This window comes from Gastrolobium bilobum, unplaced genomic scaffold (assembly GCF_033153095.1).
Source record: "Gastrolobium bilobum isolate Gb01-03AN ecotype WA unplaced genomic scaffold, APGP_CSIRO_Gbil_v1 utg19911, whole genome shotgun sequence".
Taxonomy (NCBI): Eukaryota; Viridiplantae; Streptophyta; class Magnoliopsida; order Fabales; family Fabaceae; genus Gastrolobium; species Gastrolobium bilobum.
Window position 1 is genome coordinate 497,341 of NW_026898798.1, and position 107,989 is coordinate 605,329.

Below are 107,989 nucleotides of genomic sequence, written 5' to 3' on the forward strand. Positions count from 1 at the left end.
ACAAGCACAATTGATGTATGCACTTGCAGTTAGCGTATCAATGCAATTAAATCAAGCTTTTATCCAATATATTTTATAAGAACTAGTTCTCACGAAAAAAAAAAAAAAACATTTTATAATGGAAAAACTCAGACCCCCAGAAAAAGGGGGAAATTATTTCCTTGACTTTATTAACTGAGCCCTACAACTTATCACACAATCTTTTTTCATAACTATATATCAGCAACAATGCCAAATTACAAAGAAACAGAAGAACCTATCCAGTAATGCTTTGGGAAGTTTTACTGGAAAACCGTACATGCATATTGTACATAATATATATTATGTTGTATAACCTTCACCCTTATCTTCAAACATAAACTTATTAATTCTCCAAGGTGAACAAATATCAAGTGTGCTTACCATTTCTCGAAAGAGATTCTATGATCCAATTATTGCTGCTGCTAGAGCTTCCATTTTGTCCACTCTTTGGACCAAAAGATGTCTCTTCAGTATGAGTAACGTGGCTTTCTTTATTGAATAGTGATGTTATGGCAGCTGCAACTGCAACCCTGAACTTAGGATCCGAGGCAATTGCAGAAACATTATCAGCTACCAGATAATTAGGTTCTTCTGCTTTCAAAACCTTCTCATGATCCACTGGTCTAATAAGGCTCTGAAAGTTGTTCATTGCAAGAGTACTATTTATACCACTCTGGTGTTTATTTTGCATCCAAGGAAAACGCTGTTGTGCTGTCACATTGGAGGAGCTACCACTATGAAAACGGAGTGGCTCATGGATATTATTACTAGTGAGATCAAGAACAATCCCTTTGGTGGGGTCATTAGGGTTCATGCTTCTAATATTGGAAGATGGATCTAAAGGGTGATGCTGCTGGAAGCTTTTGTAAGGAAAAGAAGGTTGGGTGAAACTTGATGTGTTATCTGAATCTAGCAACGTAAAAGAAGCACCTGCAGAAGCTGTAGAAGCCATAGCAGTTGCACCCACAGGAAGTGGATGATTATGTGTTCCTTCATAGGTAGTGATTAGTATCGACATGTCATCCATGCACCTTTGCACCTAAACATATGGTAAATATTTTTGTCATGTTGCAGTATTGCAGAAATAAAATTACAAATGAGACTCACATAAAAGGAGAGAAAAAAAAAGAGTGGTGGGACTTACCTCTTTTTTATATGTGTAAAAAAATTATTTCTCTCATATAAAATAAGATAAATATAACCCTAAATATATATATATATATATATATAGAGGTAGGATCTTTTGACACGGGTGTCAAATTTTAATTTTGACACCTCATTTGAGAGCCGTTAGATCAAAAAAGATCAATGGTGTCACATGCTTGCAAATCAGAGTCGTTGATCTTTTTTGATCTAACGACTCTCAGATGAGGTGTCAAAATTGAAATTTGACACTGGTATCAAAGGATCCTACCTCATATATATATATATATATATATATATATATATATATATATATAGAATTATTTTACACCAGTATAAGTTATACTTTAGATTAGGATCATTTTACACCAGTGTAAGTTATACTCTTAATCTTGTCCGTGGATTCCACTTATGTCTAAAGGCTCTAATTTTTTAGTAATGTGTGAGCCATTAGATACAAGTGGATCAATGATTAAGATTGAGCGTAAGACTTCTAACTTTTACACATCGGTATAAGAATATCCTGCCCGGTATAAATTTAGTTGTCACACGTAATAATTTAGTTGAAAAAAATAAATAAATCCAGGATTGATTTCAAACTATTAATACGACTGAAATAAAGAGTGCACAATTTTTTTTTTACCTGTTTCCTAACGGGGCATCCTGGGGCTACAGTGCAACGATAATATGCTCGTGGGCAAGGATTTCCTTTTGCAATTTTTTGGCCATATTTTCTCCATTGGCACCCATCATTCATCTATATATATATCACAAAAAACTTGATATATTAGCTCTTAATATATATAATTAATGTTAATGAAATCATAAACCAATCTTGATGGGTACAGAGATACATAGATTGAAGTTGAAGTTGAACTCACTTTGGCGTCCTCACATCTAGCTCTGACTGAAACCCTAGCTTTTCTATTATGAGGGGAAGAAGCAGCATGCGTATTAATACCAGACAAGTCATGAGTCCTTCGTAACTTGTTATTCTGCGCTGATGCAAAACTTGATAGTTCTTCTTCTTTATTTACCTCCTTTTCTTGTTGACTTGTGCTTGTCCTCAACCTTAGTGATAAACTCAATTCATTATCGTTAATACTATTATCATCAGTACTTTTTCTTGGGGATGGAGATGCTTGAATTTTGTTATCAAAGATCTCAGGAATCGTCGGTGGTGGTCCTTCACTGCTCGTGTTTGCGTTATCTTGAAGTGAGAGATCCTATATATGAGATCTACTATTAGATAATTTAAAATAAGGATCAAAATACGATGAAGATTAATTAGATTATAAAGGAAAAATAAAAAAAATTAAAACAAAATCGGATTTACCTTTCTTTTATTGTTCTCTTGATCAATGACAGCAAATTTCATTTGTAGATCACAGTAGTCTTTCATTGTTTGTTCCATCACTTTCCTCAGATCTTTATTTTCCTCTTTTACGCGATCCATCTCCATTTGTAAAACATTCAACTGCTTGAAAATCATACACTTTTAAATGACTTCTAAACAAGTAGCATATATATCACATACAAGCAATTAGAAGTTTATATATATCAAGATTTGTGCTTCAAGAGTTAACACATATCTTGTATATATAAAAGCAATAATAGCCAACATGAGAAGAAATTAAGAGGGAAAGGACATCATATATGACAATAATACAATTTTAATTAACTGTTGGTAATTTTCACAAACAACATTATCATCAACAAAGAGAGTAATGGGGATGATTTTGTGTTGTTCCATCAATGAAAATTTTACCTCACGTGCATTGTTGTTCTCTTGCAACGATATTTCAGGTACTGATGCATGATCTTCTATTTCATGATCAGTTGTGGCGTCTGTAGCTTCTTCCTTATCCTGTATCTGTGTCGTCATTTCTTCCACGTCCTCTTCTTCTTGCCCATCTGAATTTGCTTCTTCTTTTCGATTATTGGCATGATCTATATGCAAAGAGAGACCAATTTCTATCTTTGTGTGTTCTTCTCCTCTTCCCATTGAGGACAAGGTTGAGAACTGAAGAATCTCTCTCTTTGTCCTCTCTGTAGATATAAATGCTACTTTTGAGGCACCAAAGTCAATTCCCTCGTCTCAAAGAAGTACTCTTATGCACACAAAGGACGCATCTAAGATTTGACTTTTATTGGGTTCTTAATGAGAAGTCTCAATTCCCAATTAAATTAATAAGTTTACTAGTATTTTTATTTTATTTTAATAAATATATAGGGCAGTGGGAACTCTACAATTTCATAATGAGAGCCCTCACAATGACCAAAAGACAAGAATAACCATAGTTAGGATGTTATTAGTCTCATTCGAATAGTAATGGGTCATTGATCCCTTTACTTACCCTTTTGAGTAACTAGGAAACAAATCAAGGTTTTAAATCACCGGCCAATACACTAAATGATGATAAATCAGTTGACGCATTATGAGAGTGAGGTAAGCGCATGTGTTTGATCTTTCTCAATACTCTATTTAGGAAAGTTTAAAACCTTAATCCTAGATCTGTCAAAATCTCCACACACAAAAATTGCCTTTGCGGAGGATACCTTAGTTTATCCAAAAAAAAATCTCCAACCACTGTGCAAAAAAAAAATAAAGAGCGGGCCTAGCGGAATCATCACTTCAATCGTTTGACATTATTAGCATTAAACATAGGCATTTTCATACTATTAGACTACTTAATTAACCCGTCTAACAAATTGTTTAATAGATGCCATCGTGCTCTAGCCCCACACACTAGAAAATAATACTAACTTTTCTTCGTTAACTTTAGGGCGCATGCACGTGCCTAGTTAGAAGAGGTTGATGATCTTCAATAGTCCGTGCAATTGCACTTTCCTAGCACAAAATGCAGCATGCTTAACGTTACTTTGTTTGTCAAGGCATATATATAATTAACATACAAATATAGGGCATGAACAACATTTGTTATTTTGTAGTGGACAAAGAACCTGAGTATTGAAATTTGAAGGGGGCACTCGTGTATGTGTCTGCTAATGGAGAAACAGGGTTCACCTAAATAAATTTTTAAGCGGAACTAGATTAAAAAACTAGTACGACTTGGATGATTAAATAGAGTTAATTTTGACATCATTGATCTGCTATCATGGAGTATGAGCCCCGTACGAAATCTCATACGAATAAAAGAAAACCTTTGGGAGAGATCTTGAATTTGTCTAACTACAAGACCTCACAAAGCCCAAAAATATCTCAACTTGTGTGTCTATGATCTTGTTATACACTTGCATTTTTATTTTTTATTTTTTTAATTATCCTCTTGATCCATTACCTTCCACGATACATGTATTTTAATAATCACCAATTAAAAAAATAAAGCCTGATTTGTCTTAGTAAACGCTGGCAATTGCATAAATGAATATAATTGGTTATTGAATTTGGTCCAAGGTTCCCTCAAGCTCTTGCTCTAATTACTAAAGCTTCTGTTGTCATTTTTCCTTTTTTCTAGGTCTAGTTTTATGTTTTACATTTCGTAGCAGCCGAAGAATGTTGCTTGGTTGCAGATGTCATTTTTTTATATATACCATGTGGTACAGAAGCAATTTGCCGCAACTCGCGGTGCAAAAGTTACACAAACTATTTCTATTTCATATGGATAAAGATAATGATCTGACATATGGCACATTAGATTGGCAATAATAATAATAATAATAATAATAATAATAATTATTATTATTATTATTATTATTATTATTTCTGTCATAGACGTTTCAAGATTCACGTCAAGACTCGGTATTATATGCTGAAGTCAACATGAGAAAAATATTTTATTTTTCATGGATATAATATGTGAACAAGTAGGTGAACCTAATGCACATGAGAATTGGCTGCGGCGCCGCTTGCTGCCTAATGGTGTAAACCCATGTGGTACCAAAGGTTAATAAGCTATTATTCAGTATATTATTGGTATTACTTAATGAAACTTAATTTGGTTCATTAATTTAACAATTTCTCTTTGATGGTGTTTGCAATATATATCTCTCTATTTTACAATTTGATAGTCCCCACTCCCCTTCATGATTTAATGCACTTGCCACAACGCCCCTCTGCATGTATAGCGCGCCTAACTATTCAAATCTAGGCATAACTTTAATAATAATATATGTTCAAAATGTGACTCGTATTTATGTGCTTAATCTTTTACAGAGAATGTATTTTAATACAAGAACATTCAAATCTCTATAATCTTGTGAATCTAAGTGTGTAAATGAGGTGTAGTACATAGTTGAAGCAAAATATATGAAGATTTTTTTTTTGTTTTATTTATTATTTATGGATTTGATGATAATTATATTATTTAGAATATTGATATTTTTCCTTATTTTTTTAGGAATTTTATCTTAATAAGATTTTTTTTTTTGAAAATTTTATATTTTTTTAAAAGATAGTTACCTAATTAAGATTCATTTTCAATTTTTAATAATCTTTTAGGGCCTTATGTAATTTAGATTTTTGCATAATTGGTAATTGATATTTCATTTCCTTTAGAAAGTATTTAAAACCTAAGTCGGAGGAATACTCGTCTATAGAAGAGCCATTAGCTGGTTTAGGGAAGTACCTGCCAAGAACAGTAGTACAATTGATTTATCAATCAAAAGAGTGCCTTGCCAAGAGGATACTCTTTGATTATCATACATTTGATTCAAAGAACTAAGGGGCGTTTGTTTCGGGACTTCTCTCAAGTTTGATGGGTAAGTGATTCATGGATTCTGATAATACCACGTTTGTTTCGCTGATTCATGGAATATATCCCCCTAAGTGAGTTCCCCATCTTTCGCGGATTGCATGTGATTTATGTCAAAAAACACTGTTGAAGATAGCTTCTTGGCGGGTGGTATTGTGGGAAAAATTTGGAGAAGTAAAAAAGTTGAATAATTGGGTGACTAATTTGCCCCTCAATAAGTTTGTAAAAATAAAAGGGTTATTTAGTCGGAGGGTTATCTTGTAATTTTACTAAATTTACCCATTAATATTTTATCTTCAACCAAACACACATTCAAGAATTTCACATAATTTTCCTGGTAAATTTTTACTCAACCAAATAACTTTTTTTACATTTTCTTACCAAACTCACTTTCCAACCACTTCCCTATTAATTACATTTTCCTACTATTCAAAATATTTCTCATCAATCAAACGCCCCCTGAGTAAAATAATGTACGAGGAGTTAGAGATATTGCGGGGCCATTGACTATATTTTTCTTACTATCGCATGTTTATACATGGAATGATGGAATCAATCTCTACTGATGGATTTGTTAATTTTCATGAATGTTTTGAAGTAGAAAAGTAATCTTTTAAATCATTTTCTTCAAGTGCCTCGTCCTTTTTATCTGGTCATTTAGCTAACCAATTAAGTTTTACTTTTTTCGGTTGCCTTTTATAGGCTATTACGTGTAAATTCCAGAAAAGGTGACGCGGACAGTGGCTCAGCAGTAATGTGCATTTAAATGGAGTGAAGTGCTTATCTTGTAGTGGGAAGAGGCCCCATTGGGCCTGAATAAGGCCCACGGACCATTAACATTGATGTTGCTGGCCTGTTAAGTATAAGTTTTCTAAAAGTTGTTTTATTTTGTTAATTTGTTTTTATTACTCCTATATATAAACATGTCACGTGACGTCCACAGAGAGGGCAGGTTGGGACTTGGGAGTACATTAGCCTTTATTTGTATAAGTTTGGTAATTAAATTAGAATGAAGAATTCCTTATAGAGGAACTTCTGGTGAAGTGAAATAGCTAAATTTTGAATTTGAAAGAAATATTTAGAGGGCTTTAAAATTCCTTATAGATTGAAAGAAATCAATAAATATTATTCCCATCTTAAAATAACAGTTATATATGCGTTTAGAAGATGTCAATTGTGTGTAGCATGTGGAAATAACTTGACATGGTTTGAGGACTGTGCGCTTGAGTGAGTTAAGTACTTAGTTGCCTTTGGTTTATGTCGACTCTTTGTTTGAGTAGAAGGGTTGACTGACATGGGAGACTCTACACTGGAACTGCTGCTTTCGACTCCTTCCACCTTACTGCATTCATGCCTGTGCTTTTGCCACGTGTCAGCATTCTGTCATTCTAGCTGGGCGGCCCAGCGAGAATGGTTGACCATTCAGACGCTGACACGTGTCCAGTCCATTCCCGCTTGTCAGACAAGCGGGATTCAGGCGTGACATTTTGGTAATTTTTTTTTTCAGAAGTGACAATCAGGTAAAATTTTGCCTAAAAAGAGGCAATATGGTCATTGTCCCTTAATTTCACCAAAAAAATAAAAAATAAAAATCTCAACAGATATATAATAAAGGGTTTGTCAAATCTTCCGTCACTGGACTAATTTTCCATCATGCCACACAGATAATAAATGATAGGGTCCACTTGTTGTTTTGAAAAAACAAAAAATAAATAAAAAAGCAAGACAATTCTTCAATGTCCTTTCACATAACATTTATTTTTCCTTATAATAAAACCTGTTTAAATTAATTTATTTTATATTTAACATGACTTATGGTTAAGATTTAATTTAAAAAATTAGAATTTTTAAAATCAATGTAATCGGAATACGTATTCAGACTTATTTATTTAAATGTGCTATAAATGACACTAAATAAAAAATATCAATTTTAATTCCCATACATCATACTAGTTTTTATTTTTAATTAATTTTTTTCTCTCTTTATAAACAAGCATATCTTTTCCATTATTTATTACCGTAAAAGATTCACATAAAATTACTATAATAAATAAAGATTAAATTAAAAAAGATTGTCATATATAATAATAAAAAAAGATAATATTCTAAACTAACACATAATACTTTTTTTTTTGGTACATAACTAATACATAATACTAATTTCTTATATATACTTTTTTTAAAATATTTCTATTATCCGGTTCATTGTTTAGGCGAATTCCTCTTTCAAGAGATTCACTTCTCAAATCTCGAACTTGCATTCTTCATCTTATGTGACCTTTAGCTATGCCAACACAACACAACACATTGTTGGTATTTATTTTATGGGTTATATTTATTTAATTTTATACGAGAGAAATAATTTTCCTACACACATAAAAAGAGGTGAGTTTCATCACTCTTTTTCTCTCTCTTCTTACCCGTGAGTCCTACTTATAATTTTATTTCTATAACATGAAATAATTATTTTCTTACAACATAAAAAAGTATTTCTCTTATTCTATATACTTCGTTATATTACAACCTTAACGAAAAATATTCAATCAAAAACAAATAATAATAAAATCGAAATTTATTTAATCACGAAAAGTAGAAAATTAAGTAAAAATAAAAAACTTGGCATAAAAGAGAAGAATGAATGTACTCTAGCGGTGCAGTGGCGAGGGTTTTATAGAGCGGTGAAGTGTATAGGAGTAAGAACTAAGCTGACACCAATGGGGAGCACTGCGGTGGAGAAGACGGAGGAGGACCTCCGCAACGAGATCGATGAGCTTATTCGCCAACAGCGTGAGGTCATCTCTCTCTCTCTCACTCACTCTACACACACAATAGATATGTATATATATGTTCGATTCTTATGGTTATTAATTTTGTAGATAACGGAGAGGCTTCGAGATCCGCGAGGGCTTCGCAGAGGTGCCTTGTCAGCTCCTGCTCTCCGCGCCAATGGTCTTCGCCAACGACCCTTTCTTCGTCCTGTTAGTCTTTTTACCTTCCTCTCTCTCTCTCTTTCCCTTCTTTAGGGTTTTACTCGCTATGCTCCCATTTTCTTCTCTACCTTCACTTTACCATTTTACTCGCTATGCTGAAGTTGGAAAGATAAATAACCTGGATTTGACTTTAAACAAAAAAAAAAAAATTGAGTTTAGGATATTGATCAATATAATTTATTATTCAGGGAGACAGGAATGATTCTGAAGATCAACCCCCTGCCAAACGTCGACTTTCTTCTGCTGTGGTTAAGGTGCTTCCTTTTCCATATCATTTTTACTAATTAATGTCTGCTCATTTTTATTAGGTTTTTTAATCTGACTACTCATTGTTGATAATTGACGAGAATATAATTGGGGTGGGGTTCTAAATTCAAATGTAGTGTGCATAATCTTTTAATTCAAAAAAACTAGTGGTGTCATGCCTGCCCCTTTCCCTGTTGTTTCCTGAACCCTCCCCCGAAAAGGGGAAATTGGAGCTTGTTTTTAACTGAATCTCCGTTTGTGAATGAAGGTTGATGAGGGGGAGTTGACTGAAGATGCTGGTGCAGGACAGGATGTAAATATACAGGATTCAAACGGCGAAGGTGTTAATGGGACTGGAGCAGTGGACCAGAGTGATAGGAAGCCTTTAAATTCTCACCAAAGTGGATGGTCTAGGAGAGATAGCAATCAAAGAACTTCAATGGTGGTAAATGCAAATGTATTACCTTCTAGATGATTGTTGGCTTAAATTTGTATACCTAACACTATAGCTTGTTATTCATGTCAGGCTTCTGAGATTCCTACCACAGAACTTGTTCCAAGGGTATTGCCAAAGAATGAGGATCCGAGCTTGGTTAATAGGAACAAAAGAATGCTGGGTCAGCTTTTGGGAACTCTGGAGGTATTTTGGATTAGTTACTTGGTTTTAAACACATTAGTAGTGCCATCTTATAAGCTCAATTCAGTAATTGATTTACTCTGTCTCTCTCATTAGTTGTTTTCCATCTTCAAGTTTCTGCCTGACAATGTTTATAGTGTCATTTTTAATGTTCTTATTAGTGCTTCTCCTGTTTGTAAACAGGTTTATCTGATTTGATCATCATTGCTATTTGTTACTATTATTATTTCCATATTTTTTATATATTTCTTTTACTCTGAGCTCATCCAGAAATTCAGAAAGGAAGACTTGCAACTCTCAGGAACAGAGGCATATATGCGAAGATCTAATTCTTTGCAAAGAGTAAGTTCATGTCCATTATTATGTGAAGAGTCTTCATATTGAAGAAGTGGGTTGTTAAGTTTCAGTACCTAAATATAAGACACTTACTTCAAACAAATTTAGTCAATCCACCTTGTGTAAGGTTATGTAGAATCATAAACTATACCTTTGTTGATAAATTTATTCAGGGCCATTATCTTCAGTAATCTTGATATTATATGTGATCTTTTGTAAAGACTCACTGAAACATTTTGATATTGCATTATTTTGCATTTTTTTAAATACCCATTTGGCATAGATAGATTTTATTATGCAACAGTTGTAAATTAAAAATAAGGGCTTCTTGTTAATATTAATTAATCATATGGGGGCATAGAATACATTTCCACCTTTTCTTAAGCCAACCATTTTCATTGATACTTGATAGCCAGGGCATATCTAAGTGTTATCATATGTAAATCAGTTTTCTTAAACTATGCATTCTTTTCATGTTTCTCTTTATTTCTGTGCATATGCATGAGATTTAAATGTCTGGGAATATTTCCTTTTGTCCCTAGATTTTTGGGCCTACTTGCAGTTTCCCTCCTATTATTATAAATGACACGTTGTGCCCTAAATCCTAATCTAGTGACATTATGTCAATTTTCATCTAGCCTTTCCAAATTGGCTATCAAAGTTGCCGATCAAAGACAGCGTATGATATTCAGATGACTGGTGGTTGGGATTACACATGCCAATCAATTGGATGGACACGTTTGATAAGATCCAAAGTCCACACAATGCTGTTACAAGTTCTCTTAGTGGCAAACGTGTTCATTCATATTGCCTTGATATGTGTACCCACCAAAGGTATGTGGATTATCATGTACAGTCAGTTGTAGAATAAACCTTGTGCCAATTTGGATGGACAAGGTGAAAATTGACAAAATAGTGATTAGATTGGGTGCAATGAATCATTTTTAAATTGGACTTATGATTAATGTGGCAAAGTGAAATATCCCGTTTGCTATAATGCTTGCGAAGTTCTATGATCACCTCCTTGTCAAGCACTGAATTTGTCTTGCCACTTTGTCCTCTCTCTCTCTCTCTTCTTTTCTCTCTCTCCCTCATGGTAACATCCATAGCTCAATAATAATCTCAAATACCTTGGAACTCTTTCCTAGGCTGAGCAAAGAGCACGTGAAGAAAGTGAAAGGCTTAGGCAAGAAGAGCGTGAACAGATTGCGGAAAAACGGAGGAGAGACTTGGTTGGCTTTCAATCGATAACTATTATTTGCTATTCAGAACAGACAACAACGTTTCGTTTTGATCCTCATTAACAAATTTTTTTACATATATTTTTTGTTTTCCAATTACGACCAGACTCTTAGGGCACGTGTGGCCGCTAAGACAGAAGAAAAGAAATTGGAGTTGCTGTTTCTTCGGTGGAGTGAGCATCATAAAAGACTAAGCAATTTTATAAGGTTTGTCCCCTTCAACTGTAAACTTATGAGGCAAGAGTCTTCTCATGAGAAATCGTTTGCTATCACGTCAACAGCTGGAGATTTATTATATCTGACATCATATCATGCTCTGCTCTGCAGGTTATTTTTAATTTTGGTCGAAAAGTGTCCATATTCACATTTTATTGAGACGAAGATAAGTTTCTGTTCATGTGCATTGTAGTTTGAAGCAACTTGATGACTGGATGTTTCCTGCTAATTGCAGGAATTTAGGTAGACATATGATTGTTTTTCTTTAATCCTTTTGGGCTCTTCTTTGATTGAAAGTGGCATGTATTTTTGCAGGACTAAAGCAGAGCCTCCAATATATTATTTGCCGAACAAGCCCTTGGATGAAGATGCTATGTCACTTGAGAAGCGCAAAGAAGAGGTTTGATCTTTGGAACTTGAAGAAATGAAGAGACTGTCAAACTTAGACATTTAATCTCTTTTGGTCTTCGTCTTATATGTCATTTTGACCTTGATGGACATCCATCAAGCATTCGCCTAGCAAAATCTCAAATATTGATGTTGTTTTTTGTTTTTACATGGATGTTTATTAATTCATACTCTCTAAAGCACGGGATTCAACAGTATTGGCTTTTAAAATGCATCTTATTTTTTCATATAATATCCATCTCTTTAATTTGCAGGCTTTCCTAGAATGGAAGAATGCAAGAAGAGAGGAAGTGTCTGAGTATCAGAAACAGGTTGGGGAGCAGTATCTTGCCAATGTTGAGAAGGACTTGGAGAGATGGCAGAATGCAAGGAACGCAAGGAAAGTAAACAATGACCAGAATTTACAGGAAACTATGGACAAAGAATTGGACACTCATAGGCTTGAGCATGGTCCGAAGAAAAGAAAGATCCCCGGCGGAAGCAATAATGAAGATGATGATGATGTGGAAGATATAAATGTTGGAGAGGATGACATGATGGATGATGAATTAGAAGATGATTCTGGTAAAAGGGTTGATGAAACAACTAAGATGGAAGCAGATAACACCAGTGCAGATCCTGCTGCTGATGCTGTTGACGGGAAGTGATGGCTTCCCAGAACACAATTTTCGATTATTCTACCAGATATTTGTGTTTTGTAGTTTATCCCTTGGTACGCTAGGCTTCTATATTTGAACTTATTGCCTTGGTGATTTCTGTATTCAAATGAACTTTTTTACTTGTTCTCTTTGTTTTGCTGCCCTTTGGAGAATCAGTAATGCACAATATCTGTTTGGTTTGTGCCCATAACGAGCAAACTTTGCATAAATTCACCCCATTTCAATTTACGTGAATTTTTATCTTGCATTTATTTTTCCTTTGTTTATTAACTTCACAGAAGGGTTAGTCCTCATTGGCAATGAATCACTCCCGTCTCCCCACAAGGCGAACCTTAATCGGATGTCCCAATTCAAATGGACAGTGTAGGTTCTTGACTAAAAAGGTTGGCATCAAATATGTTTTGCTCTGATTTTAAAGACAGTTGTTTGTCTCCGTAATAAATTGCTTACATGAACTGGGTGCGTTTGTTGGCTGAAAAGCCAAATAAATAGACTAGTCCGGTATGTGTGGTTTGTGTTGAACTTAATAATTATAATACTAATTAAATATCCATTATACATAGAACACGCCTTCCCCTCTTCACGTATACCCCCTACACATTATGCAAACCATTGCCTTAAGAAAGAAGTCATTCATTATTTTGTTTAACATATATCGTCAATGACAAAAATAAAATAAAATCAATTAGAATACAGAAACATTATTTGCATATTTTTCGAGAAAGTGCCGAGCTGTGTTGCTTTTTAGAACACAGGAAGAAAAAGAGAACTTTCCAACGAGCAAACATGGAGAAAGAGAATCCAAAGGATGTTTCCAACCATCTGGTTTGAAACAAGCAAACTAAGCTTGTAACTTGTCGTTTCATTGATGTTGTTTTCGGGTATATTATCTCATATCATTTTGTTTAATAATGTCAATACCATTGCTCCTTCCTTTTGGATGTTAGAATGTCCAGCTAGCTTTCGGGAACTACTTCCACTTTTCAGTCTTCTTTTGCCTCTAGATTCTTCACGGTACACTACTGGAACCAATCTTTAACTCCCTTTTTCATCCATTTTTGGGTTGCACTTACAGACTTATTATTTTCACCCTTATGTAAGACACCAGCCTTTTAGCGCTGGTTAGGGCAAATGCGTGAACCAACGTGGTGGGATCGATATTGGTCCATCTTTTTTTCTTGTGACATGAAAAGGAAAAGCCAAAAAAGCTTTTGCTAAAAAGGCGCCACATTTTTTGTTTCACTTTTACGACTTAACTGTCATTTAATTGGTTGTTTGAGCTAAAACACTTGTTGCTTTATAAGGAATATTTGGGTAAAGTGATATAACTCAATATCTCAGTGCTTCGCTTCTAGCTATAAAAATGTTTTTTTTTCCCTTCTTTTGGTTATAATATTCTTAGTCAGGTTTTAATGGTATTATTTTCTTGTTCATCTGTCCATCCTCACTTTGTGGGTAGAGCCGGTAAAACGGGTTTGGATTGCCCGCAAAACAGGATAGGGCAAAGTGAATTTTACAATCCATTTTCAAAAGCGGAGAGGGATGGGATGGACGGACTCGTTTTTTAATGAGTTGATGATGAATTAGTATAAAATATGTTCGAGCTCAGCCGAATTTTTCTGCCCACTTTCAAAAATAGAATAGGATGAGCTAGCTCATTTTTTGACAAATTGATGGCAAGACAGGATAAGCCATCCACTTTGCCACCTTTGTTTGTGGGTCATCATCATATTAGAAACGTTCCTCTTCCAACCAGTAGTAACAGTACTAATTCGGATCCTGCCTAATTTTTTCTCTGAATAGTAAAAGAATGAATCTATTCAAGGGTTTTCTTAGTGAGAAAGAAAGGTGTGAAGTGGTTGGTGCCTTCTTCTTGAGTCTTTTGGTTAGTTTGCTTTAAATAATTGAATAACGTGACCCACTTGGGAGAACTTTGAGCTACGGTCAGATATTTGAGAAACGTAATAATCAAATTGATGTTGAAAATAACCAAAATAACCGAGTGTTTTAGTCACGTTGTCCCTAAATCAAAATGGTAGACCCCCCCCCCCCCCCCCCCCCCCCCGGTTTTACATAGAAAAATACGTAATTCAGGGTTTCTAGGTTAATTAAGTATTTTAATTTGCTTGAGTACGCATATACACGTGATCGTTACAATGCTTAGAAACCTAACTTCTCGTTTCTCTTCTTAAGCATATATGTGTCACGTGGGTTTAGGAAGAGTTCATCGCGGGAAATCACCATCAATAATAGGTTAAGTTACACCAATTGTAGAAAGTGGATCTAACATCACATCTCAATTTAAAATCTTAAGACATTGAGTTCATGGATCCATTCACTTTACTTAGCCCATTACCAACCAACATAAAACTCATCATACTTGAATACTATAACGATCACCTTCTCAGTTGTGAAACCCACCATTGATATGCTCATTTTTCAAGTGAGTACCAAGCCCAAAGTACTCAACCCGCCAATCACCATGTCAGCCCGAACCCAACTCGACTCTAATACCATTGTCAGCCGGTCCAAGAGGGGCCCATGGCAGAAGATCGCTATCAATGAGTTAAGCTACACCAATTGTAGGAAGTGGGTTCTCAACCCAAAATCTTTAAGCGTCGGGTTCATGAATTTATCCACTTCATTTAGTCTATTACTAACTAATGTGAGATTCATCACACTTAAATACTCTAATGTTTCTCCGTGAGAACACGCTTTGTGGGTGTGATGTACACTAAGAAGTGTAAATTTATTTTGTGAGGAATTTGAAATTTGTGTTCTTATGCAATCGAAGGTAGCAAAACAGCCCTTGTTAAACATGAAACGTGGTTTAGTTGGTGAATTAAGTTCTATAAGTGCAAATTTTATCTGTGATAGGAGCTCAAAACTTAGTAGAAGTACTTTTTTTGGTAACATAGTAGAATTACTTTTTTTTTTTGGTAATATAGTAGAAGTACTTTATCACCATGGTTAAGCCAACAAATGAATGGATATTAGTTTCACATTTTAAAAATATAAAGTATACCTAGTGATTTTTCTTTTTTCTTTTTCCTTTTTTAAAAATGGTGTCTATGATCACATATACAAGAATATGAATAAAAAATGTTTATGGGTAAAAAAATGATAATGACCAATTTAGCGTTCTTTTAAAATAGGGATTTTAGTGAATTTTATATAGAGATTTCTATATATATATATATATAAAAAACGTCTCTCAATTTTTAATTTTCAATTGTAATGGAATATTTAACTGAATTTAACATAATTAAGTGCTAACAATAACTACCAATATGTTGTAGAAATAAATCTTGAGCCTGTGTTAAAAATAATAATTTTTATGGTAAGAAAAGTGTAGTACAATCAATTAATGATAAAAATAAAATATTATTTTAATACCCGAAAGATACATTCTTTATTAATTTAGTCCCTTAGAAATAAATTTTATCAATTTAGTTTTTAAACCGTAAAACTTCCACTATTTCATCTCTCCATCTATGAGTTAAATGGTGTTAGTTTTGTTGTTAATTTGTAATGTTGAAAATAATGTCTCTGTGACTCTAATACATTCAGTTTTCAAATTCGTGCAGAAGTGAGGTTAAGATCGTTGATCCTTCTTGGAATTTAGCTAAAAATGGGACTCGCCATGATGTGTATGTTAACTAAACATGAGACTGTGTGTCTGTGTATCATTTCTTAGTCCTATAATCCCTACAAGTTAGTGAAGTAATCACACCATCAAATATTAGTCATCCTCTGAGTGAAAAGTAATTTAATCTCTTATAGCAGCATTAGTTGAGATAATATATTGCAAAAATTTAAAAATTTAAAAAACCTTATTCATTAATAATCACAATTGAAAAATTTGCTTGTAAAAGCTGCAGGGACGAAGATGGGGTTTTGCAAACCATGGTGTCGCGAGGAAATTTTAGAAACATACTTAAATTTCACAACTATAAGATTAATAGCGTTAAAAATAAAAATGGAATTATCAAAATACCAAAATTTCTCTTCTAATTAACTAGTTATTGTTACAAAAAGCATTGCAGCCCAAGTTTGCGATGCGCTCCATTTACAATATTTTTAGCTCAAATTATTGGAACCCCACAAATTCGAAGAAGTTATGTTGTCCAGCTGGCTCGAACATCTTCCATACCGAACACCCAACAATGAAAATATTACATGTCAGTTAATATACTTTTATTTCTGTCAAATTTTTTTTCTCTCATCTGATGTGTAAGGCTCTCATTCATGAGATGCAATGAATCTAAGTACAGCAGTAGTACTCAAAAATTATTCGGAGATTATAAATTCATCAGCATTCATTTCACAACGGCACGTCAGTTACTATTTCTACAGTTAAATTTAGGTTTAGATATTTTTTATTTTAAATGACATAAATTATATTATTTTAAAAGAGAAAAAGATATAAAAAATAAAAATTATGGGAAAAAAGTGAATGATTTTTTTTAATTTAAATTTAAAATAAAAAATATTATTTTATGTCTATCTTTCTCTGAAAATAACATAACTTTTTATCATTTAAAATGACAAATTCTTCTTTCAAAGATGATAACCTAAAATTTATATAAATGGCAATAAAATTAACGGTGAAAATATTCGTAGCACGTCACGTGCATTAATGGTTACGTTAAAAATATGTTATAATTTCTCTATTTATTATGTGGACATTAATTTCAAAAGTTGTTTGTAGGATTTTACTCATACATGGAAAATGGTATTACTTTAATTTTCGGATAAAACAGTTATTGAATAAGAAAAATAGAGGATTATTAGTCTTAAATACAAGAATGTTTTGTGCTAGAACACAAACTTCACATGACAGATATGACAATGTCCTCTGGCTGCGAATATCTCAACAGAAATAATACCAACAAAAATAAAGTCTGACAGCAAGAAGAAATAATATATGAAAGTGAAGATTGTGCATTGAATGGTAGTAAAAATTCACTCCTGTTCTTATGATCTTATCTAATTTGTTACTTTAAAAAAGAAAAAAAAAACACTCTGGTAATTTGAGTGTGTCGATGCTGTTGTTTGATCTTATATAATTTTTTATATTTTAGAAATTAAAAATTAAAACAAAAAATAAAAACAACTAATATATATTTAATAAATTTGATTCTAAAAATAAAAAGCAGTTATAATCTTTATTTTTATTTTTATAAAATAGAACTCATCAAATGATTTTTTTTTTCAAGTCAAATTTTGAACGAGTATTGTAATCTTAAATCAATTCTTTAAGTACAATTTTTTAATAGGAATTACTTGATTCATGTAATAAAAAGAAAAATTCTCTTATCTTAAGAGATAAAGTCCATCAATTTAATAATAAAAAAAGAAAAATATCTATCTTTTTTAAAGGACATAATCTTATATTATTTTAGATCCTAATCATTGATTTTCGTTCATCAACAGTTATAATCTATTGGATCAAATTTAATGGGCCAAATTTATTATTAATTAATTAATAATTTTGATCCAATAAATTATAATCGTTAATAGACAGAAATTAACAGGATCTAAAATAATAAAAATGATACCATTTAAAATAACAGATATTATTTAAAAGAAAAAAAGAAAGACATATTTTTTGATCCGAGAAAACAATCCCGCGGAACATGAAAGTATAATTTTTCTTTTTTAATACTATTTTATCCTTTTAAGCAAGAAAAATCGTTGTCAAATCAAAACCCATCTCCATTTTCTCTCCATCGGAGCTCTCGCTCTCTCTCTCTCTCAACACATTCTAATAGCTAGAAATACACACACAGAGACAAAGTAGAAGAAGAAGAAACCAAACCCAATCCAGAGAGTGAGAGAGAGAGAGAGAAATGACCACAAGAGATAACCCACAACAACCAAACGGCGAGCGTAGACAAAGGCCACCGGCACCACCACCACAACCACAACCACAAGCACCACCTTCTTCCAATGGTTACCATCAACAACGGCAACATCAACAGCAGCACCGCCCGTACTGTCCAACGACACCGTCTCGTTCGTCTTCGTCGGCGTCATTCAAAGGGTGCTGTTGCTGTCTCTTCCTGCTATTCGTATTCCTAGCACTTCTGGTGCTAGCGGTGGTGCTGATTATCATCCTCGCCGTGAAGCCCAAGAAGCCACAGTTCGATCTTCAGCAAGTTGGGGTTCAGTATGTGGGTATCATACCCTCCAACGACCCAACCGTCACCGTCACGGGAACCGCCGCATCACTCTCACTCACCATTCGGCTACTCTTCACGGCCGTTAACCCTAACAAGGTGGGGATCAAGTACGGCGAGTCCAGGTTCACCGTTATGTACCGTGGGATCCCGTTGGGGAAAGCTTCCGTTCCCGGGTTCTACCAAGAAGCTCACAGCGTAAGACAGGTGGTGGCCACCATTGCCGTCGATCGGGTCAATTTGCTTCAGGCGGATGCCGCCGATTTGATCAGAGACGCTTCCCTCAACGACCGAGTCGAGCTTCGAGTCTTGGGCGATGTTGGTGCTAAGATCCGGATCATGAACTTCGATTCTCCTGGTGTTCAGGTACTACTCTCACTTTTTTTTTTTATATGGGCATTCCGTTTTTCGATTCAATTTTTCATTTTTTCAAATTGGGTCTTCTTGGAATCTTGTATTTTTAGAGGTAGAACTTTCCCCATTTAGCTTAGTTCGCATTTTGACATTTGCTTACAAATTAAGCTTAAATTTTCGTTGTGGATTTCACTTTGATTTTCATATGGGATTATGGGTTGTTGTTCAGATAGAGAGAGAGAGAGAGAATGAGTGTGGCGGAGGGTGGCTCCACCTTCTGTCGCACTCTGCTTTTTCTTTACTTCTCTTCTTTGTCTTTTTTATTTTATTTTTTCTGGCTAACGTGCGCTGCGGAGGTCGTTGGTATACTTAGTACAATACAATCAGTACCACATTGCCTGTGATAACGTGTGCCGAAAGTTATTTTTGTTTTAGTTTGTAAAGGATAAATAATATATTAATATTTTAAGAACCTTTTTTTATTATTTTATATAAAATTTATCTTGAAGAATCCAAGACCTTCTTGACTCGCCCCATCCCTTCTGATTTGATGCTTTTTTTTTAGTACATTTTTGCAGTTTACCGTTTCATCACTTTCACATTCAAATATTTTTGGGTACGTCTTGCAGTGTGTTCCTTTCCTCTTTTGTGTTTTGCCCCTCTTCCTTTTGGTTTTTGGTTTATTTCTGTACCTCCTGTACCATGGTGCCTCTGTGTGAAAAGAATTTTTTAAGGGGGGATTTTTGGGTCTTATCAATTTTATTTTATTTTATTTTTAAGTTTTATAGGTTTTCACTGATTTGAGTCATATCATACAGAAATATTTCTTTTCTCTGTTAGTTATTAAAATTATTATTGCTAGTCCATAAAATCGAATTCGGTGCTTTTATTTTAAAAAATTAACTATCTGTTTCTGTTCAGTGCTTTTGTTTCGCGTTCTTTTATACATTTGTCTGGATACCATGTTGAGACATTCCAATAGCCTCACTGTTGCGGGCTAGTGGAATTGTTCTCACCTTCGTTTGTGGACTTTTCTTTGATTTTTTGGGGGCATGACTACAGTGAAATCCTTGATTTCAAGGGTTCACATATTGTTTTAAAAATGTTTTACTAAATAGGGGGTGGAATGGGAATTCGGGATCCAAAAAATTTTGGGAGTGGAAAAATTGATTGGTAGGGCCCAACTTCAGCCAATAACCAATGATTAGAAAGTGCAAAGAAAGTGATAAAATTGCTAGGTCTCTCCAGATTCCAGAGTACCAACTGTAATAATTAAAACCGGACCGATTCGACCGGTTCATATGAGAACAGGGTAAATCGGTCTAGTTGAAGCAATGGACCGGTCATACATCAGAACTGGTGTGACTCGGCCGATTTTCATAAAAATTGGTGACTCAGTCGGTTAACCGGTGACCCGGCCCGGTCAAAAAAAAAAATCCAAAATTTTGTTTTTTAAAAAAAAAAAATCATAATAGCCATATTTGAATAATTTTTTGCTTGTTGACTTACATAAGTTATTTACCTACAACACTAATATTATCTCAATTACGTACTATGCATAAAATTTTGAATTAATTTATAGTTAGAATTGTCCTTTTCTGAGCCTAAAGTCCCGTATCACGATCATTATATTTTTGTTTGATTTTTTATTTGATAATAATATGTGATTTATTATTTTTTGTATTAAACTATTTGAAATTTTTATCCTTTTTTTTTAGATATTTGAGTATGTTTATAATTTTTTAATATAATTGTAAAATTACATATAATTACCGAGTCATGCGGTTGAATCAGTTACTCACTGTTTGAATCAGTGACCCACTGAAGTTCGACCGGTTTTAATAACATTGTTACCAACCACTACAACATGGTATCAACATCCTTTGCTACCAGCTGAAGCTCAATAATGTTCATTGTGATGTCTGTCCTCGATGGCTTTTTTTTTTTCCCTCCCAAAATTTTTGCTGTTTAATTTTTTTTTTTTTTATTTACAAAAAAGTGAATGCGGAGATTGCAATTTTTTTGGGTTTCAACTAGGGTGATGGGTATTAGACCGTTAAACGTTAGATCAAACGAATACGTATATATATATATATATATATATATATATATATATATATATATATATATATATATATATATATATATATATATATATATATATATTTTGATAGTTAACTAATACATATTTTGATCTGCACACCCACCCCTCGTCAAAATTTAATATTCATGTTAGAATAGACCAAAAACGAAGATTGCAAATGTCAAACACTACTGTCATCTCTTTTTTTCTTTTTAGGCCAAGAAAAGTCTTCAGCATGTGACTACACTTTTTGTGGGGCACATGGGGTGGGTGTGGGATCATCCTTCTGTGTCCATATTCTGCTAGTGTGAGCATATGCCTCTCCCCCTTTAACTCCTTCCTTCCCCTTCTCCTTTTTTGGATTGTAAGCAATGAAACTGTGTTTTGGTGCACTGCCAGTGTATGGTTGGTATTTTTTTAATAATCTTTTTGAAAAAATGCTAAAATAAACTAGTAACACTAAATTACTCCAACTTGTTTTTTTTTTCTTCTCCTCTTTCTTCAGTCTTCTTTATAGTAACCAATGTTTCCATTAAGCTCGTTTTTAACAATAGATTAACGATTATGAACTCAATTGAACAGGTCTCCGTGGATTGTGCTATAGCGATCAGTCCAAAAAAGCAATCTCTGACTTACAAGCAGTGTGGATTCGACGGATTGAGTGTTTAATGAGGGATAGTCATATCATTCTTGTTGACTGTATCAATGTCCTTATTTTCCACTCAATTTCTCATTTGACTCTCATTTCTTCAATTAATTTAAGGAAGAAATGAGGAAGGATAAGAGTGAGAGAAAATTTGGGTGGGGTATAAGATCGAATTTAGAATGGTTATCAAGGGAGTCACAAGAAATTATTAAACTGCCAAGTCAAGGAAGAAGGTTTTGGAAAGGATGATATCAAATTGGAGTATTAAACGTTTTCTCCATGAATTTTTCAGAAATTTTTTAATTGGTTACTTCACTTGGAAGGCAAAAATCTGCGGAACAACGTGTAAACTGTAAAGTAAATCCAATGAGTGGGAGAGGCATCTAATGTGCTTTTGTTAATTTGCTCTCTCCCTTTTCCTTCCCTCCCCTTCTACTCTTTTTCACAACTTTTTTTTTCTTTAGGAACGTGCATGTTTGCCCATTTTATTAAGATCTATCTTAGGAACTATTTCTTTCATTTTAAAGTGAATATGAAGAGCCCTTCTGAGGAAAGAAAATAATTTTTGAATCTTGGATTGCACGAGTTTTTGAAATATAATTAAAATCTAAATTTAAAAATTCAATGAATATTAGTTTAATTGATTGGATATTATTTTACTAGTAATATGAAATTAAGTTAAAATATTAAAAAACACGTGTTTGAATTTTTTTTATTTTAAAGAAACTTTAAGATTGGTTTAGTTGATATAAGATTGTTGTAATAGTGATTTTTAAATATTTTACTATGCTTAATATTGTTTAAAGAAATTTAAGCATTAATTTAAGAAATTGAGGATTGTTTTTTTTATAATGTATTACTAGTTGAAGAGAAAAATATTAAATTAATCTGATATAAAAGCTCATAAGAAAGGTATCACAAAATGAGAAAGATTTTGTACAGAAATTGTCTCACTCTTAAAAAGATAAATTGTAGATTAACATGATGTCTTCCATTGGTTAATTTCAAGTTATTATACAAGGCAAGGTATATCAAACTAAACGCTACTTCTATTTTGGTTAATTTCCTCTATACGTATAATTGTACGCCATTAAAACGATTCTTATATCGAAGTTTTGGACGAGAAAGGTTTACCGTGAAAAAGGAAAAGAAAAGAAAATTATGGATGCATTACTCAAAGCAAAATAATGCGTTTCATAAAATTTCCAATAGACATTAAACATGGTTTGTTTCGTCAAATTTATAAGGGTTTTATACGTGTTATGTTGTAGGACATTTTTAGTTTCATGTTACTTTAATATATTTGATGTGAGTCCCACTCAAAAAGAAAAAAGAAAAAAGAAAACAAGGTGAGTCCGATTTGTCATGTGAGAGTAACATCACACTAAGAATGTCATCCAACATGATATGTATAAAACTCAATTTATAATTGCAGTTGAATGAATTTATGTTCCATTTATTTTAAAGTAATTATTATTTTAAAGATTTTAATTTTGTGAAAGTAATGTTCCACTTGATTATAGATAGGGAAAAACTATCCTAATGTTACATGTGATAACTTCCTCTCCTACACACTCTTCAATAACTGTGTCATCTTTTTATCTTTTTATTTTTCAGATGGTAGAATTCACAAATTTATCTCTATGATATGAGATAATTTATCTTCTTTAATATGATATTAATAAAACCTTGTAGATAGCGGCAAGGCAAATTAGTGGCAAGGGTCCAACTCCAACCATTATGCGATTGGGCCTCTCACACACCTAATGCTAATAATACTGCTTTCTTTTTCAACAAACTTATATTATGTGTGTAAAAAACAACGACGTCGTTATGATGAAGGATAGATATTAGGACCTCACTCGGAGAAGAAGCCGAGTTTGTTTCCTCCGTCATCACTTCGAATCGAGGTAACGGCTACGGCAATGGCGTGTTTGGATTTTAATTATTACTTTTCTTTTTATTTTTTTATTTCATTGTTTGTTTATTACAGGGATCTGAGAGGAAGGTTAGAGAGTGATGGATTTCACGACGGTGACAACAGCGTTGGCATCGAAATCGTACGACAAGGTTGCAGATGTGTGCGAAAACCTCATGCTTCAGGTAGTTATTTCATTGGATCCATTCCATTGTGGTTCGGTTCCTTAGGGTTTATGTCTCTTCTCTTATTTGATCCTCACTCAGGTTGCAGCCGACGGCATTTCTTATCAGGACGACTGGCCCTACGCCATTCATCTTCTCTCTCACATTTATGTTCACGACATGTATCTTCCTCACTCACTTAGGGTTTATGTCTTCCGTCATTGGTTTTGGGGGTTGCAATATTTTGTAGTTTACTCTTTCATTGACATATATATTGGTACTGAGATAATTCCTGTTTTTACGTTTGATAGTTTTTTTGTAGCAATTTTGGGGGTTGGTTTTGTTTTCCAATGTTTTTTTTTTTAGGTTGTGTTGTCATGTTTGCTGTTGTCGTCTCTCATATTGCAGCAACAGTGCTCGTTTTCTCTGGAAATCAATACCTAGTTCAATCAAAGAAAGCCAGCCTGAAGTGACTGCAGCATGGAAAATTGGTCAGCGGTTGTGGTTACGTGACTATGCTGGAGTGCATGAGGCAATCCGTGGGTTTGATTGGAGTCAGGAACTCCAAGGCCTAGTCACTGCTTTCTCAGGCAAGCTTTTAAGATTTTGTTCTGTTTTTCTTTTTTAAATAGAGTTTACATAACCCTAACCCCAAAGGGTAGCTTAGTTGGCAACTGAGTGCCCAAGGGTTTTCAAACCTTTGCCAAAGCAAATTCTTGGAATTCTTTGCCAATGCACCCTATGTTTCAATGAAAAGCTAGCCTTAGGGTCGTACTGCAAGGACAAGGTGGTTGGAGGAGGTTGAGTGAGGATACCTCCAGGTTATATATAAAAATAAAATAAAAACAGAGTTTACGTAAGTTCTGTACAAACTCTTGTATCTTCAGGCATGATGATTCTATTCACTTTGAATATCTTCGTGCATCTAAAGCCTACATGTTTATCAATTTTTTGGAATTGCTGAGACTATATATGTTGCTCTTAAATCAAAATGTTACCTTGTTGAATGTTGATAGTAGACTCTCTATGTTTCCCTGAAACTACTTCAGTCATTTCTGTGTGGATGAATCAGTAAAGAGTGGATGTACTAATCTTTTAATCTATATTAAGTATTATTGGTTTGATGCCATATATATAGTGATAGGCTAGCTACAACTTGCCAGCTTGCCTTAGTATGTTATGATAGAAAGCAATTGGCTAACCTTAAAATAAGTTTGATGGGAAAAAATGTATTATACTCTAAACTTGGAAGATCAGTGATTAAAAACCTGTTTTTGACAGGACTTCACTTTCCCTTTACATATAATAAGAAAATGTGTATATGAATAGTGTAATTTCTTGGGCCAACATGTACTGCAGATAAAGGTGCCATGGATATCAGGGCTTGCATAAAATATAGTAATGTGCCACTTCCACAGTAACTTCTGTAATTTTTTATTTACATATGTTTCTTGGTTTTGGACTGCTCTCCTTAATAGTTTGAGTTCAAAAATCTTTTGCATCTATATTTTTTTCAAGGATTTTTAGCACTGTAAAAATGTTAACATTTACGTAACTACCAATAAACTGTTTCCAGAACTTTACACAAAGAAGATGTTTCAGCTGCTTCTCTCTGCTTATTCTACAATAAGCATTCAAGATGCTGCTTTATTTCTGGGGATGAATGAGGATGATGCTACAAGTTGTGAGTATTTTTGTGATCATGTTTGAATTAAACATTGCATATCTATTTCTTATGTCTTAGTGCCTCTTGGTTCAGAACCAATGTGATCGGTTGATCTGATCTTAAACAAACATCCACAGGCAAATAGTGTTTTTATTTTATGTGGCCATGATTTGCATACATCATGGATACGTAAATGCAGTCTACAAATAAGCATTATTTCTGCTTGAAAAGATGAAGCATATAAATCTAATCCCTGCTCCTAATCCTTTCTTGAGGACCCATGGACTGAATAAACTCTTCAGAATCTTGCACTTAAATGTTGACTGCAAAAGGAGGACCCAGAGACACATTTTATGAGTGTTTAGTAAAAAAGGATTGCATCTCTCTCTCTCTCATCCTTTTCCTGTTACCCCTGGCAAAAATATCTGCATATAAGCCTTTTCTTGCATGCACTTTAGTGTAACTCTTCAAAATGGTATGCTTGTTAATGGGATGGCCAATAAAAGTATCCTCTAGGGTTTATCATATTATGTGTTATGTAATCAGTGGTTAAAGTTGTGCACATATAGGTTAAAGTCCTGTTTTTTAGTGTTGTCTGTGCTGCATCTACATTATTATAGTCTCTCAATAAAATTTTCTATCTTTAAATGGTTAAAATTGATAATTGTTTGAGTCTGCCTCTGGTGGCTATGCTAGGGTTTGGAATTAAAAAGATTTATATTTGGTCTAATGATGATTTATGATCAATGGAATGGAAATATTTTGTTTCTGATATAGAGCAATGGCTGAATTTGAGGCTAACTGTTTCTTGAAATTTTAAGACTTGAGAAATTTACACCGGGAATGATGGTAGTAAAGGGAAGAAATAGGGATGAAATTTAGGTTTGTCAATTAAGAAGGCAGTCAGGGGGAAGCAAGCAGTCTATTGAACAGCAGTTACAGCACTCAAAAATATTGGAGTGGAAAAGGAATGCAGGGAGCTAAAAGGAAAGAAAGAATGAATTAATGAAAGATTGGAACTTTGTGTCATTATCATATGTTGTCAATTTGAACTTTTCCCTCTCCTAGAAGCCTTAGAAATTGGATATTGATTACATTTTGTACTTGGTTTGGGAAATATAGAAACTACTCAATATTATATTTGAAGCCCAAGAAAAGACAACTAACCTTTGATGGTGAATTTGGACTAAGGGTGGTCATGACAATTTCCTTATCATAAACAATGAGTTATCTATAAAATTGCATCTTCCAATGGTGTGATCTTGTTTTGGCTGGCTTTCAAAAGATCCTTAAGGATTAAGTACGTGTTTGGAATTAGTTTATTTTGAGGTAAAAAAGTTTTTTTTTAACAGCTTTTTGAGAGAGCTTTAAAAAAAAAAAAAAAAGAGCGATTATTTTCACAAATTTTGAACTGTACTATAAACAAACATGCACAAAATTCTATAAACCATCTCCTCCTCCCTCTCTTATTACTTCTGACAATTTTTGGTTGTATAATTGTAGATGTGCTGCAGCAAGGTTGGACTGTGGATCCTGCATCTCAAATGCTTACTGTGAAGAAGCAACCTATCGTGATAGAGCAGAAACTAGATCCTAGTAAATTGCAGCGGTTGACAGAATATGTCTTCCATCTTGAACATTGAAGCTTTTAGTCTTGTGAAGAAATAGATGTTAACCCCTGCCCCCCCTAAAAAAGTGGGAAAATAGACGTTTTAATAAACTTTTCAAATTGATCAATCACATGTTGTGTGCTCTTGAAGGTGCGTGAATGTTATATCCTGTTGATAATTATGAAGAACAAGGCTGATCTTATGTTTGAACTTGAGCACTGGTTAGCTGAAATCTACATCTCGTTTATCCTTAGTTGTTATTCAACATGCCTTTCTCTTATATGATAGTGGAACAGTTATAAATTTGCATATCAGAATTGCTTGAGGAGAAACCAAGTGTGAGTAATATTCTTAGTGTACAGAATATTTTGTCATTAGTTTGACTACGTTATATGTGAGATAACATATAGTAAGTCAAAAAATGAAACCACGTGGGTCATGCTTGCATGTTATATTTCATGATGGCTCGTTATGTTATTCTTTAGTTTTGCTCATACGTGAGACATAATCAAGAAAGTACGCAAGGTTGGACAACTTTTTTAACCCTCCCTGTACCGGATGGATGGAGTCAGTTTTACATGCCTATAAGAGTTGGAGCTCGTACACATATTCTCACCTAGACAATTTTAAATGGTTTGTTGCTAACTTGAAAATATGTGATATAGATATCATGAAAAAAAAAGAATTTGAATTGTATACTAACCATTGGATCGATTAGGACAAATATTATTAATTGTGGTCGAGTAAGAGCAAGCAACATTTTTAATCGCTAACTGACTTACAAAGTCAATAAAAATGGGAAACTTAAACCAGTTAACCTACATTTTAAAAAGGACAAAAGGTTGCGTTCCCAAGTTGTCCAGCAATATAAATGTATATACTGCCACCGCTGAAAAAAAATGAAGTAAAATTAATAATTCAATATAGCTGTGCTTTGCATATATGGGTATTATATAAAGGTAAGAGTATCGTGGGTAAATGAAACAAAGAAAAAGGGAAGTAGAGAGAATAAGCAGAAGAAGAAAGGAAGAAACAAAATGAGTCGGAAGATAGAATTTGAGATCAAAAGCAGAAAATGCATCAAACCTTCAACATCAACTCCTCCACACCTTAAAACCTTCAAACTGTCTCTACTAGACCAGCTTTCCCCTAATATTCATGGCAACATGACCCTCTTCTACCCTTACAATCATGCTTCTGAATCATTCTCCACCAAATCCCAACTTCTTCAAAATTCCCTCTCCCAAACGTTAACCCTTTTCTACCCTTTTGCAGGACGCCTCAAAGATGCCTCCACCATTCATTGCAATGACGAAGGTGCCTTTTTCATCGAAGCTCAAACCGAAACCTCTCTCTCCGACATCCTCGTCAACCCAGATTTCGACACACTCGAATGCTTCCTCCCCACCACCGACAACGAAACCATGACAATGTCGAACGGTTCCATGCTCCTCGTCCGCTTCACCTTGTTCCGTTGCGGTGGCACCGCCCTAAGCATCTCCCTCACCCACAAGATCGCCGATATAGCAGCCTTGATCACACTCCTCAAAACCTGGACCGCCGCGTGTGACGGTGCCACCGAAACGGTGGTTCCTGAACTGGCCACCGGTGCAACTCTCTTTCCTCCTAGAGATATTCCCGGCATGTCAGCTTCTGTAAACACCGTTAGCTCCGAGAAGTTCACAACCAGAAGGTTCGTTTTCGTCGCGTCCAAGGTTGAAGAGCTCAAGGACAGAGTCAAAACCGCACTCGATGAAGGCACGATGTTTTATCCGTCGAGGGTGGAGGTGGTGCTCGCCCTCATTTGGAAATGTGCTTTGTCAGCTTCTAGTTCCAAAACGACGTCGTTTAAGCCTTCGGCTTTGTTCCAAGCCGTGAACCTCCGTCCCCGGATGGACCCGCCAGTTCCGGACACCGCTGTCGGGAACTTCGTGTGGCCATTCGCGGTGACGGTGGAGGAGGATAGCCACGTGGAGTTGCATGAGTTGGTGAAGAGGATGAGGAAGGGTATGAGGGAGTTTCTTGATAGAAAGGCAGAGAAGTTCAAAGAGGAAGGTGCATTTGGTGTGGTGATGGAGACTTTGAAAGAAAGGGGTGAAATTTTGAAGAAGAAGGACAATACAAATACAAGTGTGGTTTATAAGTGTTCAAGTTGGTGTAAGTTTCCATTGCTTGAAACTGATTTTGGGTGGGGGAAGCCTGTGTGGATGTCAAGTGTGAATAAGTTTGGGAGTAATACAATTGCCTTGATGGATACTAAGGATGGTGGAGTTGAAGCTTTTGTGACTCTTGATTTCAAAGAGATGCTTTTATTTGAACAAGATCACCAGCTCCTACGTTATGCTATGCTTAATCCTAGTGTTTTGTAAGATGAACTTCTCAATCAATCAATTATTAATTATATATGTTTTGTTTTTCTTTATTGTGTAAAATTTAGGGGAGTAAGTGTTTGTATTATTTTAAGATTATAAGTATACAATGGTTGAGTTTAAAATTTACTATGATTAACTTCCCATTAAATGACTAAAAGCAAAACTTAAATTCAAGGTTTTTTTTTTTGGTCAAAGTTATATTGTTTTCCATATATTTCCACTTGATGTGTTTGTAGTATTATACGATAAATTTCATTGTATACTTGTGTCAATGAAGTAAGTAAACAAAATATATATATATTCTGCATAACTTGTCAAACTCTCCCAAGAAACTTGGGATAATTAATTTTACCTCTGATATTGTTGGTTTAGTATTCCAAGCTTACACTCAACTTTGATTGATTGATTAATGCACACAAGAAACCGATACACTACACCGCTAGCTAGTTCTAAAGTAAATCAAAAATTTGAATTAATGTGTAACAATGAGAAATAATCTTTCTTTTAAACAGAAAATAAAATAAAGAAAAGGGTCACTACAATTTGTTTGATTTTTCCGTGATTGGTTATACAGAAAATAAAAATAGTCTTTCAATATGTTCACTTTTGTATTTCTTTTTCTTTTTTATATATAAAGGTATTTTAAAAATTTATATAAAATAATAATTTATCCTAAAGCTTCTTTGCACGAAAGAAGGATAACTATAACTTTTATTAAAATAAGAGAAAAAATTAATTTATTTTACCTTTTCTTATTTTTTTAATAATTAATTAAAAAAGCAATATAGCCATATTTTTTAGAAAGTTGTGAATATAAAATTTTAACCAAATGAAAATATAAAATAATATAAAAAAGTTGTGAACTATAAATTTTAAATTAAAAATAATTTTTCAAATCTAAAAATAAAGTGAGTATATATATATATATATATATATATATATATATATATATATATATTGTAAAGATTTATATTTTTCATGTTATAAGAGATAAAATTATCTCCTACACACATTAAAATGTGTATCTTCTATTCACATGATCCCACATACTTTTATGTATGTGTACGAGATAAAATTATAAGACACATTAATCTTATATAAAGTAAACATTGAATTGTTCTTTTAATGATAATAAAATCATCATTTTATCTTTTAAAAGCTAAATTAATATTATTTTAAAATTTAATGTTAGAAATATTTTATTTAAGTTTCAAACAGGTGTCATCTATATTTTTAAAAGATTAATTGAATATATTTATAATAAAATTTATTATAAATTAAAGTGTAAAAATAATTGGAATTTTTTTTAAAAATAATGAACAATAAAATTCAAACCTGTATTAATGAGATTTTAGTTTATTTGATATACCATTGTTCCATAATGATCTTTTGGTTTAAACTTCAACTTATTAAATTCAATTACATAATATGACAAGAAATCATTAGGTAATAATTTTTTTATAGTAACAGGGGTTGCCAAAATTAAACCTTTAATTTAATTCATTGCTTCTTAACACAGAATATGCATAAGTTGGCATATATATATATATATATATATATATATATATATATATATATATATATATATATATATATATATATATAGAGAGAGAGGTATGATCCTTTGACACTGGTGTCAAATTTTAAATTTGACACCTCATCTTATAGCCGTTAGATCAAAAAAATCAATGACTCTGATTTGTAAGCATGTGACACCGTTGATCTTTTTTAATCTAACGGCTATCAAATTAGGTGTCAAACTTTAAATTTGACACCGGTGTCAAAAGATCCTACTTCATATATATATATATATATATATATATATATATATATATATATATATATATATATATATATAAAATATTCATTCTGTGTTGAATGTATGCATTAAGCTTCGATTTGCCTTCACGGCTAAAATACGGTGTTTGTATTGTATGTGCCAAATTGTGAACTCCATGGCATGTACTATGTAGCAAAGCAAAATGTCGTTTAGTGATGATGCTCTATGCGGTTACTTTTTTAATTTCTTTTGCTGGGGATATAACCAAGCGGTGTCTACATAATCGGCCACGAAACCCGAAACTCAAATTCAAGTGTTGAATTTCCATTTTCGTTGTGACGTCAATTATGTATAAATTGGTAATACCACTACTCGGAGTTTTACTTTTCTTTTGGAAGGTTTTGATGAAACCATGAGATAGTTGAGCGATTTGGGAGAAAGGGGAAGCCAGATGGTTGTGAGTAGGTGTGTAAATGGATTAAGTTGACAGATGACTTAGACTATATTACATCAGATTTGACCTATTAAATATGGGGAATGATCCGTTTACAAATTTTTTTTGAAATTTTTTACAAATTACATTATGTTCTTCCGGAAGAACATAGTGTAATGAGTATTCTCCCGAGAGAAGATAGTGTAGTTTGTAAACAAAAAAATTTGTAAATATAACATGCCCCATTAAATATAATCGAAGAGTAAGTCTAGACTTTTTAAAAAGCCTATTTAAAAAATAAATCATAGATTTTTTTTTACATATCGAGCCTAAATTTACAGGTAAGCCTATATCATATTATTTATTTTAAATAAAATAAATAAAATTATTATTTTAATAATTTTGATTAATAAAATAATATTATTTTAATTATTTTAATTATTAAATGTTTAATATGTTTAAATATAGGTCAGGCGGGCATATATAAGGCTAACTAGTTAAATTAGGCCTAAAATATTTTATGCAAGTCTCAGCTATTTAAGTCAACGCTTAACCTAATCTATTTACACTCATAATCGAAACCCAATTATAATTGGGCTGATGGAAATATTAAGAGTAAAACAAAGAAGACAAAAACAATGCCTTAGCGCTTAGCAGGTTAATGTGCGTAATTTTTTAGTAAACAAGAAATTATTTCCCTCTCACGGTGTGAGAAACTCAATTTTGTTATATGTAGGAGTGGATAATTGAGATAAGGCTATATATCAATATACCTAGCTGATTGGAATTTTATTTTAGACTAAATGGTAGCATCATTTTAACGTTTATGATCATAACCTTCTTGTCACAAAATGTGAACCGTTGTAGTTGATTAGCCATGAAATGATATTAAAAATTAAAGCAGAAGAAGAACCGCATTATCGGCGGAAACACCTTTATCTTTTTCTTGCACAATCCATATTTTGGGTGGCAACCGCGGCAAGTAGCTATGCTACCATTATAAACACGCGTTAGCAACGACAAAAATGTTTGCTTTATTTCAGGGCGTTGATGAAGTCTGAATTGTGTTCATGAATCTTTTTCCAACGATACATGTCATTTACTTCTTGTGTTATCATGTGTGTGTGACAGTGTCTGTATGTTATGTTTCACATATATATAAAGGTTCTTTTTTTTTTTTTTTTTTGTAATAATATAAAGGTTCTTTTCGTGTAATTAAAAAATAGTTATTGGTGGTCTTTTTATTTTATAGAAAATAATATAATTGCGAAAAAGAAGTTTAACAGAGTATTACATATTAATTAATTAATTAAGCTCCTAAACATATTGATTAAGTTCCTCAACAACAACGTTGGCATTCACTGGGATTGGGAATATTTCACTAGTTCCCAACGGCTTCACAACAACAATGTTAATGTTTTTCATTGGTTGATCAATTACTTGCTCCTTCTCCTCTGTAACAACCTCCTTTTTAACTCCACCATTCCTGTAAAAGGCATATAGCAGCATCTGAAGTAGCCCCAGAGCAAAACCCAGCACATTTGGGATCTGCAGAAAATGGAAAATGCATTAACAGTTGATTATTATTATTATTATTAAGGGAAATAATTATCTCATGTTGCATGAGATAATTATCTCATGCAAGAGAGATAAAATAGTAGGATCCATTATTTTATTTTTTTGAAAAAGTAATAGACCCCACAATTTTATCTCTGTTGCATGAGATAATTATCTCATGCAACATGAGATTAATAGATCTCTATTATTAATTGACGAAGTTTACTTTCATATTCAACCAACTCAATATAATAATAATAGATACTAACAGCAATGCATATGTCCTTGAGCAAGAGACCATAGGTAAACCACATTATGGCACTCAATGTGAGGAAAAATGACAAATTGAAGGGCATAAACTGTACACTCTTTGTTCGAATAACCTGTGCCTGTAGTAAATCAACAAATAATTAATCATGAAGTGAAGAGTACGTGAGTGACACATGGATTAATTCCATAGATATCATAGGAATGCCAACACTTAATTAAAAAGCATTTAATTTATTAATTGAATTGAAATTTTGACTTACCACAATGCTTAGAGGTGCTGCAAAGACACTCACTGAAATGCTGACACAAATCCATCCAAGGACTTTGACACGGAGGGAACCATATAGAGCAAATTGTGTGACGAAGAGGATCAGGGCAAAGGAAGCCACGTTCATCGCCATAAATAGTTTAATGGTTAAGATCTGCAATTAAATAGTTTGGTATATATATATATATATATATATATATATATATATATATATATATATAAACGTTACATATATGGATATATCTATATTTTCAATTTTAATCAATTGTTATCAATGCATAGATTTGATGATTTAATGAGAAGTTAGAATTTATATAGTACCCTGGCATTCTTGGGAGCATAGATTAGGTACACGATGATGTAAATGATCTCAATGACACATCCAGATGAATTAATTGTAATAAGGAGTAAGGCATCTTTTTTGACCAACGCGTAGTATAACCAAAGCACACAACTGAATAATGCCACCAGGTAAGGCAATGATTGAAATCCTTCTGTGGACTTCTTTTTGTATATACTGTAAAACGTTGGCCTGCAATTCAAAGTAAAGGGAAAAAAAATCGTGTATTATATATAGGTAATAATCAAATTAAATTGACATTAATATTGGTCACACATTCATTAATTAGATGGAAGTAACAATTAGTTAGTATAGATAATATACTTACAGTGGAGCCAAGAACACCAAGAAGGAAATGATGTTACCTATTCAAAGGAGAATATGTTAATTCGTTGGCTTTAGAAAAGCAAATGTAGAGAGCAGTTACAATATTCAGTATGCTTCATGACTAAAAAAATGAGTTTCTGAACAACTTTTAAGTCGGGATTTGTGATCGACCTATAACTTAATATGATTTATAACAGTGGGGTTAGCCCATTCACCACTTCCAAAAGAAGGAAAAAATTTGTTATAGATATAAAATATAAAATCATTTAAAGACATCATTGAAAAAGACTAGTGACTTGCAAACTTAAGCTTTTATGTGAGATAATTATTTATCATGGTATAAGAATAAGGTGACCACGGGATCATAAGTTTGATATTCACCACTCTCAATTTTTAATAGAACTAAGTTAATACAAGATAGAACAAAAAAATGAGCATGTGCAATATTCACGCTTCAAGCCCCAAGAGTCTTGCGCGTAAGGTGGTGATTGAAAGAGAAAACTTTAAGTACATTTGCTTAAAGAACTTTAAGTAAACTGATATAATATTTGAGTAACTGAACAAGAACCAAGAAACAAGAAGAAGAAAAAAATGAAAAAGGAAGAAAGAAGGAAAAATTTTCATGAACTGAAAGATAGCGATGATGATGACCAAAATGTGTTACCTAGAATTCCAAATGCAAAAGCCAAAGGACTATGGCTGCCCATGATAGCCATGCTCTATCTTCGTCTTCCTCTTCAGATTTTGAGCAAAAGCACAAGGATTAGGGGTTGTGAGGAAACCTTAGCTGGGTTTCTTCCAAATCAACCCCCTCAATCTCGTGCAGTCACTGAATGAGGATGTGTAATCATCTAGCAACTTATGCTATATATATATACAAACGTAGATGAAGAAAAAAATAACAAAAATGGGAAAGAAAACAAAAATAAAGCAACCCAAAACAGAAAAATAGCAAAAAAAGTTAAGTATATTTATTATTAATGAGAGGGAGATGTGCCAATAATGCATAAAAAGTCATCCATGATTCATTGAGGGATTAATCTTTTTTAGTAGGTAACGTACCACAGCACCATTTGCCTTGCCAAGTCAGGAATGTCTTGCATTTCAATTATGTACGTACGTGACAAAAATTGAGACCTATGTAAAAATTTTAAATGCATCGAGTTTATAAGATAAGAATGCGTGGCATGTGAATGGTTGTGTATGATATACTCAATGCATATAAGAATTCAGAGGATTTCTAGAATGACATATTGGTCCTTGATCTCTAGTGGCATTCTAATGTTACTTGAAACCATGTGCATGATTGGTGTGATATATGATTACAAAGAATGCACTAGCTAGCTAGGCTACAGAAAGAAGGCAACTCTAACTCTCGTCATTCTATAACTTGGAATGATTTTTTTAGGTTACTGAAATATGGGGAAGGCGTTAAAGGTATCGACTAGAGATAGCGGTAGGGATAAATTCACGTGAAACCTTTCCCAACAAGCCCCTTAGGCCGTTTTTCAGTGATCAACACCGAACCAAACATGCCTCGCTGCGTCAGCTCTGTTGTCATAATTTCACCTCTCTCATCTCTTCGTATGTGACACACTTTCTCTTTCGTTTTGTTATTCCATTGTCTCGTAGTGTGAGCCTATCATATCATGCATCCAACCTTCAAAAAATTTGACGTGTTGTGTCCGATATTTCTTGACACTCCAACATGCACAGCAAATAGGGTGTTTATTGTTTGGATTAGATCGGTTTTGGAAGCAAAAATCATCTGATTCAATCCTTTCGGTTTAATTATGTAATCATCCATTCGGTTTGAATTATTTTTCAAATCTGATCCCATTCAATCTAATTTTATTTGGTTTGGATTGGATCGGTTTTCGATTTTTTGAAAAGCCTAGTATTTGTGTGATGATTATTGTGCAAATAATATATCTTTTTATATATCGACTTTGTAAAGTTTGTATGATGATTATTGTGCAATCTAGTAAAAGCATTGTACAACAAAAAATTGAATTACCATCTTTTACTTCTAACAAAAAATTTATAATATGGTTGATGAAATACTAAGTAATCCAAATTTTCATCCTATAGATGAGATGTTGTACAACAATAACTCATATAATAAAAGTATATTATGTATCTTATCAAAAACAAAAAAGTATAACATAGATCAAATACAACCCACTTTCTCCAACATGATGAGTTAATGGGTCTTGGATTTAGAATTTTGCTATATGATTTTTGGGCTATGATTGGGAAAGGCCCAAGTAGGTAGATAGTAAGGTTGAGGAATCATTGGATCGGTTTGGATTGAATCAGTTTTCACCCACCAATCTAAAAATGGATCCAATCCAATTAAATTTTGCGGGTTTTTTTTTCGATTTTCGATTTTTCAATTTTTGGTAAATTTGGTTTTCAATTTTTCAGTTCGGTCACCGCGGTTTGAATCGGTTGATGAACACCCCTAATAGCAGAGACTCAAAAAGGGTTCAAAGGCTATATTGCGTTGCGTTTTTAGTTCTAACTATTAGATTTGTTGGATTATTATTATTATTATTTTGTTGAGTTTAATATAAATATTTGTGATATCTTATGTTACCTTGTAAAATTGGTGGGTATTATAAGTTTAGCTCATTTTTTGTTAAATTATTAAATATTAAATATAATATACACTACATAAATTAAAAATACTGTTTAATATCAAAACGTAATATGTAAAAATCTGACATTTTTTATATTTAACGTATCGAGGTGTCGTGTTATATCTTGTATCGGTGCAAGTGTGAGCTAGCTGTTTATGTGTGCACATCAAAGTTTTTTCGTGTGCCAAAGGTATCTCACTTTTCCCCCCTCTTCAATCAAGCCTTCCATTTCTTGCAGTTATGCAAAAGGTAGGAGTAGCACAAAATAAGAACCTCCATCAATGTTATTTATTATTATTTCTTCTTTTTTCATGTACGTCCACGTCAAGTTGTAACTTGTTTTGTGGAGTTTTTTGAATCAACTAACTACCTAGCTATAGCTCCAAAACCTGATCCGGATCGAGTGGCCGCATTCATATGCCATGTTCTACCTATCCGTTTCTCATTGATTGGGGTTGGCTTGATTACTTCAGTTGGTATACAATTTCCAATTCAATTAAGATTGGCACATGTGATGTGTGGGTAACTACACGGTTATAGATTTATATTTGTTTAGGGTGTAGCTTTCCAATTTTAATTAGGTTATAACCAATTGTAATTTTAATTATTTGGATTAGATGATCAAAATTATTTTAGTGATGAATTAAAGAAGTTGGTCCGTATAATATAACTTGGACAAAAAAACCTTGATGAATTAAAGAAGATTACAATTCGCTTAGCTAATTGAAAGGTATCACAAAGAAAGAAAAGAAGATAGCTGAATATCTTGTGAATTATGAATTGAATCTTGAAAAGAATGTATTACACATTGATACATTTATAGTGGTGTATCTTCACTTCTAGAACTAAGCTAGCTAACTGTAACAGTAATGATAAGTAATACAAATCAGTTATAACTAATAACTGAATATAACTGTCATATATATACACTATCACTAATATCAATGAAAAAAAAATTAGAAGAGAACCCAGCTTAATCCTCCTTAATGCTTTGTATTAACAATATACACAATTCCATTGTATTTTTTTATTCTTCTGCTAGTTGTTATTTTAGCTGCTCTCACTTTTTCTGTTTTTCATTCTCTCCCTTGCGCAATTTACGAGAGTCGTTTATTTTGTATCTTTCCTATATAATAGGAACCTTCAAGATACTGTATAGGTGATATGAAATACAATTAGACTTGCACTTTATTTTTGCACTCTATGTCTCATTTTTGGTTTCGTATCTGTAAAATGGTATCAGAGCAGTGATTGGAAAGAAAATACTGTCAAATCTGATTCTTTTGGGTTTAAATGATTCTTTTTCCTCAATTCGGGCTCAGATCTTTCTCGTGGATCCCCTTCCCTCTTTGTCCAAGGTTTTTTCCTTGGTATTACAAGAAGAACGTCAGAGGGAAATTACATCATCTGTTTCAGTTGTTCCCGATGTTGCTATGCTGCCATCAATCGTTGCCCTACCATCTGTTGCCGCTGCTACTGGAGCAGCCCCACGCCATCAGCGCCCATTTTACACTCACTGTAATACCATGGGCCACACAAAGGACAAATGTTTCAAGTTGCATGGATACCCACCAGGGTATAAGCCCAAACCTGCCAAGCCCAATATGGCCCCCCACTCAAACGCTGATGTTTCCGTTATTTTTGATTCACCTTCGCCTTTCCCAACCTACACACCACAACAATACCAACAGCTCCTCACCCTTATCTCTTCGAACACTAACTCTCCTTCTCTTCCTTCTCAACCAACTTCCCCTAAGATTGACATCAACCCCACCGTTGCCAGCTTCAGTGGTGAGTTCCCTTCTACTTTACCTTCTTCTTGTTGGGTTCTGGACACTGGGGCCACTCATCACGTCTCATGTGCTCCTTTATCGTCAGCATATCCTCTTTCTGTTTCTGAATCCACCGTGTCTCTTCCCAATGGCACGGTTGTTCCGATGACTTCCAAGGGTTCTTGCATTCTTTCTGATTGTCTAACTGTTACTGATGTTTTATATGTTCTTGCTTTTTCCTTTAACCTTCTTAGTATTAGAGCTCTCACTCACCATACTGGCATTGTTGCTCATTTTGTGTCTTTTCATTATTTTCTTCAGGAACGTCTCTCGAGAAAAATGATTAGGATTGCTAGCCTAGTCTGTGATTTATACATCCTTGATTCTGCTGCTCTTCTCCCCACAAACCATGTCCCCCACCCCTTTGTTTTTCTGTAATTCCAAAAAATGTTGCCTTATGGCACTCTAGACTAGGTCATCTGTCTTTACCAGTTTTATCATCAATGAAAGATTGTTTACATTTGAGTTCCTTGTCTGATAATTTGCATTGTATTGTTTGTCATTTAGCTAAACAAAAACGTCTACCATTTCTGTTAAATCCAAAACTATCTCCCCAACCCTTTGATCTAATTCATTGTGACATTTGGGGGCCATTCACCCCTATCTCTACTGATGGATATCGTTTTTTCCTTACATTGGTTGATGATTGCACACTTAACATGGATATTTTTCCTTAAACACAAATCTGACTTCTCATCAATTTTCACTACTTTTTATAATTCAATTTCCACTCAATTTCACATATCCATCAAGTCTGTTCGTTGTGATAATGCTCCTGAATTCAATATTCCTTTCTTTTCTTCTAAGGGGATTGCTCTGTTTCACTCTTGTGTCGACAGACCAAAACAAAATTCTTTGGTTGAACGCAAACACCAGCACATCCTTAATGTTGCTTGTGCTCTCCATTTTCAATCTCATCTTCCCCTTCCCTATTGGCAAGAATGTGTTTTAACCTCTGTTTATCTCATCAATCGTACCCCTTTCTATGTCTTGTCCAACAATACTCCTTTCACTTTCCTTTACAAACAATCCCCCAACTACTCTCACCTTCGTACTTTTGGTTACCTTTGTTATGCTTCCACACTTACCCGCACTAGACACAAGTTCTCTCCTCGGGCCTTACCTACAGTCTTCCTTGGTTATCCACCTGGTTACAAGCTCCTAGACCTCAGCTCTAATCGTGTATTCATCTCCAGAGATGTGGTTTTCTTTGAATGTGTTTTCCTTTTTGCTTCATCTCTTATCTCTTCCACTCCTCTCAATTATGTTCTTGTCATGTCCCTTCCAACTCAAATCACCACTGCTGCTATCCCCTCTCGACCATCCAGAACTTCTCATCCTCCTAAATACCTTCAGGACAGTCACCAGATCCCATTCCATGTCCAACTCCCTATCTTATCATCGTTTATCTCCTGCTCATTTGGCTTTTATCAATACTTTATCCACACACTATGAACCTTCTATTAATTCCCATGCTTCCCAATTACCTGAGTGGTGTACTGCTATGCAGCATGGAATTTTTTCCCTTGAGCAGAACAAAACCTGGGACATTGTTTCCCTACCCCCTAGCAAAACCTCAATTGGTTGTAAATAGGTTTACTGTGTTAAATGCAATGTTGATGGCAGTCTTGAAAGGTACATTCTTTATCTATGTAGCACCGATACGACACGTGACACGACACGACACGACACTCCCACACGTCAATCCTAAAAATTTATGGAGTTCGACACGTTGAGACACATTTTAATATTAAATAATATTTTTAATTTATATAGTGTATATTTCATTTAATATTTAATAATTTAACAAAAAAATGAAACTAAATTAAAAATACCCATCAACACGTTATAAAGATGGAAGCTTTAATAAAAAAATAAGAACTGGGATGAGAAAGAGATATAATATCAGATAGAGAGATCAAATCATATTAGAGAGAGATCAGAGACAAGAAGATATAACAAGAGTGTGATAGGAATTGACAACAATGATGCTGAGATGATCACTTATCTACTTAAAGGGAGAAAAGACAAAAAAATAAAATTGATATGATCAGAAAGAAGCTTTATTAATATATTTTAATTTTTTTTAAAATAATTTTTTAAAAAAAAATTAAAAAAAATTACGAAAATGCCTTTTGACCGTGTCGGACACGATCAAATTCGCGTGTCAGAATGGTCAACGTGTCGGAAAAAGTTGATCGCGTGTCCGACACCGTGTCGGAACGTGTCGCCGTGTCAGAGCGTGTCGGACACGACTCTCCCTGTTTTTACAAGTGTCCGTGCTTCCTTGTTCTTTATAACCTTCATGACACAAGCCTCTCAGGATACACGCCCAAATCTACTCTGATGGAACCAAACTCGCTGCCTCTTTCCCAGCATACCAGTGAATTGCTACAAGACCCTACTCCATTTTGGCGACTTATTGGCAGACTAATTTACTTATCTTTAACTCGACCGGATTTATCCTTTGCTGCCAACCGCCTCAGTCAATTCTTATCTGCTCCTCGAGTTCCTCACTTGCAGGCTGCACATTATGTTCTAGCTTACCTGAAGCATATGGTTGGTCAAGGCATTCTCCTCTCCTCTGATTCTGCACTTCAGCTTAATGTTTTTTTTATTCTAATTGGGCTAGTTGTCATGATACTCGTCGCTCCATCTCTGGCTTTTGTGCTTTTGTTGGTCATTCTCCTATCTCTTGGAAGTCCAAGAAACAATCCATTGTCTCAAGGTCCTCTGCAGAAGCCGAATATAGATCCATGGCCAATTCCACTTGTGAAATAATTTGGATTCTCTCTTTGCTGCATGATTTTCACATTGCTCACTCTTCCCCTGCACACCTCTTGGGTGATAACCAGGCTGCTCTTAACATTGCTGCCAACCCCGTCTTCCATGAGCGTACAAAACGTATCGAAATCAATTGTCATCTAATCAGGGAGCACATCTCAAAAGGTTGATTGTAGACTTTTCATGACTCCTCCAACCAACTTGCAGACTTATTCACCAAAGTCCTTCATCCAACACAATTCAATTTTCTTCTTTCCAAGATGGGAGTTATAAATATCGACTCTCCATCTTGAGGGGGGTATTAACATATATACACAATTCCATTGTATTTTTTATTCTTCTATTAGTTGTTATTTTAGTTGCTCTCACTTTTTCTGTTTTTCATTCTCTCCCTCGCGTAATTTACGGGAGTCAATTATTTTGTATCTTTCCTATATAATAGGAACCTTCAAGATACTGTATAGGTGATATGAAATACAATTAGACTCGCACTTTATTTTTGCACTCTATGCCTCTTTTTTGGTTTCTGTAAAACTTTGCACAAGGAAGTGAAGGCTCCTATCTTCCATATGACACATAAGATATTTTTGTTTTTGGGTATTCAACCCTTAGAGGGAGGAAATGTCCTCATGAAAAATGATTAGACTTGTGAAGTAACTAGTATAAGGTCTACTAGGTTTAAAAGGGTGACAAGCTCAAATTTGTCAGGACCCAATTTTGAGTCCATGACTAGCACATAAGCTAGATTTAGTCTTACCATCAATTAACCTGGCAAGCTTAATTTTTACCAAAATACACTTAGATTTATAAAATTTACAATTAACCTATTTATAAAAATAATGGAGCAACTGTAAAATATAAATCTATAAACCTTTTGCACGAATTAAAATATGAGGAGGGATATACTGACTACCAAAAATTTTCACTACCAACTTACTACCTATCTAATCATCATTGGATTAACATTTTCTCTCTTTTCAAAAACTTTTTAGCATTCTCTCTTTGATCCAATGATAATTAGATAGATAGTAAGTTGGTACTGGAAAATTTTGGTAGTGAGAATATCCTCCCTCTTAAAATATACACATTTTCCATACGAAACAATATGTCGAGCTCATCAATTTCTAATCAAATCAGATTCCCACAATCAAACCGAATAGTACTTGCAGTCATTTTGTTTCCATTTCTTCAATGAACTCACACACACAAACTAAGGGTTGTACTTAACGGGCCAAAATTGAAAAGAAAGCCAACCCAACATAACCGACTTAATTACCTGAACAGGCCAAAATTAAAAAGAAGCCCAATCCAACATGCTCGCCTGACTGGAACCATTTTAGAATGGTTTGTTAATCTTTGAAAGAGAGAAAAAAACAAAGCTTTTTATTACATGGCAGTTTTTTAGAAAAAAAAAATTAATTCCATAAAAATAATAGGTTCTTACGTTTAGAAAAATACCAAATTATTATAAAGTTTTAAACATAATTATAAATTTTTAAAAACATTTTTTCTTGAAAAACACAAACAAACAAGCCTTTAACTGACCTTGATTCTTCAAAAGGACTTTTTGTAAATTGACAGAAATTCTTGTACATTTTAGGTTTAATTCACTTTACAATCTCAATTATCATTTTAAAATTTGTGATGTCACATGATTCAATTTTTTATTTCAAACATCATGTTCTGTTTGGCATGCATTTATTTTTTAATAAGAATTTCACTTAAACTAAAGGAAATATAATTCCACAAATAGAAGGGTTTGATCTTAAACTATTAATTTAAGATTTTTTTGAGTAAACAAGCAACTATTTATTTGTTTATGATTACGATTTTTTTAAATTCACGAGTTTTATAAGTTTAAAGTAGCGGTGTAAATAAATTGAATTATTTGAGTTTAAGTTGTCAAAGGCTGTTTATTTTACTAAAAAATATTAAGGTGAATTTGTTGAAATTATAAAATTTAGGTATAAATAAAAAAAAGAGAGAAGACTCAATAATATTGCAACCGACCATTTTTCCCATTATTAAAAAATAAAAAAGAAAAGCAAAAAAAAAAAAAAAAAATCCTTTTAGATAAGAACGAACAAATTCAGAACAGAGGGCCCGTGATTTTCGATCTACATAGTTGTAATTGTAAATGATGATGTGACCTAAAAAGAAAATGTATGTTTTCACCGACACGACAACATGCCCTGGTGCCATTTTCAAAGTTGCTTGTTTTGATCTTTTTTGGGATTAAAAAACACCATCATTAACATCATCACCTGCGACACAGAAAGGGTTGACAAAAAATGATGCTCTTTTGTGCTGTGCCTGTGCCACTGCCAACAAGGTATATCAATTAATTAATTATTGGGATATATTTTTATTATGTTGTAGGAAAAGAATTACCTTATGTTGTAGAAACAAAAGTATAAGTGGAACCCACATGTAAGAGGAGAGAGAAAAAAAAAGTGTTGGGACCCAACCCCTTTTTGTGTGTGTGGGAGAGATGTTTATCTCATGTAAAATGAGATAAACATAACCCTTAATTATTATAAATAATCAAAAAAATAAAATAAAGGAACTGTTATGTCTTCGTTCTTGTTTTTCCACGGCTACACTTCATTCTCCTTTTCCATTTTCGTCCCAACTTTTTCTAACTCCAACCAATCAATCGCCTCACCCCAGACCTACGTTGCAAATGTCTTTTCATGCTTGAAATTTTCAAGCATTTTTCATGTAAAGTTCGGTTTGGGTGGAAACAAATGTGAGGTGGGGGGGGTGAGAAAGTTGGTTCCTTTTTGGTTCAGGACTTGTGGGGTTTTTGCTCAACTTCCATTGTAATGCTAAGGAATGATCATTTGGGAATTGAGTATTACTGTGTCTACTAGCACTACATATGTTTCGGAGATTAGGATGGCTTGTGGGTCTGAATCAAGAGAATTGGTCAACCAAAAGGTTGCTTAATGTTGACCAACCTGGCTCTGCTAGGCCAAATCACCACCTGCCTGTGTTCGATGCTGTTCACGAAGTTGCCATTTATATTCATAGGTTTCATAATCTCGACCTTTTTGAACAAGGGTAAGTTTTAATTTATACCTTTTTTTTTTTTTTTACTTTTTTGTTTTTCTTCTGATCTTTTATTCTTATTCTTGTTGTGCAGATGGTACAGAATCAAGGTTACCATGAGGTGGGAGGACGGTGAAGACTCTTATCCCGGGATTCCTGCAAGGGTTGTTCAGTATGAAGGTGAAATATGTCCCTAAATCCTAATATTTTGTAGTGTTATCATTGCATCTATTCTCCGTAGTTTGACTTAGGTTGCTGCAATAAGCTAATTTTGTTTATTGGTACACAAATTTTGGTTCTGAGATCTTGTGCATGTATTAATATCGACGCAGTAACTCATTGTCTAAATTGAAAGAGTGGAACAAAATAAAATCAAAGGGGGCAGTTATGCACAATCAAAGGAGATAACGCGAAATCAATGTACTGTCAAAACATAATCAAAGAAATAACGGAAAGATAAAATAACGTATAGTGACTAAAATGCCCTAATCTGTGGAATAAGCCTAAAAAGTCCAAAATAACGCAAGCACGCATGGATATTTCTAAACCAATTTTTGGTGCATCATGTATTGTCAAGGGCTTGTTTCTTTGTGTGTCGGAGGGATTTTCCCACAAGCATTTTCTTACATGAAACCTACTGTTTATATTTCAAGGTGGTTTATCTTGATTTCAAGTAATAAGTTGTTATGAGTTTACTAATCTATTTATCTTGCCGAATGAGGTTTAAGATGTGAATCTCTTGTAAATATGTGTCTCATTCATATAGTTTGGAAAAAATGAAATGTGAAATCAAAGGAAAGAAGTTTCAAATTTTAGGTCTTAGAAGAAAAACTTGTATCAAATGAACATTAAATTTTTGTTTATGTCCATTTTCAGCTCAGGGAATATAGAACAGAACTTCTGTCCTTATTTTTCTGCCATTCTATGTTTTATTTTTATTTTCACTATATGACCAAATAGTGTTTGAGCTTCTCATTATTTTTATGTAACCATTGAGAAAATAATATTCTTATTCTTTTTATTTCTAGAATGAGTTTTCCGAAGTTGTTTAGTGTTACCTTGAATAAGTTTCAGCAACTGACAAGGATGCCAGCATGCTAAACAAAAGTTTAATGGGGTTTCAGCGCCTGTGTATTTTTCTGTATTAAACCTCATAATAGTCTAGACTCAGATATTTTCTCAAATTCTTTATGGCTACTGTTTGGAACTATCATGCTTGATATGCTGAGTAATTCCTTTTTTTTTTTCCCAGTTAGTTTGCTGTCTCGCATAATATTTGATTTTTAGATTGCATAAAATCTTTGAATCCATCTTTTCTTTGAGCTGCAGCTCCTGAAGTGGGTGCTGACAATTTATGTAGAGTTTGGATGATTGATAATGCGGACAACAGTTTTTCAACACCGCCATTCCAGATTAGATATGCCAGGCAGGATGTATTTCTTTCTATCATGATCTCATTCTATCTATCTTTTGGTGGATTTGAGGTCAGTTTCTCTCTCTCTTCTTTCATTATTTTTTTGTATAACCTATAATTTATGTAGGCAAATGAGGGTGTTCTTTTTTATGTAACAAACTAACTAGGTCGAGTACAAAACAATGTTAAAGAACAGGCTTATCATAAGCAAGGCAATTTTGAGGCAGCATATGACTTTTTGAAGATTCCTGTATGGCTAACAAAACAAGGTCTCTGAAAAGTACCAGACATAAAATTCTTTAGACATCATGAGAATCAATTTTAAAATTCTTGAAAGAGATAGAAATTCCCTGGTTCCATACAATATAAAGAAAACTTTAATAAAAAGTTGTGGAAAAGAACTACTGGAAAAAAAAGAGAGAATGAGACAAAGATCACAGACATACATGACCTTTGGCAGCAAACAAGCCTTAATTAATTATTATGTTATGATTGTGTCAAATTCAATATATAAATATGGATTGACTAATTATGCGTGGTGATCTCTCTAAAGTTGTTGATCCAAGGCTCTGTACCTAGATGAAGGTCACCTGACATCAAATTTTGACTATTTACCTCGATATTTGACACTACCACCTTTCTCCTATCGCTCAATATGTTGATGGCAGAAGCAATAAGCTGTATAGTTGTGAAAGAGAAAACCCTTCTGTCAGAACCAAATATGTTAAGATGTAAACATGGATGCCATAGAATTCTCTGCTGCATTTGGTTGTAGAGGAAGGCCATATTTTCAAGGGTGTCTCTTTGCCCTTATATTCACTATTGGATATGATTGTCTTCATGGGATCGTGTTTTTTTAAGGGAATTTCTATTACTGATATGGAAAGAAATTGTCCGGCTTTGTTGCATTCTTGAGCCACTTAGGATTGATGTTTTCTTTTCATTTCTTTTTGGAGGATCTTTTATCCTCCTCATCTCACTTGTACCTTCTCTCCTTTCTTTCTGATAATATTTAAAAGGGATTAATGTTTCTTCTCTTCACATGGCCCCCACACACTTTTATGTGTATATAGGAGATAAAATTATCTCCTACAACATGAGAAACATTAATCCCTATTTAAAAGTGCAAATCTTTAGTGGCTTACTGACATCTTGGTGTGCACGTGCCACCCAGTAGTTCTGCCTTGTTTTTTCTTCTAGGTCATAAATATCTTTGCTAATATTTTTTTGGTTATAGGAGAAATCCTCTGCTGTTATCTTGAAGTTTGAGCTCTTGCACACTCCAACATCTGAAATTGGGTTAGTTAAGGACGTTCTTCCTCCTATCCTCGGTGTATTAAACAAGTGAAATTTGTATGCAAGGATACTGATTGAACTGGAGTTAGTAATGATGATGATAAGATGATTATTATTAGGGGTGACCTCTTAAACTGTTTACATCAATGTGCAGGCCTGAGTTAGAAAGCTCGCTGGAAGCATGTGCAGCTTCAGTTCATGAGTATAGAATCCCTCCTAAAGCTCTTCTGGGATTGCATTCATATTGTCCTGTCCATTTTGATGCTTTCCATGCTGTCCTTGTTGATACAACTGTTCATATCAGTCTACTAAAACCTGGTCATCGCACACCCCAACTGAAGGTACCCAGGTTTGTCAGAATTCATGTTTTATGGTTTAAATAGATACCCTAGCAACCGTTGCATTGCCATAAATTATGTCTGTTTCTTTTACTTTTGTTACATACTATTCTGTTTTAAATAATGTTGGTTTAACTGTACCAGTGATTCTCCAGTTTCTGAAGGAACTTATGGTGAAGACCATATTGGATCAAACAGGGTATGCTCTATTACAGTAAATCTTTTATAAATTCTAGCTATGCTTCTTGTTTCATTAAGGTGTTTAAGTTGACATTGTAAAATTGTTATTTACATTATTGTTTGAGATTCCTAATTTCTTATGAATTTTATCTAGATATATATTTGCTTACTGTTGTATCTTACTTTTATGTCAGGTTGTGCTCATCAAAGCATTGATGGCTGCCCATGATACTCTGCTTGAAGACCTGAGAAGAATAAGCAAAGGAATTAACCAAGCTATTGATTTGACTGGAATTACTTTTAAACCAGATGCTACCAAGTCATTCAATTCTACTTCACCAGCACACATGAAAAGTATTGATGGTGAAGCGTTACTTAAACAGTCTGATGGGCCACAAGTCAATGCTGAGGTTCTTAATTCTGGCAACGTGAATGCTTCATTATCTGCTCTGTCTTCTTTATGTTTTAGACTTATTTCTCATGTAATACTTTTTTATTACCTACTGCAGAAAGCTTCTCATTATACCAATCGTCTTACTGAGGAATCATTTCAATCTTTTTCTTGGGATGATATGTTAAACTATTTCCAGTCTATTGGGAATCAGCTCTTATATCTCTGGAATACATTTCTGAAATTCCACAGGTATGTTCAAATTTATTTTTTGGAGTAATTATATGAGTTTGGCAACTGTAGAGATGCTAATAGCTCCTTTTTTCAATAAATTTATGGTAAAATGTCTTTGCATCCATTATGATCATTATGCCATCTGGAAAAGGATCTTTTCTGTGTTTATTTTTCCACATGTTAGGTGGAATTTAGCTTATTCCAAATGAGGCTGGTTTTTGGTAAACATGTGCTCTTAGCAAGTTAGCATCTGCCGGTGATATGAAGGCAAAGCTGGACTGTTATGTAGCTAATGAGAAAAAAAGAACTCAGTTTAAAATCTTTAAGCATGATATTTTAGCATTCAGTCTTGTGACTCTTGTCAATGACATTGTTTTTCTCTTCCTTCTTATTCTTGTCATTTCATCCAGGGAAAATAAAACAAAGATACTGGAGTTTCTACGTAACTCATGGGCTAGTGATCGAAGAACTGAATGGTCAATATGGATGGTGTACTCAAAGGTTGAGTTGCCTCATCAGTACATGAGCAATGGAGTTGAGGGGACATCATTGTACCGTGGCATTCGTGGAAGATCATTAAGTACAAGGAGATTAAATGATGATGTAATTATCTAGTATAAACTATATAAGACTCAAACTTCATTATTTGCCTTCGAAGTGTAGAACTAATCATAATATTGACTTCATATGGATCTGCTTAATGAATTCTTCAATTCTGTTATCTCTTTTTCCTTTTTTTCAGCCTGTTCACACTGCAATAATGCGAGCCGAACTTCATAGGCAAGGTATAGCACAAATGAAGGTAAGTCATGTTTACATATGGAATGTTTGTTATAATCTTTCCTTTTTCTGCTGAGCGGATTTTTTGACACATGAATTCCATGCAGATCAACAATCGGTCACTTCAAGACATGTATATATTTGGAGATCCTTTGCGCATTCCTATTATTATTGTAGAACGCTTGGAAAACATGTACCGTTCTGCCAGTGTGAAGTCATACTTCATTCCTTTGGAGGAGAAAACAAGATATATGCTGGAAAATGGACCTGGAGCAATAAACAAGTCTGGAAATAGCCAACAACGAAATGTGCACGTTTTGAGAGTAGTTGTTTTTGTTCATGGGTTTCAGGCATGCTCCACATTCTTGCAGTTGCTTTTATCTCCTTAATCTCTTTTGGCTATTCTTGCCAGATTTCTTGTTAATTTTTTTGAAAAATGAAGCAGCAATCCCTGAAAATAATGGTAGACATTGGTTTGTCGTACTTCAAGCATATATTAAATCAATCCCCAGTTTTCTAACTCACAAGTAATAGACAATGTGGAACTCGCATTCAAAGAGAAATGTGCAGACATGGAATATAGCTTCTTTTTTTCCTAATTAATGCAATTTGCTTTGATGATCTTGACTTTTACTTTTTACACTAGCCAGATTTATTCTGATATTCTTTTGCCTTTTCATTAGTTATTACATATAGATGTCATGTTAATGAAATTCCTTGTTTAATGTTTGTTATTGTGTTGTCTGGATCATTTGACTAACTACACCCCTTGTCACTCAAACATTAACAGGGACATCATTTAGATTTACGGCTTGTTCGGAACCAATGGCTTTTGATAGACCCCAAAATACAGGTTCTTATGTCACAGACAAACGAAGAAAAAACATCAGGAGATTTCAGAGATATGGGATTACGGCTTGCCGAGGAAGTGATCTCTTTCCTGAAAAAGAAGATGGATAAAGCTTCAAGAAGTGGAAACTTAAAAGATATCAAGCTTAGCTTCGTTGGCCATTCTATTGGGAATCTAATTATCAGAGCTGCTTTAGCAGGTATTTTCGTACAAAATTTCGAAGGACGGTACTCATCAAAATTTAACTGGGAAAATAATGTGCTTTTTTTTCTTATAATTTCAGAAAGCATCATGGAGCCATATCTAAGATACTTGTATACATATGTTTCTATATCTGGTCCGCACTTGGGTTATATGTATAGTTCGAACTCTATATTCAATTCAGGGTTGTGGCTCTTGAAAAAGATTAAGGGCACACAATGCATCCATCAACTAACTTTTACAGATGATCATGATCTTGAGAACACCTTCATCTACAATCTCTCGAAGGTATATTACCTTGCTCTTATTTACAGGTTGCCCCACCCGTAACCCCTTTTCTAGTTCTTGCTCACTATCTCTCCAGTCCCTACTCTCGAATTTATGGGGTTGTTTGGGGTTTGGAATGGGGGTAACTAGTAGAGAAGTGGCAGCAGAAGGGGTATTCACCTTGAAGATTTCTGTTCAATTTTGTTGGTGTAAATTAATAAGGAACATAGAGAAATAACTATAAGTGCTATTTTTGTAAATCTTTGGCTGCCAAAGTGAAATACTTTTTGTCTTGTACTGCAGAAGAAGACACTGGAAAACTTCAGGAATGTGATTCTTTTATCCTCACCTCAGGTAACTTCCTTTACATGCAGTGGCGGAGCCTCTCCTATGCCAGCAGGTGCTTGGCACCTGCTTGGTTTTAAAAAAAATTATTTATTATATGTAAATATATAATTAATTATAATTAACAAAGATTAAATTAATAATTTGGCACCACCTAAATAAATGTAATTATATTTATGTTTTTCAATCAAAAAAATAAAACTCAATACCCAAATCTTTGTACCTGACCCGTAAATTAAAATTATTTTCAAAGTCCTAATTTGTGACTTACAATTGCAATCAGATTTCTCTCTCTTGCTCCTTTTTTCATCTGACTTGTTGCACAACTTGCTAGCTCTGCGAGACTTCGATTGAAATAGCAATGGCTTATGAAATGAAAAGATGGAAGAATCAAACAAAAACATATTTTGTGTAAATAGAAAAGTATAATGAAGGAGAATCTCTTTGACTCTAAATGTTGTCTGTATGCTTTAATTTATAGTTAATATCTCAATTATAAAGTGAAATTTATAGAAAAGTATTATATTTGAGTGTTTTCATATCCTTCTGACAATGCTTGGTTCATTACTTATCATGTTATGGGAGGAAAGTGAAATTCTTATGTTTGAAATGCTTACCCAAAATGTTAGTGCCTTTTTATATGTTTGCTTTGATATATAATCATTCAAAAAAATATTTCTGGACTTAATGCATATAAGTTATCTGCATTTACTCTCAAAATAACGTCGTTTTGGGATTGAAAAATTAAAAATTATAATTATAAAGACTATAATAATTCTAGAATAAAATAAAATTACAAAAACACCATGATTTTCGTCCCAAAACGACGTCGTATTGGGCTTACTGCAGATAACTTATCTACAATGACTGCAGAAAAAGCGAACCCATAATCATTAACGATTGTTCATTTGAATTTTCAATGTTATGTGATATTATTTAATACATAATTTAAATAACTATGCTAGAATTCATAATAATTTTTTTTTTATTAATTTGTATAATTACGATAAATATCTTGATAATTTGATATGTTAAAAAAATTTGGTACCACCTAAACTTTTGATTTGGCTCCGCCAGTGTTTACATGCTTATGATGGGAATTAATTAGCATAGCTTGTAAGTCCTACATTAACAGAACCTTTTTTTCCCTTGTATAGCTTGTTTTACAATATCTTGCTTTCATCTACTCTATCATTTCCTAAAGAGTGAAAAGATTATAAAATTGAAACTTATGTATCAAGAAGAGAAAAATAAATAAAGGAAATGTACTAGGTAGTAAGATTACATTTGTAGGATTTATACTAATAATAATGAAACCATGCTGGTTGGAGGAAACTTCATCTGCTTTACTTCAAGTGTCATTTTATCGATTCATGATAAAGGTACTGTGCATTTGAGGCATAAATATGCTTGTGTTTAATTTAAAACCTCAGATGATATTTATGAGTTTTTGAGTTCGATGCAAGGTATATTTAAAAGTATTAGGCTGTTTCCAAAGATGATCTTCTGCATAACCTGAATGATTAAAAAGGGTTACATTAATAAACGTCTAGCTATGTGTTCCTTTTATTTCTAAAGCTTGATCATCATGCTTATTGGCTCTCTTTCTCTCATTATGTGTCAGGATGGTTATGTTCCATACCATTCTGCCAGAGTAGAACTGTGTCCAGCAGCTGCTTCGGATTTTTCTAAACAAGGGAAAGTCTTCTTGGAGATGTTGAATAATTGCTTGGACCAAATTCGAACACACTCTGACCATCGTGTGGTCATGCGTTGTGACATTAACTTTGAAACCTCATCGTACGGCAAGAGCTTTAACACACTCATTGGACGGGCTGCTCATATTGAATTCTTGGAGTGTGACATTTTTGTCAAGTTCATTATGTGGTCTTTCCCAGAGCTGTTTTGTTAAGAATTCAGGTTGACACAAAGACTTCCACAACAGTGAAATTATTGAAAACAACACTGCAGAGTGTTAAAAACTGTTCAATAGATGCCAAATACAATATCGGTTAGAAGTTAAGTGTTAATGTTTACAAAGTTGTTTAGTTCCGTAGGCTTATGAACTTTTAGACAAAATATTGTAAACTGACAATTGGAATTCAAAGAATTTTCTGCTGAAACTCAATTCTATTCTTTCCATTGTTTTGCCACTGTCTAAGGTCTATCTCTGCTGCATCAATTTACGCTCACCGTTTATTTCTCTTCTTTATTCTTGTTCTGGACGAACATTAATGGATTAATCTCTTACTCTCGTGTATGATCTGTCTGTATTAATGGGTTTTACCTCCTTATATATGCTATGGCTAACGGTTATAATTATTATGGGTAGTTATTAATAGTACCATTCTTAAAGATCGTGATAAGATTCACATGTGCCATTAAGACGTGGGCTACAATGTGGGCTAAGGCCATCTTCCGAGCTCCTAACAAGGATTTCGAGAATGCCTACTCATGTTAAGCCCACTAATTTTATCTGGTCAGAGATCTTAACTATACTTAACTAGGTCCATATTACGAACACGGAACAATTCTATACACATTATTATTCATATGCATGTATTAGACGGTCCAAAAAATTCAAAAAAGCCATAAGGATAAACTATTCTTTCCCCTTGCTTCGTTGTTTAACAATGCATCATTATCCAAAGAGAAAAGCAGAATTGTCATTTACTTGTAATCTTTCTTGTTTGACTTGTTACCAAAAAAAAAAAAAGGCTTTACTTCTTTCTCACGTCTTTTAAGCTAAATTTCCAAATCAATATTTTTTACGAAAAAATTTCATCGATTTTCTTGTTCTGGCTGACATATGTCAGCTCCTCCGAAATATTTGACCAGAATGAAAATTTAAGAAGTCGATATATAATGTTGCCGGGTAATATACGAAATATTATACTCAATTATTTGTCGCAAGCCCTTGCTTGGGTTGACACCAATCGGAGAACAGTGATTATTTTGTCACGCCTGGCCAAATTATTTACCAGACGGTCACGCGAACAGTAAAAATTTCTGGAATGTCACGCGGCATAATTCGTTACACTGTGCAGCGAAAGATGTTTGCAAATAATTCGCTACACAGTGTAGCGAATTATGCCCAGTCAGCAAAAATGACACGTGTCAAGCAGGCAGCAATACAAGCATAATTTGCTACACAATGTAGCGAATTACTGTCTGCTTGATACGTGTATTTTTGTTGATTGTGCAGCCTGACATGGCATAATTCGCTACACTGTGTAGTAAATTATTTGCAAACATATTTCGCTGCACAATGTAACGAATTATGCCGCGTGGCATTCCAGAAATTTTTACTGTTCACATGGTAGTCTGGTAAATAATTTTGCCACTCGTGGCAAAAAAATCATTGTCCTGCCAATTGGAGCAAGAAAAAGTAACGAAGAGAAAATTAAAAATAATAATGTCTACAAAATAATTAAAACTTTTTTTTCGTTAAAAAAAATAATAATAATAATAGTAAAAGTGTAGAATGCAATGGATAATTTTCTCGGTATCATGCAAATTTTTAAAAAGGGAGAAAATTGGGTCTTATCTCTTTGTAAGTTGTTCATTTTTTTGTTGTAGTCTTATTCTACAGCATTAACTTCTGGGGTAGCAGGCTTAAGTTAAATTTATTTTATTTAATTTGTATGATTTTTTTAATTTGAAAATGTAAGATATGGTTTTAGTAAAAATAATCTTGCTTTTTATAAAAAAATAATAATAATAATAAATCTAAGTAAAATTTGAGTAGTCTCAATTTTGTGGTCGTTCTCTGACATCTCACTTTTGATTCTACTAGTATATATTCATTGTCATGGCAAAAACATTGACATAATTTTAAATTTCATTTTATTGGGGGCTAATAATTGTTTGACTCTATTGTTATTCTAGTTGAATTTGCCGTAATATACAGTCAACAGCATTTTCCACATATGATGTACTTTAATAGTTTGTCCATCTTTCAAGGTTAATAAACGAGAACAAAAATCAATAGGTATTAAGATTTACTAAGAATCAAACCATTAGAATCAATATTTTGCCAAATGACCATTACCAGATTCATAATTCAAACAAGGTTTTTTTAAATTTCATTTTCCAGTCAAGAAGCCTGCTGAGACTGACTAGCATGTAAAAATTTGTTCAACTCATCTTAACAAAGAAAGACACGTCTTAAAGAAACAAATGAAATTTATCACCAATTGGCATGGGTCCATTTACCAGACAACCCATGCCCAACTTCATTTCATAATTTTCCGTAAGCATCATTGTTTTTCATGATACCTAAACAATTATAACATCAATCTATTCAGTGCCAACCTCGTAAGATATAAGCACAAGCAGCAGCACGGGACACAAATAATAAGTACCTCTCAATTATCAAACAGGTACTACTAGACAATGCAGAAGGCAGCAGAACCTAAAATCTGTTAAATGATAGTTTGTTGGTGGAAAAGATAACATTGCGTTGATACGCTTGAATCAACTGAGAAAGAAACATAGCAACATTTGAAGTTAAAAATGCTCTAAACCCTATTACATCATCAGGGATGCACTACGGTTACAATTTAGTCATACAACAGCTGAGTAACAACAATTGCCTATTCCCATGACACTGGTAATAAGAATAGGAAAAAGAGAGAAAAATAAAGGGAAAGATACCATCATCACCGTTTGATTTGCCCACTTAAAAAGATTTCTGCTTCATAATTTAATCTATTCACAAGCCAACTTGGTGTCAAAGCTGCTCAAGCATATTGCAAAAGCTTGGAATGCAGATAAAGGATACCGATAATCCATGGTGAACATGTCTTTACCAACTTTGCCAAACTGCAGAATAATCTTGTCATGCTCGGGTGGAGCCGGTTGAGATGGCGTGGGTGCACCAGCAGCTGGTTGGGTGGCAGCAATCAACTGAAAGTTCTTAACAGATGCAACTGTTACACGTCCCCGGAAATTAAGGCACCAACACTGTAATTGTTCATGCCATCTTGGAGGCTTGTTTTTCAGAACAAAGGGTCTCATCTTGCCATCATCATCCTCATTACAGGATCCCCCAATCTCAGAAAATCGTGAACTGCTGAACTCGATAGAATGATCTAGAGACTTTGAAAATGAGATGCTCCGAAATGAGTCCTCCAGGGAACGGGGAAGAAGCTCTGGCTGGCCAGGAACAGTGCCACCCGCATCAAGTGCTGAAGCTGGTATTGAATGCATAATGCAGTGCATCTTCCTTGGGCCTCGAGTCCCAAGCACATTTAATTCATATGTTACCTGAGCTATGTTGTAACTCCCAGATGGGACCTTAGGCGAGACCTTTTTGGAATAAAATCTGCGGCTCGTCTTCCCAGTCCCAGGAGGGCATATATGGGCAGAAGAGTATGGAGGCTGTGTATCATATATAATGAATTTCGTACCAAGAAAGTTTGATCTGGTGTATAAAAGTAAAAGAAAATTTCATAAGAGAGAAGAAAAAGATATAAAATTGAACATTAAATACTTAGTGAATGGGCTCAAAGCCTTGAAAAGCACACTAGATAAATCTGCAAGGCATAAGTGAAAAATTAATGATGGAATGGGAACCTAAACTATTACCTTAAATATAGATCAAAAAAAGGATAATGATCTTATTTTGGGCAATTAATATTTATGTATACCTAAAATATATTAAGGTCAAAAAAGTTTACAACTGCCACCAACTGAAGTCCACATATAGCAAGATCACGAATTCTGCTGTTATACTTATAGGATTTGGAATGCATTTTCACCTCAGCTTATGTCGTAGTAGTTTTAACAGTTTGTTTTGTAGACATAAAAAAAAAAAGTTTCTTTAATATAGTGAAAGATAGATTAAATTGAGGATGTCAAACACCTGCAAGCAGTAAACTCACCTCAGCTTTCCGATGTAGGTGTTACTTGATCTAGAGATGTTGTCAGCATTCATGGAAATAACATACTCTGTGTAAGTTGTTCTCCGTGTTCTCTTAGCAGAAAGGAGGAATTTTCCATTTTCAACTAACAAAGCTGCAAAAGTACAAGTAAAAAAGAAAAGGGAAAAATGAAATGAATTCAGCATGCACTCGGGCATAGCAGTAAATATCAGACTCTGATCAATTCCCGCTTACTATATAATATAAAGACAGATCCTAGACTCCTCGTATAAATCATAAAGGGAAATAAATAAGCACGGTGGAATTCATATAAAACGACAAAAAACATGTTAAGGCTTGTCCCCAACTAAATAATTATCAAATAGGATGATCCTAGACTCCTAGTGTCAGCCACAAAGGGAAATAAATGAACACGGGGAAATTCATATAAAACGACAAAAAACATGTAAAGGCTTCCCGCAACTAAATGGTTATCAAATAAGATGATCCTAGACTCATAGTATCAATCATTGAGGGAAATAAATAAACACGAGGGAATTAACAACATGACAAAAAGCATGTTAAAGCTTGTCCCCAACTAAATGTAAATGGTTATCAAATAAGATGTTCTAGACTCCTAGTATCCATTATAAAGGGAAATAAATAAACAGAGGGAAACCTACCATTAAGGAACTACGTGATTTTCATGCTCAGAGCAATGAACGAACACTGGTTTGAACAAAGAATGAGAAAATGTGGACAGAAACTCAACCTATAAAGACCATTTCCAAACTATCCTCTTAACACTAGTAATTACTTCAGCGAAAATTACAGCATTGAAAATGTCATCCCATAGATCTCGAATCATGTATCCATGCAAACATGCACACACAGGCAGCCACAATCTACAAATGCATGAATATTCATGTGCTACTATAGCACGTCAAGATCAAGCCAAAAGTCAAAATATGTAACTTCAACGACCCGAACTGTTTGAAACATTACATCAGAACAAATCTACACAATCGTACCAGAAGCATCTGAACATAAAACAGTATGAACCCAAGCGATAACAAGTAGTATTATAAGAAAGTTTACCTGGGCTGAGACAAAGGAATAGGTGGTATGTTAAATTAGATTTATCTCTTTTGATAAAGCATTGAATGATGCCATCACGTGGCCCAGGCTGAAAAGTTAAAGGAGTAAAAGATCAGGGTGTTGCTTCAGCCCACCATATCAACTATTATTGTTATCTCCACATAAAAGTAATAGACTAGTTAATTAAAAACGAGACAATCAGCTGCAGAAGCAATGAAGCTAACCTGCTTCAGGGACACAGGGAATGTAAGTTTGCCACATAACTCCGGGCTCTTAACAATTTCCTTGCACATATTCCTCCAAGACTGGCAAACAGCAGCACATGCAACAACATGCTTTCGAGCAGGCCATGTACTCTCACTCTCCTCTAGCCGTCTAATGACATCAAATAGTAATTCTGGGGGTAAGCTCGCCCAGCGACTATTTTGAATTACTAGAGGCTGGTCGTGCAAATCCTGTACTGACCCATGAGATTTTCCTCTAAGGTGGCCAGTCAGTCTGACATCAAAACTACGCCTAGATAAGCTGCCAAAACCATCCCTAACATCACGAACTATGCTGCGGAAAGACATTCTGCAAGTGGATCCCAAGAATAATTATGGATTGATCTCTTCTGTGATCTTCTGAAGGACTATATCCAACCACTGTGAGCATATGGCTGCCATACAAGGAGAGTTTCAGCTTAACAGCCATGTAATCTTTTATTATTGCTGTTGAAATAAAGTTATTATTCTTCATCTGAAGATTATGACCCAAATTAGACATCATCTGATATTTCTCAACGTTTTCAGACTCTCCTATTTAAGCATCCATAGCCATGAATCAAATGCAAGAGGTATTTACAACAATTTAAGTCAATGGGATTCCACAGCAGATAATGAAATGCCAGAAGGAACGAGCGCATCAAGACTAGATATCTAGTCATCACCCACCATCAGGAAGGATAGCTCAAAATAGCATTAACCATGATGAGATGTAGCAATTATAGAAGTAAAAATGCCATCATTTTGTTTCTATCCAAAAAATATGCCATAGCTTTGTTATTCTATAAATATCAATTGGATTCTATGCGAAACGCTTTATTATGCAAACAAAATTAATTATTTACAATAATAATGGCAAAGGCAAAGCCTATCATCAACTCACCAGCTAATTTTGCAGGTAACAGAAAAAGAAACACTTTCAAATTTTTTCTTTGCTTTTGGCTATTAATACCGAAATCTCGAAGGACCAGAAGAAAAGGGAGGGATTAAAAGAGACTACTCTTAAAACTTGGGAGTTAATCCAAGTTGATCAAAACTTCCAAGCTGGATCAAAAGCCATCCTTTATCTGCAAAGCAAAAGAAAATGTTAGAAAATAAGTCATTAAAACTCCAGAATTTCAAATCCACAATCTCGTTTAAGATTTGACTCCCATAAACACTGGAACAAGAATTGCTCCACTACTATGCCCACCATTTTCCTTCCAAAATCTTGAAAGATAGATTTGAAAAGCTGAAAATCCATTAACTTTTTTACCAGCATTTTCAACAGAAACCCAGTTGGAAAAAGACCCCAGATTTGAAGAAAACCTACACAGATTGTTTGAATGGAAAATGAAACCAAAAAGGGGGGCAAAAATATGAGAAGACTTTAGATTTGAGAGATAAGCATACCCAGAATGGAGAGATCTGTAGCTGAAGTATTAGCACTAGTTTCAGAGATGAAATCTACAGAAGAATCAGAAAGAGATACATTTTATGTGCAGCAGAGAGACACAATGAAGCAGAAAGACAGAAGCTTTAGGTCAGAATGCCAACATCCTCTTACCAACAAGGTCTTACACCTTCATCATCTCTTTCTCTCTCTTGTCTCTCTCTCTCTCTGTGTTGTATCCGGACTCCAAAGCTTCATTAAATCTAGTTCATGAAGCAAGGGAAAAAGTTAGGCAGCACAATTAATTATTAAAAAAATACCAAAACATTATAAATTTTTAATAATTAAAGTAATTCTGGTATGGAGAAGTTTAAGAAGAATAATACTAATAAATTAAATGCACCCACTTGGTCCCCATTACCAAATGGCATTTGCTTTTCCCGTGTGCGATATCCATTTGACTCGTACCAATAAGGTTGCAGCACCCAGCAAGTTATGTTATGTCATGACCTGACTCTGTCTACCATTATCATCTCTTTTAATCAGACATATTTCCTAACAATAATAATAATAATCTTTTTTCTGTTATTTTGTTCAGACATTTCCATTATCTATCTTACCTGAATCAAGTTATTTTTTCCTTCCATTCCATGGTGGAAAATTTTTACCAAATGAGGCTGCATGTAATATTTTGCTTATTATGAAGTAATGATTAAATCCAGCAACATATAGTTAACAAAAAAAAAGGATAATGTATGGTTACTTAAGAAAAAAGAAACCCAACAAGATATAATAAAATGGATTATATTATAGAATATAATATCTAAAGCCAGCTGATATGGAAGTTTCTAGATTATCAGTTTTTATATATCATTAAGACGGACAAGCTAATGTGTGTTCCTATTTTTAAACCATTTGATATACCATTTTAATGTAGTTTGATTTGATATCAATTATCTGCAATAATTATCTATTTTTTAGTACCTAATAAATATTTAATTTAATTACTTGAAATTTACTCAATCAGTTCAAAAATCACAGATAAGTCTCTCTTGTTAAAATGGTAACTTTATAGATTATTTTACTTAAAAGAAACTTTTTCCTTTACTAAAATAGAAAGAATTCTCGTTTATAAATTGTTAAGATTTAATTATGGTTGATAAATAAATAAAAGTAACGTAAATAATTTCTTCATTTAATGGTAAAAAGTAATATTAACATTTTGATAAAAATTATGATAAAATTGTTTTGACTATTTAATATTTTTACAATCGAAAATGTTAGTTGATATAAAAAAAATAAGCTGTAATCCGTGCGAGACTTATAGCGTGTTTAAATTTCCGTTTACAAAACTTTAAATAGTAATTTGAAAAGAAAAGAAAAAAGGAAGAAGAAAATTTTATACTTTTTACTAATTAAATCATAATTTTAAGATTCAAAATAAAAAATATTAATAACATTATTGACCAAGTTAGTGAGCCAGATAAGTCACACAGCTTACTCGAGCTTTCTTGCAAAATACTCAATCATTCACATCAAACTAAGTAATGAATGATTAGTGTCGTTCCAGGGCTTTTATCGCTCTCGTAAATTAAGAAATAGAGAAAATCAATTTCATATTTTTCTTTAATTTACTTTATGATAAAAATCAATTTCAACACTTATCTAATAAATTGAAGTACTCTTACAGTTTTTATCATATTCTTGTTTAAAGAAAAGCATATTTTATTCTTTTTTAAGGAATGATATATTTTGTTTTTAAACTTAAATGCTTTTAATCTAATTACATATTTTTAAATTTTTAATACATTCTTTTTTTTAATTTATATTCTAGCTTGGTTTAAACCAATGCATGAAACGCACGATACTCACGATTTAAAAATGAAACTAAAATTCATAAAAAAAATATCGAAACACCTAGACTACGCGTGGTATGTTTAGGCAATAACGGATCCTCCATCAATTCATGCTTCATTGCCTTTTTTATTTTATTTTTCAAATGCTTTGTTGAAATTTTAAATATGATTGAATCTCCCTTAATTGGTAATTGATTAAATGGGAACTTCATTTGTAGAAATATACATAGGCTCAATTTTTTTAAAAATTTGGTCACGATATAACATTAAACCTATTTCTTATGATCGGGCTGACTTAACTCATTAATAATAGTTTTTTTTTTGTCATAAACAATATCATTAGCTATAATATTTAAAAGCTGTATTTAACTTCTTTTTCCAGAAAGCTGTATTTTTCATTACAGTGCCACATGGTTTAATTTTTTTTTTCAATTATTGTTATTACTTATAACACAATAGTTTTAAATAAAAATATTAACTCTTATTTATAAAAACACATACCAAATCACATGATATTGTGTTGTGTTTTGATGGGAAAATCTCACGAAGTAAACTTGTAAAAGTCGGATAAGTAGGTAGAATCCCGGGAATTACGCATGTATTGTTCAGTTTGCTACGTTGACAATGATTTCAAAGAGTTGCCAACGTAGGGCTGAACCTTTAGTCATCAACCTCCTCACTCCGGATTAGTTCCATAGCCGGTTCAAAGAGTTGAAGCTTGTGGGGATACCGGAGGAAGCCAACTCGCCTCAAAGAGATAATTAGGGTTGGATAACTCCAAAAAAAAAAAAGAATTGTGAGTTTTTTTTAATTGAAAGTATAGATTAGAGTTGTGAGGTTTTTGTTTGAAGCCTCCTTTTGGGGTACCATTCGTTCCATTCCCTGTTTTGCTGTTTAGTTGTTCAACGTTCATTAATTGATTGATTGTTTGCAGTTGGAGTTTTGGTGGCAAAGTCTGACTTTGACTGCCCTCATTCATCATTATTCAGATACGTTGCTCCTTCGCGTAATTGTTTTGTTGAATTGAAGTTGGTGTTGCTGTGTATTTTTATTTTTATTTTTAATGAATCGAAGTTGTAATTTAAAACAATACCGTTCCTTCCGGTTTTCTAAATCACGAATATTTAAATTACATTTTTGTTTTCATTATTTCAAAATATTATATTTGTTAGATATTAATATATGTTACATTTTAATTTATTTTGATATGAATTAGACCTGTGGGTACGTATAATCATTTTTTTTTAATTTGACTTTGAAATTTCAAAACATAAAGAAAGTTTTTGGATGAAATTCTAAAATTGATTATATGGGTGTTCAAAATTCTATTTAATTTTATACAGAAAAAAAGGATTATTTTGCAAGACTCGTTCATAATTATTTATTATAATCAAAAGATTCGTTTGCATTAAGACAATAAAAACAAATCTCTACAATAACAAAATATAATTAAAAAACCTGTGTAATTTAAACCTATCTAACAAGGTAAGTATAATTTATATTTCTAAGAATTTTGATTCAATATCCTCGATCATTTGTTTATTAACTCTTACCGCTTTACTTGGGGATATTTATTCATTTGGCACAATATTTGCAATTATTTATCATAATATCATGATTTGGTCAAAAAAAATTAAGTGCCACATCACAAACTCGCTACATTAATAGTGAGTTTTATTTAGACACGTGGCAGTGTCTTGCAGACCACAAATATCAGTGAGCAGTGTAGCGAGATAAGCAATCAAAGTGGCACATCTGAAAAAATCTGTCCACTTGGCTAAATTTGTTAGGTTGCTGGCCGAGATTAGATGGAGCTTTTTCCACGTGTCAGTACCCTTGTGTATCTCACTAGGCTGCTGGCCGAGTTTGGTGCAACTGTACATGCAATAGATGTATGTAGGGTTGGAAAAATGGGCCAACCCGGCTCGACCCGACCCGACCCAACTCGTATTCAACCCGAAAAAACGAGTCGGGTTAGAGTTGGCTCGAAAAAAAATGAGCCCAAAACACAACCTAGCCCGACCCGAGCCGGATTAGGGTTGACTCACGGGTTGGCTCGGAAAAAAGCTCGCAGGTTGACTCGGAAAAAAGCTCGCGGGTTGGCTCACAAAAAGCTCGCGTGTTAGCTCAAAATATTGTCGGCGGGTTGAATCTGAGAACTATCCAAACTCCAAAGCGAAAAAATCGCATTAAGACAATGCCAACCAGTGTGTGAATCATGAAGTGCATTTTATTGAAAGCAGGCACCTGCAACCTGCCAAGAGATCGCCATTCCAGACGTAGAGGCAGCGTAAGCAAATTGTAATGTTCTAGGGAAGAAAAACCAGATATCTAGAATTCTAGATCCATATGCTGAAGCAACATATGATTACGAAAAAAAATAAAAATTACATTGGTATTCCTAAACACCAACCATAAAACAGTAAGCATCATACGTCTGGAGAAAGAAAACCAAAATATAAAGAAAAGAAAGAATGGGTAGGAAACTGGGTAGCAGCGAAGACGAGCAAAAAAAAAAGGAATCCGAGAAATTGTTGAAGAGAGAGGACGATGAAAGAAAGTGAGAATAAGGCCTGTTTGACCCGTGAGCTGGCTCGTTTTTGTCCAGGTTGGCTCGGGTCGCCAGCTCATTTATTCCAACTCAACTCGGTTCATTTTTAGCGGGTTACCCTAGATGTATGTATGTGTGACACGCAGTATCCTTGCGTATCTCACTAGGCTGCTGGTCGAGATTGGTGCAACTATACACCCAATAGATGTATGTATGTGTGACACGTAGTACCTTTGTGTATCTCACTAGGCTGCTAGACGAGTTTGGTGCAATTGTACACCCAATAAATATATGTATGTGTGACATGTGAAAAAAGCTCCACCTAATCTCGGCCAGTAGCCTAACGAGTTTAGCCAAGTGGACAAACTTTTTTAGATGTACGAGTCTGCCACTTTGATTACATATCTTGCTACACTACTCACCAAGATTTGTGATCTAGGTGACATTGTCACGTGTCTAAATAAGACTCGTGTATAGCAAGTTTGTGACATGATATTTTGAAAAAAATTAACTGAGATAAATAATTGTAAATAGGCAATGGGTCAATGTCCCGCTTTACTGTCACCAAAAAAAAAAAAAAAACTCTTAGGGGCTGTTTGGTACTGGGATAATTTTTGCATCCCTGGGAAAGCGGTATCCGGATTTATAAATAGCCATGTTTGGCAACACGAAAATAGGAAATATCCTTGGCAACAAGTTGTCCCGTTATTTGCATCTCATGTATGATTTGTATGAAAGATGGGGAAACATGTTGTCCAACTCAAAAGCGTCTTTCGTCTTTGCCCGGGGAAGGGAAATGTGAACCGCGAACCACATTACCAAAATAACCTTTACTTTTGTACGATCTCTGCACTGATGGAAATTGGATGTGACTGGTTGGTGGTGGACTGAAAGCCGTGTGCAAAATTGGCGCGAAAGAGTCTTATATCTGTCATTTCTCCCTCCATTTCTTGTCCGCGCAAGTGAGAAAGGAGAAGCTTGCACCGTGCATGTGAGTGACGAAATAGGTATGACACTTGCCATCTATGACATTTGCATGTGCAATTTTCATATTGTCGAAGGTAGCTTCTTCTTTTATTTAGTCTTCGATCTGATTTCTTATTTCATATCAGCAGTACGGGTGCTGGAAGGAGTTGAAGGAATTCGTTTTTTTGTTCGACCATAGTCGACTGTCAAGTGAGATAAAAGAAGCATCAGGTAATGTGTTGTGACTTGATTTTACTTGATTGGGTTGTGAGGGAAAACTTGATTTGCTTTCTCCCCCCTTTTTTGCTGAGGTCGGTCATACTCTGTTTATGACTTCATTTGTCCATATTTGGGTAGTGAGGGAAAACTTATTTTTTTGGATCTTTGTTTTTTCTATAGACATGTGTTCATGTGAAGCTTATGTGTTGTGGTCATGTTAGACCCAGCACAAGTTCGAGCATTATGGCAAACAATTCCACGGTGTGGTTGTCTGGAAAATAATATTAATTTACCCAAATAATGTGTTGATATTTGACATGGTCTGTGTTATGTGTATTTTCGTATTAATTAGTTAGTTAGGGTTGCGGCTCTGAGTTTGTTATTAAGTTAAGTAATAGTTTGTTAGTTAGTTACTTGGGTTTTCTATCAGCTTGTATTCTGGCTGAATATATAAGGTACATTTTTGGTTCATTTCATTTTATTCAATTTTCAATTCATGAGAAAGCAAATTGTTCAAATCATGATTCTCTCTTTCGTATCCTCAAGCTCCTTGGGTTCTGATAGTCTGATCCTGCATGCATGTTACAGGGAAGAATACTCATTTCAATTTGACTATGATTTAGGTTTGCCTTAGGTGTGAAAGCATTTGTTTCATTCCTGTAACCTGCCCATGGTTGCAATGAGTCCAATAATGTGTATTGTTTAGGGTTCATGTTGTCTTGGTGAAGCCTGTGTGTTGTGTTGTATGCAGTCATCCATATGGATTTAACATTACATGTAATTGCTAATTTATTTTTAGCATTGCAGTAGCATGTGAGTTGTATTGTATACTGTCAGCCATATGAATTTAACATACATGTAATTGCAAAATAATTTTTTACTATATGTGCAATTCGACCATGAAAGGGATAACTGAATTTATAAAAATTGTGGGAGGATTGTTTTATAAAGTAGTACATGAGTTGAACATGTGTTAACATAGAACTACCTCCTTATTTGCACCAAATCAGATTGGCTTATTCCTTGTCCTATATTTTAGCAATATGACTGATTGTGGTGTTATACTTTGAATCCCATTAATTACATTGTTGGATTAATGTTAGTTACTCTTGGCTGTGTTGTGTTAGATTGCGGAGATGAACGCAGCAATGGCGTTGAGTGTCATTATTGTTATCATTTGTCATTTGCAAAATTTGAATCACCGAACTATGTTATTAGTGAGAATTTATGGTGTAATATTAGCTCATATTGAAAGAAGGAAAAGGAAAATGAGGAGGTTGAAGTGGGATTTTTGCAGTAGGGTGTCTACAAGGGAAATGAATCTGCATAGAATAGTGTATATTACTGACACCGCTTGTATTGAGAATACGAGGATGGATAGGAGAAGCTTTCATTCTTTGTGTGATTTGTTGAAAACTATTGGGATGCTTCAACCGACGAGGCACATGGGGGTAGAAGAGCAGGTTGCAATCTTCCTTCACATTTTGGCTCATGATGTTAAGAATCGAATTATTAAAAGACAGTTTATGAGGTCAGGTGAGACAATAAGTAGACAATTCAGCAAGGTGTTGCAGTCTGTTTTAAGGTGTCACAACGTGCTACTTAAACAGCCTGATCCCATCCTACAAAACTCAACTGATGATAGATGGAAGTGGTTCAAGGTACTTGTAAAAATTAACACCATGTTTTCCGCGTAATTTGCAAATTTCAGTCTCTCTTTTATATTGACTTCTTTAATTTGTTTGTTTGTTTGTTTTGATAGAATTGCCTTGGAGCTTTGGACGGGACGCACATCAAGGTTAATCCTTTGCAAGCTGATAAGGCAAGATACCGCACTAGGAAGGGGGAAATTGCGACAAACGTGTTGGGTGTCTGCTCGCAGGATTGCCAATTTATTTATGTGTTGCCTGGATGGGAGGGATCAGCTGCGGATTCAAAGGTGCTCAGAGACGCTATCTCTCGTGGAAATGGGTTAAGGGTCCCGAAAGGTAAGTACGGAACATCACACACAATGCTTGGCAGAGAAGACATATCATTGATACTATAGTCCCACAGTGTTCCTCACAATTTGGTTATTTTGTCATAGGTTTCTATTATTTGGCCGATGCCGGTTATATGAATGAGGAAGGATTCTTAACACCTTATAGAGGGCAAAGATACCATCTGAGTGAGTGGAGACATGGGGCTCAGCCAACGACACCCCAAGAATTTTTTAACATGAAACACTCCCAAGCTAGGAATGTGATTGAAAGATGCTTTGGGTTGTTGAAGGGTCGTTGGGCCATTGTCAGGTCAAAGTCTTTTTATCCGGTGAAAACGCAATGCCGGATAATCACTGCTTGCTGCCTGCTTCATAATCATATTAGAAATGAGATGCCTATTGACCCTTTAGAGGATAATACTGTGGATTTGGCTGAAGCTGCAGACAACTTCGAAGGACAGGACATGATAACTCATGTTGAGTCATCAAATGCTTGGACAAGGTAGAGGGATGACTTGGCCCAACAGATGTTTGATACATGGAGGAATGGTGTTTGATTTGGTTTAGGATTTTGTGTGATTTATAATATCGTCGTGTGTTGGTTACGTGGATCCTAGTTTGGATTCATAACATTTGTGTGATTGTGCAGAACTATTCTTTTTGCTATGTCAGGCTATGTAATAGATACTATATATGTCACTTTGCTACTGTTGATGTATGTAATCTGTTTGTTGTGATTGTCTATTGATTATGGTATACAAACAACCTTTTCTTAACACCTTATGCAGATGGCTGAAAAGGATTCACAATCGAGTAAGCGAATTAATCACACCTGGACATCAGAAGAGGACAGGGTGCTTGTTGAATGTCTTGTTCAGTCTGGTTTAGCATGGAAGGGTGAGAATGGTTTCAGGCCCGGATTTCCTAATCACTTAGAGAAGCTGATGCATGCTAAAATTTCTGCATGTACACTTAAGGGCACTCCACACATTACGTCTAGAATCAAGCTCTTAAAGAAGCACTACAATGCCATTGCTGAGATGATGGGGCCGAATGGGGGAAGTGGCTTCGGGTGGAATGATAGGGACAAAATGATTGACGTGAAGAAGCAAATTTACATGGACTGGATTAAGGTAAAACTCATTATTGTCAACAAATCAATTATCATTGCAGTATTGCATTTTTTTGTTATGATTTTCTGTTCTAAGTTTAATGACACACTGAATTGTATTATCATTGCAGACTCACCCTAATGCCAAGGGTCTGTACAAAAACCATTTCCATACTACGACGCATTGGGACCGATTTTTGGGAAGGACATGTCAAATGGAGAGCATGCCGAGGGTCCAGAGGATGCAGTCCACAATATGGACAATGAAGCAATTGGTATGGCTGAAAGTGGGACTGCCGTGGAAGAAATATATGACCTATTTGAAGACAACACAATCTCACCGAATTGGGAACCTCCACTCCCTGACACTGCAACTGAAGAAGCCACACAAACTTCTCCTGTGTCAATTTCTGTTGCAAAAAAGGGTAAGAAGAGAGGAAGGAACGAGGAAGCTTTGGCTAGTGAGGTATCTGTTGCAATTAAGGATCTTGGTAATGATTATAAAACCACAAATGACAAAATTGACAGGTTGATTACATGCTTTGAACACCAAGGTGAGGGTTCAAGCAACAAAACTTCTGTTGTCCAAGAATTGAAGAAATTTGAAATCTTGACAGTTGAACAGAGGGTTAACCTTGCCATGATAATGCACAAGGATCCCACTATATTGGAAATTTTTTTGGAAGGAGGTGATGAAGAAAAACAGTTTGTGGTGGCATCCTTATTGAGTAAAGGGTGAGATTATGAGTAGTTAACTTTTTTGAGAACCCTTGGTTATATGGGTTGTGTTCACTACTTTTGATGTCATATAGTATCTATGTCTGTGTCATGAGACATCTAGGCTGCTGTCAGTATGCATATTTTGAAGACCTCTAATAGAAACATGTGCTTTCATGAAATGGGTTTTGTGAGTAGTTAACATTAATGCTTGCAGAAAAAGATGGACACTTGAATGGTATTTATATCTGCAGTAGCAGGTGTGTATTTATTAGCATTTTATATGTCCATAGTCCAAAATTCGGGTTTATACTACAAACGAATTTGGCAAGTGTGATTTCTATTTTATCTCAGTTATACATGTTCATAACAAATGTTAATGGTTTCTGATTTCTGTGAAACAGGTTTTAAGTATGATGGTTAGTTTCAAGCTGTCGTACCAACCAAGGTTCTGCAAGATTGCTGTTGTGAAGGATAAACAAAGGTCCAACATATGACAGATTGCTAGAGGACATGCTGAACTTGTTATATATTGTATACATTGTTTTGTACATATGTATGAGTCCTCAAGTACTTCATTCAGTGAGGCATATAGGCTTCGTAGTCTGGTTTCTGTAATATAATGTTGTCCCATTTCATGTATAGCAACTGCAACTTCTGTAAATCAGTGTAAGGGTTATATATATGATGCAGTTATTTGGATTTAGTTTCATCTTTGTTCATAATCAATTTATGGGTTTTATAAGCAGGTATTTTTCTGAACTGAAATATAGTTGACCGATTAAAAAAAAAAATAGCCTTGTGAAGCATAATATTGAACACCTGATGATTACCAACCAACTGAAGTGCTGATCACATTTATTTGTATTTGAGGGCAACATTATAATAAATTACATCCCAATATGTGGGAGCATAAACATCTGTTACTCATCTAAGACCTCTATTGTATTACAGAAAAAAAAACAAAAAATACAGTAATTCATGAGGCTCTAAAAGGAAATTGAGGTAGTACACATCACAACAGCTACACTATTTTAAGGTGACCAGACAAGTATTCCCATTTGGTGCAGGGAATCTGTATTGCCTATATTCTGAAACTTGGTGATCATGCTGCTCATCGTGTATCTACAAATGTTGTTGTTGTTGTAACACCCAAAGCAGAACCCACAATTGTGCCAGCTGCATCAACCAAGTAAGCCATCTGCAACCATTTCCATACAGACAACCATTGATGTATGTAAGCATATCTGATGTGCTGCTGTGGCTAAGGGTCCAAGAGGAGCAGCCATTGATGTGCTCAAAGTAATGGCCATGACAACTGCTAAAGTTCTCCCAAGAAGGAATCCACCTGTGCACAAAATTCGAATTGATAAAATATTAGAGTCTAAGATGCTCAAAGATACCAAGACTACAAAGAAATTTTTTTGGATATAGTTACTAAAAATGATGCTTGGTGATTGGTACACATAAGCATCGAGCACATCAATGGCAGAATCAAGTTTGGATATACGAAACACAAGGTTGGTGATGTGTGTGTATGTGCATGTGGATAGCTAGAAAGTAATTATTCTTGGTTATTAAATCAGTAGTTACATAGTAACTGACACTGACTAGGCAAAGGGAAATGCTGCTCATATAAGGGTACCTACTGAAGCAACACTATCATGATGTCCCCCAATATATTAGTGCCAAGTGAGAAGGAGCAGCATCAATCACACCCAAACGAAAAGTATGTATAAGTATAGGAAATAAGAACACTGCTGCCAAATTGCCAACACCTGCAGAACATTAATTAACTTCAGCATGTGATGTGAATATAGCATTAACATTATCAAACTTGACTTAATGATAGTGTCAGAAAGTTAAATGAAACAGTAAAAAATGGTCATGTGAAACCAGATATCTATTAATATTAATCTGATAGCATTAATATTAATCTGATAGCAATAACATTAACATTAACAGTAAAAAATGGTAATGTGATAGCATTAATATTAATCTGATATCTATTAATATTTGACAGTAAAAGATGGTAATGTGATAGCATTAACATTATCAATCTGTAATTCATATAAGAAAGCAGATATCTATTAATATACTAATATTACTACTGAAATACAAGGACAGTAAAAAATGAATTCAGTAAGTTGCATTTATATGCTAACTAATGCTGGCAGAAAAGTGGTAATGTGACCCAAGTTATAACCAATTAAGGTATATAAGAAGGTTTTGCAGTGTTTTTTATAAGCATACAAGGGATTAAAATGCTTACAATTCCGTGAGTATTAGGAACTTCTCTATTGATTGCTGCTAAGAGAAGTTAACTCACAAAATTAAAAATAATAAAAAGTCACAACTGCAAACAACAGCAGAGTTAATCTCAGCAACCTTCTTGGGATTGGGTTTGGATCCTACTTTGATGATGAACCTCAAGCTCACCAAAGTGTGGTTCAAGCAACCCTTTTTTTATGCTCTTCCATAACATAACAAATGGAGAATGAATGACATGACTTATTGGCAGCCATGGATCAGGCCTGCTTCTACAACTTGTAAACCAACAATATGAGAGTCAACAGTTTTACACCAACCACCATGCAAATATAAATAAGAAAAAAGTTTAAAATATTAATTACATATATAGATGTAGAAGTTGGATCATCCCATTATCCACAATACCAACTTTGTTACATCAGAAAGACAGAGATGGTACATCAGCACTACAAACACAAAATCCATGCAACCGTCCACACTAAGTACATGGCTTCAACATAATTACAACTTGGTGTGATATGCAAAAAAGATAGCATAGCTTATATTTAGGACTCAACAACCATTTTTGTTGGCATACACTACAATACCAATCACCATTACAGAAATCATATGCAAAAACATAGAAAATTTCAACAAATAGTCCTTATCCTTGCAGTTACGGCATGTCGGTTCATCGACCCACTGAAAAAAATTACAACATCCTCGACGTGTGTTGAAATTAGGACATCCGAAGAACTGCCTGCCTGGGTTTCTTGCTGTCCAGCTCTTACGAACCATATGCTGAAGCAACATATGATTACGGAAAAAAATAAAAATTACATTGGTATTCCTAAACACCAACCATAAAACAGTAAGCATCATACGTCTGGAGAAAGAAAACCAAAATATAAAGAAAAGAAAGAATGGGTAGGAAACTGGGTAGCAGCGAAGACGAGCAAAAAAAAAAAGGAATCCGAGAAATTGTTGAAGAGAGAGGACGATGAAAGAAAGTGAGAATAAGGCCTGTTTGACCCGTGAGCTGGCTCGTTTTTGTCCAGGTTGGCTCGGGTCGCCAGCTCATTTATTCCAACTCAACTCGGTTCATTTTTAGCGGGTTACCCTAGATGTATGTATGTGTGACACGCAGTACCCTTACGTATCTCACTAGGCTGCTGGTCGAGATTGGTGCAACTATACACCCGATAGATGTATGTATGTGTGACACGTAGTACCTTTGTGTATCTCACTAGGCTGCTAGACGAGTTTGGTGCAATTGTACACCCAATAAATATATGTATTTGTGACATGTGAAAAAAGCTCCACCTAATCTCGGCCAGTAGCCTAACGAGTTTAGCCAAGTGGACAAACTTTTTTAGATGTACGAGTCTGCCACTTTGATTACATATCTTGCTACACTACTCACCAAGATTTGTGATCTAGGTGACATTGTCACGTGTCCAAATAAGACTCGTGTATAGCAAGTTTGTGACATGATATTTTGAAAAAAATTAACTGAGATAAATAATTGTAAATAGGCAATGGGTCAATGTCCCGCTTTACTGTCACCAAAAAAAAAAAAACTCTTAGGGGCTGTTTGGTACTGGGATAATTTTTGCATCCCTGGGAAAGCGGTATCCGGATTTATAAATAGCCATGTTTGGCAACACAAAAATAGGAAATATCCTTGGCAACAAGTTGTCCCGTTATTTGCATCTCATGTATGATTTGTATGAAAGATGGGGAAACATATTGTCCAACTCAAAAGCGTCTTTCGTCTTTGCCCGGGGAAGGGAAATGTGAACCGCGAACCACATTACCAAAATAACCTTTACTTTTGTACGATCTCTGCACTGATGGAAATTGGATGTGACTGGTTGGTGGTGGACTGAAAGCCGTGTGCAAAATTGGCGCGAAAGAGTCTTATATCTGCCATTTCTCCCTCCATTTCTTGTCCGCGCAAGTGAGAAAGGAGAAGCTTGCACCGTGCATGTGAGTGACGAAATAGGTATGACACTTGCCATCTATGACATTTGCATGTGCAATTTCCATATTGTCGAAGGTAGCTTCTTCTTTTATTTAGTCTTCGATCTGATTTCTTATTTCATATCAGCAGTACGGGTGCTGGAAGGAGTTGAAGGAATTCGTTTTTTTGTTCAACCATAGTCGACTGTCAAGTGAGATAAAAGAAGCATCAGGTAATGTGTTGTGACTTGATTTTACTTGATTGGGTTGTGAGGGAAAACTTGATTTGCTTTCTCCCCCTTTTTTTGCTGAGGTCGGTCATACTCTGTTTATGACTTCATTTGTCCATATTTGGGTAGTGAGGGAAAACTTATTTTTTTTGGATCTTTGTTTTTTCTATAGACATGTGTTCATGTGAAGCTTATGTGTTGTGGTCATGTTAGACCCAGCACAAGTTCGAGCATTATGGCAAACAATTCCACGGTGTGGTTGTCTGGAAAATAATATTAATTTACCCAAATAATGTGTTGATATTTGACATGGTCTGTGTTATGTGTATTTTCGTATTAATTAGTTAGTTAGGGTTGCGGCTCTGAGTTTGTTATTAAGTTAAGTAATAGTTTGTTAGTTAGTTACTTGGGTTTTCTATCAGCTTGTATTCTGGCTGAATATATAAGGTACATTTTTGGTTCAAATCATTTTATTCAATTTTCAATTCATGAGAAAGCAAATTGTTCAAATCATGATTCTCTCTTTTGTATCCTCAAGCTCCTTGGGTTCTGATAGTCTGATCCTGCATGCATGTTACAGGGAAGAATACTCATTTCAGTTTGACTATGATTTAGGTTTGCCTTAGGTGTGAAAGCATTTGTTTCATTCCTGTAACCTGCCCATGGTTGCAATGAGTCCAGTAATGTGTATTGTTTAGGGTTCATGCTGTCTTGGTGGAGCCTGTGTGTTGTGTTGTATGCAGTCATCCATATGGATTTAACATTACATGTAATTGCTAATTTATTTTTAGCATTGCAGTAGCATGTGAGTTGTATTGTATACTGTCAGCCATATGAATTTAACATACATGTAATTGCAAAATAATTTTTTACTATATGTGCAATTCGACCATGAAAGGGATAACTGAATTTATAAAAATTGTGGGAGGATTGTTTTATAAAGTAGTACATGAGTTGAACATGTGTTAACATAGAACTACCTCCTTATTTGCACCAAATCAGATTGGCTTATTCCTTGTCCTATATTTTAGCAATATGACTGATTGTGGTGTTATACTTTGAATCCCATTAATTACATCGTTGGATTAATGTTAGTTACTCTTGGCTGTGTTGTGTTAGATTGCGGAGATGAACGCAGCAATGGCGTTGAGTGTCATTATTGTTATCATTTGTCATTTGCAAAATTTGAATCACCGAACTATGTTATTAGTGAGAATTTATGGTGTAATATTAGCTCATATTGAAAGAAGGAAAAGGAAAATGAGGAGGTTGAAGTGGGATTTTTGCAGTAGGGTGTCTACGAGGGAAATGAATCTGCATAGAATAGTGTATATTACTGACACCGCTTGTATTGAGAATACGAGGATGGATAGGAGAAGCTTTCATTCTTTGTGTGATTTGTTGAAAACTATTGGGATGCTTCAACCGACGAGGCACATGGGGGTAGAAGAGCAGGTTGCAATCTTCCTTCACATTTTGGCTCATGATGTTAAGAATCGAATTATTAAAAGACAGTTTATGAGGTCAGGTGAGACAATAAGTAGACAATTCAGCAAGGTGTTGCAGTCTGTTTTAATGTGTCACAACGTGCTACTTAAACAGCCTGATCCCATCCTACAAAACTCAACTGATGATAGATGGAAGTGGTTCAAGGTACTTGTAAAAATTAACACCATGTTTTCCGCGTAATTTGCAAATTTCAGTCTCTCTTTTATATTGACTTCTTTAATTTGTTTGTTTGTTTGTTTTGATAGAATTGCCTTGGAGCTTTGGACGGGACACACATCAAGGTTAATCCCTTGCAAGCTGATAAGGCAAGATACCGCACTAGGAAGGGGGAAATTGCGACAAACGTGTTGGGTGTCTGCTCGTAGGATTGCCAATTTATTTATGTGTTGCCTGGATGGGAGGGATCAGCTGCGGATTCAAAGGTGCTCAGAGACGCTATCTCTCGTGGAAATGGGTTAAGGGTCCCGAAAGGTAAGTACGGAACATCACACGCAATGCTTGGCAGAGAAGACATATCATTGATACTATAGTCCCACAGTGTTCCTCACAATTTGGTTATTTTGTCATAGGTTTCTATTATTTGGCCGATGCCGGTTATATGAATGGGGAAGGATTCTTAACACCTTATAGAGGGTAAAGATACCATCTGAGTGAGTGGAGACACGGGGCTCAGCCAACGACACCCCAAGAATTTTTTAACATGAAACACTCCCAAGCTAGGAATGTGATTGAAAGATGCTTTGGGTTGTTGAAGGGTCGTTGGGCCATTGTCAGGTCAAAGTCTTTTTATCCGGTGAAAACGCAATGCCGGATAATCACTGCTTGCTGCCTGCTTCATAATCATATTAGAAATGAGATGCCTATTGACCCTTTAGAGGATAATACTGTGGATTTGGCTGAAGCTGCAGACAACTTCGAAGGACAGGACATGATAACTCATGTTGAGTCATCAAATGCTTGGACAAGGTAGAGGGATGACTTGGCCCAACAGATGTTTGATACATGGAGGAATGGTGTTTGATTTGGTTTAGGATTTTGTGTGATTTATAATATCGTCGTGTGTTGGTTACGTGGATCCTAGTTTGGATTCATAACATTTGTGTGATTGTGCAGAACTATTCTTTTTGCTATGTCAGGCTATGTAATAGATACTATATATGTCACTTTGCTACTGTTGATGTATGTAATCTGTTTGTTGTGATTGTCTATTGATTATGGTATACAAACAACCTTTTCTTAACACCTTATGCAGATGGCTGAAAAGGATTCACAATCGAGTAAGCGAATTAATCACACCTGGACATCAGAAGAGGACAGGGTGCTTGTTGAATGTCTTGTTCAGTCCGGTTTAGCATGGAAGGGTGAGAATGGTTTCAGGCCCGGATTTCCTAATCACTTAGAGAAGCTGATGCATGCTAAAATTTCTGCATGTACACTTAAGGGCACTCCACACATTACGTCTAGAATCAAGCTCTTAAAGAAGCACTACAATGCCATTGCTGAGATGATGGGGCCGAATGGGGGAAGTGGCTTCGGGTGGAATGATAGGGACAAAATGATTGACGTGAAAAAGCAAATTTACATGGACTGGATTAAGGTAAAACTCATTATTGTCAACAAATCAATTATCATTGCAGTATTGCATTTTTTTGTTATGATTTTCTGTTCTAAGTTTAATGACACACTGAATTGTATTATCATTGCAGACTCACCCTAATGCCAAGGGTCTGTACAAAAACCATTTCCATACTACGACGCATTGGGACCGATTTTTGGGAAGGACATGTCAAATGGAGAGCATGCCGAGGGTCCAGAGGATGCAGTCCACAATATGGACAATGAAGCAATTGGTATGGCTGAAAGTGGGACTGCCGTGGAAGAAATATATGACCTATTTGAAGACAACACAATCTCACCGAATTGGGAACCTCCACTCCCTGACACTGCAACTGAAGAAGCCACACAAACTTCTCCTGTGTCAATTTCTGTTGCAAAAAAGGGTAAGAAGAGAGGAAGGAACGAGGAAGCTTTGGCTAGTGAGGTATCTGTTGCAATTAAGGATCTTGGTAATGATTATAAAACCACAAATGACAAAATTGACAGGTTGATTACATGCTTTGAACACCAAGGTGAGGGTTCAAGCAACAAAACTTCTGTTGTCCAAGAATTGAAGAAATTTGAAATCTTGACAGTTGAACAGAGGGTTAACCTTGCCATGATAATGCACAAGGATCCCACTATATTGGAAATTTTTTTGGAAGGAGGTGATGAAGAAAAACAGTTTGTGGTGGCATCCTTATTGAGTAAAGGGTGAGATTATGAGTAGTTAACTTTTTTGAGAACCCTTGGTTATATGGGTTGTGTTCACTACTTTTGATGTCATATAGTATCTATGTCTGTGTCATGAGACATCTAGGCTGCTGTCAGTATGCATATTTTGAAGACCTCTAATAGAAACATGTGCTTTCATGAAATGGGTTTTGTGAGTAGTTAACATTAATGCTTGCAGAAAAAGATGGACACTTGAATGGTATTTATATCTGCAGTAGCAGGTGTGTATTTATTAGCATTTTATATGTCCATAGTCCAAAATTCGGGTTTATACTACAAACGAATTTGGCAAGTGTGATTTCTATTTTATCTCAGTTATACATGTTCATAACAAATGTTAATGGTTTCTGATTTCTGTGAAACAGGTTTTAAGTATGATGGTTAGTTTCAAGCTGTCGTACCAACCAAGGTTCTGCAAGATTGCTGTTGTGAAGGATAAACAAAGGTCCAACATATGACAGATTGCTAGAGGACATGCTGAACTTGTTATATATTGTATACATTGTTTTGTACATATGTATGAGTCCTCAAGTACTTCATTCAGTGAGGCATATAGGCTTCGTAGTCTGGTTTCTGTAATATAATGTTGTCCCATTTCATGTATAGCAACTGCAACTTCTGTAAATCAGTGTAAGGGTTATATATATGATGCAGTTATTTGGATTTAGTTTCATCTTTGTTCATAATCAATTTATGGGTTTTATAAGCAGGTATTTTTCTGAACTGAAATATAGTTGACCGATTAAAAAAAAAAATAGCCTTGTGAAGCATAATATTGAACACCTGATGATTACCAACCAACTGAAGTGCTGATCACATTTATTTGTATTTGAGGGCAACATTATAATAAATTACATCCCAATATGTGGGAGCATAAACATCTGTTACTCATCTAAGACCTCTATTGTATTACAGAAAAAAAAACAAAAAATACAGTAATTCATGAGGCTCTAAAAGGAAATTGAGGTAGTACACATCACAACAGCTACACTATTTTAAGGTGACCAGACAAGTATTCCCATTTGGTGCAGGGAATCTGTATTGCCTATATTCTGAAACTTGGTGATCATGCTGCTCATCGTGTATCTACAAATGTTGTTGTTGTAACACCCAAAGCAGAACCCACAATTGTGCCAGCTGCATCAACCAAGTAAGCCATCTGCAACCATTTCCATACAGACAACCATTGATGTATGTAAGCATATCTGATGTGCTGCTGTGGCTAAGGGTCCAAGAGGAGCAGCCATTGATGTGCTCAAAGTAATGGCCATGACAACTGCTAAAGTTCTCCCAAGAAGGAATCCACCTGTGCACAAAATTCGAATTGATAAAATATTAGAGTCTAAGATGCTCAAAGATACCAAGACTACAAAGAAATTTTTTTGGATATAGTTACTAAAAATGATGCTTGGTGATTGGTACACATAAGCATCGATCACATCAATGGCAGAATCAAGTTTGGATATACGAAACACAAGGTTGGTGATGTGTGTGTATGTGCATGTGGATAGCTAGAAAGTAATTATTCTTGGTTATTAAATCAGTAGTTACATAGTAACTGACACTGACTAAGCAAAGGGAAATGCTGCTCATATAAGGGTACCTACTGAAGCAACACTATCATGATGTCCCCCAATATATTAGTGCCAAGTGAGAAGGAGCAGCATCAATCACACCCAAACGAAAAGTATGTATAAGTATAGGAAATAAGAACACTGCTGCCAAATTGCCAACACCTGCAGAACATTAATTAACTTCAGCATGTGATGTGAATATAGCATTAACATTATCAAACTTGACTTAATGATAGTGTCAGAAAGTTAAATGAAACAGTAAAAAATGGTCATGTGAAACCAGATATCTATTAATATTAATCTGATAGCAATAACATTAACATTAACAGTAAAAAATGGTAATGTGATAGCATTAATATTAATCTGATATCTATTAATATTTGACAGTAAAAGATGGTAATGTGATAGCATTAACATTATCAATCTGTAATTCATATAAGAAAGCAGATATCTATTAATATACTAATATTACTACTGAAATACAAGGACAGTAAAAAATGAATTCAGTAAGTTGCATTTATATGCTAACTAATGCTGGCAGAAAAGTGGTAATGTGACCCAAGTTATAACCAATTAAGGTATATAAGAAGGTTTTGCAGTGTTTTTTATAAGCATACAAGGGATTAAAATGCTTACAGTTCCGTGAGTATTAGGAACTTCTCTATTGATTGCTGCTAAGAGAAGTTAACTCACAAAATTAAAAATAATAAAAAGCCACAACTGCAAACAACAGCAGAGTTAATCTCAGCAACCTTCTTGGGATTGGGTTTGGATCCTACTTTGATGATGAACCTCAAGCTCACCAAAGTGTGGTTCAAGCAACCCCTTTTTATGCTCTTCCATAACATAACAAATGGAGAATGAATGACATGACTTATTGGCAGCCATGGATCAGGCCTGCTTCTACAACTTGTAAACCAACAATATGAGAGTCAACAGTTTTACACCAACCACCATGCAAATATAAATAAGAAAAAAGTTTAAAATATTAATTACATATATAGATGTAGAAGTTGGATCATCCCATTATCCACAATACCAAGTTTGTTACATCAGAAAGACAGAGATGGTACATCAGCACTACAAACACAAAATCCATGCAACCGTCCACACTAAGTACATGGCTTCAACATAATTACAACTTGGTGTGATATGCAAAAAAGATAGCATAGCTTATATTTAGGACTCAACAACCATTTTTGTTGGCATACACTACAATACCAATCACCATTACAGAAATCATATGCAAAAGCATAGAAAATTTCAACAAATAGTCCTTATCCTTGCAGTTACGGCATGTCGGTTCATCGACCCACTGAAAAAAATTACAACATCCTCGACGTGTGTTGAAATTAGGACATCCGAAGAACTGCCTGCCTGGGTTTCTTGCTGTCCAGCTCTTACGAACCACAGCCGTCAGTCCACAATTGCACATCTTCAAGTTCGATGAGGATACACATGACGATTGCCCAGAAAATACACTATGACAGCCATCTCCACCCATTATGCCTTTGAATCAACGATTTCTTCCTGTGACACAAAGTGACCCACAACACCCAATGACTACAAGATTGGCTTATTGTTAGTACAAAATATCATAACACACGGTCAAATATACATGTATACAACAAATGTAAATTCAATTTTTGGTACATAACTGCAACTAGAATAACAAATTGCAGCACACCTTTGCTTCATAACCAAATAAGGCTTACAGAGTACAAAAATAAACCCCAATCTCACAATTTCCAGCAAAATTTAGGGGAAAACAAGGGAGAACAGGTGGACTCACATAGAAATGCAAACAACTTAAGACTCAATCGTGACCCATACAGGAATTAAAATCAAGAACATCACATACAGTTATTAATACTCAAAACAAAGTTTTTATACCCAATCTACCTTTTCATACCGTAAGGTGAACCGAAAACGTTCAAGCATTGTAAAGTCATATGGAATATCTATAACGACGATAAATACCAACTTCTAAATTATGGATCTTTACGGATAGATGGATTTGCCGATTTCTTCATAATGTTTGCTGCAAAATGTAAACCGAAAGGGTTTACTGTAGTTGCGGTTCGACAACAACCACCATTCATATAAATTACCTCAAAGTCTGGACGGCCGACGGACACGAGTTGCCTGCGCGGTTGGCAAAGTCGATAGATCTCCGGCCAGCCCAGTTCAACAAACCAGAAGGCAGACCACAACAGTAGCTTGCAAAAACGAAGAAAATGTAGACAGAATGAGACAACAGTGACTACCAAATCTGAGTGAAATGGTCAAGATGTGTTGTTTCAAACGTTATGATTTCAAACTAACAAAGGGAAAGGATAATTTTGACATTTTCTTTAACTATCCCATCAATATTTTACAAATAACCAAACATAGAATTTATAAAATTAACTACATTTTCCCGGTAAAATTAATCCCAACCAAACACCTTTTTGTAACTTACCAGGCAAAATGTCCTTCCCTCTATATTTCAATAATACTTGTTTCCTGGTTTAAAAAAAATTTCTCCCGTACCAAACGCCCCCTTACTGCTTTATTAATACAGTGGGGTCCTCATTTTCGCTATCTGATGAAGCCATCAGTCCATCACGCACCAACATTTCATGGCCCTCATTATGAGATGAAGGTCTGTCTACTCGAAGCCCAACTACTCATTTTTCTAAAGATCTTACTGCTGTCCAAGATCCTTCAATGACATGATCTACTTCTGCTTCCCTATTTTGTTTTGGATATTGAGATATTGAACGATGTTTGAAAGGATGTTGTTTATATGTACACTAAAAGTTAAAGACATCTCGTCTGAATGGTTGATTTTTATTAATTTGATGATTGTGATTTATTGGTTATATATATATTAATTAATTATTAACTATTACCACCATAAATTTTGCAATTTCAAGATTTTAATTTATTGAATTACATAAATTAGTTAATTATTAATTATCAACATCAAATTTGCAAAAATAAACTATTTAAATGAAGGTGAAACATTTTAAACAAATATATAAATATATAATATATATAGATATATATATATAGGATCCTTTGACACCAGTATCAAATTTGACACTTCATCTGAAATTCATTAAATCAAAAAAGATCAACAACTCTTATTTGTAAGCATGTGACACCACTGATCTTTTTTGATCTAAGGACTCTCAGATGAGATTTTGACACTAGTGTTAAAAGCTCTGAGATGGGGTTCTCGCCATTTTGGGTGAAAGTTATTTCACCTTATTTGAGTGAGATTAAGTATAATAAATTCATAAATTAATTTCAAATTGCTATGTTTTTATTTTGTTATTTAAATAACAATATATTAATTTTTTGCCCCCAATCTTTAGCTGCCCGACTTTCCCCGTGAAACCCGCCTCCGTCTACGTGTCTTCATCATCGCTTGATTTTGTTGGTCTTGGTGAGTGGGAGGGAGAGAGAATGAGTAATCTGATTTCGAGGGATAAAATAAAAATTTTATAAGAAAATAAATTTTTTATATAATTTATAAGAAGATATAAGATTAACTCTTGATCTATTCACTAAGTAGCTGGTCATGCATCACTAATTCACTATCATTGGTCAATTTTTAATATAAATGATTCTCAATAGAATGTTCGGAGCATTGAAAACGTTCACCTTTAACCTTAGGCAGTTAGGTTGCTTATCCTTATTGACAAGGTTGGGCTAAAGTTTTGGTCATCATGAATACCATCAACAGAGGTTAAGATTGATGCAATAAGACACTACTTGGATGAATACCACCAAGGGTGTAAGCTGCCACATTAGTCACATAAGTTAAGTTCCCCTTCTCTTCTCTGAAGTTGAACTTGTTTTAAACCCCTTGAAGACGACACCTTTTGTCTATTGTAAATATAAAATTTCCCAATTCCCATAATTGCGATCAGAAGAAAATATCTTCCACAACCTAGAGTTGCAAAATGTGAGGACACTCTTGAATTATGCAGCTCATATGTATAGAGGGATTACTTTAGAGTCTTTCACCCAATTACGTTGCCAGTGGAACCTTTATCTATCTATACGTAAATGTTTTCTAAGAGATCTTAATTAGTGCGTGTGGGGACAATTATACAATTATTTATTCTCTTATGTGGGAATTGAACCTAAAACATATACCTTGTGTTGGAGATTGATATGCACAATAATCTACAAAGATGATTAGTTGGTCATGTGATGATATGTCCAATTCGGTTGAAGTACTCTCACATGTTGGTCATGTTTGTATGTTATTCGGTAGCAATAGCTGTAGAAATTTATCTCTATAAATAGAGACGAAAGCTCAAGTGATTCATTCGTTCAGTATTCAAAATTTGATTGATCGAAAATATTACTGCTAACTTAAGTACTAAGTGTTATTCAAGAGGATTGAGGGTAATTGGGCAAAGTTCGTTGCTATAATACTGATAGCACAAATAGCAAATTTGCGAATATATTAGATGCGATGTGATAGTGGAGTGATATTAATTGCCTTATATATATATATATATATATATATATATATATATATATATATATATATATATATTAAAAGACTTATCATTTCTCAAGCTGACGAAAATAATTTTATCTCCGGTTATTAAATCATAACCGTACAAAGATGGATCAATAGTAATAAAGGAAAAAAGAGAAAAACGAAATCATAATCATTCAAAAGTGAATCAATTAATATAAGAAAATAATAAATAAAACAACATAGTTTTGAGGTGACCAGAGATAAAATTATCTCAAGTTGCCGGAGAAATATTTTTCCGTATTTTAAATCTCAATCTCTGTCACCCTCCCTTAACAGTACAAAACATCTATGTTAAACAAAATTGAAATTAAAAAGCTCTCCTCTCATCCATGTTTATTATTAGATGGTACTACAAACAAACTTCAATTATATCAGAAATGAGTAAGAGCCAGGTGGTATTGTTTGCTCTCAAGTCTCAAGTGATTACTCGACCCATGTCCTCCTCGATAGTGGAATCTGAAAAATTTAATCACAAGGGAAAAAATCAATTCAGACATTTCTAAACAATTAGGAAAATAATAATAAAATAAAATGTCTGAGCCCGGGTTCGAACCGGGGACCTCTAGTGTGTGAGACTAGCGTGATAACCAACTACACCACCCAGACCCTAATGTTGAATTTTACATTTTAATTTCCGTAACTAAATAGTGTTATGTTAAAATCACAATGGGATCAGCTCAAGAAACCCAAGACTGTTAGACTGTGTACATAGGTGATTTAATCTCATTTGGATTTGGAAAAGCCAAAAAAAAAAAAAAAAAAACCATGAATTCAATAATGGACTGGACTCTATATTTTGCAGTATACATAGTGAGAAGAAATCTTTGGGTTAGGTAATTAGGTTGGTTACCTGGACCGCATTTAATCTGGCACTTGCCATCACACCGTTGCATAAGCCTTGCTGCATGTGACATTTGGTCCTCATCAAACATCGAAATCATATCATCTATAAACTATACCATGAGGAGTAAAATTGTATTTTCATTTCACTAATTTTGTATTTTGATTTTGCCGGCCAAGAGTCTATTTGTTGTATAAATTTATGGGAAAAATATTTCTGCATTAACTGCATATAAGTTATATGTATTTGTTCTCAAAACAATATCGTTTTGATATTGAAATCTTAAAAAAATTATAAATATAAAAATTATTATAATTCTGAAATAAATTAAATTAAAAAATATTATAATTTCTGCCCAAAACAATATCGTATTACTACAGTAAACGAATAAAAAACGAACTCTAAATTTATTCCTAATTTATCCTCAATGTAAAAATAATTTTATCATCATTCAATTGAATAATGAGTTTAGATTTAAGATCTCATGTAGTTTTATTATTTAGTCAAACTAATTCATTTTATTAATACAAAACTTTACAATAATATAAAAAAATACACCTTATGAAGATCAAACTCTTCATATATATATATATACACCTGAACATTTTAAAGCATAATTAAAGAGCCAATAAGTCATAAATTGGAGTTAAATGAATGAATTTTGATAATTTACAAAAATAAAAATAAAATAAGAACAGTAAAGAGAGAGGAAAAGGATAATTAAGAAATCACTAACTGTCTCTTTGAACACAGGCAGTGGAGCAAGCATCTAAGCAATCCGCTGCAGAGGGCTCAACGCTCTCCATTTGGGAAGAGATAAGAAATATAAGCATTACTGCAGCCACTATCTTCTTCATCTTCACCCTCTTAAGTTTACCTTTTTGGTTCACTGTGTTCATTCTACTTCTCCACGTTGATATTTATAAACTCTACGATTAAGAAATGACCATTATCATTTAAAGAAACTACGAAAATGCCACTCCAAAAAATAGCACATGCATGCCTACAGCTGTACTGTCATTAACTACATAGGTATCAGTCGGCCACCAAAGTTGAATCGCCCATCTTTGCTCTTCTGGGCCCAACCAACTATTGAAGGAGAAATTATTATGTACTATATATAACGGGTTTTATAATTCTTATTTAATATAAGAATTTGAATATATTTTTTGATTTTTGTGTCAACGTGGGTTTTACATATAATTTTTTTTTATATACGGATCTCACATACTTTTTGTCTCTACAACATGAGAATTCAATTCTCATGTTGAATGAGAAATATAAAACCTATATATAACAACAAATCAACAATATTCTTAGTTTAAGAAAATTGTCACACATTGATAGTTATATTGATAGTTAGATTTAATTTAAAATATTATTTAATAAATTCAAAATCATATTATAATAATTAAGGATACTACTCTTTAAAGTTAAAAGTACTTAAGTTTTCATATTAAAGGAACGTTCAATGTTTTGACCATTGCAAAGGCTTTTGTTAATGAGAAGGGTTCTATTGACTAGTACTTGAAGAATACTTATAAAAAAGAGAAAAATTAAAACTAATTTAGATTTACTTTTGTTAATATTTTTTTTATTTTTTAAATTTATAACAAGCACATTAGAAATACTCGTTAGCATTCACCTAGAGGATAATGCTAAAGTGCGCTATCAATGCTTTTAGTTTTGTAGTGGATAACCATGTATTATTTTATAGAGTTTTATGTTTATCATGTAACATAACACAACTTCATTTTCCTACACACATATTAAAAAGATGGAATTCACATATTTTTCTTTTTCTTTCATCATTGCACTTTCTCTTTTTCTTTTATTATGTATTTGAAAACAAAACTTAAGTTATGTAACATAATATTAATAAAATCCTTATTTATATAGTGTGAACCCAGATTGAATATGGCAACTTTCTCACGCATAAGAATTTCTACCGTTAATTTCGGGTGCCCTTATAATTAGTCCCTTAGGCCTTTTTTCTCCACTTGCGCTTAGTTTTATTTATTAATAATTCTTGTGGCTTGTGGTCTGTGGATTTTGACCCAGTTCAGTTCTGCGGGTCACTGCAACAAACAAATCCGGCTGATTGGCTTTCAAATTGGCCAATTGCATCGGATTCCACAACCAATGATCCAAACAAATTTACCTCATACAGCTCCCAATTAATAGAAACACGTACAATCACTTACCTTTTATGGTATGTATATATATTAGCCTGGGATATTGCAATTAATTATACACGTAAAACACTTCAAGCATGCAAAAATAAATAAACTAAAATTTACACAAGTTTATCTATGAATATGTGCGTTATCGTATTATTTTTCAAAATAAATTCATATATGCAATAATAACTTTTTATATTTAAATTCCTGATTTCTTTTAAACGTTGTTCATCAAGTTTAGTAGATTCTATGACTATTAGTTCCACTATAACAACAACATTAACATTCAAGAAAAAAAAAAAACACTTGTGAGGAATCTGTACGCACATCACAAAAAGATTAGCTAATCTTTTATGGAGGTTATTTTATCTTTTTTGATAAATTTTCTGTATATTTTCCGTCAAATGAAATTTCTCGTATTGATTAATAACAGTATAATATAGTAAATTTTACAGTATATCTTGTACACCCTCTAAAATAATGTATAAAGTTGATATAAAAAAAGAATGATATTTTCTATACCATTATGATTATGACACGTGACAACAAAGTAAGCGTGTAGCATTCATGGATCTATAGAAGTCTTAAATCTTGATTGGTTGAACAGAATTTCTACATCATAAAATAAATATTAAATTAATTTGTTAATGTCAAAATATATGTTATAACATAATAGTACAAAATAGTGACACGGTTCTTTCCTTTAAGGGGGCGTTTGTTATTGGGTTTATTTTCGATTTCCCGTGAAAGCATGTTTAGATAAATACTAAATCCATGTTTGGTAGAGCAAAAAAAAAAAAATTCCAGACACCAAACGTTTCCGGGAAAATCAAGTTATGTGCAATTTGTTGCACATTATCCAAAAGTAAAATGCCATAAATTGGATGGAATGTTTTGTTGTCCGGGAAACTAGAGATTGAGGTGTCAATTAATAGACAAAATTAACCTTTATAAAAGTAGTAAACAGATTGGTACAGTTTAAAGTGGGGTTATTTTTGTAAAATAACCTCACTTTCCAACTAATATTTCACAACTAACCAAACACATACTTAGTAAAGTAAACCATAAAATCCCGAGAAAATTTTAACATACCAAACATCTTTTACTAACATTCCAGACCAAATATATTTCATACTACATTTCAGTAATAATTATTTTCCGGATTTAAAAAAATTTCTCCTCTACGAAACGCCCCCTAAAGATTAACCAACACGGATAAAAATTTTGATTTTTTTTTTGTAATATGGCATAGGCAATGCACTAGTTTTATTAAAAAGTTTAACTCTCCAATACATACGTATACATACATGGGCTGTATAACAGCCCAAAGTCCCAAACTAAAGAACAAACATCCTAAAGAAGCAAAGGCCCATAACCAGAAGGTAGTTCAATGACTAGCGGAATAAAAGAATAAAAGAAACAAAGAGAGAAGATTAATGGCCAAATGTAAAACGGAGGATCATCTTCGTCCTCAGCACTTGATAGTTGATACAATTAATATTTATGTATTATCTTAGTAAAGCACTTCCTCTTCTCTCCCTCTCCCCCTTATCCCTATCTATTGTTAATATCATCTTCTTCTCCAATTTTTGACAAATCGTCATGATCTTTGTCAACGTTCCCGGTATTATTATTGGTTTTGCTTTGGTTATTGTGGTGGTGACATTTATCATGATCTACTGGTATGGAAGTGGACATAGCAACAACAACTTCTATAGCTTCGGCTTCTCCGATGATTTCTGATGGCACTAACTGAGTAATCTTTTTCATTTCTTTACTCTTACCCCATAGAACCATGTATAGGCCACACACAATCAGCACTGCTCCAAGCACACTGTATATATATATATATATATATATATATATATAGTTATACCAAATCATGAGTATTAATTATATATTTGGAAGGCAAAAACAAAAAAAAAATCAAAAAACAAAAAAATTGATTTAGTGTATACGTACCTTCCTAAATATAAGTTCTCATCCAACATTAAAGAAGCGGCAACTGCCACAAGCACGAGCATTAGAGGGTTGAAAACAGACGCAAATAGAGGCCCTCTCATCTGTATGCACCATGCAATGACAATAACCACTAATCCAGAGGCCACAATTCCCTGCAATAAAATTAACTCACATAATTAAGAACTTCCTTTCTTCACTTGCATATGTAATTTGTATATAATTAAATATATGCAGTTACAATTTATTTAAAACCCATGGTGATTAAGTAAATAAGTGTATACCGAATAAGCAACAGCAAGTAGCCTGATATTCCAACCTAGCTTCCATTGGCTCCAATCTCTCTCAATACAAAGACCAAAACCAGTGGCTTGTATTGCTCCCATTGTAGACATCAAAGCTGTGCTTGAGTAATGGCTTGGGTATTCTTTGCTCATCTTAGCCTGTGCAACACAAGAGGCAAATTATACAAGTCAAACAACAGCTTCACATAGTGATATACTAAAAAAAATGCAAAGAAGCTAAATTAAAAAGTTGGTGAGCCAGTGTCGTGAGGAATAAACTCACCTGAATGGTGAGCCACAGAGCAAAAGAGAAGCAGCTTGCTATGGCACAGAGAACACCCAACAAATTACTACCAGAGTCAGCCACGTGGCCATTTTGGTGCTGATGTGGATGCATAACGTTTATGTGGAAGGGCCAGATATTAATTTCTACTCCTTTGAAAAAGGTCAAAAGCATCGCCCCACCAATTCCAATTAGAGTTCCCAACACCTTAGCCTTTCCTGCCGCTGCCCTCAAATTTAATCTTTCGAAACTATATATAAAATTAAACAAAAGCAATAAAGTTATGACTGCTAAAAATAATTTCAGTTTCCACTATAGCTAATTAATATCGTTTAATGTTTTATTGCATGACGTACTAATGGACATTAATTTACAAAATTAAGAAGATAAATCGTGTATATATATATATATATATATATATATATATATATATATATATATATATGGGGCAGGATATTCTTACACTGGTGTAAGAGTTAGAAGTCTTACACTCAATCTTGACCATTGATCCACTTGTACCCAATGGCTCACATTACTAAAAAATAATTTGAGCTCTTAGATATAAATGGGATCAGTGGACAAGATTAAGAGTGTAACCTACACTGGTGTAAAATGATCCTAACCCTATATATATATATATATATATATATATATATATATATATATATATATATATATAGTACTGTTGATGATGGTAGCTGGTGATTATACCCGCACGAGATGGCTAAGATAAAGGTGATGGCTGGAACGAGGTTGTAGATAGCCGACACAAACGTTGCAGATGTTAAAGCCAGGGCCTCATAGAAAAGGTTTTGAAATAAACTTCCCCTGTAAGATTGCATAACCATATATTCAATTGGTAAATTAATTAATTAACTACATATATTTATGCCATTGACAATATAATGTACGCACGCACATGTTCATGAAAAGTCACGATATATATGAGGGAAAAGGTAAAGAATTTACGTAACATACCCGAACAAGCCACAAAAGAATGCCATGAAAAGCACTCTCCAAGTCAGCTTGGGTCTCTTCTTCCTGTATAGAGAAAAAAAAAAACCCATTTTAGCCAAGTTAATCTTATTGCCCTATGGTATATATGGTTCAAAGATGCTTAAATAATATATGTGTTTATCCTCCTATAAGTTTAGAGTAATTAATAATAATTAGAAAAAAGAAGAAGGTTGAAGAAAATCATGGACCTTTCAGTAATAAGAGCAAGAGGAACAGTGAAAGCAGAACCGAAAGCGAGGCGGTATGCAGTGGCAACCTTCACACTCATTCCATCGTTAATGGCGAGCTTGTAGAGAACATTGACCGCAGTATATGCAATCTGCACCAACACCATTAGCATGATTGGTTTCAACCCATGCACTACATTCCATATTCCCTTCATCTCCATGATTGTGCTTTGCTAGCTGCAACCGCAAATTAATGAGATTGAAGACAATAGGAAATTAGTAGAGAAGGATAAAGAGCTAGATGTGAGGGTGTAGTCAGCAACAAAGGGGTATTTATAAAGTCTATGGGGATTGGAGATTCAGACTACAAACAGTGCTTGTTATCCAAGGAGTGTGTGTAGATATTTGTTGATGAATTATTTTTGCACTTTTCTTAATGGAAATATAATAATTAAAAAAATTACAATTCAAAGTTCGGATGGCCCTCTTTATTACATTGCTTATATTCTTTAATATAATAAATATTAATAACGAACACTTTTTATGTGTTCACATAGTTAAATATATATGTATACTTTTATAAAAGTATGAAATAAGTAAAGTGTTCAATTATAATATGATCTTATTATTCTAAAGGACATTAATATGTATATTTTTATAAAAGTATGCAATAATTAAAGTCTTCCACTATAATAATTTATTATTTTAAAGAATATAAATATGCATATTGTCATAAAAGTATGCAATAAGTAAATTGTTCCATTATAATAATTTTATTCTAATAAACTATTTTTATTATTTTTAAAAAATAATAATAATGGATAAATAATAATATTAGTAATATTAATAATAATAATATATGTCAGTCTTGCGTAATGTAGGTAAAGAGGCATGAATTAATGCATGTATTGACACGTGCAAATCAAATTAGGTCAATCAGGACGTCTTGCCAATTAGACCTTAGGCTTTTGTTTTTGCTTGTGCTTTTTGTGAAGCCCAGAGACTCAGAGACACAGGATAGTGGAAGACAAATTGATCCTGGGTCTCGGGCAAGAATACTTGAACAGATTCAATTAATTAGCCAAGTGAACGCTGGCCTACTATTTAGGACCCTCAGCATCGTATACAAGTAATCTTACTTTAATTTGAGTCCTCTAAAAGTAAGAGGTACATTTTAAAAAACACATAATTAAAATAATTAATTAAAATGTTAATAACATAAATTCAATGATTTAATATATATATATATATATATATATATGTGTGTGTGTGTGTTTTATATACTTCTGACCATTAAATTTTTATTTAACAATTATACTGCACTTTTTTATTTATTTATAAATATGCCTGTTACTTTAAAAACTAAATCCCTTGTTATATAGCTCTATGGAAATAACCATGTATATGTTTTTTGGTTTCCTAAATGAAATTGACAACTATAGTTTAAGGAAACATTATAGGGCAGCCATTTTATATATTGTTGAACATATATAATCTGCTATTTATATTTAATAATTTTTAAAAAATTTATTCTGAAACTAATATTTAATAACTTGTCTTCTTGTTACTATTAAAGGTAAGTTATGTATACATAAAAAATAGTATGACAGCAACTTCCATAACTGACGTGATAGCATTTTTGGCTTCAAATGAATTCAATTCACACGAATCGAAGCTAATTCGTGCGAATGAATTCAACTTTATTTGTTAAAAGAACGAATTCGCTTTTGTTGGAGAATAAATTATAATTTTTCATTTTATAATCCACGCAAACAAATAACACATGTTTCATCATACATCTCCTATGGTACATTAAATACACCTAATCGAAGCACAGTGCCTTTCCAGTGGAGCCACTTTCCCGAATTCCCCTGCGTCTCTACAGACAGGTTCACAAAATCCAAGAAACTAAGCTAAAAGAAAAAAGAAAGAAAGTTAAGACCAAATCCCTTATACTTCGAACGGAATATCCAATATGTATCATATTAAAACTCCATATGTTTCTTAACAAATACTTGCATAATTAATTTGGTACAATGAGTAAGTAACTTATGGATTTATTATTAATTAACGATTAGTTATCATAATTTATAATGTACAAATAATTTAATATTGCACCAACTACGAGTGAAAGTGAACTGGGCTGGGCCGAGCCTTATCTCAATAAGTCCAAGTCTATGTTAAAAATTTTCAATTTGACCTGATCCGGTAACATAATACGAGTCTAACTGTTAACTTAGCCTGACCCATTTATAAAAAATAAATGGCCTGACCCGACCCGTTAGCCTGTTAATTTTAACTTTTAAGCAAAATCAAGAATCAACTTCACAAAATACTCAAATTATGTTGTTAAAACAAAAATCACAATTTTAACGTCCAAACAGAATCAAATCACAACAACAACTTATCGCAATCTGCATTTAGAATTCCAATGTTATGTAAGTTGACAAACAATTTGTAAATGTAGAAAACAAAAAACAAAATTAAAGAATAGAAAAAAAAATAAGATTAAGAAATAAAAACCTTAGGGGAGGTTATACTTAGTACATTTTTTTCTTACTACCTCTTAATACCAAATCCTAACTGTTGGTTTCCGTAAATTTAATAGTTATAATTTATTAGAAATTAATAATTAATTAATGACCAAATAAATTATAATCGTTAGATTGGCGAAAATCAATAATTAAGATTTGGTAGTAACAGATAATAAGAAACAAACAATAATAAGTATAACCTCTCCCAAAAATCTTTTAATATATTCATTTACACAATCTAACATGCTGAGATGTTGGTTCCTCTTATATAAGAAATAAAGTCGAATTTCTATTAAAATTTAATTGAATATAATTAAATTATAAAAGAATTTAGTTGATTAAATTTATACCTTTTATTTTTTCTTCAAGACATATTTATTTTATTTTATTTAAAATAAATAGTACAATAGAGGCCAGCCTGTAGGCTTATAGACCAAGTCTTGTAAAAGTGGACCTACGACCTATTTATTAAACAAGCTTTTTTCAAGGCCTGAGTCCGGCTTATTTTACCAAATATATTTGATTAGGTCTAGCCTACCATAGGCCAAACTGTAGGTCCATTTGGGCTGACCCGACCCAGCTTCACCCCTAGCACCTACGATTACTCCTGGATTCATGGTATCACCTATCCCTTCTAGCATACCAATTTCCACTCACTAATTATTCTTGCACAAATCTATAATTACATTTTTTGTATATATTTTTATATAGATGATTGAGTAACTTTTATTTTATTTTTTAATCTTTATTTTCTCTCTTTCTTTAATCTTTATAGTTTTTTTTTTTGTAATAATCTTTAAAGATTTAGATTTGGGTGTTTGATGCGACACGAGATACGATATGATACTTTGACATATTAATTCTAAAAATATTGGATTTCAACACGTTAAGACACATTTTAATATTAAATAATATTTTTAATTTATGTAATATATCTCATCTTTAATATTAAATAATTTAACAAAAAATGAAGCTAAACTTATAAAATCCATCAATTTACAAAGAAACATAAGATATTTCAAATAGTTATATTAAATTCAATAAAATGGTAATTGTAATCCAACGAATCTAATAGTTGAAAATAAAAACGCAACAAAACACAAATTTTGAACTCTTTTTTGAGTCTTTTTTTTTTTTTTGAAAACATTGAGAATCGAAGACAGCACTTATTACTCACTACCCACTCTCTCACCACTAGGCTTCCTTTTTTTTTTTTTTTTTTTGTAAGTTTCTACAACTCGTATTGGAGTGTCGGAGAGTTTCAGAATATCAGAGAGTGTCGGGAAGTGTCAGACACAACACGTCAAATTTTTTGAAGTATCAATGTGTCATAAATTGAGATAAATAAATATTATTAAGAAATCTCTAGGTGACATAAATGTTACTTTTTTTATTTTTTTCACGACTTTAAAATATATACCGAACGGTAACGCAATTCATTCGAAATTTTAAATATCTTCGATCCTTATATTGTTTTATAAAAATTTAAATGATTAACTCTACACCAACAAAAAGAATACGTGGAATTCGTGCATTAACAAGTTTGGTAACTAATTAATAGTATTATTTATAATGAAATCCAATTGTAAAGTAATATATATATATATATATATATATATATATATATATATATATATATATATATATATATAATTTTAATTTATACAAAGAAGTTATACGCAATAGTAAATTTTTTTTAATGAGCGTTATGTATTTACATGAAAAAAAGAAAAGAAATAATACTCACCATTAAAGATTTGTAAGAGCTTGAAGGGGGTCAATCAATGACAAAAAAAATAAAAAAGACCATTACATTAAAACTAAAGACCTATATGAACTTGAAGAGAGACCATCACCCACCCTAACCCCTCCGCACCCCACCATTGGTTATACGTTTGGATGTGTATCCAGTTCATTGGAAGCACATTATAATCATATATATAGGGTTATATTTTATCACAGTAAGAAAATAAAGTTGCATCGTGACAAAAATAATTTTAACACATTTTTTATTCAATAATTTTGATTTAAAAAACTCAAGTTTTACGGAACTTATATTCAACGCTCAAACCAGTGTCATTTTGCTTAATTTTTTTTTTTTGTTAAATGTTTTCAGAGGATTTGTTCAATAATAGCATGTGAAGTGTGAACGTATAATGGCATGTATTATTTAACGAAATTTTTATAAAAAAAAAATCGATAAGATCGATGCTCAAATGCCTCGAGAGAGACGCATGTACCAACCATGATTCATTGAATCAACTTCATGCCCGCTCTAAAACTTTTGTTTGGAAATTGTTTTCTTAAATGTAGGTTATAATTATCTCATGTCATACGGATATAAAAAGATGTGTATGCAATTTATTTATTTATTTTTTCTTTAACTTGTGAGCTCCATATTTTGTATTAGTGTAAAAAAAAAATTACCCTCATGTTAAATGAGAGAAGTATTACCATTATTTATGTTGGGAATATCTCATACTTCGCATGCTGATGAAGGTTCTAGTTATCGGGATCAACAGAAAGGAAACTGGGATCCCGCTACCAGGTGAGCGGGCGGGGGTCCGGGGGGCAGCGCCTCCAGGCCCGTAGATGCTAAGTACTGTTGTGGGTCTCTTGTTTATTGTAATTTTCTTAGCAGTTTGGGCTTGAGCCCATGAATAGCTGCTGTTAGAGTTTTCTAATCCTATTTATATTTTTCTTGTACATTGAGTGACTTGTAACGAGTGGCAGTGAGGTGAATATAGTACAGACAAACTGGACGTAGTCTAAATTGGGTGAACCAGGTAAATCTCTGTGTCTATTCTCTCTCTTTTCTCTTTTTTATTTGGAATTTTGTTTGATTGTCGATTTCCAACAATTTATTTAGGAATAGCGTTTAGGGACAAAATGCACATGTTCTAAGAAGGCAAAAAAATTAATTTAATGTTTTTTAATAAATTAATTACACATTTATTACAATTTTTAAAAAAAATAAGGATCTGCTGCACAATGTCACGCCCAATTTGGGCATCCCCAATCACGCCTAATTAAGGCGTCATTAAAGAGGCAGTTACGCCTAATTTAGGCGTCATTCATCAGGTGTTGACACGTGTCACATTTTTTTTCAAAAAAAAATAACAATTTAATCGTTAAACTTTTGAAGGCCATAACTTTTGATTCGGGTATTCAAATCAGGTAATTCTTTTTTTGATTCCACGTAACTTTTTGAGATCTACGCAATGACATCTCATTTGATATATTTTATTTCTCACAAACATAATTTAAATTTGCAAGAATGATATTATAAGAGCGGTTAAACTCAAAAGCCTCTGAGTTCTGAGTCTGTGATTTAATATGAAAAAATAAATAAAGATTTGATTTGAGATTTGAATTAAAATAAACAAATAAAGATTTGATTTGTGATTTAATTCGTGGTCTGAAATTAATGATGGCTTATGAATGTTTTTCAAAAATAAAATCCTTTTTCCTCAGAGATTTAGAATATTTATTTAATTATTTTCTTTATTAATACAGATTTTTCAAATTGATTTTTGAGTTTAAATCACAAATCAAATCTTTATTTTGTTTTCCTTATTAATAATAATTCTTATTTTTAATTTAAATCACAAACCAATTTTTTTTATAATAAAAATAAAAAAATTTATTTTTTTAATTTAAACAACACATCAAATCTTGATTTAATTTTTATATTAAATCACAACCGTACAAAGATTGATCAATGATGATAAAGAAAGAGAGAGAAAAAGGAATCATAACCATTCAAAGGTGAATTAATTAATATAAGAAAATAAATAAATAAAACGACGTAGTTTTGGAGTTGCTGGAGATAAACTTGTCTCAAGCTGCCGGAGAAATATTTTTCCATATATATATATATTGGTAGAAGACGGGGCTCATCCCCGAAACTCAATTAATATTTTTATTCATTCCACTTAGTGAAAATACTAATAAAAATAATTCTTCTGAATATTTTAAAATAATAAATAAAATGAAACAAAATTCTGCTTCAAAATGACTTATATTTTAATGGGGAGAGTATATTTACAAATTTTTTATTTACAAACTACATTATGTATTTTCGGGAATAGACTTAGTTAAAAATATATTTTCGAAAGTACATAATGTAATTTGTAAAGTTTATAAACAAAATATTTATAAATATAATCTGTTTCATTTTATAATATTATAATAACAATATTTTCCATAAGGGCTTCTAGGGAATAACATGCAGCCTATATATGACTGACACCTAAATAATTATGCTACTGCATTGAATACCATTTAGCAATTTTGCATCCATAAATACAAGTTTTTTTCTAAATAGGGGCATAATTTTCAACATGACCTGCTCATATCACACAACTACGAAACGAGAAATTTAAGTTCAGATCTATCCGTTTTTAAATTTGTGTTGTATTTATGTTGGTAATAACTGAAATGAAAAAATTAATATTGTATTATGTGTCAATCCATAAACAAAAAATTGAATTACCTTAATCTTTTTACATGTTATTCATCATATCTTAATGTTGTATCGTGTTAACATAGTATATGTCAAAATAACATTCAATATAAAAGTTATTTGTATCTTATCTCATGTGGTGTCAAAATCCCATTACAATGTTATTTTGGGGGTTTACTAAAATACTTTGTATTATGTTTTTCAAATCCTAAAACGACATAATTTGAGTTGCGGGAGATAACTATACATAATATTGACGGAGAAACACACACACATATATATATATATATGAAAAAATATTTCTCCAGTTACTGGAGATAAAAATATCTTCAGTGAGCTCAAAACGACGTCATTTTGGGTTATAAGATTAAAAAATTATAATTATAAAGACTAATATAACCCTGCAATATATTATAATTACAAAAACACCTTGATTTCCGTCTCAAAACGACGTCGTTTTGGGCTCACTGAAGATAATTTATCTTTATTGACTGGAGAAATCCTTTACCCATATCTATATATATGGAAAAAGTTATATTTACAAATTTTTTGTTTACAAACTCTTACAAACTATACTAAGTTTGACCGGTCATATTTAGTGTAATTTGAAAAAAAAAATTATAAACATATCATCTATATATATATATATATATATATATATATATATATATATATTGTAACTAGGAATATGGCAATTAGCACTCGGAAGTACCAATTTACACTACCAACCTTTTTGTGTTAATCGTATCTTTTAAATTTATTCTTATTTAAAACTCTAAAAAAGTCAATTATTTATTAACAATTTTATTATTGATTCTTGTTCCTAAAATCAATATCTTCCCACAATCTTTTTTTTCAAACAAAAGATCTACTCATTTTTTCTTATTTTTTATTTATTTCTAAACATTTTTTCACGCGTTTATTTTCATGGTAATTTAGTTTTTAAAAATTTAAAAATTAAGAAATGACAATCGCACTGCGATTAAATGCATAGTTGTTATACGTGCGCGCAATATGTTCTCCCTAATTTTCTTTTGTTTATTTATCCTAAAGATATTGCATAATTTTCGGAGCATATATACATTCAATAGATATTCTCTCCGTGAACTTAATTGGTTTTTATGTGTTTTGCTATCTATTAATACTTGAGGACTACTGTTGTTTGTATCTCAGAAAAGGTCCTACTTTACCACGGGGACGAGAGTCACCAAGACGTACACTAGGAGGATACGTGATGCATTTACAGGTTGCTACCTAGTTTTATACTGGAATTTGTGCTTGTCATTTTGAGCAAGGAAAATTTAATGGCTTATCTTTTTGGTTTAACTTTACTTACTAGCAGATGTTTCGCCGAATGTGTCAGTAGATCGAGGAAAAAAAGCTTCCCATATGAGAAACTTGGGGTGTTTCCAAATTTGGTGGAATCTGTGTGCAAAGATCATAAAGAATAAAGAATGTTGCAGATATATTCTTAATGATGATTCGGATGGGTAACTGGTGGTTCTCTGCAATGTCAAAGGTCATAGATATGCTGTATGACCCTATCGACAAGGTTGATGAGTCTATAATATATCTGTGTTGGATGCTGTTTTGGTGAAGCATAGTTCAACTGCACATGACATGCTTGATGGAGATAATCTTGCAAGTTAATTTCTTGTCTCAGATAAAATTACATTTAATTAAATTTAAATTAAAAATGCATAAGATGGTCACCTAACTCATAAGTCACACTTACAACTTAGGCTGAAGTTACAAGTTAATAAAACTCCAAATATGAGTTTTTCACAACACACAAAACTAAAACACCAAAAGACAAAAAACAAACAGTCTACGTTTCAGGATTTCTTCTATAAATTTTCCTCAAACTGGTAGTGACACTTCACAGTTCAGACTTGCGTAGACGGTTGTCTAGATTTTACAACTTTCCTGAATTCATATATTACACAAATTAAATATATTAAAAATATGAGAGAGAGAGAGAGAGAGAGAGAGAGAGGTGAGCTTAACGATGTTAATTAATATGATTGAAATGACATGAAATTCTATGGTACAACAAATGGAGCAGTGCTGATTGTGTGTGGTCTATACATGGTAACGTGTAGCATATATGTAACAATGGTTTGAAGATGAAAGCACCAAGGGGAGAGCCAGAACAGAGAGCATGTAATGTAACAATGATTTGAAAGCTTTATTTATAACCGTAACTTTATTTATTCCTTTGATTCTTATTGGAAATATTTTTATTATTTTTCATTCTCTTAAAATTGAAAAGCTAAGGAAAAATTGGGTGGTCACAATCTTTGTCAACATTCCTGATAGTACTGGTTTGCCTGTGGTTTTTGTGATGACATTAATCATGATCTACTGGTCTATTGCTTCGGCTTCTCCGATGATTTCTGATGGCACTAACTGAGAAATCTTTTTCATTTCTTTACTCTTACCACACAGAACCATGTATAGGCCACACACAATCAGCACTGCTCCAAGCAAACTATATATGCTGTACGAAACCATTTATGTGTTGGGATATGAGGGTTTAAAAAACTCTAAATCCTAAATTTTCTTTCTCTCCTATAAAAGCATTAGTCATGGGATGAAAGTAATGTTGGCTTGAGAGATTTTGAAGATTTTATGAGAAAAACTTAAAGTTTTGATTTTGAGAGCACTTTTAAAGAGGAATTGGAGTGTTAGAATTTGTAAAGAACTAATTCAACCCAAAAGCTTAAGCTATTGGGTGAAGTTACATTAATGGTTTTATATATCTCAACACGCCCCTTCACACGAAAGTCCACTGGGCTAGTTCACTGGGTTTGAAGGGTGGACAATGCACAGGTATACAAAAAAAGAAATTCCACTTGAAAGAAAGTGGGAGCAGTGGGGATCAAACCCGGGACACGAGACTCTAATACTATGTAAAGAACCAATTCAACCTAGAAGCTTAAACTATTGGGTGAGACTACTGATATTATATATCTCAACAGAACTCTCTAGGAAAGTTCTAGAGAATACCACCATTGAAGGCATTGGCAGACCCACGTGTGGGCAAATGACCGCACGTGGACAAAAACATTTTGATTTTAGATTTTTTTTTTTCTTTTTTTGTTGGAGGTCCTTATTTGTCTATGTTGGTTCAAGATTTATATTAATTAGCAGGCCACTGTTTAAAGCTTGCGGTCATCGCCCTCTTGCTCCTAAAAGGCCTTGTCTCCGGTTGCTCCATCACTTGCGCCGTCCTCTTTTGCATTCTCTCATGGTAACACTTCACAGTCTTCTTTTTTCAATTATCACATTATGAAATTTCAACTTTGATTCACTATTATTTTGTTTTTATTTCCAATTATCACATGGGCACAAACTTGTATTTCCCTATTAGTGCAGAATGAGGTCTCTGTTAAGTTTTGTTATTAAATACATATTGGGATTTATTTTTTCTTCAATAACTTCATGTTCACCCGGCAGAAAAAAGAAAAGAAAAAAAAGGGAGGTCTTTGTTATCTATGTACATAATAACAATACCTTAAAGGAGATCTGATCTGTAACAGGCGGTGGTATTTACATAATAACTAAAGAAAAAACTGTAATCCATTTTGTTGGAGAATTACTTTTAGGGCTCAAACTTAATTTGGCTTTCAAAAGTAATTTTGCCTCCAAATTTAACATGTTTGGCATCTACAAATTAATTTTCCAAAAGTAGAAAGCATTTTTGGGACAAATTAATGAATTGTAACTTTCTGGATAAATACCTTTTGGACACAATGTAATGAATTTGACCTGATTGAGTTAGACATAATTTTACCAATTTTTTTCCACAAAAAACTGTCACCCAAAGTTACTTTGCTGTAAACAGTAATAAACACAGGTGCTATATTCTCGCTTAAAAAGAGAGGATTGATGCTAGGTGTGACATTCTCAAATAAATTAATCTCTAGAGATGAGGACTTTCACTGTGATTTTGCTTGCTTCTATACAGGTAGTGTTGACTTTTTTATTCATCATTATAAATAGAATAATGATGCATAGATGTACTGGAGTATATTCTCATATTTGTTTTGAAGAATTGGTAAGATTTAAGGGAGAAATAATTGATCAAACTATTGCCTGTAACTTGTTATGGAAGCAACTAGATTATGAACGGATTCATAACCTTGTACATAAAGCGTTGATTTAAATTTTTTTTACAATTTTTTTTTTTTGGACATCCCCGCTACTAAATGTGCAGACATAAATTTTTTTTTCTGAGAATGCACCACTAGTTGAAGGTGATGTTTGAGTGTACACACCATTTTAAATTTGAGACGAAGACGAAGCAATTTTACATTCGGCATCGATAAATACAAGCTTCTGTCCAACGCTCGATTTCTAAACTATACATATGACTGGTGTTGACGAACTCGGCAAGTGCACCGGTCGTACAAGTAATAAAGTGATAAAGTAGAGTTGTCGATCCCACGAGGACTGATCACCAAGCAATAATCTATTTATTTAATTAAAGTTGGATCTATCATTAAGGGTTTTCTTGAGAATATTGTGATTAAAGTAAAAACAGAATTTATAAACTTATTTTTGGTTTTTAATATTTTAGAAATTTAATTCAGAATTAATTAAAGCTAAAAGAAATTGATTTAAGTTTTCAATAAAAAGGCGTAGTTAGGATTCAACTTCCCCAATGGTTTCTTAACGTGTTTGTCTATTCTCACGATTACATTCAAGATTGAATTATTAACAATTCTTTCTATGATTGATTAAATCCCAATCCCTTGGTAATCCAATCCTTTACTCTAATCCAAAGCCTAATCCCTTAGTACTTTCTCATAGAATAAGCATTAACGCAAGAACTCAAGTTATAAAATTCACAAGTCTATCCCTAGATCATGCAAATTCCAGCAATCAACCAATCGGAATCACATACCAACATCCCTATTGTCATATGTGACTCGTATGTTTATCTACGAGTGATCAAGTCATAAATAAAACTAATCATATATATCCGATTGATTGCATAATTCAAAGACAAGAATATAATTCATGAGAATAAACAGACATCAACTAAGAACCCATTGGTTCTGTATCTTCCTAACTACTAAAAGTAATTTAGCCTAACATACTCATAAAGACAGAATTAAAATCTACTGTGAAAGAAACTGAGTTCATGGTAAACTTGTCTAAAAGTGACGATCAATGGTGCAGAGTTGACTCCTTCCTTCTCCTCTGCCACGATCCAGTGCTACGCTTATGCTCCTTCCTTCGCTTCGTCTCAAGTGCCTTCTTTCTCCGCGTTCCAGCCCCTTTCCACAGCTTCCATCGCGTTGTATTTAAAGGGAAAATATGGGCTTTAATTTCCTGGTTTCGCTCGCTCCATCGGTCGCCTATGCTAAGAACTTTGCGAGCTGCTCGCCCACTTGCTCGCTTTAGCTAGGAACTTTGCGAGCTGCTCGCCCACTTGCTCGCTATAGCGAGCAGTGGAGCGAGCTGCTCGCCCACTTGCTCGCTTTAGCGAGCAGTGGAGCGAGCGTTACCAATTTTATTTTATTTATTATTTAATCTCTGATTTCCCCGTTGGTCCGCGTATTCGTTGCCTCATTTTTTTACTTTGTTATTCCAGTATTCCAATCTTAACAACCTGAAACAACAACAAATATTTAGAATTTGTTTATTTGTTGGCAATTCATTCTGTTTTACTGTTTTATTGTTTTAACACTATATTTTTAACTATTTTAATAATTATTTGAACTCTTTTTATCCATAAAAACATAATGTCTTAAACACTTATCAAAACATTCCCAGATTTACTCATTGCTGTCCTCAGCAACGAATTGAATTAAAAACATGGAATAATGTAAGCATGCTTAATATAAACTAGGCAATACATCAATTTATGAATGATCAGATTTAGACAAAAATAAATAAATAAAAATAATAGGATTTTAAGAACAAACAATTAACTAAGCAGACTTGAAAGTAAGCAAGTTATAAAATCAAAGTATGAGTTCAGTCAATCAAGCATAAACACTGAGTTTTAACACATCCCTCACTACATATATCAAGTCACTCATCACTCATGTGTCTACGGGTAAGTGTTTCACTCAAATTTTCACTGCATCAATATTTTCATAAGCTTGATAATATTCTCACTTTCCATAATTAATTCACATGCACAAAGATCAGGAGGTCTTTATTCAGGTTGTAATGGGGCTGGGCTGAAGGTAAGATAAATAAGGAAAAATTAGCTAAAATAATTAAATACAGAAAGATCATGGTAAAGTGAAACATTCCAAAAATAATCCTTTTTCTCCTTTCCTTCCTCCTTTTTCTTTTTCAACACTTTTATTTCTTTTTCACTTTTATTTCTTTTTCTGTATTTTTCTTTTCTTTTTCAAACCTCCAATACTTTTCTCCTTTTCATTTTCATTTTTCAACACTTTTATTTGCATAGAAACAATAAATATTTTTTTTTTTCACCATTTTGAATTAAATGATAAAGTACTCATGTTTACACCCTACCATGAAATTTCTATAATCCAATCTTATTTAAGGTAGATGTGTATGTAGAGTGGCTAATTAAGACAACAGGTATTAAGAACAGGAAAAGTATAGGCTCAAAGGGCTAAACAAAGGATATCATGATGGTTGGCTTGTTGGCTAACTAGCTAAAACAATAGAATGCCTCAATCATTTCCAATATGCATGCAAACAATTACTTCAAGGAGAAACAAAGCAAGTTCTGGTAATATTTTCAACAGTGAAATGCACACTGAAAAGAATTTTTCTGTCTAGGCTCAAACCTCACGGTTATATGTGTGCAATTCAGTAATTTATGCTCTTTCTCAATCACTCATACTGTAATTTTATTATTCTTACTGACTCTTAGACTAACTCAATCAATGCTCATTCATAAAACAAATATATTCTAAGTCATCATATCATAAATTAATTTTACTGACTAATTCTAACTTAGCATGATTTATTAATCCAGACAAAGAAGAGAAGAGACATAATATAATAAAGAGGATAAGAAAAGAGTTCTCCCTGTTTTGTACAAAAATTTTGCAGTTCTACTCATCACAGGAATCAATCATACTTGTAAGCTGCTGCTACTGCTACTAGATATGTGGTGCGGTGCGTCCCTATTCCCAGATTTAGAAATATGCTGTCCTCAGCAATTTATAAAAAAAAATAAAGTACTGCACACATCATCTAAAAAAAAATAACATCAGATAAAGTTGTTAGTAGCAGTCATACACACAACAGAGTGAGAAAAATAAAGTTTGTACATCACTGTAGTCACCACTAATCAAAACAGATTTAAAAACTAAAATGGTCCGAACTAAAAATCAAAACTACTGGCAAGAGATCAGAACTCCTCCGAGGCACTACTATGCTCTGAAGTATCAGAAGCATAATCACTCTCTGGTGGTGGTGGCATATGCTCGACAGGAATGAGTGGGATTGAGAGATGTCGCATAATGGCGTCATTTTGGTTTTCGATATGATCTTGTCGCCGCATCAGTAATGTAACCCGCCGCTGGATAGAGCGGAGCTGTGAAGAGATATGTCTGTGGCTGCGATGTCGTCTCCCTCTCTCAGGTGCAGTCTCGGCAGCTTCTGCTTCTTCCTCAACTGGTATGACTGGCAAGAAAGGCCGTACTGAGAGTGTAACTCTCTGTCTAAGTTGCTCGCTGTCGGGTGGACTGATCACACCTGCTGTGTTACAAAGTGTCTGAATCAAGGAGCTGTGACCTAGAACAACTCGCTTAGTGTGAGCTGTGGTGTATAAAGAGTCTGCTAGCAGAGTGCAGACATCAATATCAGTCCCCTGCATGATGAGGTATAGAAGTGTGGCTCGTGGGACATTACAGTCATGCTGATGGGTGGATGGTAGCAGAATGATCAAGCTGAACTTATACCAGAATTGTGCTATGGGTAGCAAATCGTCAAATACAATCAGCTGTGGAACCGGACCAGGGTCCTTTGTCATCTTCCATGTAGTACCAGGTTTGGCAATGACCCGTAATATCTGATTGTAAATTACCCGAGGATCCTCAAACAACATGATCCTCTCTATTAGTGGAAGTTCAAGGTTCTGAAGCATGGCTTGGTATGGACAATGAGTGGTGGAAGGATCAAATTTGGTCTTCAGTATTGTATGTAATGTCAGGGGATCATATGGTACTTGTTTTCCCCTAACATAAGACATGTAGACCTTATTAGCACTGTCATGATCTGGATTCCATGCATTGGCATAGAATTCTTGTGTAAGGATCTTGAGGCTGGTCCCAAGATTGCATAGTCCTTCCCAACCCCGCTTCCTGATCTCCTCCTCTATAGGGTTAGGTGGTTGAGTTGTGTATTCTACCAACCTTTCCTGAATCACTTTCCTGCTTAGCAAGGAAGAATATCTCTCTTGATGCGCTAGAGAGAGGAACAAGGGCTCTTCAGTGTCAGATGCCCTACTAGTGGAAGCTTGCTGCCTCTTTCCGATACCACGCATTCTAGGCATCCTGAAAACCAGAAAAGAATTTCAAATCAGCAAGGAACATTAATCAGATAACACAAACCATTCCCAGATTTGCATTTTTGCAAAATCTGGTTCATTCTTCAATTAAACCAGAAAAACAGATCAGTCCATACTTTAATAAAAATGAAACCGTATGCACCCAGAATTATCTCACAGCATTTGGAATTAGTATAGTCATTTTAATCTCAAATAATTTCCCTGAAGCTAAACAATGCAACCATTCCCAGATTTATCATTTTGACAAAATCTGGTTCATTTCACATTTATTTTCTAGAGATTCAAAATGCATAAGGATATGCATAGCAAAATGGGTGGTGTAAGTGCTACGGTTTAAGAGAGTGATTTCAGTATTATACTAGCAAGAGCAATCAGAGTAATGCACATCATTAGGCAGCTGAATGGTGTGCATGACATGTATGTTTTGTTTTAGAATTTAGTAGACATCATCAGTATTCTACCATGAGTATGATATTAAAACTTGTTCCAAATTATAATAAACAAAAGATCAAAAGGGTTATGCTCATATAGGAAATCCCAGCAGAATTATTCCTAAATTCTAGTATGTGAGCCAATTTTTCTTTTTCATGCTAAAATCCAAGAATGCTACAGTTAGGGTAATGTAATTACACCAATCAGTAATGTTCAATCAGCATGCATTCCCGGTGGTTTACACAAGCAAATTAGACAACCAATTATTCCCAGAGTTGTGACCATCAGTAGCCACATAAGTATATACCAATCAGAGGGAAACAATAGACATATTCACCGAAACCTTAATTAATGCAGAATCCTACTTGAATCCCTATTCCCAAATTACAGAGTCTATCAAATAAACCAAATAAGGTAAGCATCACTATTAATCCTGAACTGGATATCATTTTAACCGATTCTATAATCACCAAAAGAATATCAAAATCAAAACCGAATATGCAATACTCCTATTCTGATTTGTAGGTGTTAATAATTGGAAAAAGAAGTACAAGAACCGAATTTCCAAATCATAATTTTTCTTCCTACATATTCGATTTAAACTTCCTGACTCCACATCAAGAACCTTTATTCCCTGCCTATGCTTTTCGGTTGAGTTAATGGTAGTCAAAGTTTAAAATTCCCAACCTTACATGCATTCGGTGTGTAGAAAAATAAAAGGGAGGAAGCAAATTGAAAATAATACCCATTATTCCCAAATCAGTGCAATCACATGGAACCCTAATCCCAATTCCACAATGCAAAAACTGTAATGTATGATAGCATAGTATTCATAAATCTCCAATAAGCATCATCGTAATGTAATCCAAGAAAGAGTGGAGATGCATGCCTCGGTGTAGATGAGAGGCAGAAGACGATCCCAAGAACGGAAATTTCTTTCCCTCACAGCGTGCGCGAACGGGTTTGTAAAATGAGGGAGAGATAGATGCCAATGGGGAGAGTTTGGGAGACTGGGTTTAGTTTCTGGTGGTGATGTGTTCGTGAAGGATAAAATAGGGGAATGGAAAAATAGGGAATGGTGTGAATGGGGAAAGAATTGGGTCTCTGGAAAAAAAAAATTATAAAAATAAAATAAAGTAAGAATATTTGTACGCTGAACTCCTTGATGGAGCGAAGGGGTGAGCGAGAACCATAATGTTTGCTGTCAGGGCTCGCTCGAGCTAGCTATTGAGCGAGCATTAGTGATATGCTCGCTGATCTCTTAGCTGTAGCGAGTAGCAAAGCGAGAATTAATTTACTCGCTGTGAGGGCTCGCTCGAGCTAGCTACCGAGCGAGCATTAGTGATATGCTCGCTGAAGTGGTGGCTGTAGCGATGGGGTTAGCGAACTTAACATTGACCCGCATTAATTTTATTTATTAAATGAAATTAAAAAAAAACAGAAATATAAAATCCTATACAACGATAAAAATGAACTTAAAATTAAAATAAAATTTAAAATGCAAAAATATAAAATATACCTGATTCCCTGAATTATTATTACCTCCATTCTTCATAACATCTTTTTCCCAAAATTCCCTCATTGATACATGTACTTTCAGACTATCTGTGATTCAATGCCAGCAAATTTTGAAAACTAATCGGAATTCATCCAATTCATTTAATTGCAAGAGCCTCTTTTCATCAGCAGTCTTACAGTCAAAGTTTAAAAACTTAGTAGCCCATAAAG

General features: G+C 33.8%; 9 protein-coding genes, 1 long non-coding RNA gene and 1 other non-coding gene across 15 annotated transcripts; 5 read left to right on the plus strand and 6 right to left on the minus strand.

Annotated features, from left to right (window-relative positions):
- Positions 1–388: 388 nt before the first annotated feature.
- Positions 389–3,169, minus strand: LOC133284194 (probable WRKY transcription factor 9). The gene is made up of 5 exons (XM_061481184.1): positions 2,933–3,169; positions 2,501–2,641; positions 2,046–2,390; positions 1,808–1,921; positions 389–1,060 (listed from the first exon to the last, which is right to left on the minus strand). Exons 1-5 carry the CDS (start codon positions 3,167–3,169, stop codon positions 389–391), a joined length of 1,509 nt encoding a protein of 502 aa, XP_061337168.1.
- Positions 3,170–8,517: 5,348 nt separating this feature from the next.
- LOC133284212 (uncharacterized) lies at positions 8,518–12,824 on the plus strand. 3 transcript variants are annotated; one of them, XM_061481206.1, is made up of 10 exons: positions 8,518–8,671; positions 8,756–8,857; positions 9,058–9,123; positions 9,384–9,572; positions 9,642–9,755; positions 10,023–10,094; positions 11,237–11,320; positions 11,436–11,536; positions 11,861–11,945; positions 12,208–12,824. In XM_061481206.1, exons 1-10 carry the CDS (start codon positions 8,594–8,596, stop codon positions 12,598–12,600), a joined length of 1,284 nt encoding a protein of 427 aa, XP_061337190.1. In that variant the 5' UTR covers positions 8,518–8,593; the 3' UTR covers positions 12,601–12,824. The 3 variants fall into 3 exon arrangements, with proteins under 3 accessions (XP_061337190.1, XP_061337188.1, XP_061337189.1); XM_061481204.1 differs by having other exon boundaries at positions 9,384–9,560; XM_061481205.1 differs by having other exon boundaries at positions 9,384–9,557.
- A 5,500-nt stretch (positions 12,825–18,324) lies between these two features.
- LOC133284237 (uncharacterized) lies at positions 18,325–22,248 on the plus strand. Its single transcript, XM_061481234.1, has 2 exons — positions 18,325–19,160; positions 21,814–22,248. Exons 1-2 carry the CDS (start codon positions 18,465–18,467, stop codon positions 21,898–21,900), a joined length of 783 nt encoding a protein of 260 aa, XP_061337218.1. The 5' UTR covers positions 18,325–18,464; the 3' UTR covers positions 21,901–22,248.
- Positions 22,249–23,689: 1,441 nt separating this feature from the next.
- On the plus strand, positions 23,690–27,483 carry LOC133284227 (COP9 signalosome complex subunit 8). The gene is made up of 6 exons (XM_061481223.1): positions 23,690–23,787; positions 23,871–23,980; positions 24,062–24,141; positions 24,368–24,549; positions 25,536–25,643; positions 27,129–27,483. The coding sequence occupies exons 2-6, from the start codon at positions 23,897–23,899 to the stop codon at positions 27,266–27,268; spliced, it is 594 nt and encodes a 197-aa protein (XP_061337207.1). The 5' UTR covers positions 23,690–23,787; positions 23,871–23,896; the 3' UTR covers positions 27,269–27,483.
- Positions 27,484–28,272: 789 nt separating this feature from the next.
- LOC133284197 (stemmadenine O-acetyltransferase-like) lies at positions 28,273–29,604 on the plus strand. The gene has a single exon (XM_061481185.1). It carries the CDS (start codon positions 28,273–28,275, stop codon positions 29,602–29,604), a length of 1,332 nt encoding a protein of 443 aa, XP_061337169.1.
- A 3,533-nt stretch (positions 29,605–33,137) lies between these two features.
- LOC133284198 (bidirectional sugar transporter N3-like) lies at positions 33,138–35,298 on the minus strand. Its single transcript, XM_061481186.1, has 6 exons — positions 35,247–35,298; positions 34,584–34,620; positions 34,237–34,447; positions 33,908–34,069; positions 33,647–33,766; positions 33,138–33,368 (listed from the first exon to the last, which is right to left on the minus strand). Exons 1-6 carry the CDS (start codon positions 35,296–35,298, stop codon positions 33,138–33,140), a joined length of 813 nt encoding a protein of 270 aa, XP_061337170.1.
- A 9,305-nt stretch (positions 35,299–44,603) lies between these two features.
- LOC133284199 (uncharacterized) lies at positions 44,604–53,193 on the plus strand. The gene is made up of 15 exons (XM_061481187.1): positions 44,604–44,903; positions 44,986–45,071; positions 46,221–46,375; positions 47,543–47,604; positions 47,756–47,950; positions 48,084–48,138; positions 48,314–48,529; positions 48,629–48,762; positions 49,155–49,347; positions 49,487–49,546; positions 49,632–49,874; positions 50,315–50,573; positions 50,658–50,863; positions 51,146–51,196; positions 52,812–53,193. The coding sequence occupies exons 1-15, from the start codon at positions 44,722–44,724 to the stop codon at positions 53,097–53,099; spliced, it is 2,385 nt and encodes a 794-aa protein (XP_061337171.1). The 5' UTR covers positions 44,604–44,721; the 3' UTR covers positions 53,100–53,193.
- A 2,340-nt stretch (positions 53,194–55,533) lies between these two features.
- Positions 55,534–60,045, minus strand: LOC133284176 (tubby-like F-box protein 8). Of its 3 annotated transcripts, none has more exons than XM_061481163.1 (7): positions 59,959–60,045; positions 59,805–59,858; positions 59,296–59,479; positions 58,374–58,807; positions 58,150–58,237; positions 57,073–57,205; positions 55,534–56,612 (listed from the first exon to the last, which is right to left on the minus strand). In XM_061481163.1, the coding sequence occupies exons 4-7, from the start codon at positions 58,719–58,721 to the stop codon at positions 55,898–55,900; spliced, it is 1,284 nt and encodes a 427-aa protein (XP_061337147.1). In that variant the 5' UTR covers positions 58,722–58,807; positions 59,296–59,479; positions 59,805–59,858; positions 59,959–60,045; the 3' UTR covers positions 55,534–55,897. The 3 variants fall into 3 exon arrangements, with proteins under 3 accessions (XP_061337147.1, XP_061337148.1, XP_061337149.1); XM_061481164.1 differs by adding an exon at positions 59,668–59,720 and having other exon boundaries at positions 59,805–60,023; XM_061481165.1 differs by having other exon boundaries at positions 59,413–59,479; positions 59,805–60,023.
- A 23,669-nt stretch (positions 60,046–83,714) lies between these two features.
- On the minus strand, positions 83,715–85,301 carry LOC133284239 (uncharacterized). Its single transcript, XR_009747880.1, has 3 exons — positions 85,165–85,301; positions 84,438–84,484; positions 83,715–84,043 (listed from the first exon to the last, which is right to left on the minus strand). It is a non-coding gene; the product is annotated as an uncharacterized LOC133284239 (long non-coding RNA).
- Positions 84,120–84,193, minus strand: TRNAV-CAC (transfer RNA valine (anticodon CAC)). Its single transcript has one exon. It is a non-coding gene; the product is annotated as a tRNA-Val (tRNA).
- Positions 85,302–88,162: 2,861 nt separating the features above from the next.
- Positions 88,163–90,533, minus strand: LOC133284200 (WAT1-related protein At1g68170-like). Its single transcript, XM_061481188.1, has 7 exons — positions 90,340–90,533; positions 90,113–90,175; positions 89,846–89,962; positions 89,135–89,384; positions 88,852–89,010; positions 88,571–88,722; positions 88,163–88,442 (listed from the first exon to the last, which is right to left on the minus strand). Exons 1-7 carry the CDS (start codon positions 90,531–90,533, stop codon positions 88,163–88,165), a joined length of 1,215 nt encoding a protein of 404 aa, XP_061337172.1.
- Between the last annotated feature and the right edge of the window lie 17,456 nt (positions 90,534–107,989).

What these genes read in the sequence shown, in the direction of transcription:
- LOC133284194 (XM_061481184.1), bottom strand. Translation starts at nt 3,169, where the DNA reads ATGGGAAGAGGAGAAGAACACACAAAGATAGAAATTGGTCTCTCTTTG. An exon ending in CTAGATGTGAGGACGCCAAA is followed by an intron (nt 1,922 to 2,045) that starts GTGAGTTCAACT and finishes ATATATATATAG; the next exon opens with ATGAATGATGGGTGCCAATG. An exon ending in GATGCCCCGTTAGGAAACAG is followed by an intron (nt 1,061 to 1,807) that starts GTAAAAAAAAAA and finishes CCATATGTTTAG; the next exon opens with GTGCAAAGGTGCATGGATGA.
- LOC133284212 (XM_061481206.1), top strand. Translation starts at nt 8,594, where the DNA reads ATGGGGAGCACTGCGGTGGAGAAGACGGAGGAGGACCTCCGCAACGAG. An exon ending in TTATTCGCCAACAGCGTGAG is followed by an intron (nt 8,672 to 8,755) that starts GTCATCTCTCTC and finishes TTAATTTTGTAG; the next exon opens with ATAACGGAGAGGCTTCGAGA. An exon ending in GATCTAATTCTTTGCAAAGA is followed by an intron (nt 10,095 to 11,236) that starts GTAAGTTCATGT and finishes ACTCTTTCCTAG; the next exon opens with GCTGAGCAAAGAGCACGTGA.
- LOC133284237 (XM_061481234.1), top strand. Translation starts at nt 18,465, where the DNA reads ATGACCACAAGAGATAACCCACAACAACCAAACGGCGAGCGTAGACAA. An exon ending in TCGATTCTCCTGGTGTTCAG is followed by an intron (nt 19,161 to 21,813) that starts GTACTACTCTCA and finishes TCAATTGAACAG; the next exon opens with GTCTCCGTGGATTGTGCTAT.
- LOC133284227 (XM_061481223.1), top strand. Translation starts at nt 23,897, where the DNA reads ATGGATTTCACGACGGTGACAACAGCGTTGGCATCGAAATCGTACGAC. An exon ending in CACATTTATGTTCACGACAT is followed by an intron (nt 24,142 to 24,367) that starts GTATCTTCCTCA and finishes CTCATATTGCAG; the next exon opens with CAACAGTGCTCGTTTTCTCT. An exon ending in TGAGGATGATGCTACAAGTT is followed by an intron (nt 25,644 to 27,128) that starts GTGAGTATTTTT and finishes GTATAATTGTAG; the next exon opens with ATGTGCTGCAGCAAGGTTGG.
- LOC133284197 (XM_061481185.1), top strand. Translation starts at nt 28,273, where the DNA reads ATGAGTCGGAAGATAGAATTTGAGATCAAAAGCAGAAAATGCATCAAA.
- LOC133284198 (XM_061481186.1), bottom strand. Translation starts at nt 35,298, where the DNA reads ATGGCTATCATGGGCAGCCATAGTCCTTTGGCTTTTGCATTTGGAATT. An exon ending in TTTTGCATTTGGAATTCTAG is followed by an intron (nt 34,621 to 35,246) that starts GTAACACATTTT and finishes TCCTTTGAATAG; the next exon opens with GTAACATCATTTCCTTCTTG. An exon ending in ATGCTCCCAAGAATGCCAGG is followed by an intron (nt 34,070 to 34,236) that starts GTACTATATAAA and finishes ATTTAATTGCAG; the next exon opens with ATCTTAACCATTAAACTATT.
- LOC133284199 (XM_061481187.1), top strand. Translation starts at nt 44,722, where the DNA reads ATGTTTCGGAGATTAGGATGGCTTGTGGGTCTGAATCAAGAGAATTGG. An exon ending in CAAGGAGATTAAATGATGAT is followed by an intron (nt 49,348 to 49,486) that starts GTAATTATCTAG and finishes CCTTTTTTTCAG; the next exon opens with CCTGTTCACACTGCAATAAT. An exon ending in TTTTTGTTCATGGGTTTCAG is followed by an intron (nt 49,875 to 50,314) that starts GCATGCTCCACA and finishes AAACATTAACAG; the next exon opens with GGACATCATTTAGATTTACG.
- LOC133284176 (XM_061481163.1), bottom strand. Translation starts at nt 58,721, where the DNA reads ATGTCTTTCCGCAGCATAGTTCGTGATGTTAGGGATGGTTTTGGCAGC. An exon ending in TCCCTGTGTCCCTGAAGCAG is followed by an intron (nt 58,238 to 58,373) that starts GTTAGCTTCATT and finishes TTAACTTTTCAG; the next exon opens with CCTGGGCCACGTGATGGCAT. An exon ending in ACCTACATCGGAAAGCTGAG is followed by an intron (nt 56,613 to 57,072) that starts GTGAGTTTACTG and finishes TTTATACACCAG; the next exon opens with ATCAAACTTTCTTGGTACGA.
- LOC133284200 (XM_061481188.1), bottom strand. Translation starts at nt 90,533, where the DNA reads ATGAAGGGAATATGGAATGTAGTGCATGGGTTGAAACCAATCATGCTA. An exon ending in TACTTGCTGTTGCTTATTCG is followed by an intron (nt 88,723 to 88,851) that starts GTATACACTTAT and finishes ATTTTATTGCAG; the next exon opens with GGAATTGTGGCCTCTGGATT. An exon ending in GAGAACTTATATTTAGGAAG is followed by an intron (nt 88,443 to 88,570) that starts GTACGTATACAC and finishes ATATATATACAG; the next exon opens with TGTGCTTGGAGCAGTGCTGA.